This window comes from Hibiscus syriacus, unplaced genomic scaffold, assembly GCF_006381635.1.
Source record: "Hibiscus syriacus cultivar Baekdansim isolate YM2019G1 unplaced genomic scaffold, ASM638163v2 tig00112231_pilon, whole genome shotgun sequence".
Taxonomy (NCBI): Eukaryota; Viridiplantae; Streptophyta; class Magnoliopsida; order Malvales; family Malvaceae; genus Hibiscus; species Hibiscus syriacus.
In genome coordinates, this window is record NW_024063276.1 from 2,192,491 (window position 1) to 2,336,669 (window position 144,179).

Here is a 144,179-nt window from a genome sequence, read left to right on the forward strand (position 1 = left end):
TTGTGAAACAGGGGTATGCCAAGATATTTTCCAAGATCGGTCGAAAGTTGGAAACCAAGAGAGTTACATAAATTGTCCGCTTCGGATAGATCAACATTAGCAGCGAAGAAAACCCTTGTTTTCCTTGAGTTAACTTTGTGACCCGAAAAAAGGCTAAATTGGTCGAGGATAGCTCCTAATAAATGTGCTTGATGTGAACTTGCTCTGCAAAATAAAATCAGATCGTCAGGGAAAAAAGTGAGATAAAGGGGGGTTACCTCTCGTAAGAATAATAGGCCTAAAGGCCAGCGTCCATGGCATATTTGATGCTTTGACCTAGTGTTCCATACATAAAACAAAAAGATATGGAGATAGTGAACAGCCCTAACGAATTCCTCTAATGGGTTTGAATTCCTCCCTGAGGGATCTGTTCCAAAGAATTTGCATTGTAGAGGTGGAAACTGCTTTCATGATAACACGATGAATATTACTTGGCCTGCCCATGTCATTTAAGGAGTCGAACAAAAAGTCCCACCCCACACTATGATAAGCCTTCTCCAAATCAACCTTGACCGCCATCCACATGGTGTTGCCTTTTTTTCCCTTATGAAATGAATTACTTCTTGGTCTACCAGAATATTATCGGTAATGTTCATTCCTACAATAAAGCTTACTTGATTCGGAACAATAATTTTAGGGAAGACAACTTTAAATCTGTTAGCAATAATTTTCATGATCAATTTGTAAAGAACATTGCATAAACTAATAGGACGTAAATCAGAAAAAGATTAAGGACCATCAACCTTAGGTATGAGAACGAGAAGCATTTTATTAACCTCGGTATTAATAGGCTTACCATCGAAAATACCTTTAATCCAATTGCAAACCAATTGACCTACCGTGCTCCATTGACTCTGAAAAAATAGAGTATGTAAACCGTCTTTTTCGGGAGCTTTTAAAGGATTTATATCAAACAGAGCAGCCTTTACATCCTCGTTAGTAACTAGAGCGTCAAGACCACGAGCATCCACTTCCGATAATTTGGAAAACGAGCCATAGATTGGGAAACCCCCAGTTCTGCAACCATTATCACGGTATAAAGAAGTAAAGAACGAGATTGCCTTTGTGCGAAGATTGTCGTCCTCAAAACACCACTCATCATTATTTAATTTGAGGTCTTGTAATCGATTAGCTTTGCGTTTAAATAGCGCTCGACTATGGAAAATTTGGTATTGCGATCACCCTTAAGGATCCAAGAAGTCCTCGACTTTTGGAACCATAGGAGCTCCTCATGATCGAGCAGGTCTTCCAGTTTGGAGTGAATTTCCATTTCCTTATTAATAGTTCAGTCATTGTTCGCCATTCGAGCTTGGATTGAATTTAAGCCAACAGGTACAAAAACTTTCTTTTCTCCTTAAATATGTGCCCATAAACATCCATGTTCCAACCTTTAAGTAAATCAGAAAAGTCATGAAGTGTATGTATGATATTACCTTCAACAGCCCAGTTTTCTCGAACAAAATCATGGAATTTGGGATTTTTAATCCACCCTGCTAAAAATCTGAATGTGCGGGGGAGCCGTTGGGATAGAGTTCCAGCCGAATGAAGGAGTAGTGGTCGATGATCAGATTTGAGACACGGAAGTTGTTGGATGAACGTGTTTAGAGCCAGTTTAGACCACTCCTCGTTAGCTACCATGCGATCGAAGCGTTCAAGAACCCTTCCTCGTCCACCTAAAATGGGGTCCTTTAAACCCCAGGTCGATAAGATTATGACGGTGCAAAAACTCATGGAAATATCTACACCCATAACCACATATTGCACCACCTCTCTTCTCGTTGCTCAACAAAATAACATTGAAATCGCCCGCAATAATCCATGTCATGTTTCTCGGAACCTGCACATTTAGGCCTGTAAATGAACTGAACGTTCAGCGAATCGTTCATGAACCGTGCGGCGGGAAGTTCGTTTATGTGCGTTTATTTATAACGAACATGAACAAGATTTTGTGTTCGTTTAATTAAATGAACGAACATGAACATAGGTCTCGTTCGTTCATTTATGTTCGTGAACGTTCGGTTATGTTCGTTTATGTTCGTTCGGTTATGTTCGTTTATGTTCATTCATTTATGTTTAACCCAATCTTCTTAAATCAATTTTGGTGACCAATTTGTAAGTATCTTAAAAATATTAATTTATCTGATATTCTGATGACCAACTCTATAATTAACCCAATTTTATTTGGAAAACCCAACAATATTAACATGGTTTAGTTCTTTTTGAACGATCCATAAGCTGCATACCCAGCACCGTCAACATCCACTGCACCGGAATCCTATGTAACTGCGCCACCAGTTGGTTATCCGATGAGCAAAGAGGAGTCCCAATTTTCAACTTCTACATAGCACGAAGCTAAGGACATGTTTGTTTGATCCCCAAGGATTAAGGTTAGCAATCACATGAAACACAATCTGTGTTCATCTCGACTGTTATTGAAGGAGAGAGGAAGAAAGAAAGTGGAGAAACGATATTCAATCCCACATCAGTAGCAAACAAATCAGATCGGGGTTGGTAACTTATATAAAAGAATATGGGGGAGAATAGGTTTAAGCATCTTTGCGCTTGGGGCAATGTCGAGCTTGAATCGAGCTTCAATCGAGCATCAATCGAGCTCGAGACTCAAGTTTTAATCGAGCTCTTAAATTTTTTTTGAGTTCGAGTCTTGTCGAGTTCGAGTCGAGTTTCAATATTATATTTCGAGTTCGAGTCGAACTTGATAATTTTAAGCTCGTGAGTTTTCGAGTCGAGCTGACTTTGAAAGTTTTCGAGTTCGAGTCAAGCTCAGCAATACTCGAGCTTCACTCGGCTGGTTTACACCCCTAGGTAGGGTCTCCAACGTTTATGTTCGTTTATATTCGTGTTCGTTTATTTATTAAATGAACGAACATGAACAAGTTATATTCCTTAATAAACGAACATGAACAAAAAAAATTTTGTTCGTTTATGTTCGTGTTCATTTATGTTCGTTTATTTATTAAATGAATGAACATGAGCATACTTCCGTTCATGTGCGATCAGTTCGTTTACAGGCCTATGCACATTGCATAAATCCTTCCACAAAGCAAGGTGTTTCTTCTTGTCAGGATTACCATACACTATAGTAACAAGAAAAGGGTTAGTGTGATTATTTAAAATAATTTTGGCAGTGATGAACTGGTGGTGGACAACCACCTTTTCCACTTTAAAGGTGTTATTCCAAAGGACCCAGATCCTTCATGAGAAACTGGCAGCTTCAACTCTAAACGAGCTATTGAAACCAGTTCTCTCGATAACTTGATCCGCCTTCTTACCGCTAATATGAGGTTTAAGTACGGCAACTATATGTGGTCTATGCTCAGATGTATATTCCTTCAGAATCCTCGGAAACTTGCTATTGCCACAACCCTGACAATTCCATGACATTAATCTAACATCCATAATCAAATGGTTTAGAAAAGTAACCTTAATTATCAATGCCCATGGCATCGACGTTCAGAGGTATTGTCTGACTTTGATTCTTGGGGTGTCACTGAAGGTTTTGCACCACTTCATTAACAGTTTCACGCATGAAAGGTCGACTTTGAGTATCAGCTTCGAGTCTGGGTCCTTTATTTCGAATTGTATAAGGAACAACTCTTCCTTTAGAGGTGCTCAGTCTTTTTTTACTGGGTTGCGCTGTGTTTGTAGGGTCTTTAGAACCAACAGTAGACTGATCCCTGTTGAATGCTATCACTTTATGATGGATTGGATCAAGTGAGAAAGGCTTCTGCTGTCCTTCCATACCTAAAGAATTAACGAAAATGGGTTTAGTGTTGGATTGGAAACTTGCTCCATTAATACTTACCATTTCAGCTTGTCCAGTAGTGTAATACTGGGATGATGAAGATAGTTGCATGGGTTTAGGAGAACTTTCCACGTGCATGGAGTTATTAACTTGTCCCTTGTTGGGAACCATATCAATTTGAGCAGATTTTGATTTGGAAACCAAATGAGTGGGCTCCACTGAAATATTGACACTTAGCTTGGATTTATCCAAGGAATTTTTATGACTCATATGGGAACTTTGTGGTTATGTAACTCTATAGTGGTGGGTCTATTGTGAATGCTATTAAAGATCACGTGATTTGGGTTAAGGGTAGAAGTTGATTGAAAAATTTCTTTAATAGTGGTCGAAGGATTCGTTGAAGGTTTGTCATGATAATCAGCTCCATTATTTTCTGAATTAACTATGGACTTCCCATTTCGAATAGAGCTAGCCGTTAGGATCCCAAATCTCAATCCAGTTTATTTCTGATTACTAGTTGCCATAAAAGCGCTAGCGTTAGCCGGAGTCTTGGCAGAATCTGTAGGATGACGCCGACAGTGCCTCTCCACCACCATCCAAGGTCCATAATCAGCATTCTCTGAGCATGCCTGTTAACTTCGGGTTGATTACTAGACCACAGGAGATGATTCTTCTTACTATTATTAGTCGTGGTATGAGGAACCTCCGAAGATAAAGTAAAGGAAGCGATGGTCGGATTTGTAAAACTACAAGCCTCCTTCAGGTGTTTGAATCGACCACATGAAAAGAAAATAAGTGGCAAGTTTTCATATTCCACTATTTGAATTTTATCTTTCACAATATCCTTAGAAATGAGCGGTCTAGTAAGGTTAATATAAACTGCAACCCTTGCAAATCTACATCGATGGCTAGTCTCATTATGAAAATCAAGTTTAGCAATCTTACCAACCAAACTCCAATACTGTGGAGAATTTTTTATACAAATATTCGAGAAGCCCAGGGAATCGAATTCAGGCAATGACAGACGTTGGGTAAGGATAAGACGATCGAAAATCCATCGTCCAAGGATGAACAGTGAGGTATTGGCCATAGATAATCAAGGGTCCCTCAGCCAAAACCTTAATGTAGTCTTCCTCATTCTTGATCCTAGCCAAAAAATATCCATTCTCAAGATCCATTAGGGTGAATTTTTGAGACGGATGCCACATACTATAGACTTTATTAGAGAGGGTACTCAGCCCTATGTTTCTTCCTAACAACTTCAGGATCAACGCATTGGCCATGTTGGCATCTATCTTCTTATACGCACGTTCAGAGAATTATATAGATGGTAAACCAAAACGAGAGCCAGTAATAATTTCATCAACTTTGATGACAAAGTCATCAAGGTCCTTAGCAGCATCGTTAGCTTCACCGGCCAATATCGAGGTGTCGTAACCGGCTTTCGTCCGGGTACGAATTTTTAATTTGGTGAGAAAAATAAAACGAATAAATAAATGATTTTGATTTAAAAAATATTTTGGGAGTCGCCATCGGCCTTTTGGGCCAGGTAGGTCGAATACCTAAAAAATATCTTTTAAAAGAGTTCTTAAGAAAACATCAGTTAAAAGATAAATTGATCTGCGTTTTAACCAAAAATTCGTTCTTTTTAATAATAAAAAAGGGATTCGTGGTCGGTTACGTTTAGGGAATGATTAACACCCCTACAACGCCCAAAATTGGTACTTTTTAATTATAAATTGTCTCTATTATTGAAAATTTAAGAATTCAAAGATATATTTAATTTATAATTATGTTATTTTCAAATTTATAATTTTACAAAAATATATTAATATATAAATATAAGAGATATCTAATTATTTAGAAATATCATAAAAGGGCTTCTAGATGCTTTAAGACAGCTCTTTTCTTCGATATTAAAAAATAAATAAATATCAAAATATGATTATTTTTCTTAAAAGTAATTTATAAAATTAAATAAATAGGATTTTTATTTTTATTTAATAAAAAAACAAATAAAAATAAATAAACAAATATTATTATATTTTTATATTATACATAATAATAATAATAAAAACAATAACTAAAAATAATGAAATTAAAATTATAAATAAAAAACTAGTAATTAACTTAAAGTATTAAAATTAGTAACTAAATTATAACATTTTAAAATTAAATAATCTAATTTGCAATTAATTATTTAATATTAAAGGGGTTAAGCATGCTATTTTACCTATTTATTAATTTAGTGACTAGATTAAAATTATATCAAATTCGTATATCAAATTAAAATAAATTTAAAACATGTATTCGGGATTAAAATAAAATTAATTAGAATTAAAGGACTAAATCAGTTATTTGTCTAAAATATTTATGTCAGTGACTAAATTATAAAGAAATAACATTAAGAGTCCGAATTAAAAGGTTTGAAGCTTGATTAAAGTGACTAAAATGTAATGTTACAAAGTTACAAGGGTAGCGGAAAAGGTTAAACCTTATTCGAAATTACACTGAGGCCCTCACCAAAACTACATCGTTTTGGTGAGGGTATTTATACCCTTAACCCATTCGGCCTAAGGCCATTTCTCATTCTCTCTATATTTGAGAGAGATGAGAACTCTCTCTACCCTCTGTGGTATTCCCTCGCTGGAGGGAATCCGGCGCCGATCACCGCCGCTAATCCTACCGTCGACCACCGCCTCTGGTGGTCGAAAAATATAATATTACACTAAAATATAGATCGGACCGTCCTAACGACGATTCTGGTAACCCTTTTTCTTAAATAGCCCCCGATTGGAGCAAATCTAGGAAGATATCTTCTGTTTTCGAAGGTTTTCGGTGATGTGTGAAGGCTCTGGTAGCGTTGTAGCTTCCTCGGTAAGACTTCTCTTTTCTTTGTTTCAATTTTTGGGTGGTTTTTGTTGCTGTTGGATCTCTATTTTTCCTCCTCGTTCTTGCTCTGTGTCTCCTCTTTTTTTTTTCTTTTCTTCTCTACAGGAGATGGCCATTTATAGGCCTCGTAGGTGTCTTCTTCGGACCAGTTAAAGGAATGGCCCTCGGTGAGTCACCGAACTATGGTGGTGACTCACCATAGGGTAGCAACGTGGACAAGGCAGCTGGCTTCTGGAGGCTTCAGCGTGGCAGCAGGGCGTTGGATCACCTGGCAGTGCTGGAAGCTGCTGCAACTGATGCGTGGAGGGGCTGCTTACTGGAAGCTGCTGGAAATGATGTGTGGAGGGGTTGCTGGATGGAGGGGGATGTTCGGGTAAAAATTTAGTGTCTACAGCTGCCCCTCTTTGCTCATTCTTGTGTTAACAAGAATAGGGCAAAGACGAAAAGACAATAAATTTTTGTTCATTTGACTTCTCTTGATTAAGATGGAAATGTTGAACAAGTTCTTCTTTGTTTAGATTAGTTCTTCTCATTATGAACTCTTCCATTCTTCCACTGGGGATGACAATTTATCTTCTTCCATGATGAAATCTAGCAAAAAGTTGAACAAATTCTTCTCATTATGAACTTTTTCTTCTTTTTCAGATGAGTTCTTCTCATTATGAACTCCTTCTGGAAATGCTGATCTTCAAAAGAGGGATTTGTTGATTCAACTCCATATGTGATGAATTAAGGTAAGGTTGAACAAATTCTTCTTATTATGAACTTCTTCTTCCTCTTCAGATAAGTTCTTCTCATTATGAACTTTCTCTGGAAAAGTTGGTGTTGATCTATCTTCTTCTGTGATAGATTCATGCAAAAGGTTGAACAAGCTCTTCTCATTATGAACTCTTCTGGAAATATTGAAAACATTCTGCCCAGAGGTCTTATGAATGGCCCTGAGGTCTTATCATCTTGCACTGTAGGGCTTACAGATGACCTTGAGGCTTTAAGATCAAAAAGCTCCCGAAGGCTTTTTGAAAACATCATGCACTGTAGGTCTTACAGATGACCCTGAGGCTATAAGATCAAAAAGCTTCTGAAGGATTTTTGATAACATCATGCACTGTAGGTCTTACAGATGGCCCTGAGGCTTTAAGATCAAAAAGCTCCCGAAGGCTTTTTGAAAACATCATGCACTGTAGGTCTTACAGATGACCTTGAGGCTTTAAGATCAAAAAGCTTCTGAAGGCTTTTTGATAACATCATGCACTGTAGGTCTTACAGATGACCTTGAGGCTTTAAGATCAAAAAGCTTCTGAAGGCTTTTTGATAACATCATGCACTGTAGGTCTTACAGATGACCCTGAGGCTTTAAGATCAAAAAGCTCTCGAAGGCTTTTTGAAAACATCATGCACTGTAGGTCTTACAGATGACCCTGAGGCTTTAAAAACATCAAAAAGCTCCCGAAGGCTTTTTGAAAACATCCTGCACTGCAAGGCTTACGGATGTTGGAAATAGTTTACTATAAAAAACTATAGAAATCGTTTTTTTACTTTTCAACAATTTCATTTTAGAAAAGATTAAATGAGAAACTTTGGAAAGCGTTTTCTCATTGAAATAATTTGTTGATTGGGTAACATGCCCCAAAACCTGCATTTGCGTGATTCCTGCGTGATTCCTGCATTTGCGGTTTTGAATACCTTCTTCTTGTAAGGTATTTTTCACCATGAATCTTCTTTTTCATATGAAAATCTGCAAAACCTTATGTTTGAATGCAATTAAATGTAGCAATGTAATGCATTTTCTGTTATGCAAATGATGTTCTTATGAATGAATGAATGTTTGTGCAATCTTCATTTGACTTCAAAGTGGTGAACTTGGTCTTCCTTCACTTCATTATTTATTGCCAAGGATACCTTTGGATATCAGTGTAGCAACCTATGCTATCAAGCTTGTATTTCTGAAGAACCATTTGATCAACTTATATCCTCGTGTTTTCTTTGCTTCATGAAAGTCTCAGAAGAAATGTTTCATTTATGGAACTCTTTCCGTAGTCAGAACTATGACTTTGATGCCCCATTTTATCTTGGATAAAACCAACTTTCTTTGCTTGGACTTGTGTAAAAATCCGATAAAGCTTTCATCTTCGAAAAGAGAATCTATCATCTTTGAAGAGAGAATCTATCATCTTTGAAGAGTGTAGATGTAGATATGCCCAATTCATCAGAGATTAATTAGGAGAGCAATATCTGTTCTGATGTGACTCTTGAAACACATCACAAAGTGGATTTATCCTAATTCCTTTCATGTCTATACATTTAATCAAATCTCAAATAAGGCAACTTGGACCATATCATATCAAGATACTTAACAACAACATGTTGTTCAACCTTAGTTGGCTCCACTAGTTTCTTGTTGTTAAAATTTTAAGCTTCCCTTCTGTGGAAAGAAATCTTCATCATTTCTCACTTCTAACCTTATGGTTGAAGAATACAAACTTCATATTGGATCAACAAATGGAAACACCATATGATAGCAACATTGGTTCAGCACCATAATTACTGGTTCGTAAAACACTTGACAATGCATTCATCATTTCCTGTGGCTTATGCTTAGAGGCTCGTAAAACATTTGACAACACATTCATCATTCTCATGCGGTTTCTGCCCAGATATTCATAAAACATTTAATAACACATTCATCTTTTCCTGTGGCTTATGCACAAATTTATGGTCAAGGAAGCTCTTTGCACATTGTTCAAAGCTTTTATATGATATCACAAGACCACTTGAGAACAAAACTCAGTGGGAATATAAGTGAGATGTTGTTATGACTAAAAAGTTGGTCAAATTCACAAAATATGCTAGTGTCGTATTGAATAAGAGATACCAACTGATCTTGATATTGTCTTGGGAAAGGGTAATATTGATCACATTTTCTTCCATAGCGAGCATTGTAGGAAGTAGAAACACATAAGCTATAGGACCCATGTACAGAACGATAACCATGGAATTCTTGTCATTGGGGATGAAACGCACATGATAAAACCAAATGGATGAAAACTCAGTTCAGCCTAGTTGGCAATGATAACCCCAGTAACAACGGGAATAAGGATAAAATTCAAACAAGAACTGATGTGTAAAACAGCTTCGTAACCTTAACAGTATGGTTGAAACTAATTTCTAAGAATCTCAAAGAAATATTTCCAATCATCACCGACACACGGAATACAAAATTAAAAGTCGAGATTTTGAGGAACTGAACCCTAGATCGAATGGTATGCCTGGGGACCATCTTTATCTATGCAACTGTGATGTAGTTTAACAAAGAACACACTGTCATGTGACACATGGTTTAAGAAGATTGGGTATTTGAAACCATACTTGCTGAGTAGATATTTGTTCAACAACAAGATTCTAATGCAATTGCCTGATGAACGAAGCAATTTTGTATAGTCAGCTCGACTGTCACTGTTTTATCATTTTCATTCTTCATATCTTTCTGTCTCATTGGAAATATTTTCTCAAATCAATGATCTTTAACACATGATGATATGGGCCTTCAGCATGTCCCAGCATTGCTGATACGAACGTTCAAAAATGCATCAACAGTCCTAATTCTGATTGAAATGGGCTTTCAGCATGCCCCGACATTTGCTTCTTGTTAATCCGAGCCTTTAAAATGTTCCATATGAATCTGTCAAAAGTAACCTTTAACATGCCCCAACATTTGTTAATACAGATGTTAAAAGTGTGCTCAACATTACTTCTTGATGAGTAAATATTTGTATTACTATGAGCTTTCAAAATACCCCACCATTCTTTTTCTGGTTGAAATGGGCTTTCAAGATATCCTGCATGGATATGTCTGAATTGGGCCTTCAAAACTGTAAGGCTTACTTTCAATGTTTGTTTGATTTTAATATCATGATCCTCACGAGGTCCAATTTTGACAGTGTATTATGGTGGGTACTTGTGGCTTTATTCGTGCCCCAAATCTATTTTCTCATTCTAGTGTCACTAAACAATATTTGTCATATAACCTGAGGAATTCTTTTCATGTTGTTTAAGAAGTAATCAATCATTCTGACGAAAATGTCTGAGATATGTGCCTCTTATGAATGAATTGCCCAATTTTTTGGATCTGGAGGAACCTAGTCGGACAGAGTGGTATAAATCGCTTGGTAATTCATTCCAGACCGACACAGTGAACCTTGTTTTCAGTGAAGCCTCTTGAAAAGTCTGCATCCATGCAACATGTTGATTCTGATAACTACTCATCTGATTATGAAGCGATCTTTCAGGATGATTTCACAGATATTGATAGTTCTTCTGATACCGAGGAAATCCTGAATTCTAATTCTGATGAGGGGAATAAACTGTTATACTTGACAAAAATAGGGTACTCAGAGGCTGAGGGCTCAATATTCATGGAGAGATGTGGTCCGGATTCATCAATTGCAGAGTTGAAAGATTTTATATGTGCTGCTCAAATGGCTAAAGCTGCTGACGCACTTCTTCTGGTAGAAGATAGGAAGCCATTATGCAGTGACACCAATTACAATAAAAGGCGAAACTCGGGCTATGATTTTTTTGGAAAAGGAAGAAACAAAGGAAACTTGAAAATAAGCTTATTAATGAAGAAGATCATGTCGTTCATCTTCTAAATCCAATGATTGGTTTTGGGGTTCTTACCATACCAGATCAGATAACTCAAAGAACACCTTCAGAAGATGCTATTGGGCCTCCTTATTTCTACTATGAGAAAGTGGCGCTTTCTTCAGTTGGTGTTTGGATCAAAATGTCACGGTACTTATACGAAGTAGAGCCAGACTTTGTAGATTCAAAGTATTTTTGTACTGCTACACGGAAAAGGGCTACATTCATAATCTGCCAATTGAGAACAGATTTCCTCTTATTCTGCTTCCTCCATGCACCATACATGATGCTTTTCCATTGACAACAAACTGGTGACCTTCCTGGGATCCAAGAACAAAGTTGAACTATTTACAAACATGTACAAGAAGTGCCATATTGACATAAATGATCCGTAAGGCTCTTGAAGCTTATGAAGATGAGCCACTTTCGAGTGTCGAGAAATATGTTCTTGATGAGTGCCGAAAATGGAATCTGGTATGGGTTGGAAGGAATAAAGTTGATCTTCTTGAACCTGATGAGGAAGAAATGCTTCTAGGTTTCCCTAAAAACCATACACGAGGATCTGTATAGAGACGTGCTCCCTGGTGGTATCAATGTCCTGTCTCTTTTCTCTGGGATCAGTGGTGCAGAGGTTGCCTTCTACCTGTCTTGGCATACTTTTGAAAACAGATGTGTAAGAACTGAATGGTGATTGGTTAGAGCAATTGATGAGTAGATTTGGCGGATTCGACCTGGTTGTCGGTGGCATCCATTGTAACAACCTTACTGGAAGAAATAAACATCATCGGGGTGAACTAGAAGATTTTGGTTGGTGCATTTTCTTGGAATGACTACTACAGTGACTGTCTCTTCTATTGTTTCACGATACTCACTACTATATCTCACTCTTCCCGAACCATGGAAAGGTTTAGTTGACAGTAAGACTGGTTATCTTTACTTTTGGAATCCTGTAACTAATGTTACCCAATATGAAAGGCATACAAGTGTAGAATCTATTCCAATGTCTTATTTAAGTTCAACAATCTTCTGAATGACATAATGGATATAATCCTGACAAGGAAAATGATCAACATAGAAGAAGTAGCAATGATGTACCAAGACTTGAGCCATTATCACGGTATAACCGGAGTGAAAGTGGTGACTTGTTCATTCCCATAATACACTTAATGGGACTTATGACTCTGTGATTGGAGAATCTGCTAGATACATGGATTGATGGCTAGGGAAAATAATTTGTCTGGTGATGCTTATCGTCTTTAGCATGAGATAAGTGATAATTTTTCTTGATGGATTGCTAATGATGTCACAAGAGAGCGTTACAAGTTCAATTCTCCAGACTTTCTGGCTTTTTGGACCACTTGTTTTCAAGAAAGTGCGATGCTTCATCATTCTAGTCTCCTTTTTTCTACAATAGAGGTAAAATAAACAACAACTTGCTTCAAGGACCTTCCTTATTTGAGACTGTCCTGTTTGAAAATGTTTTTCCTTCTTTCTTTATCGAAGAATGAAAGAATTTTGTAAAATGTTGCCTATCATAGGTTCACAATAAAATCAAATCATAAGCATGAATTCAAAGAATATCAAAAGAATCAACAATTCTTTAATGTTTGAGAATTATAGTTCTTTGACAAGTATCAAGATTTGGTTTGTTTCAGGATGGCTTTCCTATTTTCTATGGTTACATCTATTTAAGATGTCACTCATCTATTGTTCTTTGTGAACTTTCTCATATGCCTCACTTTGGGGACTTGGTATTTTAACCGGATACGTACAAAATGACGCAACTAGGATTACCAATTACTAGACCTTCTAGAGTCTTTCCATTTCAATTCTATGGAATCTTTCATTTAGACTCATCTAATCAAAGTAGTGAGAAAATATCGGTCTAAAAATGAAATTTCTGAGTGCTTGTGTGAAGTTGACTATAATAGGTGTTTCGTAACTCCCTTAGTCCATTTGTTAACACATTTGCCATTTTGGCTAGCTGAATTCAGCTTTATTGTATATAATAGTATAATCACCTTTATCAGGTTAATTGAAACTTATCCATAAAGCTGGGGCTATTAACCAATTGCTCTAGAGGGACAGCTTTATTACATATAATAATATAATGGGTTGGCTGAATATTATCCATAAAGCCGGGGCGATTAACCATTTGCTCTAGTGGGACAACTCAAGCTTTATTGTATATAATAATATAACATGGGTATCCAAATCCAATTTCTTAAGCTTGTTAAGAAGAACCTGTTATAGTCTAGGTGTTTTGGTGGAATTCAAAAAATCTCTTCGTTAGAGTTCAATTCCCAAGCAACTGACTTAAACTAGATTTACCTATTTGTAAAAATTATGTTCATCATCGAACGTCATTAATAGAAAAATATTCTAATCGGTTTTGTAATGTAATACACCAACGATGCCCCCATGTTGTACGCTCCTATATATAAATACCAAGCCTTTTTTGTAATTTCTTTCAATAGGAGTAGGCTATCTTATATTTGTAATAGGATAGTGTTTGGGTGTATTTCTTCTGAGGTAAGGTCAATGGTCCTTGTTTTTCTGGTTTTCAATCCTGATATTCTGTCAAATATTATAACTTTAATCATGAAGAGCTTTTTAATCCAGTTGATATTCAAAGAATTGCAAGTTTGCAAAATTGACTCAATGCTCATAACCTTATTAAGCAACACAAATTTATTTATTGCACAAAAGGCGGAGAAAGGAACAAAAAACAAGTTTAAATAGGATGCTGAAAATAGAAAAGTACTACAGTGGTAGATAACAACTTCCACTTGTTTATTTATCATGCCACATCACTTCTATAATGTTGGTTGTGTAATCTGATTAGGGTTTTCATCCTTATTTGCCCCCCATTTCTTGATCATTTCTTTTGTCAAGACTCTTTTGTCAACAAGCATCTCTATTTCTTTTAACAGTTTCCTACAATTGCCCGTGGAATGCCCAAATACTCCCAAGTGGAAATCACAAACACTACTTTGATCATAGCTATGAGCAGAAGGGTTTGGTGACATTTTCATTGGTTTTGGTGTGATGTACTGACCTTGAACCAAATGAGGGTATAAGTCTGAAATGGAAGTTTGAAACACTTCCAAAGTTTTTCTTGATCGTGTGACTTTCTTTGGTCGATTCGAATAATTACTTGCTCTTTTTCTTTTGCAATTGCGGGAACTCTTGATACAACACTCATTTACATTATCAGCTTTCACTTTTTGATCTGTCGGGCTCTTGGATGTGACTTTTGAGTTTTCTTCACTGATTACATTCTCAATTAAATCTCCACTTTTCACAAGATTCTCGAATTCTTTTGTAGGATTTGCCTGCATTAACTCAAACAAAGGCGCTGGAAGGGAATCACGAAACATACGTGATATCTCTTCTTCTAACATAGGAGGTTGAACTTGTGCTGCCACTCCTCTCCATCTTAAGGCATATTCTTGAAATCTTTCATTGGTTTTCTTTTTTATTCTTCGAAGATTCATACGTGTTGGAGCTAGGCCTTTAACATACCGATATTGTTCCAAAAATGCATCAGCTAAATCAACCCATCTCTTGATCTGTTCTTGTGTCAACTGATTGTATCAGACTACTGCTGGGCCAACAAGGCTATCATGGAAAGAGTGAATTAACAGATCATCAGAACTTAAATATCCTTCCATTTTTCTGTAAAACATTCTCAAATGGATTAAGGGACAACTGGTGCCATCATATTTCTCAAAATTAGGCATTTTGAAATCATGGGGAATAACCAAATCTGGAACCAAGCTGAGCTCTCGTGCTTCTAATTCTTTGTGGTGGGCACTAACATCTTTCATGTTTCTGATTGCTTTCTCTGTCCTCTTAACTCTCTCCTCATATTGTGAATAATTAATGAGGCTATTCTTTGGGTTTGAGTGGGATGACCTAGGGTATATTATTTTTCTCGACTCTTCAATCCGATAGCACGATTTCTCTTTAGCATTTATCTCTTCTTTATCAGATTTCATTCCCTGAATAATTTGATTTGATCCATCTGGTACTGAATCTGATGCTTCTTTCCTTATATCCTGAGGTAACCCTGTCAATTGTTCTTGCCCCTGATCTTGTAGTCCCTCATAAGATTGCTCCATTGTTTTCATGATGATGATAAAGTATGAATGAATAGTCTCGATTTTACTATTACAGAACCCTTCATGAATTATTTATGTTTTTATAATTAATGTATATACCAATACTTTAACAAATAAAAAATGTAAATGCAAAATGCATAAATGCAAAAATGTAAATTATTTAAAATATCATAATAAGACATCCAGTTATATTAAGACTACCCTTTTCTTTGATATTGAAAATAAATAAACATTTAAATATGTTTTAATGCATGATGTAAATGTAAATACAAACGTAAAAAATACAAAAATGCAAATGCATGTATGAAAAGGTGTTACTCAAGAGTGATCATCTTAGAACAGATTTCATTGAACACAAAAGTTTCCGTGCATTAAACAAAACTTTTACATGTAGGGGACAACTTTCAGTCCTAACTTCAACAAAACTTTACATATAGGGAATAACTTTCCCATTTTCTTCTCTAAAACCAAGTTAGTTTATCAGCTTATGAGCCATATTGCTTGTCTGGACTGCAGTTTCTTCCATGACATTCTGGTGTTCTTTCATCTCATGTGTCAATTCTCGGAGTTGCTCATTTTCCCTTGTGAGAGAACACTTGTGTTCAAAAAGTTTTTGGACAAGATCTTCATGTATGTTGTAACTCTTTTTCAGTTTGGTGACCCCTGTTATCCACTCTTCTAGGGTGTTTCCTATGCCAGCATTTCGAAAAGCTTGATTGATCTTCTGGAAATCTTCCTACATGGTTTCCATTTTGGTGCTCAATTTATTGTTTTCCATCTTTAAATGACGTATTTGAGCCTCAAACCTCAGTAAATCTTCTTCTTTCTGGGCGCCCCTATTGATACTCTTACCTTTGAAGACTTTTGGTATTAATCTAGCAGGACCTTTGGTTACCAAACTAGGTCGATCATTTACCATAAATTGTAAGGTTCCATGATCCAAAAGACTTTGGACTCGACGTTTGAAGGCAAGACAATTCTCGATGGTATGTCCTTGAGCACCGGCATGATATTCATAATGAACGTTGATGTCATACCAATTTGGATACGGAGGTTGGAATGGTTTTATGTAATATGGAGCCACTTCTCGTGCTTCAAGTAACTTTTCATACAACTCTTTATATGATATAGGTATAGTATCAACATGAGAACCGCCTTTTGTCTTGGATTGAACTTGAGTTTTAGATGCCGGAAGCAGACTAAACTTCGATGATTTCAGGTTACATGATTTCTTCTCTTCTCTAGGAGCTTTTACAGTTGTCATCATTTCTTTGGTATCTCCAGATGACTTGTGAATACGAATGATGATTGTCTGTAACTTCTCCAATTGATTAGGATCAGAAGTCCCTTGCATATCTGAAATTGCAAGATTATGTTCATTGATCTCTATATGAATCTCTTTTCCTTTGGTCAAAACAGATATTCTTTCCATCATTTTGGACATCTTTTCTCTTATTTGTCGTATCTCCTTTTGCTCTTCAATGGGCATACGATCTTTGGGTGCATAGCTCTCATCTATCCTCGGAATTCCCTCAAGATGCCTTTTCTTGGCCGCATCATATTTTGTTTGATCATAAAACTTTTTGTCCATTTACGATTTCTTTCTAATATGATGAACAGTCTTTCAAGTCAACACCTTTTGATTATGCCATGATCGTGCAATGCAAACAAAAGAAATCAATATAAACAAGTTTAGAGCAATGTAACATGCATGAAAAAAATAGAATAGTTAGTACCAACTAATGGAAAGAAAAAATTTATATCTATCAAAGTATAAATCCTAACCTCATGCTTTCTAGTTTCATGCTTCGTTTGGAAAAATTAACCTAAACGCATGATTTCTAGTTCGCAGGCATTTATTCAGAAAAAAGGAAAAGAATTAAATCAATCAAAAGACAAAAAGTTGGAACTTATTTCTCCTTTGTATACACCTATGAACAGAGGTTCAGTATTGTCTTAGATCAGGTGAATTTCTAGGGTTTATTATATGCAGAGTTTCAGTTCTAGGAGTAAAGGTACTCGAATTGTCCTTGTTGATGCCCCCTTGGGCTGCCAACCCTCAATCCTAGTCCACTACAGACTTAAGCAGACCGAGTTCAATTCGAGGGGACACATTTCTTTATGCCTGACACGGAGAATAAATTCTCACGAAGACATAGAGCATATGAACCCCGAAAGCTACTTGCTAGGTCTGACACGGAGAATAAATTCTCATGAAGACGTCGCTTTCACTCCCACTTAAAAGGGATAAATCTCAGTTATAGAGATTATATTTATGCAATGCATGTGTTGTGTGTGAGGATAAATGTTCAAACCTCTGACAGATAAATAATGAAATAAAATACTTGAAAAATAAAATGAAACATTAATAAAATAATATACATATAAATATTATGAAAATAATAGATATATATAAAAATTTTGAAAAGAAAGAATTAGAAATTAAATATATGAATTTTTAATTTTTAATTTTTAATTAATAGAGACAATTCATAATTGATTTTAAAAATTGACTAGGTCCCCAGCGGAGTCGCCAAGCTGTCGTATCGACTTTCGTCCGGGTACGAATTTTTAACTTGGTGAGAAAAATAAAACGAATAAATAAATGATTTTGATTTAAAAAATATTTTGGGAGTCGCCATCGACCTTTTGGGTCAGGTAGGTCGAATACCTAAAAAATATCTTTTAAAAGAGTTCTTAAGAAAACATCAGTTAAAAGATAAACTGATCTGCGTTTTAACCAAAAATTCGTTCTTTTTAATAATAAAAAAGGTATTCGTGGTCAGTTACGTTTAGGGGAGGATTAACACCCCTACAACGCCCAAAATTGGTATTTTTTAATTATAAATTGTTTCTATTATTGAAAATTTAAGAATTCAAAGATATATTTAATTTATAATTATGTTATTTTCAAATTTATAATTTTACAAAAATATATTAATATATAAATATAAGAGATATCTAATTATTTAGAAATATCAGAAAATGGCTTCTATGTGCTTTAAGACAGCTCTTTTCTTCGATATTAAAAAATAAATAAATATCAAAAATATGATTATTTTTCTTAAAAGTAATTTATAAAATTAAATAAATAGGATTTTTATTTTTATTTAATAAAAAATAAATAAAAAATAAATAAACAAATATTATTTATTATATTTTATATTTATACATAATAATAATAATAATAAAAATAAACAATAACTAAAAATAATGAAATTAAAATTATAAATAAAAAAACTAGTAATTAACTTAAAGTATTAAAATTAGTGAATAAATTATAACATTTTAAAATTAAATAATCTAATTTGTAAATAATTATTTAATATTACAGGGGCTAAGCATGCTATTTTACCTATTTATTAATTTAGTGACTAGATTAAAATTATATCAAATTCGTATATCAAATTAAAATAAATTTAAAACATGTATTCGGGATTAAAATAAGATTAATTAGAATTAAAGGACTAAATCAGTTATTTGTCTAAAATATTTATGTCAGTGACTAAATTATAAAGAAATAACATTAAGAGTCCGAATTAAAAGGTTTGAAGCTTGATTAAAGTGACTAAAATGTAATGTTACAAAGTTACAAGGGTAGCGGAAAAGGTTAAACCTTATTCGAAATTACACTGAGGCCCTCACCAAAACTACGTCGTTTTGGTGAGGGTATTTATACCCTTAACCCATTCGGCCTAAGGCCATTTTTCATTTGTTTCCATTTCTCATTCTCTCTCTATTTGAGAGAGATGAGAACTCTCTCTACCTTCTGTGGTATTCCCTCACCGGAGGGAATCCGGTGCCGATCACCGCCGCTAATCTTACCGCCGACCACCGCCTCCGATGGTCGGAAAAATATAATATTACACCAAAATATAGATCGGACCGTCCTAACGACGATTCCGATAACCCATTTTCTTAAATAGCCCCCGATTGGAGCAAATCTAGGAAGATACCTTCTGTTTTCGAAGGTTTCCGGTGATGTGTGAAGGCTCCGGTAGCGTTGCAGCTTCCTCGGTAGGACTTCTCTTTTCTTTGTTTCGATTTTTGGGTGGTTTTTGTTGCTGTTGGATCTCTATTTTTCCTCCTCGTTCTTGCTCTGTGTCTCCTCTTTTTTTTTCCTTTTCTTCTCTGCAGGAGATGGCCATTTATAGGCCTCGTCGGTGTCTTCTTCGGACCAGTTAAAGGAATGGCCCTCGGTGAGTCACCGAACTATGGTGGTGACTCACCATAGGGTAGCAACGTGGACAAGGCAACTGGCTTCTGGAGGCTTCAGCGTGGCAGTAGGGCGTTGGATCACCCGGCAGTGTTGGAAGCTGCTGCAACTGATGCGTGGAGGGGCTGCTCGCTGGAAGCTGTTGGAAATGATGTGTGGAGGGGCTGCTGGATGGAAGGGGCTGCTCGGGTAAAAATTTAGTGTCTACACGAGGCATAGGACTTGTTTTGGGTAGATCGACTGTCTATGCTCATCTCTTGCAATTATAAACCATCCTCCGGATGAAGGAGAGAGGGGACGAAAGTCTCGGTTACCATAGGGTCTTCTGATTCTTCTCCAATAAGATCAACAATGGCTATCTCCAGATCTTGAACGTAAACATCATTTGAAGGCTTGAGGCAAACTGTTTTGGCGGTGTCAGAATGCGCCAGAGTAACATGGAGGAGTTTGTCGCTATTCATTTTTTGGTTTTATTTTTCTTTTATTAAGAAAAGAGTCTAACATAACTATATTGCACTCAAAGCTTTCAGCCTTTCCAGCGTGATTTGGGTGGCTGAAAAAACACACAACGTCCTTAATTATAAACCTCTTTATTATTGTCGAAAATCATTGTCGACTATTGTCTCAATTATCAAACAATAACCTACTTGTCATCTTCCACCCATTGACTAACCACCGCCTCAATTCCTATATCCCTAAATTTAAATTCTTAAATACTCAAATCTCATAAGTCTTTTATTGTCATTTTGAGTGGGTCATCTTCGACAATCGTCATTATCGTCAAATACCTATCCGACTGTCATCAGACCTCCCTTATCGATAATCCAGCTTATCATCATCTTAATCCCTAAATATTATTAAACCATAAAACCCTAAATCCTTAATCTTTAATAATAGGGATGACCTTTCCATGAAGTCTCCTCATCATAATAAATGGAGATGCCCATCATAACAAACATTAGAGATGCACATTCCTACGATACCTGAATAAAATATTGGATCTCTAATCTTAAAGGTATTGGGAGATGATAAGGAAATTTCAACAATAGAGTTAGACGATAGGGACGACCGATGACAATGGTGACGAGGAGAAAAACAAACAAAAGATTTATATTTCTTAGGATTATGGATTTTAATTTTTTTAGATTTTAGAAAAAAAAAAATATGTTTTTTAAATAATTTGAAGTTTTTTAAAATAAAATTTTTAAAAACAATAAATAAATGTGGCATGTGGCATATTTTGAGTGGTTGACATTTTTTCAATGATCGTGATAGGTCAAACCCTTAAAATGAGAACATTAAAAGCATTAGGCACATAAAATACAAAAAATAAATTTTCTTAATCAAGTGAGTTTGTGTATGAGTGAGTCGTACTCGTTGACCCTTACGGCGACCGAGATAATATGTCTGAATACGCTAGAAAGATCGGGATCTCCAATCCCAATAGATACCAATGTGTCATAAAGAAAGGTCAGAATGAGTTGGTTGAAGATGTAGCATTTTTTGAGTCTGATACGACCGATGTAATCCCAAAGGCAGAAGTGGATCCTAGTCAGGATAGTCCTATGGGATAGGCTCCGCAAAAGGTCGTTAGTGTGGTAGATTTACAAACAAAAATGACAAAACCTCCCTTAAAATCTTATGTAGCCACCTTGGTTGGTGATTCCAGTGATCATCCAAGTAAATTTGACTTTGTGAATGATGGTACAAACCTACATGAAGGGGATATAATCATTGATAGGAGCGATCTGTACCCGATAATTTAATTTTTGAGTCAAGTCTATAATTTAATCGATTATAATATTAAAAAAAATTGTTATTGTACGTCTTCTAGGTAAGACCATTGAATATAGGGTTCTCTGGAATAAAATTAAGTTACTTTGACAACCGTAAGGGAATTTTCAATTTGTAGAGCTTGATAATGATTATTTCTCAATAAGACTGGATAATGAGAGTGACTATACGAAAGTGCTCACAGAATCTCCTTGGGTGAGTTTTGGTAGTTATCTGATGGTCCAGCCATGGAACATGAGTTTTAATGCTCATGAGAATTAACCATCTCATGTGACAGTTTGGATCTCTTCTTGTAGGACCTCCCTTACCGCTATTATACTAGGTCGTTATTTTAGATTGTTGCTGCTGAGAGCGGAATACTTATTAAGGTTGATTACAACACGACTACTAGGGAAAGAGGTAAATTTGTACGGCTTGCGATTGTGGTTGATCTTAACAAACCTCTTTTACCGTGTATTGGAATTGGTGGATTCATGCAAAAATTGGAATATGAAGGACTGCAAATCATTTGTTATAAGTGTGGATTATATGATCATTCTCGAGATGTGTGTAGCCTCCATCCGATTAAAAAAAATCTCAAAGGATAAGTCTAATAACTAGAAGAGTTATGTTGAAGCCAACAACCATATAAGGGATTATCTTTATGATATCTGGATGGTTGCGGCTAATCAAAAAAATTGAGAAACAGAAGAACACAAGATGATGAAATGGATAACAATGTAGTTTAAGCTAAAACTCATTCTTCCTGATATGGAGCGCTAAATTTTATTGGTGATGATAATGAAAGTGAAATAATAATTTAAACATTCCACGTGAGAAGAAGGATACACATGAGGTCAGCTTACTGCTAGGAGAAATAAGTGTAAAGGTTTGGTCACTTTTACGAACAATGTTAGTGCTTTGATTATAATGAGAGTAGGTGTGGCTCCAAGTAAGGTCATAAAACGAAAAACTACACTAGAAACTTCAACTTTAAAAGACTGACTTGTGCTGGAAGTAGTTCAATAAATTTCTAGTAATATTCGTGTTGAACCAATGATCAATGGGCAAGTTCCTCAAGTCACTCTTCAGGCCCAAACATGCAAGGTGGAAATCATCAAATGGAAACAATTGTTGATGAATCACAAGTGAAATGCACTAGCTCTAAGAATCAGGGTGAGACAAACAAAGTGGGAATGATGAATGGTACTAAAGAGCTTAACTCCAAGTGATTTTGAATAAAAAATAGGTCAGTTATAAAGCTCCGACTAGACCTTTATTATCCGATTAGATTCAATCGACCACCTCTATGATTGATGGAATTATTACGGAGGATGGGGTGATGCACGATGATGGTTTAGATAAGTAAAATAATTTGATTCTTACGATTGCGCAAGGAAATAAGAATTGATTTTGATGGTCCACTCTATTTATTTCTTAAATTTTCTCATGTTTAGTTGTACGATTTGAAATAGTTAGCGTGTTACTAGTCCGTCTTCCAGGCGGCATCTTAATAATTTCCTTACTAATAATCAACCTCCGACAGTGGCTTTGTTGGAAAAGAGATGGGTACTAGGTCTCGCGCAAATAGTATTATTAGTAAATTCATATACCCAAATTCTTTTAAAATCGAGGCACAAAGCTTTAGTGAAGGTATTGACTTATTTAGAAGCAGAATCTTTGAATTGATATTGTTCATATTTCGAATCAATTCATGCATGTTAACATTACTTTAAGTAAGCTTGCACAGTTGATCTTTATTAATATTATTTATGCTAATCCAAACATTCAGAACAAGAAGCATCTGTGGTCACAGTAAGAAAGTCTGAATCCTGGTCATGATCATCCTTGGCTTCTTAGGGGTGATTTTAACGCAATTCTTAAACACTCGAATAGAATTAGTGGGTCAATTTTTAGAAACAGAATTAGTTGTGGCTTCTATGACTTTGTCTTTGATAATGCACTCTCGGATGTTGGCTTCTGTGGTTCCCCATTTACTTGGGCTTGTAGGTCGCTATGACAAAGGCTCGATAGATGTTTAGTGAATGATAATGGATCTCTTCCCTGATTCTAGGGTTTTCCACCTTGATCACATCGGGTCGGACCATTACCTTTTTTTTGTTTTGAATTCAACCTGCTGCACCTAGGAATTTGTCACAACAATTCCGTTTCATTTTAGCATAGCAAGAGCACCCCGATTTCCAGATAATCCTTTAAGAGAATTGGTTGACCTCATCTGACATTTGGGATAATCTTTCTAGACTCGAATTGAAACTTATTGCATGAAATAAGAATGATTTTGGGTTGATTGGCCTGCGTAAAAGGAAGCTTATTGCTCGTCTTCGTGGCATTGACAAGACTCTCTCTGATGGTAATTCTAGTTTTTTGATAGATTTGCAGAAAACGCTCAATAAGGAAGCATATTGCTAGTCTTCGTGGCATTGACAAGCTTTTTTCAACAAAGGCTTGGTGTTTTTCAACAAAGGGGCACCGAATTTTTAATTAAAATATTTTTGGGTTAATTACATTTTAACCATTGCACACTTTAGGGTATTTACAAGATTAGTCTTTAAGCTTCAACTATAAATACCTTAGCTCATTTAGCTTCAAAATCATCCCAAATCATTTCTTTCTCCCAATACTAGAGAGCTTTCTTGTGAGTAGTGAGTGTTTTGTAAACACCTGTAAATTTTCTCTCTTAGTAAAAGATCTACAGCAGTCCGGAGACGTAGACATAATTGGCTGAACTCCGTTATCAATTTTAGGTATTATTTTTCCGCTTTTATTTTGCATTCTCACTAATCTGGTTATAGAGAAATTACTCGTACTCGGTTAATTTCTCAACAACTGGTATCAGAGCTTTTGGTTATGAATTTTGTCAATTTTTTACGAGGTTACTATTCATTACTATTCACGTGAATAGTTAATTTCGTGATTAGTAAAAATTTTGTCAGCGATACGAATTTGTCGACGGAGGTGTTTTAATACACGGTGGTTCACAAGAATTGTCAGAAACGATCCAAACGAAGTCAGATTCGAGTGGGAGCGAAGACTGCAGACGAAGAGAATGTGAAAATTGAAAAGTTCGATGGTGCGGACTTTGGCTTTTGGAATATACAGATTGAATATTTTCTGTACCAGAAAAATCTATATCAACCTCTCTCAGGAAAGCAACTAGAGGGCATGAAGAATGAAGACTGCGCTCTTCTCGACAGACAAGCCCTCGGAGTTATCCGACTGACGTTATCCCGCAATGTTGCTTTCAACATAGCAAAGGAAAAGACAACGGCGGGTCTTATGGCGGCTCTCTCCAATATGTTTGAGAAGCCATCGGCCTTAAACAAAGTTCACTTGATGAGGCGATTATTCAATTTGCGGATGACGGAAGGGGCATCAGTGGCTCAACACCTGAATGAACTCAACACAATCACAACCCAGTTGAGTTCGTGGAAATTGAATTCGATGATGAAGTTCGAACTTTAATTCTCTTATCATCTCTACCAGACAGTTGGAATGGTACTGTTACAGCAGTCAACTGCTCGTCGGGAAACAACAAATTAAAATTCGACGATGTTCGGGATTTGGTATTGAGCGAAGAAATTCGACAGAGAGAATCAGGTGAAGCATCAATCTCCTCAGCCTTGCACACGGAGTCTAGAGGGAGAACTTCAGAAAGAAATTCAAATCGTGGCAGATCTAAATCCAGAAGGGGAAAATCAAGAACGGGAAAGAAATATTTTACCTGTTATAACTGCGGCAAGAAGGGTCACTTTAAAAGAGATTGCCGAGCACTGAAGAAAGATACCGGTGCACAGGAATCTGCCAACATGACAGAGGAGACAGGTGATGCCATGTTTCTAAGCGTCAACAATCCGATTGAATCATGGATCTTGGATTCAGGGGCATCTTTCCACTACACCCAATGCCAAGAAATCATGGAGAACTATGTCAGTGGTGATTTTGGAAAGGTTCATCTAGCTGATGATGAAACCTTGAAGATCGTCAGAAAAGGAGACATCCGATTAAAGTTGCCAAACCAGGCCACCTAGAAGCTGATAGGAGTGAGACATATTCTTGACCTCAAAAGAAATTCGATTTCTATAGGACAGCTTGATGGAGAAGGATATAGTACAACCTTTTCAGGCTATGAATGGAAGATTACCAAAGGAGCACTCATCATTGCTCGTGGTAAGAAGACTGGTACTCTCTATGTAACCTCAAACTTAGAGAATATCACTGCTGCAGCAAATGCTGATGGAAAATCAAACCTATGGCACCAAAGGCTTGGCCATATGAGCGAGAAAGGGATGAAGACACTTTTGTCAAAAGGGAAGTTGTCAGATCTAAAGAATATAGATGTCGGACTATGTGAGGATTGCATCTTTGGCAAACAAAAGAAAGTCAGCTTTGCAGAGATTGGCAAGACACCCAAGGCTGAAAAGTTAGAGTTGGTTCATACTGATGTATGGGGACCATCTCTAGTTCCATCTCTTACAGGCTCATTATATTATATTACATTCATCGATGATTCTACAAGGAAGGTGTGGGTTTATTTTCTGAAGAAGAAATCAGAAGTCTTTGATAACTTTAGAAAATGGAAGGCCATGGTGGAAAATGAGATTGGTTTGAAGTCAAACGGTTGAGATATGATAATAGAGGATAATACAGAAACAGAGATTCAGAAATTTCTGCGCAAACAATGGGATCAAAATGGAGATAACAGTACCCATGACACCGTAACAGAATGTCATAGCAGTGCACATGAACAGAACTCTGAATGAACGTGCCAGAAGTATGAGGATACATGCCATATTTTCCAAATTTCTATGGGCTGAATCTATCAACACTGCAACTTACCTGATCGACCGTGGGCCCTCAGTTCCCTTGGATGGTGGAATAATAGAGAAAGCTTGGAGCAAGAAAGAAATAAACCTTTCACACTTAAGAGTGTTTAGTTGTATTTCTTATATACACATAAATTCTGCTGAAAGAAGTAAATTTGATGCCATGTCCAACAAATGTGTCTTTGTTGGTTATGGTGGTGGTGAGTTCGGTTATTGGTTTTGGGACTGCGAAAATCGGAAGATCATCAGATGCAGAGATATCATTTTCAATGAGAATGTGATATACAGAGACAAATCAACCATATAATCAAGTAGCTCTAATACCGAAGCTGAAACAAAGGAATTTGCTGAGTTCGAGGAGATTTCTGGAAATGATGTTCAAATCGGTCCTGAAGCAGTTCAAGAAGAACCAGGCACACCGGAACTAAGACGCTCCTTTAGAATTCCTAAACAAACCCAGCGTTATTTGCCTTCTTTGCACTGCTTGTTGCTAACTGACAATGGTGAACCAGAGTGTTATGATGAAGCAATGCATGTAGAGGATTCAGTCAACTGGGAGTCTTCCCTGAAAGATGAGATGGACTCGTTTATGTCAAATCGGACGTGGGAATTAGCTGAATTACCTCCAGGCAAGAAAGCGCTCCATAACAAGTGGATCTAAAGGATCAAAAAAGAGCACGATGGGAGCAAACGCTACAAAGTAAGATTGGTTATTAAAGGTTTTCAACAAAAGGAAGGTATTGGCTACAATGAAATTTTCTCTCCAGTTGTAAATTTGTCTACAATCAGACTGGTGTTGAAAATTGTAGCTGCAGAAAATTTACATCTTGAGCAGTTAGATGTAAAGACAACTTTCCTTCATGGTGATTTGGAGGAAGAAATCTATATGAGGCAACCAGAAGGCATCATATAGGCAAGCAAGAAAAACCTGGTATGCAGGTTGAAGAAGACCATGTATGGTTTAAAACAAACTCCTAGACAGTGGTAGAAGAAGTTCGATAGCTTCATGGGTAGCAGTGGTTTTACCAGATGCCAAGCAGATCATTGTTGATACATCAAGAAGTTCGACAACAACTTCATTATTTTATTGTTGTATGTTAATGACATGCTTATTGCAGGTTCATACATGCAATAGATTATAAACTTGAAGAAAAAATTGTCGAAGCAATTTACAATGAAAGATTTGGGCGATGCAAAGCAGATTCTAAGGATAAGGATCAAGAGAGATACAAAGTCGGGGACTTTGATGTTATCACAGGCTGAGTACATCAACAAAGTACTCTCCAGGTTCAACATGCAAGATGCTAAACCAGTAAGTACACCTTTAGGTGTTCATTTTAGACTCTCCAAAGAACAGTCACCAAAGATGGAGGAAGAACGTGCACACATGGTGAAGGTGTTGTATGCCTTAGCAATTGGAAGTCTGATGTATGTCATGGTTTGTACCAGACCAGATATTGCTCATGCAGTGGGAGCTGTTAGCATATACATGAATAATTTGGGAAATGTACACTGGGAAGAAGTCAAATGGATCCTCAGATATCTACGGGGTACCACAAACAAAATACTTTGTTTCAAAGGTGGAGATACGATACTGACAGGCTATGTAGATGCTGACTTAGCCGGAAATGTTGACATCAGAATAAGCACTACAGGGTATGTCTATACTCCAGGAGAAACTGCAATGAGTTGGGTTTCTCAACTATAGAAGATAGTTACTCTCTCCATAACTGAAGCAGAATATGTCGCTGTTACAGAAGCCAACAAGGAGATGGTCTGGCTCCAAAGTTTCTTGGAAAAGTTAGGCAAAAAATAAGAAAACAATATCTTGTATTGTGATAGTCAAAGTGTTATCCATATAGCGAAGAATTCGTCTTTTCATTCCAGAACGACGCATATATAATTATGATATCATTTTATCCGGTCTCTTCTGGAAGATAGGATTTTGAAACTTGAAAAGATTAGTGGAGCTCAAAATCCGACAGACATGTTGACAAAGACGGTGACCATGGACAAACTGAAGTTGTGTTCAGCTTCAGTTGGCATGCTAGAATAACAAGACTAGAAATGTTGTTGCATTGATCGAGGTGTGAAGAAAGATTAAAATCAACTTCAAGTGGGAGATTGTTAAACGTAAAAGTCAGAAAGGGGGGCGCATGCCTTTTTTCAACAAAGGCTTGGTGTTTTTCAACAAATGGGGCACCGAATTCGGTGTCCCAATTTTTTAATTAAAATGTTTTTACGTTAATTACATTTTAGCCACTGTACACTTTAGGGTATTTACAAGATTAGTCCTTAAGCTTCAACTATAAATACACTAGCTCATTTAGCTTCAAAATCATCCCAAATCATTTCTTTCTCCCAATACTAGAGAGCTTTCTTGTGAGTAGTGAGTGTTTTGTAAACACTTGTAAATTTTCTCTCTTAGTAAAAGATCTGCAGTAGTTCGGAGATGTAGGCATAATTGGCTAAACTCCGTTATCAATTTCGGGTATTATTTTTTCACTTTTATTTCGCATTCTCACTAATCTGGTTATAGGGAAATTACTCGTACTCAGTTAATTTCCTAATATGGTGAAGGGGGTTACTCTTACAATATTCGAGGAGAGTTCTATCAGTTCTCTACTCAGTTTTTAAGGAGATTGTCCAACCCTATTATGGATAATGAGATCAAGCAAGTTATTTTTTATATTCATTCGTTAAAAGCTTGAGAAATGGATGGGTTCCACGCTTTCTTCTACCAACATAATTGGAAGATGATAGGTCCAAGTGTTTGCTAGTTCATCAGGGATTATTTTTTAAAGGAAAGATTCCAACGACTCTTCATCACACTCTTTTAGTGGTCATTTTGGATATTGAATATCTTGAGAATTTCACTAAATTCTACCCCATCAGCTTGTGTGTCGTTTTGTTTAAAATAGCTACAAAATTGTAATTAATCACCTCAAACCTTTTTTGCCTAAGTGGATCTCAGAGGTAGGGATGAGCATGGGACCCGAACCTGACGTGTTCCGACTTAACCTGATTAGGTCAGGTTTTTTAAAAAAAATTAAGTTCGAGTTGGGTCGGGTTAAATTTTTAAAAGGTGATGTTCGTAGGTCGAGTTTGGGTTTAGGGTGAAAAATACCTGACCTAACCCAAAAAATATATTTTTACCTTTTATATCTAGGGATAATTACAATAATAACCCTCTATGTATTATTTTTTTCAATTAAATCCCTAATTTTATTGAATAAAAATAATATTTTTATTAGTTTGGGTTAGGTTCGGATTTTATCTAAAAAATCAGGTCGGGTTCGGGATGGGTGGAGGGTGTAAAATTTTTTGGTCGGGTTGGGTTGACCCAAACCAAACTCATGCATATCCCTACTTAGAGGGGCAGAGCTTTGTTCTGGGTCACAATATTTCAAATAATATTAGTCTTATTCAAGAGGTTATCCACTTCATGAAGCGTAAAATGGCTAAATTTGGGTGGATGACCATTAAAATCGATTGGGAAAAGGCCTATGACAGATTGGAATAGCCCTTTTGTTAATTATTCATGTTGAAAATTAAACAAACTTTCGGTGGAAAGTTGGATTTAATTAATCCCCTGAATACAATTGTCAAAAAGCAGTACACAATTGTTGATTTTTCAACAATGGTAGAACTTCAATTTTAGCCATTATAATTTAGGGTATTTATAAATTAGTCCTTAAGCTTCAACTATAAATACCCTAGCTCATTTAGCTTCAAAATCATCCCAAAGCATTCTAGCTTTCTTCCAATACTAGAGAGAATTTAGAGAGTTTCTTGAGAGTTGTTTTCTCTGTTTTATCAAGAAAGAATTATCATTGTTTTCTCCTTGGTAGATCGATAGAAGTTGTAATTCCTATTTTCTCATAGTGAAATTCTTCTACCGTTGCCCGTGGTTTTTACCCTATATTATTTAGGGGTTTTCCACGTAAATTTTATGTCTCTTTTATCTTCAATTTTTATTTTCTCAAATTATCAGTTGCGTTTTTGCTCTATCCGATAGCCGTCTTCCGCAACAATTGGTATCAGAGCCAGATTAGAGTGTGTAATATCTACTTATTGTCTTTTTGGTTGCCACCAAAAGGTGGATCCTTCAATATAAGAAAGTAAGAAGTTATTACCCATTCTTTGAAGGTTCCAGAGAACTATTCACGATAGTGAAATAGTGGGAGCTATCCGTAAAAGAAGCTATGGCAACGAAATTTGATATTGAAAAATTCAATGGGAGAAATTTCTCATTGTGGAAATAGAAGATGAAGGCTATCTTGAGGAAAGACGGTTGTCTACCAGCTATCAGTGAAAGGCCGGTGGATTTCACAGATGACAACAAATGGATCTAAATGGACGGGAATGCTATGGCAAACTTTTATCTTGCATTAGCAGATGAAGTATTGTCAAGCATCAAGAAGAAGAAGACAGCTAAGGAGATATGGGATCATCTCACCAAATTGTACGAGGCCACATCGCTGCACAATAAAATTTTCCTTAAGAGAAAATTTACACTCTCCGTATGCCAGAATCTACTTCAGTGACGGAGCACTTAAATACACTGAACACTTTATTTTCTCATCTTACATCCTTAAGCTGTAAAATAGGAGAACACGAACGTGCTTAACTTTTACTTCAAGTCTACCGGATTCATATGATCAACTCATCATCAACTTGACAAACAATAATGTCACTAGTCTAGTCTTCGATGACGTTGCAGTTGCTGTTCTACAAGAAGAAAATCAGCGTAAGAACAAGAAAGACAGACAAGTAAATCTGCAACAAACAGAAGCATTGACAATGATGACAACGATGAGAGGGAGATCAACATAATGTGGCCAAAGCAGCAGTCACAAACATGGTAGATCAAAGTTGAGGAGCAACTAGAATTTAAAGTGCTACAACTGTGGAAAAATGGTCACTTGAAGAAGGATTGTTGGAGTCTAAATAAAAACTCCAACCCACAAGGCAATACCGCAAACACTTCAGATGATGGAGATGCTCTATGTTGTGAAGAGTCAACCACCGTGGAAGGCAGAAAAAGATTTACAGATATATGGCTCATTGATTCGGGAGTAACATATCACATGACCTCAAGAATAGAATGGTTCCATAATTATGAACTTGTCTCAGGAGGATCTGTGTATAGTTGCAATGATCATGCCTTAGAGATCATTGGCGTAAGAACCATCAAATTGAAGATGTATGATGGAACAATTAAATTGTTCAAGATGTGCGGCACGTGAAAGGCCTGAAGAAAAATTTATTATCCTACGGATTGTTGGATAATAATGCAAGCAAGATTGAAACACGGAAAGGAATCATGAAGGTGTTCCGTGGAGCGCTTGTGGTGCTGAAAGGTGAAAAGATAGTTACAAACTTGTACATGCTGAAGGGAGAGACTTTGGTAGAAGCAGAAGCCTCTGTTGCCTCATATAGTTCAGATTCGGCAATTCTATGGCATCAGAAACTTGGACACATGTTAGAACAAGGAATGAAAGTCCTTGTAGAGCAAAACCTACTTCCAGGCTTAACAAAGGTAACACTTCCTTTGTGTGACCGTTGCATAACAAGTAAGCAGCACCGGTTGAAATTCAACAAATCAAATTCTAGAGGCAAAAGTTGTTCTAGAATTGGTTCACTCTGACGTATGGCAAGCACCAGTTACATCCCTAGGTGGAGCAAAATACTTTGTCTCATTTATTGATGATTACTCTAGAAGATGTTGGGTGTACCCTATTAATAAGAAGTTAGATGTATTTTCAACTTTCAAAAACTTCAAAGCGCGGGTGGAACTTGATTCTGGAAATAAGATCAAGTGTTTCAGAATAGATAATGGAGCAGAATACACAAGCGGAGAATTTGATGACTTTTGCAGGAAATAAGGCATCAAAAGACAGTTCACAGTGGCGAACACTCCTCAACAAAATGAAGTGGTAGAGCGGATGAACAGAACCTTGTTAGAAAAAACAAGAGCAATGTTAAGGGATGCAGGACTAGAAAAATCATTCTGGGCAGAAGCAGTCAATACCACCTATTGTTTGGTGAATCGAGCTCCATCAACTGCAATAGAGCTGAAGACACCAATAGAGATGTGGACTGGTAAGCCAGCTGATTATTCAAACCTCCATATATTTGGAAGTATTGTGTACGTGATGTACAACTCCCAAGAAATCTCAAAGCTGGATCCAAAGTCCAGGAAATGCAAATTCTTGGGGTATGCTGATGGAGTCAAGGGGTATCGCTTGTGGGATCCCACTGTCCACAAAGTAGTCATAAGCACGGATGTTATCTTTGTAGAAGATAAGCTACAAAGAAAAGAAGATGATGATAGCGCTGAAAAGTCAGAGACTACATAGATACATGTGGAAAAAATGTTAAACAAGGAGATTCTTCTGAAGCAGAACCAGCACATGATGAACAAGAACCAGAGAGTTCTGAAGCTCCAACAACTCATCAATCAGATCATGTGAGAAGACGTCCCAATTGGCACTCAGATTATGTTATAGAAGGAAATGTTGCATACTGCCTTTTAACAGAGGACGGTGAGCCATCAACATACCAGGAGGCAATAAACAGCTCAGATGCTTCACTGTGGATGATGACGATGCAAGAAGAAATCGAAGTCCTTCATAAAAATAATACATGGGACCTTGTGCCACTACCACAAGGAATGAAGCTAATTGGTAACAAATGAGTCTTCAAAATCAAGCGAAATGGTGACGATCAAGTGGAGAGGTATCGTGCAAGACTGGTGGTCAAAGGATATGCTCAAAAAGAAGGTATTAATTTCAATGAAATTTTTTCTCCTGTGGTTCGACTAACAACAGTTCGAGTAGTCTTGGCAATGTGTTCTACATTGAACTTACATCTAGATCAGCTAGATGTTAAAATAGCTTTTCTTCATGGAAATCTTGAAGAAGAGATTTACATGCTCCAGCCTGAAGGTTTTGAAGAAAAATAAAAGAAGAACTTGGTTTGCAGGTTGAACAATATCTGTACGATCTAAAGCAGCGCCGAGGTGTTAGTATAAGAGATTTGATTCCTTCATTATGGCCTTGGATACAGACTAATGCAGACCCTTGTGCTTATTTCAAGAGGTCTGGTGATAACGATTTTATTATATTACTGTTGTATGTGGATGACATGTTGGTTGCAGGACCCAACAAAGATCATATTGAAGAATTGAAGGCACAACTGGCTAGGGAATTTAAAATGAAGGACTTGGGATCAGCAAACAAGATTCTAGGGATGCAAATTCACCGAGACAAATTAATAGGAAGATTTGGCTTTCACAAAGAATTACTTAAAGAAGATCTTGTCACGATTCAACATGCAAGATTGTAAGCCAATTTCTACCCCTCCTATTAACTTCAAATTATCTTCCAGTATGAGTCCTAGCAGTGAAAAAGGTTGCATTATGTTACGGAGGATCAAATTTACTTATCAATGGGTATGTTGATTCTGACTATGCAGGGGATTTGGATAAAAGTAAATCTACTACTGGATATGTGTTTAAAGTTACTGGTGGAGCTGTAAGTTGGGTTTCAAAATTGCAGTCAGTTGTGGCTACATCCACAACAGAAGCAGAATATGTAGTAGCTACACAAGCCAGTAAGAAGCAATTTGGTTGAAGATGCTATTGGAGGAGCTTGGGCATAATCAAGAGTATTTCTCTCTATTTTGTGACAGTCAAAGCGCCTTGCATCTAGCAAGGAATCTAGCATTTCATTCAAGGACAAAGCACATACGAGTTCAGTACCATTTCATTCGTGAAAAGGTAGAAGAAGGGACGGTAGATATGTAGAAGATACATACCAAAGACAACATAGCAGATTTCATGACAAAGGCGATCAATACCGATAAATTTACTTGGTGTCGATCCTCTTGTGACCTGTCAGAAACGTAAGCAACATAATAGTACAAGGTAGAAAAAATGGTATGAAGATATGATTGTTTCAATCAAATCTTCAAGTGAGAGATTGTTGAAAATTAAACCAACTTTCGGTGGAAAGTTGGATTTAATTAATCCATCGAATACAATTGTCAAAGAGAAGTACACTATTGTTGATTTTTCAACAATGGTAGAACCTCAATTTTAGCCATTATAATTTAGGGTATTTACAAATTAGTCTTTAAGCTTCAACTATAAATACCCTAGCTCATTTAGCTTTAAAATCATCCCAAAGCATTCTAGCTTTCTTCCAATACTAGAGAGAATTTAGAGAGTTTCTTGAGAGTTGTTTTCTCTTTTTTATCAAGAGAGAATTATCATTGTTTTCTCCTTGGTAGATCGAGAGAAATTGTAATTCCTATTTTCTCATAGTGAAATTCTTCTACCGTTGCCCGTGGTTTTTACCCTATATTATTTAGGGGTTTTCCACGTAAATTTTGTGTCTCTTTTATCTTCAATTTTTATTTTCTCAAATTATCAATTGCGTTTTTGCTCTATCTGATAGCCGTCTTCCGCAACAATTCACTAACTGATTGGGGTGTTCGAATAATCTCCGAAAATTAATTAAGCTGTGTGACCTCTGTTTCAACTCAAGTTCTTTGGAATGACATTGTATTGGATGTCTTATACCTTTCAAGGAAATTCGCCAATGAGACCCTTTATCTTCAGACTTATTTTTTCTTTGTATGGAGAGGCTTGTGCAAGGTATTTACTATGCGGTTGATATTAGGGAATGGAAACCGATCAAGCTTTCAAGAAATGGTCCAACCTTATCTTATATTTTTTATGCAGATGACTTTATGTTGTTTGCGGAAGCTTATTTCCTACAACTTGATACTATTTAATGTATTATGTGTGATTTCTCTCATGCCTCGGGCCATAAAGTAAGTCTTGCTAAGATCAATATATGTTTCTCAAAGAATGTCCCTGATTGTCTACAAGAAGATATCAGTTTTGATTTTGAATTTCCTCGGGTTGAATATCTTGGAAAATTTTAGGTGTTTCGTTGCTCAATAACCAGATCACTTATGCGACCTATTATTAGGTTATCCAAAAAGTCTGTGATCGACTATTGGATTACAATCCCATCATATGCCATGCGGACTTGTTATATTCCCAAATGATCATGTTATGAACTTGAACGGATAATTCGTTCCTTCATTTTGGGTAAATTGGATGGAAAACGAAAAGTTAATCTTGTTTGATAGGAATAACTATGCAAACGTTCGTCCATGAGAGGACTGGGACGACGTGCTTAAGTCTTCAGAACGATAAATTTATTATAAAGGTGGTTTTTCAGTTAATATTTTATACAAATCATCTCTGGGTGTGAGTTTTACGTGCAACATACAAAATATAGAACGTGTTCCAAACTCTATTGGATGTAGGGTGTGATCTGGAACCAGTTTCGAGAGAGAATTGTTTGGAATATTAAAAATGACTGTTCAGTCAATCTTTGGAAGAATGCTTGGCTCAGATATTTTGGTTTGTGGGATTTGAGTTTGTCGCTTTTCAACTAATTTTATGATTGTGTAATGGTTTCCAGCATGATCGATACTAATGGTTAGTGGAAATGGATTTTGTTAAGAGACTCATTGCCTGCTCCAGTGTTGTTATCTCTTATTAAGACTCGTCTACTACCTCCTCATGGTGGTTCAGGCAAAGCGGATTGGAAATAGGATAAGAACAAATGCTTCACGGTCCAAAGTGCGTATGCTTAACACATTTTCGAGACATCCATGGAGAACCCCAACAACTGAAATTGCTTTACAGAGTATCGCATTCTTCCTTGTGTTTGTACGCTTCTTTGACTTACGTGGAAATATTCCCTTCTTACAAATGAATATAGAGCTACGAGACATCTATCATCATATACGAGCTGTATCTATGTAGTTTTACTGTTGAATCGATATCCCACATATTTAGAGAGTGTCCAGCTGTGCATTGTTGTTGGCAAAATCTGGTGAGACCTAACAGACTTCATGAATATGCAAGCATGATGTTGAATGATTAGGTTGCTAAAAACCTTTGTCAGTCAGACTACTTTTCTATGGATGATGCAGAGTGGGATCATTTGTTTGGGTATATTTTGTGGTGCCTCTGGGTTCAACATAACCGTATCAATTTTGAAATTGATCATATATATGAATGATAGTGTTCTTTAGCTTAGAAGAATACTACATTTGGAGACAAGACATAACATGATGGCTCGTGACACTTTGATGCATAATCGTGAACATCATGTTAGCAGAGCAATTTATTTTTCAAAAGTCTCATGCATGAAGTTGTGGGGACATTAATTTTTAGAAGCATCATTAGCCTCAAGTTGAAAAGGCAATTTATTTTTTTTCAAAGTCTCATGTTCTGAAGTTGGAGAAACAAAACATTTTTCAAAGTTCTATCATTTCAAGTTGAACTAAATATCGTCGTTGAAGTCTTATCACCTTAAGTTGGAGGATTTTTTTCTCTCTGAATAAAGTCACCCAAAACGTACATGAAATCATGTCGTCTAAGCCTTGCCTTATTCTTATTCCACAATGATGGATAGAAAAAGACGACTAATAACATCGTATTTTTTAGGCTAGACCTTAAAATTCAAGTCCAAATAAAATTAGGCCAAAATCTATTTTTTTCAAAACCCACCAGCAGACTCAAACTTGAACCCAAACCCATTTTTTTAAGTCAAATTATGACCTAAATCCTCATCACACAATTATATCTCACTCACTTCTCTCACCACGTCTCAACTCCTATACCCAACCATCCATTCAACCTCAAAATTAACTTGTTTTTTCTCTCACTAATAATGATGATGGGCAACAACATGCGAAACTAGTGAGTAATAATCAGTAGGGAGAGACCTTGGTTAGATCTAAAGATTATATTAGTATTTTATTTAAAATTTAAAAGTCCAATTGAAAATCAATCTCATTTGTTGATACCCACGTCACATTAATCAAAATGATTTAAATCGATAACATAGTAATTTATGATTACAAGAAAATATATATTTGAAAAATTCTTAATAATTTGATAATGAACAATTATTTACCCTTTTAAATGTTGTGTTTAAACTCAAAATTTAAAAAAAAATATTAATTATTAAAAAATTGAATATTATTATAATATATTTTTAATATTATATAATATGTACTCAGATATATTATAATAATATATAATGTTTAATAATTTAGTATTATATTAATAAATTACTAATAATAAAAATTAAAGGTGTTCAAACAGTTAATTCAATCACTTACTGAATTGAATTACCAACCAAATTAACTGAATATTTTTTTCTTTAATCATTAATCAAATCGATTTTTTTGAAAATATTAACCGAACCAAACTTTATTCATTTTATGTAAATCATTTTTTATAAAATTAATTATAGTGTATCAAACAATTAGTGGAAATGGTTTACACAATTCATTTTACGTAAAACAATTTTCATGTAATTCATTTTACGTAAAATAATTTTAAGTAATTCATTTTACGTAAATTATTTTCTAGAAAACCAATTACAGTCTATCAAATAGACCCTAAGTGTTTGTGGTCTTGTGTCAATGAGTTCAACGTACAATTGTGCTGGTTGTGGAACCTTGTGACTTTCCACAACATTTTTCGTTGTGAGTATGAAACACATATCCTCTACTTGCGGTCGACATTGTGGTTTATACACCTGACAAAATATGCCTTTTGGTCAGACTCCACCGTATAAAATTCTATATGAGCTTTACTGCTAGTTCAATATCATTTTTAGTTTAAAATTGGGATCCAATGGGTTGTATATAGCCGACATATAAGGAATCTCATAATTCCTCATGGCATCATAGTTTATGTCATGCATTGCAACTAGATGATGATAGTGAGACATTTGGGGTTGTGACATTTAGAGTTGATTGGATGTTGGTGAATTATCCAACCTCATGAAGCATTCTGCAATACATGACCACGTGAAACCACTACCTCCCAGACATCACCCTCTTTATCAAAACCTTGTTATCAGCATCATTAATTATTGGTGTGTCATCGTCCAGTATCAGAGGAACAAAAGTTTCATCGTCCTCACTAAAATCAACAAGACTTTCACTGAATTGCCTAACAAGGTTATCTCGATCATTTGATGATAATGCTTCTTCGGTTATGGGTGCAGCTGTTGACGAAGTAGGAAGATCTACAATATTTCTCATTTCAACGTATATCTCGATAATTTGATTATTTGAGGATTGATACATGCCAATCATCATAGTAACATTGTCATTATCATCAAGCTGGATTACTCCATATTTGAGTGGAGTCTCTAAAATTACGTGTCGATAACTCAAACATGAAACAAAAGCTCCAAGTTTTCTTTAAATTCTCTACTTTATTTGGCAATGAGATATATCGACATGGAACATCATGTTCACGGGCCTATGTAACATAAACACAGCACCATCATTAGTTTGAATAACTTGGCCATTTGAATGGACCACTGTGAAAATTTTGTTAGCCATTGTTTGAGAAAGGTTTGTGGTTGTTCAATGAAGTTTTAGAAAGTGGAAGTTTTGTGAAGATTCACATGACATAAGCCAATTTAAAAGAAAAATGAACTATCATCAATCATCATTCAATTCGGTGACAGAAACTTTTCAATGATATATCAACTCATTTCAGAAAACTTTTTAATAGTGGTATATCAGTTTATATCATAAAAACGTCCATTTCTCATAGGCCATTTAATTTACAATGACCAAAACTTTTCAATGCCCAGTAAGTTCTCTTCAGAAACTTATCAGTGATATATCAGCTTATTTTAGAAAACTTTTCAGTAGTGATATCTCACTTTATATCATAAAAACGTCCATTTCTTATAGGCCATTTAATGTACAATTGCAAAAACTTTTTAAGTGCCCAAGAACTTCTCTTTAGAAACTTTTTAGTGATATATCAACTCATTTTAGAAAACTTTTAAGTAGTGATATATCACTTCATATTAAAAAAAGCGTCCATTTCTCATAGGCCATTTAATGCACAATGGCATAAACTTTTAGTTCCCAATAACTTATCTTCAGAAACTTTTCAGTGATATATCAACTCATTTAAAAAAACTTTTCAGTTATTATATATCACTTCATTTTAGAAAAAAAATCCATTTCTCATAGGCCATTTAATGCACAATGGCAGAAACTTTTCAGTAATATATCACTTTATTTTAGAAACTTTTCATAAAACTATTAATATGTGTGAGGTGAAAGCAATTTATATCACTTGAAGCAAATAACATCTAAAACAATTTTAGTCTTTCACTTCTAAAGGTTCAATTTTTTGCTAATGTGGCTTGCAACTGTTTTTTTATGATTGCAAATCTTAACTACATCTTTAAAAAAAATCAACTAGACAAGTTGAAGTTCAATATAGAAACAATAGTTCAACTCAGATGCAATAGAATAATATTTTCATTATATTATAAATTGTCACTATTATGCAGGAGGTTTGATCTAATCGATGATGTCAACCTTGCTAGTATGATTGAGACATACTTCTATCATTCTATATCTAATGTCGATTTTTTTGTAAAGTTTGTTGATCTCGACCTTGCTCGTATGGTTGAGGATACTACCTCAAGCTAGAATATCCCACCAACTAAGAAAAATGATGAAGAAACAAAGATATGTGATGGAGACCCAGAAGCATTGTTCCAATTTGTACGTGAACGATAACAAAAAAGCAATGAAAATTAAAGAACTGAATATTACCTTTGACGAGTCTATTGATTACGAGGATTAAAACATCATAACGAATACTACTATGTTTAAGGTTTTTTTATTTACTGTTTAAGGCGTGTGTAAGGTTATTTATATTTATGACCTTAACGTAATGTATTATGTTTGTTGTTATTATCTTCTCAATGTAATGTTCATGGTTCGTTGTTTTTATCTCCTCAATCTAATGTTTAATGGTTTAATTTAATGTTTACGATTCATTGTTTTTTTTAAACAAAACCTATTACAATCTCCTTAACTTTTCAGCGATATATCAACATGACCGTTGGAACTCATCATATTAAGAAGATAAAAACAACAAAACTAATACATTACGTGAAGGAAATAAATACAACTGAATATGAGCTTTGGAACTGGTCACCTCAGCATGACGAGTTCCTTTTTTAAATATAATTTTAAAAAATCCAATCACGAGAAAAATAATATTATTTTAATAAAACTCGTCATCTTAAAAAATAATTAAATATTACACACTAAGGTGACGAGTTCCGTGAAAAGTAATTAAATATTACACATCGAATACAAAATATTTTCTATAGGAACTCGTCACCTCTAGGTGACAAGTTCCATGTATATTATAACAATTGGTGTAGATCCCAAAATAAACATCTACCTACCTTATTTTCCCAATTTCTTTTTCTTCTTGCCTTATTGGGCCAAATAAACCAAACGTATTTCATTCCAAACCCACCAACAGACCCAAACTTGAACCCAAAATTCATTTTTCAAGCCAAATTATGATCCAAATCCTCATCCCACAATTAAATCTCATTCAGTTCTCTCACCATTTCTCAACTCCTATACCCCCAACCATTCATTCAATTTCAAAATTGACCTATTTCTCTCTCTCACTAATAATGATAACAGGTAACAACATGTGAAAGTAGTGAGTGACAATCAGTAGGGAGAGACCTTGGTTAGATCCATAGATTAAATTAATATTTTATATAAAATTTAGAGAATATATTAGTATTTTATTTTAAAATTTAAAAGTGAAATTGAAAATTAATCTCATTTGTTGATAAATCACATCTCATTAATCAAAATGATTTAAATCGATAACATAAATGAATAAGTTATTATTATTTTCTTAAATCAATAACTAAATAAAAAACAAAAATAATTATTTTAATAATTTATGATTACAAGATAATATATATTTTAAAAATTCTTAATCACTTGATAATTAAAAATTATTTATTCTTTTAAATATTGTGTTTAAACTCAAAATCTAAAAAAATAATTATTTTTTAATTATTAAAATAACTTTATCTGTTCTATTAATTTCATTTTAAGAATGCAGGTTAGGTTCCATCACGGGTTTACCCAAATGGGTTTACCTTGAACTAACAGCCGGCCAGCGTACTTTATCTGTTCCAAATTTGTGGCGCATAACAAACACACAAATTGAATTCCATTCAATAAAAATACCACTTATAAACACCACCCAGAAGCTTAGGCGGCTTTAATCTAAAACCGAAAAGAAAAAATGGCCAAGGAGCTCTGTTTTGGAATGACAGCCATGTTATCCATAAACACTTGGCAAGGGCAGCAGCACCACCACCATTGGCCGAGGTCCCAGCTATCCCCGCGTCCCATCTCAGTCACCCGTCGCCTCACCAAGCATTCCCGGTTTCGAGTGTTCTGCCAAAGCGTCGAAACGCAGGCGACGAGCGTGGTATATGACCCGGAGTTCGGTGCCAAAGTCGGGCAAGACCGTCTCTTGAAGGTCCCCGTTTCGAACATTAGGAATTTCTGCATCATAGCACATATTGATCATGGGAAATCAACTCTGGCGGACAAGTTGCTTCAGATGACGGGTACCGTCCAGAAGCGAGAAATGAAAGAGCAGTTTCTTGATAACATGGACTTGGAGAGGGAAAGAGGCATTACAATTAAACTTCAGGTCGGTTTCGGATGTCAAAACCTTCGGTTTTTTTTTTGGTTATAAAACCCAGTGCTGCAAAGTGTTTTGATGGATTTTTGTTTCTCTTGGTTCTTGTCAATGTGTTACTTGTCGTAGCTTGTTTCTACTTACAACGACAGAGGAAAAAAATACGGATTTGCTTCTCTCTTGTGCTTATCGGGCATTGGTGGGAAGGTTTTATAGAATTCAAGTCCAAAATCCCGTTCCATTTCAGTGGGTTAAAGATTTAAGCAGTCCAGGACTAAAGTCAAAACTCAAAAGTGAACTAAGTAATTTCATCTCTATACACTTGATATATATGCAAAAAATAAATTATTAATAGTGGTAGTGGATAATCGTCTGACATGAGCTTTTGGAATGTGACATGTATTTGAGTTGATATCTGACAAACATATGTTCTTAATACTGAAAATTTTTCTTTGCTTGAGTTCTACCTATATGTATAGATTTTCAGATTTCCAAAGTCCACAGTTTTCCATCAACTTTGTTGTCGGTCTTACTTTTTTGGATTAATACTAGATGTAAAAGGGTTAAATTTTCTCATTTATATAGTATATGAACTAACTTGCACCTTTAATTGTAGTATAGGATTTTCCTCTAACCGTTTCATTGTGCCTTTGCTATCTGCACATTTGTATTACTTCCTCTAGCTGACTATGCACTGAGGAGAACTTATCTTTGTGATCATTGGAATTCAAGTTCAAAACTGCTTCAGTTTTCATTTTGAGCTGCCCAATCTGTATGTATTGCACATTTGCATATACATGCATGAGTGTCTGTGTGAGCGAAACAATTTCATCATTTGATCAACTTTTTTATCCGTAATATTTAAAAGTATCATATAATTGGATGTTTCTCTTTGAATAAAAATAAGAGGTATTTCCTTAGGTCTAATAATGCATCCTGCCGTGTTTAATTTCTTATTTGAATCAGTTGACATTGGAAAATGGTACACGAGAAATGTACAAGGAGACTTGGCTAAGGCAATTTCGATGAAATCTAAAGCATTTAACATTTCTCAATTCAAACCATCCATTTAAATGATTCTGTTTAGTTAAAGTTTTGTTTAGTACTTATTAAATGATTTTGGAATAAGAAATGGTTTTACCAAGTCTCCATGTAAAGCTTACCTCTCAATTCAAACCATCCATCTTACTGTGCAACAGTTCAAAGAAACTGGAGATTGACTCTTTATATCAATCCTGCCCATTTCCTAGAGCTTCACATTCCAAGCTAACATCCCAATAACCTGGATAAACAATAGTTGACTTTCGATACTTACTTTTCATGCATTATACCACATTGAATGCCGTGTCAAAAGGAAATATAATTTTTATTCCTCACATGAAAAGAAATATGAGTGTGAACAATCTTTACCAGCCAACTTGCAAGTTTGGACAGCTTACTTTCTAAGGGACTTTTTACTTGAACAACATATTTCTTTATGCTAATGCTGTTAGTTCCCTCAATCCTTTTTTTCTCAGTATAAATGATAACAACGAACTAAGTCTTTTCTCGAGATCAATTGCAAAACCCCCTTGTATGCATCCTAAAATTGCATTTATATGGTTATATCCTTCCTATGTTTACCATCTCCTTTATCCTATTATTAAGAAATGCACCTATTAAAATTTTTATTTGTTCACATCCCTTTCTACAAAGATCAGCCATGTTCAGATGAGATATTGATTTATCTGTCTCTCACTCACAATATAATTCTCTTAAATATCTAGCAAGTTAATTGCCAAACCATGCAAGATAACTATTACCATATGATTGTATAACTGTAAGACATGCTTACCAGAAGCATTCCCCAACCCGTACGCATGAAAATAAAAATGCAGACTATAATGTCTTGAATTGTCATCTTAGCGAGTGTGACAAGCTTTTGCAACTTATGCACGTCATGAGAGAGAGAAAGAGAGATAACGAGAGAGAACTTGAAACGTCAACCTTCCTCCAGTGAGGAATGGACAGCCTTTGTCAACAATCTGAGCAAGAGAGTATCAAGGAGAACGTTAAGGGAACTCTTCCATTTCTGTGGTCCAGTCATTAGGGTTTTTATCCGGAGTGTTATGAACAAACCAAAGTATAAAACTTCTACTTTCGCCTTTGTTCAGTTTACGAATGAGTTTGGTATGAGAAATGCTATTGCGAATATTAATGGATCATGGATTGATGGAAAAAGAATCTCAGTGGGGGTTGCCAAATATCATAAAGCTTGAAAGGGATAAGGCGCTGCAGGTAAAGTCTAGGTGGAAGCTAAACAGTTAGTTGGTGGTGCAAAGAGGATATCCAGAGAGGGAGGTGAGTCTCCAAGAAGTATAAGGGATGACAAATCCTACAAAGAAGTATTGGTTTCGGATGAGAGGGTGATGAATGGACCTAGAACCTTGGAGAACAGAGGGTGTAATCAGCAAGTTTCAACAGGGATGAAGAATGTTTGGGAGATGCGCATCCCTTCAGATGAGTCGAGTTGGATGAAACGTTCTTTAACTGGGATTATCAAATCGTCCTTTGAGTTGGAGCTGGTGCAGCAGGCATTATCAAGTGGAGGAATAGAAGCGAAGGTCGCCAGTTGGGGCTATGCATGGAACTCGTGTATTACTACCTTTAAGTCGGTAGAAGCGTTGTCGGAGACATGGAATAACAAGAAAGATGAACTGTTTTTCTGGTTTGATTGGTTGGTTCCCTTACTGAATGAGGTTGGAGTTCCAATGGCGTACTGTTTGATTGAGTTATTCGAAGTTCCTTTATTATGTTGGCATGATAAGTTCTTGGAGAGGCTTGCTGAAAGATGGGGTTCGTTGGTCTGTATTCAAGAGTCGACCAAGAATAGAGAGGATATGTTGGCGGCGAGGTTGCTGGTGAGAGTGGCGAGTCCTTTTGATGTTCCGAGAATGATAAATTTAGGCTCATATGGGAGATCATTTTCATTAGATTTGTAACAGTCACGGGGACGCTCAAAGATAATCAAGGGGAGTGTTGTTTGGTTAATATGTATGGCCTGGCTGTGGAGTCAGAGAATGAGGCCTTTTTCGAAGCATTTCTAAATTTTATAGGTCAAGTGGAGTGTACTTTGTGTGTGAGAGGTGATTTCAACGCGTACTTGACTGGGAGGAGAAGATTGGGAAGTCCCAGAATTGGCACTCAATGAGATTATTCACAAATTTTGTTTTCCAAGCTAAGCTGGTGGATTTGCCTTTAGCAAGAGGTGGGTTTACGTGGTGTAGTAATAGGGAGTCACCATCTTTCGTTAGACTGGATCAATTCTTGGTGGATGCAATTTTTTTTGGCGTTTTTCCAGACATCGTTCAGGTATTATTTTCGAAGTCGTTATCATATCATAACATTATCGTGTTGGAAAGAAGCGAAACTAATTGGGGCTCAAAACCATTTAAATTGTTTAACTACGTGATGGAGGAGGAGGGCTTTAAAGAAATGATGAAGTCTTCGATCAATGAGATGAAGAAGGGTAAAAGGAAGATGAGGACCGCGAATATGTTGAAAGAACTAAAGAAGGGAATTAAGAGCTGGTCTAACACTAGACTTAAGCTGCCAAAAACGATCCTGAAGCTAGAAAAGTTTATTTCAGAAATGGAATTAGCTTTACAACAAGGGTCTGATTACGTGACAATGAAGGTCATAGTGAAAGAAAAGACGAATCTGTGGGATTTGTACAAAAAAGAAGAGAAAATATGGTTTCAAAAGTCCCGAGCAAAATGGATTCATGATGGTGACCGGAATTCAAGGTATTTTCATCAGTGTGCTTCAAATAGGGGAAGGACTAACGCATGAAACTCTTGAAAGTACATGGCAATATTGTTTCGAATTCGGATCAAATTAAATCCAGTGTGTTGAAGTACTTCAAAGAGGCTTATAACTTGAAGCCTACATTGGAGGTGAAGGACGTTAATATGGAGTTTGCTAAACTTTCCGAGTCATAATGTGCTTTTCTGGAAAGGAATTTTTCAGATGAAGAAATTTGGGAGGCATTCACGTAGTCGGACAATAACAAGACGCCTGGTCTGGATGAGATGAACATGGGCTTTTTCAAGAAATTTTGGCCATTCTTGAAGGAAGAGATAATGAAGTTCTTTAATGACTTATATTTGGCGAAGAAGTAGGAGAATGGGGTGAATCATTCGTTTATTACATTGATTCCGAAGAAGTCCAACCCGAAAAGTTTGGAGGATTATAGGCCCATTAGTTTGGTTGGAAGCTTATAAAAGATTGTATCTAAGGTGTTATCGAGAAGATTGAGGACATGCATTGATTTTCTTATTGGTCCGACTCAGTTTGCCTTTATTCCGAGAAGGCTAATTCTTGATTGTTCCTTTATAGCAAAGAGGACATCGATTATTGGAGGAAAAAGGGGTTGAAAGGAGTGGCCTTTAAAGTGGACTTTAGACGGGCATATGATTCAGTGAATTGGTCGATTTTGATGAAGATCATGGAGTATATGGGATTCGTGGATTTTCAAGTGTCTTTCTTCAACTTCTATTTTGGTATTAGTTAATGGTTCCCCCACGGAAGATTTCAAAATTTCCAGGGGACTCTGTCAAGGCTGTTCGTTATCGCCGTTGCTATTCAATTTAGTGGGAGAGATGCTTAGTCTTATGCTGTCGAAGGCGGTAAAGTTGGGACTTTTCAATGGGTTCCAAATCGGCATCCCTAATAGCTCTTTTTCGTTATCGCATCTGCAGTTTGCAATTAAAGAATATAAAGAGAGTTTTGACCATTTTTGAAATGTGTTCGGGGTTGCAATTGAACTTAGCAAAGAGCAAGATCTTTGGTATAAATGTGGATAAATCAATTATCAAAGATTGGGCAGCTTCGATTGGTTGTTCGGTGGGTCGATTAATATTGGAAAGAGATTCGGTTATTGCCTTGGAATGGATTAAGAATCCAGGCGCTTGTCCAGCCTTTGCTTCTGTTTTAGTGAATGATATTGCTAATTGTGTAAGGGATTGTAATGTGATTGTTAGGCATATTAAGAGGTGTTTCAATTGGGAAGCGGATAGCCTTGCCAAAGCAGGCATAGGGTAGATGGTCTGTTATTGTTTTTAAGTTGGTTGGGTTCTTGATTGAGGGGAGTGTTAGATCTGTGGATGTTTCGATTGTTTTTTCTTGATTGTAACCTTGGTGTAATTTGATGTTTAGTAATAAAATGTTGGGTACTCTTTTCTTCCTTCCAATGTCCGTTGTGTTATTTATGTAGCTCGAAGGTTATGAAGGATTTTTTTAACGAGGCCCTCATTCTTATAAAAAAAGTATACTTAGTTTTTGCATGTTTGCTGTTCATGGAATCTGTTATGAGGTTATCACATGATTTTTTGCAGCTTTTTTTTTTCTTTTAATGCTTTTCTCTTTCTTTCTTTCTTTAAAATACTTCCTAATAGTTGATGTTCCTGCTAATTTATATATTTGCAGGCATCCCGAATGCGGTATATATTTGAAAATGAACCATATTGCCTGAATCTAATTGACACACCAGGGCATGTAGACTTCTCTTATGAGGTACTCATCTCAATTTGATATAGCAGATAATTGACACAAAATATGTTACTGCTTGACATTTCAATATATAAGTGCCTCTGTTCATTTCTAATTCAACATTAGGTTTAGATTTTTTCTTTTCAGTTGTAAAACAAGCTATACGTACTACATTTTCATGATCAGACCATGTTAGATAATGAGCAATAGCAGGAAAGCTGCAATAAGGTTGTTATGTTATCCAACCAGGAATTTGATGAAGTATAGATACTTAGAGTGTCCTATATATTACTTAGTTACAACTTTCAAGTCAAAAACATTTCTCAAATGGCATGAGTATTCTTTTTATGAGTGAAAGATGGGAACATTCTTCCTTTTGCATGAGGCTACAAACATACATGGGATTTAAGAGTAACTCCTTTACAATTACATGTGCATAGATTCACTGGTGGATTTTTTTAATTAATTTCCCTGAATTTAATAACTAATTTTTCCTTTATAATTGACATACCTTTTTTTATCTAGGTTTCTCGGTCACTTGCTGCATGTGAGGGTGCTCTACTTGTTGTAGATGCTTCTCAGGTTACTTTATTTTTGCCACTGCTTTGAGTTGATAATTTAGTCTCTTTAAATGATGTCAACTGTCAAGTTATAGTTCATATTTTACTTTAGCTTTTTATTTTGAGGTTAGCATGGTTGAACTTAAATATAGTCATATCAACCTTAGTACTGTTGCTACTGTTGCTATTTTTCGTGTTATCGGACATTTATTCTTTTGTAGGGTGTGGAAGCACAAACTCTTGCTAATGTATATTTGGCCTTGGAGAACAACCTTGAAATTATCCCTGTAAGTTTTTTTTTCCTTTGTTTCGTTGTTTAACTCAATAAATTTACATTATGAGTTAGCTGTAGCTTATTGGTTTGGGCTGACTAACTTATGAAAACATTAAACATAATTATTTTAACTAACCACGCATGTCTTGTGGCTACTGTTACTGTTTTAGTTCATAATGGACTTGGGCTTTCCTTGCACAATTTTTGGTCTTTTAAGATGTTGGATATAGTGTGATGACACAGATAGCAAACTAGGTTACAGAATCTGAGGTAGGTGTTGGAGAGATTAAGATAAGTTATCGGTATCTGGTTAGTCTATACATTTGACAAATGATATGAAAAAGGGAGAAAGCAAGCTGTTTGCCTCACACTAATACATTTAGGATAAATACTGAAATAGCCTTTTTACATGGCAGATGTTTCCTGTACAAGCAGCTATTCTTTTATTGTAACCAACTTTTACCCCCTTTTTTGTTCAAGTAAAACTTGTTTTGGATGGAAACCCTTTAAAATCTGTTAACTCTTCCATTTCAGGGTTTACGTTTACTTTGCCATACTGGCGTTTGCCTGACCATTATTTTATCCATATCAGCACATGCATAGTTAATTTTGAAAATTCAGGTTGACTTGGTGCTTTTTATGTACAAGAGCTTTTTGGTATTTTAGCCTTTAAGAAATCAGTTTGAATTTTCTCTTTCGGTCTAAATTCTGTTGATTTTTTTTATGTTGCAGAGAAAGCAATTCAACCGTTATATGGGCTGATAAATCTTTATCTTTCAGAGTGAACTTATTTGGACCACAAAATATAAACAAAATTAAACGAAACTTTTATTATTGATTAGGATTGACCCTAGTAATTGGACGGTGAATTTTTTTTTTGATAGGAAGGGGAGACCTCATTAAAAAACCCCTTCATACCTTACGAAATATGGATATTTTGTATGACATTGGAAGGAGGAAAAGATTGTCTCAAGTTTTATTGAACAACCAATAATACAACATAGTAAACATAAAACACCTAACTGCAACTAAATATGATGTTGGAAATTTGGTCATTGAAAGCCTTGATTTAGTCATAATCTGTGAGATTTTCTAGGATTTGTTTTCTATGTAAATCAAGAAAAAGTAGGAAAGTAGAAGCTGTCAAATATTGGCTCTAATTAGTTTTTTTTTGTTGTAATTTCCCTCTGTATAAAAGGAGCCTTGTACTCATTCAAGAAATAAGACATTATTTCTTCATTCTTTTCTAATTTGGTGTCAGAGCCATAATCGTGTCTTAACCCTAAAACACAGCAGTTCCAAAATAACTGTAGCCATGTCCGAAGTCGCGTCGGAAATCACCTCAACCCCTGCTGCGGCCACTCCAATTCTCATTCTGTCCAAATCACCACCATCCGCTTAAATGGTGACAACTTCCTCCGATGGTCACAATCAGTTCGAATGTATATTCGTGGGCAAGGGAAAATCGGTTACATCACTGGTGACCAGGGATTTAAATCGCGGTCGCGTTGCGTTTATCACGGTCGCGGACGTAACGGATGCTATCGTGGTCACTCCGGGTATCGCGGACGTGAATTTTTTTTAATTTGCACAACTTATTACAAAATATAATAAATTATAATTATAATTATAAAAAAACAAATTTAATGATATTTAGAGTGTTTTCTAACACTTGTGAACTTCTAAAAACTTTTATTAATACATGAGCATAATTTTTACCATCATTAATTATTCTTATATTTATTTATAAATTTCTTAAAAATATTATACAAGAAACATAAAATTAAAATTAGAAATTATAAATATAAAACAATCCATTACTTCTATTATCAATAATATAATACAAAATATAATAAACATTTACTAACACTGAAGAAAAGTAAGTTTATTGCATAAATTAATAAATAATAAAAATAATTTAAGTGTATAAAATTTAAATTCAACATTCAATCTCTTAAAATAAAATAATCATTTAAAAAAATAACCCATAAATTATCTATTATTATTCACTTACCAAAAACATATTAAAATTTAAAACTCACAAGACTAAAATAAACCCAACAAAAAAACCCATAACATAGTAACCCAAATCTTACTAATTTATCAAGATTTCTTTTGGTCCAAACCCAAAATATTAAAACTAAAAAAATATTTAAAATCTAAAACATAAATAAAATAAAATAAAAAATTAAATCCCCAAGCCTTTCTTCTTCTATCTCGTGAAAGAAGAGAGGCGGAGATCACAACAAAATCAGGTATGGTTCCCCTGCTCTTTCTTTGTTGAAGCTATCAATTGGAACATCGGGTGTTTGGGTGTCGTTGGATCACTGCTATCATCAATTGAAAATCATGTATGGATTCCTCTGCTCTTTCTTTGTTGAAAATCATCAATTTAAACATCAGGATCCTATGTTTTCCTCTCTTTGTTGTCCAAAAAACAGGTATGGGTCTGGTCATTTTCTTTCTTCCAAGCTTTACTCCTCTCTGAAAACCCAGAAAATTTGTGAGTTTCAGTAGGTGATTTGGTCTAACGGGAAATAACGGGAATAGCGGTTCGCTATCACCATGATCGGCCGTTACCCGTTAAGTTACGGCCGCTATCGATGTGATTCCGCTTAATACCGTTATTTTTGGATAATAACGGTATCAGACGATGGCGCAACCGCAAAATAGCGGCCGCTATCACGTTTGCGCTCCGCTTATTTAAAACACTGCCAGTGACAAGAAGGCTCCTGCTGTTGATGATCCGCTGTACGCTACTTGGGATGCTGAAAACTCCATGGTTATGACATGGCTGGTTAATTCCATGGAGGAGGACATAAGCTCCAATTACATGTGCTATCCTACTGCAAAAGAATTGTGGGATAATGTTAGTCAAATGTATTATGACCTAGGTAACCAATCTCAGGTTTTTGAGTTAACTTTAAAATTGGAGGAGATTCGTCAAGGAGATAATTCTGTCACCACATATTTCCATTCGTTGAAAAGGCTGTGGCAGGATCTTGATCTCTTCAACACATATGAATGGAAAAGTATTGATGACTGTAATCACCATAAGAAAACTGTAGAAGATAGTCGTATTTACAAGTTTCTTGCTGGCCTCAATGTTGAGTTTGATAAAGTACGAGGAAGGATTATTGGCAGACCTCCTTTTTTATCCATTGGCGAAGTATTTGTCGAAGTTAGAAGAGAAGAAAGCCGAAGGAATATCATGCTCAAAAAGAAGAGTACTGGTGAGTTAATTGAAAATTCTGCCTTATTGAGTGATGTTGCAGCCTACAAGGCAGTAAACTACCAGCGCAGGTCTGATGATAAACCACAGGTCTGGTGTGATTTTTGCAACAAACCCCGCCATACACGTGAGACATGTTGGAAAATTCATGACAAACCTGCTAACTGGAAAAGCAACAAGCAAGGAGAGAAGATCGTGAAATTCCTGCAGTGAGCTGACTCAGGTCCTTCAACAAAGAGCAGATTGATCAACTCTTGAAACTGAAAAATCCAATTTCTCATCCGGTATTTATAGTGTTTCTTTGCACAAACAGGTAGTAATCCTAAAGCCCTTTCTTGTCCAAATTCCTCTTCGTGGATAATAGATTTTGGAGCCTCAGATCACATGACTAGTTTTTCTCATTTATTTAATACCTATTCACCTTGCCCTGGAAATGGAAAAATTAGAATTGCCGATGGTAGTTTTTCACCTATTGCAGGAAAAGGACTCATTAAACTGACAGGGAAAATTAATCTCAATAATGTTCTTCATGTCCCTAAATTAGCCTGCAATCTTTTGTCTGTCAGTAAACTATCTAGAGATTCTAATTGTTGCATTACCTTCTTTGAATCACATTGTGAATTTCAGGACCGGAACTCGGGGATGATGATTGGACGTGCTAGGATGATTGAAGGTCTTTATTACTTTGATGAAGTATCTATCAGTAATAAAAAAGTTCAGAGCTTTAGTGGTACTAGTTCAATTTTGTTCGAGCGAAAAAAATAATGTTGTGGCACTAGACTAGGACATCCTAGTTTTCTTATTTGAAGCACTTATTTCTAGAATTATTTAAAGGGATTGATTGTTCTTCTTTTCATTGTGAAAATTGCATTTTTTCAAAAAACCATCGTTCCATCATTTCCCAAAAGATTATTAGGCCTCCAAACTTTTTATGATTCATATTTCAGGACCGGAACTCGGGGATGATGATTGGACGTGCTAGGATGATTGAAGGTCTTTATTACTTTGATGAAGTATCTATCAGTAATAAAAAAGTTCAGAGCTTTAGTGGTACTAGTTCAATTTCTGTTCGAGAAAAAATAATGTTGTGGCACTATAGACTAGGACATCCTAGTTTTCTTTATTTGAAGCACTTATTTCTAGAATTATTTAAAGGGATTGATTGTTCTTCTTTTCATTGTGAAAATTGCATTTTTTCAAAAAACCATCGTTCCACTCATTTACCAAAAGATTATTAGGCCTCCAAACCTTTTTATCTGATTCATAGTGATGTTTGGGGCCCTTCTAAAGTTACTACTATTTCTGGTAAAAGGTCTGACGTGAAAGATTTATTCAAAAAATTTTACACTCTGATTGAAAACCAATTTCAAACCAAGATTAGTATTTTACATTCTGACAATGGAACATAATATTTTAATGAGCACTTAGGTGATTTTTTGAAAGAGAAAGGGATTTTTCATCACTCTACCTGTTGGGATACCCCTAAAAAAATGGCATTGCAAAACGAAAAAATAAACATTTACTTGAAGTAGCACGTGCCATAATGTTTTACATGCATGTTCCCAAATACTTATGGGGTGAAGCAGTTTTAACAGCCGCTTACTTGATAAATAGGATGCCTACTAAGGTGTTAACATACAAAACACCACTCGATTGCCTAAAATATATTTTCCTGGAACAAGGTTGTTTTCTGAGTTACTTGTCAGAGTTTTTGGATGTACTGCCTATGTTCATGTTCCATGCCAATTTCGTTCAAAACTTGACCCACGTGCTATTAAATGCATTTTTTTGGGGTACTCTTCAAATAAAAAGGGGTATAAGTGTTTTGATCCTCAAACAAAAAAAAATTCATGTGAGTATGGATGTGTCGTTTTTGGAAACAAAACCTTATTTCACAAAAAATTCTCTTCAGGGGGAGACAAGTGATGTAGAAGACAATTTTTGGGGCATTTCTATCCCACTACCCAATGTCATTTATCCTACACAAAAACCACGCATTTCTGAGAGTGGTCGCTTTGAAAATCCAAATTCAAGTGTTTTTAATAACGATTGCCTAGGAGAACCAGGTTTGTTGGTGCCTAATGAAGGAGATTCTCGTTCAGGGGGAGAAGTACTACAAACTAATCAACGTGATTTGAATTCTGAGCTTCAGTTTTATACTAGGAAGAGATTTCATTTGAGAAATAAAGACTCAAATATCAACCCTGCACGAAACCAATCCGAAGATCTAAGTTCTGGTGTCGAAACTTCAGGTAATCCTATCCCTACTACACCTTTGATTTCCTCCACTTTGTCCAACAATTCACCTAGTATTCCTAATCTTGATGTCCCTATAGCACTTAGGAAAGGTGTCCGAAATTGCACTCAACATCCCATTGCAAAATATCTTTCCTATCACAGACTATCAAAAAACCATAAAGCTTTCACATCTAGGATTTCACATTTGTTTGTTCCAAGGAATATATAGGAAGCATTGGATGATCCGAATTGAAAATTAGCAGTCATGGAGGAGATGAATGCTCTAAGGAGAAGTGGTACATGGGAGATTGTCGATCTGCCCAAAGGAAAGAAAATAGTCGGGTGTAAATGGGTGTTTACAATAAAAAGTAAAGCTGATGGAAGCGTTGAGAGATACAAGGCGAGATTGGTGGCTAAAGGCTTTACTCAGACATATGGTTTGACTACCAAGAGACTTTTTCTCCTGTTGCTAAAATAAATTCTATTAGAGTGTTGTTATCTCTTGCAGTGAACTCCGATTGGCCTCTACATCAACTTGACGTTAAAAATGCATTTCTCAATGGTGATCTGGAAGAGGAGGTGTATATGAGCCTACCGCCAGGATTTGAGAAGAAACTTGGCAGTAACAAAGTATGCAGATTACATAAGTCACTATATGGACTCAAACAGTCACCAAGAGCTTGGTTTGACCGCTTTGGAAAGACAGTTATTAGTTATGGCTTCTTGCAGAGTCAAGCTGATCACACAATATTTTATAAACATTCAAAAGATGGTAAAGTTGCAATTTTGATTCTTTATGTTGATGATATTATTCTCACTGGTGATGATGAAACAAAATTAACTATTCTGAAGAAAAGACTAACAAAGGAGTTCCAAATTAAGGACCTGGGAGCTCTTAAGTATTTCCTTGGAATGGAATTTGCAAGATCTAAGGAAGGCATATTTGTCAATCAGAGAAAATATGTTCTTGATCTCCTTGTAGAAACAAGTCTACTTGGTTGTAAGATGGTTGAAACTCTGGTTGAGCCAAACTTGAAGTTACAAGCTGCTAAGGTTGAAGAAGTAAAGGACGGGGAACAATATCAGAGACTTGTAGGGAAGTTGATTTATTTGTCTCATACACGACCTGATATTGCTTTTGCAGTTAGTATGGTAAGTCAATTCATGCACTCACCAGGGGCGGAGCATTTCGAGGCCGTCTGTAGGATCTTAAGATATTTGAAAGGAACTCCAGGAAGAGGCTTATTGTTCAAGAAACATGGACGTCTTCAAGTTGAAGTCTACACAGATGCAGATTGGGCAGGAAGTGTTACAGACAGAAGATCAACGTCTGGATACTGTTCCTTTGTTGGAGGAAACCTAGTTACATGACAGAGTAAAAAATAAAATGTGGTAGCTAGAAGTAGTGCTGAAGCAGAATTCAGAGCCGTTGCCCATGGAATTTGCGAGGCGATGTGGATAAAAAGGATTCTTGAAGAATTGAAGTTTTCTTACTCGACTCCAATGAAGGTCTATTGTGACAACAAAGCTGCTATTGCTATTGCTCATAATCCAGTTCTTCATGATCGCACGAAACATATAGAAGTGGATAAACATTTCATCAAGGAGAAGGTCAATACGGGAATAATATGCATGACATATCTTCCAACTGATGAACAATTAGCTGATGTACTAACGAAGGGACTACACAAGAAGCAATTTGGTAATCTGACTAGCAAGCTGGCTATGGAAGATATCTTTAAACCAGCTTGAGGGGGAGTGTTGGAATCAAGAAAAAGTAGGAAAGTAGAAGCTATCAAATATTGGCTCTAATTAGTTTCTTTTTTTGTTGTAATTTCCCTCTGTATAAAAGGAGCCTTGTACTTATTCAAGAAATAAGACATTTTTTCTTCATTCTTTTCTAATTCATGACATTACAAAACCCCCCGAAACTAACATAACTTGCCCACACACAGCCCCACTCAGCCTATTCCCTCCTTGTCAACTTATCTGCCTCCCAATTAGCCCTTCTGGAAATATGCAATATCTTCACATCCTTATTCCTAATTAACTCAACAATTTCATTCAACAGCGAACACATAGAATTAGTACAACCACCCAGGTTCTTAATCCACTTAATCACAACAAGGGAATGGATTAACAGTTTGGCTGAAAATCAAAACCTAACTCTTTTATAAACACATTCTTAAAAACCCAAAACATAAATTTGATTGAGATTGAGAGGATGAGTGAGAGAGATAGAGACGTAGAGAGAGAAAAATTGAAAGGAAAGTTTTCTTCCAAGAAAGTATGGTCCGCGGTCGTTGATAATCTAAGCAGGAGATTGTCTCGACGAGAGTTAAGGGAATTGTTTTCAACTCAGGGTCCGGTAGTAAGAGTGTTCATTCCTAAAGAAACAAGGAATCCGAAATACAAATTCTCCACATTCGCCTTTGTGCATTTTGGTAACGAGAAAAGTCTAAAAAGGGCTATAAACAAACTGAATGGTTCACTGATTGATGGTTGGAGAATTTCAGTTGGTGTTGCAAGATACAAGGAAGCTCGGGTGAGGTCAGTAGGGCAGAATAGTTCATTGGCGATGACTTCAAAGCCGATCTCAGAAGATATATCAAGGTCAAAAGAGAAAGCTGTTATTAACAGGAGTTTAAGGGATGAAAGATCTTATAAGGATGCCTTACTGTCTAATAGATTGAAGAGTAATGTATCAGACCAAAGGGAAATGTCAAATGAAGGTTTCAACAGGAGGAAAGGAATGAAAGACATTTGGGAAATGCACATTCCTTCAGAGAGTTCCAGTTGGGTGAAGAGGTCATTAACGGGGATCATTAAACATTCTTTTGAGTTAGAATTAGTCCAGAAGGCTCTAGTTAATGAAGGTTTTGAAGTCCAAATTGCCAGATATGGTTATGTCTGGAATTCATGTGTTGTAACTTTTAAGTCGATTGAAGAAATGATGGATGCATGGTTGATGAAAAAAGATGAATTATTTTTCTGGTTCGATAGGTTAGCTCCTTTATTGAATGATGATGGTATTCCAATGGTTTTTTTTCCTCGTAGAGCTATTTGGGGTTCCATTGTTATGTTGGCAAAACTCTTTCTTGGAACAATTAGCAGGAAGGTGGGGAATGGTGGAAGATATTCATAAAGATACAAAGAACAGAGAAGATCTCTCGATGGTGAAGATTTTGATTAGGGTGGCAAGCCCTTATGATGTCCCTGAGGTGATAACACTTGGATCTTATGGAAGATCTTATAAAGTTAAGATTAAGCTGGGCTCGGTGCTTGAGAATTCCTCAATTTTTTCTAGCAAGTCTCCGGTATGAGGTTCCGATGAAAGACAAATTGGTGAGAAGATTGCTGAAGAGGAAGATGATAGGAGTTTGTCAGAAAGCATGGAAAGTGCTGAACAATCAGATCAGGGAGCTTCACTGGTTTGGTTGGAGTGGGTGGGGAAATTCATTTCCCAATGCTTAACAAAGATGGGAAAGGTATTAATTGTGAGATGTTAGTCTGTCAGGATCTTGGGAGAAACAATTTGGGTGAATATGCGGGTTTGGGATGCAGATTTTCCAATTTTTCGACTGATGGGTCCGTAGTTCATTCAGTAGAAAATGGGCAGCCTGGTTTTACAGTTTTAAAAATTATTCCAGCTGGGCCAGTTATTAAGTTGGATAGGTTTGGGAAAATGGATCAGAACAAATTTATGGGTCAATCAGCCAACATAGAGGAAGTTAATAATGGAGATCTGCCACATTCCAGTTCGATAGAGCACAGTGGAGGAGTGGAGTTAACAGTAGATTTAAAGTTGCTTGACTCTAATGCATATTCTGGAAAAAGGATTTCTAGAGGAAGATCACTTTATCGATCTAATTCATCATTAACTACAAAGAGTGAGCCGTTGGAAAGGAGAAGAACTACTAGTTATAAAAGGTGTATAAAAGATCCAGGGAGAGAAGACATTGGTTCGAGAATGACCAAATTGTAATTCCTGGAGAAAAGGAAGCTCTAGAAAGGCTCAAGGGGAAGGATTTGGATCAGTTCTTCCAGTCAGTGCACTTGCAGAAGTTAATATGGATGGTTGTGTGGAGTCTACTTTGGAGAGGCAAATTGATGACAGTAGTTTGGTTAATGTGTGAAGGGTGGCTTTCAGAAGGAGATGCCTTTGATTTCAATTCTAAGACTTTTATTAGAAGAGCCAAAAGATTGTTGATAAGGGATGCATTGGATCAAGTTAGCACTATAACAGTTTCTTCTTCAGCTTTTTCGGTTCTCTTGGAGGAAGCATTAGCCACTTGGGAAATCAGTAAGCTATTGGGGGTGCCTTTCAAGGATGGGAAGTCAACCCTTTTGGAAAAAAATTATAAAGTTGGTGGAAGATTTGAGGCTGGTCTGAGCTTCTGTTTTTCTTGGGTGTTCTGGTTCTCTATTTATTTATGATGAAAATTCAATTAGCCGTTATTACATGGAACGTTAGGGGATTGGGAAGAAAGGAAAAACACAGAACTGTTCAAAATTTAGTTTTAAAGAAACGCCCTATAATACTCCTGCTGCAAGAAACGAAATTGGAGAAGGTTCAGAGACATTTTTTAAGGAGGAGTGGTTTGAATACTCTTCAAGGGTTTGCAGAATCTCCAGCAGTCGGTTCTTCTGGAGGTCTATTGAGTTGTTGGGATGAGTGCATGCTTGAAGTGGAAAGTCATGTTATAAACAGAAGGTTCATTGCTATTTTTGGAAAATTTCTAACTACACAATTTAGGTGTGGTTTTATTAATGTTTATGGGCCAATTGTTGAAGAAGAAAAAGCTAGCTTTTTTGAAAAATTAGCTGTTTTTATTTATGGACAGAGTATCTCTCTATGTGTGGGAGGTGATTTTAATGTGTATCTTTCAGAAGAAGAGAAGGTTGGGAGAGCTCAAAATAGAAATTCAATAAGGATTTTCAGTCTTTTTGTCCAGTAGATAGGTTTAATTGATTTACCTTTACATGAGGGTAGGTTCACATGGTGTAACAACCAGGATATACCCACTTTTGTTAGATTGGACAGGTTCCTAGTTGATGTCCATTTCCTGGAAGTGTTTCCTGAAACTTCACAGTATTTGTTACCAAGGTCTGTGTCAGATCATAATGCCATTTTTCTTGAGAATGTGGGAGTTAGTTGGGGTAAAAAACCATTCAGACTTTTTAATTATTTGATGGATGAGGAAGGTTTTCAAAATTTAGTTGATTATACTGTTCAAGAATGTAAGAGTAAACAAAAGAGAGTTGAAATTTTATCTATCCTGAAAACAATGAAACTGGCGATTAAGAAATGGGCGGGGAAGAGAGACCATTATCCAGCTGTAGAGATTGCAGAATTAGAAAGGAAAATTCACTTGAAAGAGGAAAATTTCCAGCAGTTGCAAGATTCATATGGTAGTGAAAAAGGAGTAGAATTGACTGCTATGAGAACAGCATTATGGAGGCTTTACAAAATTGAAGAACATATATGGTTTCAAAAATCGAGATCAAAATGGGTGGAAGACGAGGATCGTAATACAAGATTTTTTCACACATGTGCTTCAGTTAGGAGGAAGAGGAATTTCATGAGTGCTCTGAATGTCAATGGTGAGATTACTCAAGATCCGGCTATTATCAAAGCTAGTGTCAAGGACCATTTTTTTGGAATTTTTAACACTAGGTCTACCTTGGAAGTGGAAGATATGAAGCTGGATTTTTTCAGAATTTCAGTGGAGCAAAGTGTTTTTTTGGAAAAAGAATTTACGTAGGGAGAAATTTGGGAGACTTTACAATCGTGTGATAGCAACAAAGCTCCTAGGTCGGATGGTTTAAATATGGGCTTTTTCAAGAGATTTTGGTCTGTTCTAAAGGTCGATATTTTGAAATTCTTTCATAACTTTTATATGGGGAAAGATTGGGAACATGGAGTAAATCATACTTTTATTACTCTTATTCCCAAGGTGTCTAATATTGGTGGATTAGATGATTTTAGACCTATAAGCCTTGTAGGAGGGTTGTACAAGATCCTTTCAAAATGTCTTTCGAGGAGATTAAGGAATTATATTACTGATTTGATAAGCCCTACGCAGTTTACCTTCATTCCAGGTCGTCAAATATTGGATTGCTCTCTTATAGCTAATGAGGGGGTTGACTTTTGGAGGAAAAAAAGACTTAAAGGCTGTGTGCTTAAAGTGGACTTTAGGAAGGCCTATGATACTGTGGATTGATCTATTCTTTTTAAGGTTATGGAGAAAATGGGATTCGGCATCAAATGGAGGAGTTGGATTAGACAATGTGTAACAACAACTTCAATTTCAGTTTTGATCTATGGGTCCCTTCTCAGGAATTTCTATGGCAAGGGTCTTCGTCAGTGTTGTTCTCTGTCTCTTTTGTTGTATAACTTAGTTGGGGAACTTCTAAACTTACTGCTTTTAAAGGCGGTCTCTGAGGTACTGTTTTGTGGACTGCAGATTGGGAGTAATGAGACTGCTATTAATATATCTCATCTGCAATTTGCAGATGACCTAATTATTTTCTGTGGGGCTTCAAAGAAACATATTTTAAATGTTAAGAGAGTCCTAAGAGTGTTTGAAGTCATGTCTGGTCTTCAATTGAATTTAAAGGAAAGCAGGTTATTTGGTGTTAATACGGCTACAGAAGAGGTTGAGGAGTGGGCGTCGTCTATTGGTTGTGCAGTTGCGAATTTTCCTTCTGACTATTTAGGCATGCCTCTTGGTGCAACACGGGGTTCTTCCTCTCTTTGGGATCCGGTTGTTTTAAATTTTTACAAGAAGCTTGCAGGTTGGAAAGCTGTCACTCTTTCATTGGCAGAGGTTAATCTTGATTAAATCGGTTCTTTGTTCACTTCCAACTTACTACTTGTCTCTTTTTAAAATTCCCCCCTCGGTTAATTCCAAACTCAATTCCATTATGTCTAAGTTCTTATGGGGAGGTGGAATGGAGAGAAACAAGATTCATTGGGTTAGCTGGCCCAATGTGTGCAAATCTAAGGATGAGAGAGGTTTGGGAGTGTAAATATTATAAATATGAATAGAGCTCTTCTGGGGAAATGGTCTTGTAGGTTTGCTAATGATAGGAATGTGTTTGGAGGAGGTTGATATGTTCTAAATACAATCTTGATCCTTATTCATTATTGTTCAATAGCAAGATTCCAGCTCAAGTTTCTTAGATTTGGAGTTCAGTGGTTAAAACTCATTTTAAAGAAGACTCATTTGGCTCAAAGTTTCGTAGTATGTGTAGAATTCAAGTTGGTAGTGGTCAGTTTATTCGATTTTGGCAGGACCACTGGGCAATGGACTGCCCTCTTAAGGTCTCTTTTCCGAGGTTGTTTGCTATCTCTTCAAATCAGAGTGGCAAATTAATTGAATTCAGCGAGTTTAGTTCTTTGGGTTGGATTTGGAATATTCAGTTGAGGAGTTTGGCAGATTGGGAATTTGAACAGTGGGCTAATCTGATGACTATAATTTCTAATTTTTGTTTATCTAAAGAGGTCAGTGATGGTCTAATCTGGAAAGGGAACGGGGCTGGTGTTTTTTCTGTAAATTCATGTGTGAAGATTTGTTCCCTGGCTTCCAAGGAGAATTCTTTTTGGAAGAAAATTTTGTGGAAAGGATTGGTGCCACCAAGAGTTGAGCTTTTTATGTGGCAGATGGTTCTTCAAAAAGCTGCCAGTGAGGTCTGAACTGGTTATAAGAGGGGTTACGGGTATTGTAGATCTCTCTTGTCCTCTTTGTAATTTGGTTGATGAATCTTCTTCTCATTTGTTTTTCTCTTGTTCTGTCGTGTGGTCACTCTGGAACAAATTTGTGCAGTATTGGAGTATTAGTTCGGTTTTTTCAAGAAAATGCACAGAACTTCCTCCTAGCTTGGGAAGAACTAAATTCTAGTTCTGCTATTTGGAACTTTATTCCGGCTGCTATTATTTGGACTGTTTGGAAAGTTAGAAATGATATTGTCTTCGAAAGAGGGAAGTTAGACTAGACTAACTTATTTTTCTTAGCAAGAGCTAGGCTTGCATCTTGGTTCTTAGCTAAGTTTGCAGATTCTGTCATCTCTATGGATTCTCTTATTAGTGACCCTTCCCTTGAGGATTCATGTTTCCCTCTCAACAAATCGATTGTCTCTACGATCCCTTGGTCCCCCCTCCTAAGGGCTTTGTCAAATTGAATATGGATGCAGCTACCAGTTGTGATTGGAAGAGCAGTGGAATTGCGGGTATTCTAAGAGATGATGAAGGTCTACTTTTTAGGTTCTTTTAAGGAGGCTATTGGTCCGGGTCCACCTATTTTGATGGAGTTAAAGGCTGTTCAGAAGGGATTATATTTCTTTCATTCAGTAAGAGGAGGTATTAAGGGTCGGTTGATTATAGAATCAGATTGTAAAATAGTAGTGGAATGGGTTAAGAATGGAACTATGTGTCCTGATGTCTATGCCTCTATTGTTAGGGATATAGCGGTTAAGCTTAAAGAAGTGTAAGGTGTTATTACATGGGTAGCTAGGAAAACCAATATAGAGGTTGATGGGTTGGCTAAGTCTGGTATTGGCTAATTTGAGTGTATTTTTAGGGGTATTTTATTTTGGGTTCTTAGGATTGTTTGTTATGGTTTTATCTTGATGTTGTAAATTTTATGTATCTTTTATTAATAAAGTATAAGACACTCTTTTCCTCCTTCCTCTGATTAAGGAATTCAATCTGAGTTCCTTAATCATGAAGGGTTTTTTTAATGAGGCCTTCAATTCCTATAAAAAAAACTTAATCACAACAAGGCAATCACTCTCAATGATTAACCTCCCTTTACAACCCCATTGAGACTCAAAAAAAGGTTCAATCCCCTTTTAATTGCCATCAATTCAGCAACTGTAGGTGGCCCCTGTTATGGTGAATTGAAAAATTACAGGTACATTTTAAAGCTGCTATAGTGCTGCAAACATAAGCAACATTTACCATGAAAAAAATATATGCTACAATGTTATGAGCAACAATGAAGCAGAAAAATCAGGATGGCTCCTCTTCAGACCTGAATCAAATAAGTTTTACTATATCAGTGTTTTAGGCTTGGGACTCTCTTTTGTTTTATTCATTCCTTTTAATTTTCTCTATCATGGACAGATGCTTCTGTTTTCTGTCAGCATAATTATGAATTTCTGGCTCCTCTATTTTTAGTTTCTTTATCAAGGAACTAACATTTCTCTCACAAGTAAGTGATATGATTTATGGATGATTCGGCTTTCTTCTTTCTGCAGGTTTTAAACAAGATAGATCTTCCAGGTGCTGAGCCAGATCGTGTTGTCAGGGAGATTGAGGAGGTTGGTCTGTTTAGACATTAATACATTTGTGCAGTGTGTAAGAATGTGCTTGTCTGTGTAGAAATCAGACTATAGAAAGAAAACAGACTGTATAGTAGAAAACAGACTGTAGGAAACAATCAAGTCTGTTATTTTATTCTTGCATACTTTCAGTAGAAACATATTACATATTTATATACAAATTATGCCTCTAAACTAGGAAACTCTAAGTTAGGAAATATACTAACCCTAGGAGATGTAATCCCTTGAAATAAGGGATTTGAAAAACAGAAAATAATTACAGAATCTCTTGATAGCTCATTGCATAATTCCTACACTCCCCCTCAAACTGGTGTATATATGTTGTATATACCCAGTTTGAATGGCAGCTCATCAAAAGTCACTCGTGGAAGGGCTTTAGTGAAGATATCTGGAAGCTGTTTCTTCGTCGGAATGTACTGCAGTTGTTCAACTTCATTGTTGACCTTCTCGTAAATAAAATGTCTGTCTATCTCAATGTGTTTCGTTCTATCATGTTGCACTGGGTTTTTTGCTATACTCATAGCTGATTGACTGTCACTAAAAATCTCAAAATTCTTCTTGTCATCTAAGTCCAGTTCTGTGAGCAGTCTTTTAATCCACATCCCTTCACATATTCCGAGAGTCATTGCTCTAAACTCTGACTCAACACTACTTCGAGAGACAACGACTTGTTTCTTACTTCTCCAAGTCACCATATTACCCCAAACGTAGGCACATTAGCCACTAACTGACCTTCTATCAGTTAATTCACCTCCCCAGCTTACATCCGTATAAACCTTCACTGTTCTTTCTTGATTTTTTCTAAATATAAGTCCAGCTCCTGGGGTAAACTTAAAGAACCTTAGAATTCTGTTAACAGCTTCCAAATGTTCTTCTCGAGGATCACTCATATGTTGGCTGACAATGCTCACTGAGTATGTAATATCAGGCCTGGTCAGTGAAAGGTAGATCAACTTCCCAACTAACCTTTGGTAGGTTTCCTTGTTTATTGGATTTCCAGTCAAGTCTTTGCAAAATTTCAAGCCTGGCTCCATTGGAGTTTCAACTGGTTTGCAGTCGAGCATCCCTGTTTCTGCAAGAAGATCCAAAACATACTTACGTTGGTTTATGACCAGCCCTTCTTCGGACCTTGCAACTTCCATACCCAGGAAATACCTCATACTCCCTAAATCCTTGGTTTCAATCTCCTTTGCAAGATTCATCTTTAGCTTTTCTATTTCTTCTATATCACTGCCAGTTATAATCATATCATCTACATAGACAATTAGGAGGGTTATCTTACCACGCGGTGTAATTTTTCTGAATAATGTGTGATCCGCTTGGCTTTGTTTGAAACCATTCTGTGTCATAGCCTTAGCAAATCGATCAAACCAAGCCCTGAGAGACTGTTTTAAGCCATATAAGGATTTATTGAGCTTGCACACAGTTTTCTTAGTGACCTTTCCTTCTAATCCGGGGGGACCTCAATGTATACTTCTTCTTCAAGGTTATTATTCAGAAAAGCATTATTTATGTCCAGTTGATGCAATTTCCAGTCCATGTTAACAGCTACTGATAACAATATTCTGATGGTATTCAATTTTGCAACCGGTGCAAAAGTCTCCTGGTAATCGATGCCATAGGACTGAGAAAAACCTTTAGCAACCAGCTTTGCCTTGTATCTTTCCACACTCCCATCCAAATGATATTTGACTGTGAATATCCACCTACATCCAACAACTCTCTTCCCTTTTGGCAAATCTGTCAAACTCCATGTCTTATTCTTTTGCAACGCTTTTATCTCCTCTTCCACAGTCTTTTCCACTCAGGAGATTGAAATGCTTCTGTCACATTTCTTGGGATTTTCACACTATTAATGCTGACAGTGAAGGCCCTGAAATTAGACTGTAATTTCCCATATGCAACATACTTATTTATGGGATGAGCAGTGCATTTTCTTACCCCCTTCCTAATGGCAATAGGAAAGTCATCAAGATCAACAGTAGTAGCCTCTTGGTAACCATCATTACCTTCTGTTTCAGATGCAACAGGATCCGAATCTAGTTCTTGGCTTTCAGAGGCAACAGGATCCGAATCTGGTTCTTGGCGAATGCTAGGCTGACTGATTTCTTCAGCAACATCTTTCCTTCTTCTTGAGTAAACACTGAGTTGTTTCGGATGGGGAGTTATAGTTTCAGGGTCATTGTTAGGTGCATTTTTTATAGTGGTGGAAGGGGTTTTGCACAGACTAGAGTTCTGAGGTAAGAAGAAAGGTAATTCATCAGAGTTATTTAGGTTATTCCCATCACCCTCACTAGGAATTGGAACTGTGCTAGCCGGCTTTGGAGAGACAGTAATAGGTAAAGAACGGATAGGCTGTAAAGAAATATTGGTTTGAACATGCTGAAATTCCTTGTAACTCTCCCCCCCTGAATTTCTGTTCCCGAAAAATAAGGTTGGTTTTCAAAAAATGTAACATCAAAGGAGACATGTCTTTTTTGTGGAAGGTGAGTAACACTTGTAACCCTTCTGACTCGAATAATAGCCCAAGAACACACACTTTATGGACCTAGGATCTAATTTCCCTCTGTTGTGGATATGAACAAAGGTTGTACACCCAAACACCCGAGGAGAAAGACTTGAGTTTAAATGTTTAAAATGGGAAAAAGTTGAAACAGAACCTTAGTAAGAATTTTGAAATCTAAAGTCTTACTTGACATTCTATTGATGAGGTATGTGGCTGTAAGAAGAGTTTCCCCCCAAAGATACTTAGGAGCATTAGCAGCAAACAGAAGAGACCTAGTAACCTCTAGAAGATGTCTATTTTTCCTTTCTGCTACCCCGTTTTGTTGAGGTGTGTTGACACAAGACGTAAGGTGAACAATGCCTTTTTCCTTAAAGAAATACCCAAGAATTTTATTCAAATACTCACTCATATTGTCACTCCTCAGAATTTTTATTTTTGTGTCAAATTAGGTTTCAACTTTTTGATAAAAACTTTTAAAAAGAGACTCAACCTCAGACTTTTCTCTCATTAAGAATACCCATGTTGTCTTAGAGTAATCATCTATAAAAGACACAAACCACTTATAACCAGAAATACTTTTGATAGAAGAAGGGCCCCAAATGTCACTATGGATGATGGAAAATGGTGGTGTTGGTTCAAATTTGGCTGCAATATATGGTTTTCTGGTGTGTTTGGCTATTTGACAAATTTCATAGGAAAACAAAGAAGGATCTTTATTTATAAATAAGTTCGGTAGCATTTTGGAAAGAGAGTAAAAATTAGGATGACCTAATCTAGAGTGTTATAACATAATTTTATCAATATTGAGATCAGAAGATAAAATTGGTTTCCTAAGAGCACTGGATAAGGCATGATTATGAGATGCTTTACCTCCAAGGGTGTACAATCCTTTGCCCAACCTAGCACTGCCAATCACCCTCTTCGAGTCCTGTGCCTGAAAAATGCAACCACCAGTACCAAACATAACATTACAACCAGAATCTTTAATTAATTTGCTGACTGACAGCAGATTGCATGCAAGTCTAGGAACATAGAGGACATTATGAAGTATTAGATTTTTGTTTAATGTAACAGAACCACTCCCTTTGACTGTAGTGAGAGAGCCATCTGCTATTTTGATAGAAGCTGGTAAGCTGCTTTCATTATATTCCTCCAAGAGATCAATATTTCATGTCATATGATCTGATGCACCCGAGTCTATTATCCATTGTAACGAGAAAGCATATGGATTATTTCCATCAATAGCAGTATAAGTCACATTGGTAGGCTTGGCTGTCATACTGCCCAAAATTTGCTGCAGCTCCTCTATCTGTTTCTTGCTAAAACTGCTTGAGGAATCATCTTGAGAGGGAATATGGGCCTCCTTTTGAAACCTGGACCGTGTGGGCTACCAGTCGGCTGGTTTTCCGTGCAGCTTCCAACATTGATCTATCATATGGCCTGGTTTCTTACAATGTTCACACCAGAGGCGATTTTGCCTCTACAGCACTGAAAATATGAAATCTGAAAAATAGATTGAGATGGGTTGGTCTGGGAAGTGATTTCGGATGCTGAGGGATCCCGATTAGCCATGAAAAAAAATAGAGTTGAACATGAATTGATTTAAAGAGAAGCGGAAATCGGATTGATCGTTCTAACCTGATACCATGTAGAAATCAGACTATAGAAAGAAAACAGACTGTATAGTAGAAAACAGACTGTAGGAAACAGTCAAGTCTGTTATTTTATTCTTGCATACTTTCAGTAGAAACATATTACATATTTATATACAAATTATGCCTCTAAACTAGGAAACTCTAAGTTAGGAAAGATACTAATCCTAGGAGATGTAATCCCTTGAAATAAGGGATTTGAAAAACAGAAAATAATTACAGAATCTCTTGACAGCTCATTGCTATAATTCCTACAGTCTGTGTGTAAATAAATCTATTTACATTGCATCCTCTCACAGGTTCTCTGTGAAATTATGGTGATGTATACAGTTTGTAATTTTGTAAACAGATCCATCTGCTTGATTTACTAATCATAATAAATGATAATCAATCTGAGTGTTTTGGAACTATTGCTAAGTCGCCACTACTTTGTAGGTTATTGGTTTAGACTGTAGCAAGTCAATACGCTGCTCAGCTAAGGTTAGTTCAATATCACCCCCTAATTACATGCTCAATATAGTTTCTTTATGTCATAGCTGGTAATTCTAAACATAGGTTTTTTCTGTCGTTAGGAGGGAATTGGTATAACAGAAATTCTTAATGCCATTGTTGAAAGAATTCCTCCACCTCCTGATGTTGCTACGAGTCCACTAAGAGCTTTAATATTTGATAGGTATAATTCTGGCTTTGTTTTGTTCATTGAACTTATTGATTATATCAACTTGTCTTATGGATCATTTACGGATCATGTCTAGCATCTTGTTGGCTCATTTATCTTTTTGTGGATGTAATATAATTTTCCTCCTAAATTCTTTCTATGGTCTTGAATTCTAATGCTAGAATTTGAATAAGTTAATGACATAAATGTCAATGGTGAACTATAATGTCTTATACTCAAATCACTTTTCAGGTTTCAGTCATGTGATGCATAGAAATGTTTATTTTCTCTTCTGATAGCTGCAATTTTTAATTTTTCCATTTATAGTAAATAATCAATTTGTAATTTGCTTTGTGATGAAATTTATTTTTAATGTCTCTACAGCTACTATGATCCTTATCGTGGTGTTATTGTATATTTTCGAGTCATAGATGGGAAGATAAAGAAAGGTGACAGAATTTATTTTATGGCCAGTCAGAAGGTACAATGTTATTTATCGTATTCTTTCTGTTTCCCTTCTATATAGAATGTACAGCTTCTTTCATCCTTCGCATAAAAGTTCTTATAATTTACATTTTGTATCCAGGATTATTTTGCTGATGAAGTTGGAGTTTTATCTCCCAACCAGCTACAGGTGGACGAATTGTATGCGGGTGAGGTAAATTGAAATTTATGGATGGTTATTTGTTCCTACTTGTGTTTGTTCTCAAATGGTGTTATTCTGTTTTCTGCTTGCATTTCTTTTCTCTTTCTCTCTTTTGTGCAGAGGTGAGGATTTCTATCATTCTCAAAAGGCGTTGTAACATATTTTTTATTTTCTTTTTTTGTGGGCTGGTTTGGTTTGGGTCATCCATGGTTCAAATCATTTTAGTTTCGGGCATTAGTTTCAGGCTGCTCATGCTGGTTGAGTTCAAGAACACATTTTGTTGACTTGAGGTTGTGCTACACCTTCAACTTTTACTTTTATACCATAAAGATAAATTCATAAAGAGATAGATTTCACACCGGCAGTCTTTGATCTAAGATAATGTTTTCGTTTCGGTTTTCTAAGCAAAGCACTTTTTTTCACACATTTTAATTTTACCACATTAGCTTCTGGTGTCATTTTTTCTTTTCCATTCCATTCATTAAGAAGCTTATGATATCATTTTGTTTGAATTGCCTTTTGTATTTATCATAAGAATGATGATGAGAATTACTTTGCACTGCATTCATTTTCAGGTCAGCTTGTACTAATAGTTATAAATAATAGGGAACGAATGACATTGTTTTTCTCAGTGTGGGATAATACCCCGAATTAAGGTCATAATGACCCTAACCCAAGTAATTTGGGAAGTAACATCATTTCCCAAACCCTCTCATCGATAGGGTATAGAATAGCTTCAAATCATGTGTTGAGCATATTTGAATATTTGATGAATGGAAATGGGTAGAAAATAGAAATGGGAAGTCCTCATACCAAATTAGAGCATCCTGACTAAACATATTTGCAATTTCTTGACAAGTGCCACTTGAATATAAGCTTACTTTGCTAGTGCCAGATGCAATTGCTGTATGATATGACCATTTAAGCTCTGAGTAATTTTGATACTTTTATGTCTTCTCTGTCTTAACTGAACTTTTTTCCAGTTCTGTTTCTTTTTTCAACCTTTATATTATTTTAATACTTTTAGGTAGGGTATCTTTCGGCATCAATAAGGTCAGTTGCAGATGCTAGAGTGGGTGACACTATTACTCACTATGATAGAAAGGCAAAAAGCTCATTACCCGGATATGAAGAAGCCACTCCAATGGTCTTTTGTGGCCTATTTCCTGTTGATGCAGACCAGTCAGTACATTCATTTTTCCTTTCTCTTGAATTTCAAACATTCATTGGTGCCCGTATCTGTGGCATTATCCATTTCTATGTAATGTATCATTGGCAGGTTCCCAGAGTTGCGTGATGCACTGGAAAAACTACAACTGAATGATGCTGCGTTGAAGGTAAAACTATATAATAAAATATCTAGCAAAATCCTTTTCTTAACCACTTAATGCTTTTATAGATTTTGTTTCAAACAGAACAGGATTATCAAAAGCGTTGTCACTTTGAAAATAAAATTGTTGCTATAGCCGTCTAGCAAAATCATTTTCTTAAACACTTATTTTTTTATAAGAAAGGGAGGTCTCATTAAAACCCCCTTCATAACCGTCTAAATACAAAAATGTATCTCAACAGACATTGGAAGGAGGAAAAGAGTACCTCAAAAATTTTCTTAAACACTTAATGCATTTATAGTTTTTGTTTCAGACATAATAAGATTATCAAAATCATTGTTACTTCGTAGCATAATAGTCAAACACATTCAAAGATGTGCAAACTGGGAAGCGGATGAATTAGCAAAGTTAGGAATATGCTAAATGTTTCTGTTGTATCCTAGTTTCTGGTTATGCTTATAGTATTATAGGCTCGATTGTTGTTTTTGGCCTTGATAGGAACTTCGTATCTTTTGTACTTTCTATTGGAGTTATAATAAATTTGAGTCACTCTTTTCCTCCTTCCAATTTTCATTGAGATACTTTCTTGTATTTCAATGGATATGAAGGGATTTCTTAATGAGGCCTCCCTTTCTTATAAAAAAATCATTGTTACTTTGAAAATATAATTGTTGCCTTCAACATCTAGAATTTGTTTTACCCTTTCACTCTCTTTCTTAAATGTTCATAGAGGAACGTGTTTCCATTTAAATCGTGTGTTTCTTCGTACCACACTATTAGAATTAACAAAATAAATCCAAGCCAGTAAACCTGACCCAAAAAATCTGAAATTTCACACAAGATTTTTTTTTATTCAAAGATTAGAACTGAAGCCAAACTCTTATGGCTTGATCCCAAAATGACTTAAGTCCAGTGGTTGACATTACTGAGATCGACTTGATCATAAACCTTTAATAACTTGAATTTATTGTTATAATAAGAATAATTGAATTGTAAAAATCTTTTTCACAATACAAAACTTTAATTATCAATTTGATCTAATTTTTATTTTTAATATAATGATTTTATCAAAAATAAAAACCAGAAGAAAAAGCAATCTCAAATTGGGGAGTTAGTGAGAGAAGCTCCCGCTTCTCTCTAGAATCTAGGGGACCTTCTAGCTCCTCATAAGAATCAGGTGTCAATCGTTCGTCCCCCTTCGGTGCTTCTCAACTTCTTCCGTTGTTGTTATCCTCCGACATTTCTCACCGTCGTTTACCGCCACTTTCCGACCGCCGTTCGAACCCAAATTTCACAGGGAGATTCGTCTCTTCATCGTGTTTCCGAATCTGGACCTTTCTTTGCGAGAAAAACTCCCTATTGGCGTAGATCCCAAGTTGTAGGCCACGACTTTTCACCTTCTCCAGCGTGTTTTGGTGTTTTTCGTCATCCCCGTCCAAGACCCATAAGATATAGCTCGTGCATGTCCTGGTAAAAGCCCCACTGCGCGTTTTCTTTTGTGGTTCACGGCATCCCATTCGAAGACCTAAGAAATTCTCGTCTTGCATGTGCTTTTCTTTATACTCTCGACGCTTCTCTGTAGCCTGGTGGTGGCGTCCGTTTGGTCTTTTCTAACGTGGGTGTCTCAATGGAGGATGGGTGTTGTGGTGACAAGTCTGGTGCAGTAGTAAGAAGTGGGAAAATCGGTAATAATATTTGGTGGAAGGAAGGCCACCCAAAAAACAGTAATGGTTACAGAATTGGATGCTATACGTTATACATTGAAAACTTACCAGAGAAGATCCATTGAAAGAGGTTTGGATATTTATTTTGCACTCACCGTCAGGTAATTGATGCCTTCATTCCAACCAAAAGAAATACAAAGGGGGTTCGTTTCGAGTTCATACGCTTTGCAACAATTGAAGAAGCCAGGAAAGCGATCTAAAAGATGAATGATTCTCACATTGACGGCAGCAAAATTGATGTCTCTTTGGCTAAATACAAGCCTCTACAATCTTATTGGAGAAAGACCTCGCCATTGTCCGAAAGAATGGATGGATGTGGTTACAAGGAATAATCTATATGCAGTAGAAGGTGTTGTTGATGGAGCTAAACTTCAAGTGTTGGGAAACTATCTAATGGGGTGGTGCAAGAACTTTATCAAAATCGGCAATCTTGCTAGCCAAATGCAAGACAAAGGCCTTGGTGGTTTCTCGTTAATGAGAGTTGCTAGGAATGTAGTTCTATTGATTTTTGAAAACTCTGCTACGTTGAGAAGTGTGAAGAATGAAAAATCAGATACTCTTGCAGAGTGGTTTTCCAGTGTTGCAGCTTGGTTGGAGAGTCTGGTGATGGAGTGCCGTCGAGTGTGGGTAGCTTGCGAAGGAATTCTTTTTCACGCTTGGAATTGGGGTACTTTCAAGAACATTGCAGCAAGGTGGGGCAAATTTTTACATTTGTGATTTGCTTTTGTAGTCTTTGGGTTGGATTATGTAAAGGGAGTGTTTATGTGTTGTTGTTAAACATTATGTATATTGTGGTTTTTAATGAATCTTAAGGCACTCTTTTCCTCCTTCCGCTGATTGAGAAGCACTTAGTGTTCCATTAATCATAAAGGGGGTTTTCAACGAGGCCTACATTCCTATCAAAAAAAGGTGGGGCAAATTATTAGCGGTCGACGAAAGTTCTCAATTTCCTTCGTCTTTTGATCGGGCAAAAATTCAAATCCTCACAAAGGCTCAAGTGAGAATTGATGAGTAAGTGGGTTTGAAGGTCGGTGCTAATTTCTTTAAAATCCTGGTGCATTAAGTTGAGCATTCCTTCAAACCGAAGCCTTAGGTCCCTAAGGAAGTTGATGATTCTTTATATCTTGTTTGTCCTCTTGGGCTTCACCGGACACTTCTTAGTTAGGATCGTCGGTTTTCTCTTCCGGTTTAAATTGCACTGACGAAGATGTTGCAATTGAAGTTGCCAGCCTAGAAAAAGTTTCACTCCTGAAGAGTACCAAAGGTGTTGAGAATTCGAGTAACAAATTTGGTGAGGATGATCTAATTAAAAGCGGGTATGTCGGTGTTGGGTTAGGATTGTCTCCATCCCCTTGTTCAAATTCAGGGTGTCATTCAACGAAGGCTTTGGATCATTCAAACATAAATATCGTGGAGCATCTAGTTGATAAATCAGTTGACCCTTCTGATGGAGTCATCCCTTGGGCCTCGGAAGATGTTCTTATGATGGGTCTCTTTCCTTCTAATGGTCTTCCTGGTGACGCAATACAATTACAGGAAGATACCTCAGCAGTGCCCTCTTTCCCCGGGAAATTAAGTAGAAATCGTGTGGTGAAGAAAGGAAAGCAAAAGAAAGGAGTTTTGAATAAAGTTGCAAGGACATATTGATTGTTGGGAAGGAAGTTTGGTTTTGTTCCATTGAAGATATCTTTAGGAGCTGAATTCATTTTGATGACATTGGATCGTGTTGATTCATTTAGGGGAGTTCTCTTTAGAGGAGGATGAATTCGTTTTAATGGTTGCAGATGTTTTACTGCTCTATTATGTCCTTAGGTGTTGGGTGGTTTTTCTTTTGCTGGAGGTGTAACTTAGGAATATGTGATTGTCTCTTGGGCTTTGTGGCTGACGAGGTGAGAGTTTTAGGTGATTCTGGTTTTTTGTAATAGTGTCTATTCCTGCATGAGGGTATTCCGTGTTTTCAAATGTATTGGGTATTTTATTTAATGAAATATGAGGTACTCTTTTCTTCATTCCAATGTTCGTTAACATACTTGTTAGTATGTGGACAAATACGAAGGGAATTTTTAATGATACCTCCAATTTTTATAAAAAAAAACCATAAGAAAAAAGAATTATTAAAATTCTTTTGAAGTAATTAGAAAAGAATGAAGAAATAATATGTGTCTTATTTCTTGAATGAGTACAAGACTCCTTTTATACAGAGTGAAATTACAACAAAAAAGAAACTAATTAGAGCCAATATTTGACAGCTTCTACTTTCCTACTTTTTCTTGATTTACATAGAGAACAAATCCTAGAATATCTCACAGATTATGACTAAATCAAGGCTTTCAATGACCAAATTTCCAACACTCCCCCTCAAGCTGGTTTAAAGATATCTTCCATAGCCAGCTTGTTAGTCAGATTACCAAATTGCCTCTTGTGTAGTCTCTTCGTTAGTACATCAGCTAATTGTTCATCAGTTGGAAGATATGTCATGCATATTATTCCCGCATTGACTTTCTCCTTGATGAAATGTTTATCCACTTCTATATGTTTCGTGCGATCATGAAGAACTGGATTATGAGCAATAGCAATAGCAGCTTTATTGTCACAATAGACCTTCATTGGAGTCGAGTAAGAAAACTTCAATTCTTCAAGAATCCTTTTTATCCACATCGCCTCGCAGATTCCATGGGCAACGGCTCTGAATTCTGCTTCAGCACTACTTCTAGCTACCACATTTTGTTTTTTACTCCGCCATGTAACTAGGTTTCCTCCAACAAAGGAACAGTATCCAGACGTTGATCTTCTGTCTGTAACACTTCCTGCCCAATCTGCGTCTGTGTAGACTTCAACTTGAAGATGTCCATGTTTCTTGAACAATAAGCCTCTTCCTGGAGTTCCTTTCAAATATCTTAAGATCCTATAAACGGCCTCGAAATGCTCCGCCCCTAGTGAGTGCATGAATTGACTTACCATGCTAACTGCAAAAGCAATATCAGGCCGTGTATGAGACAAATAAATCAACTTCCCTACAAGTCTCTGATATTGTTCCCTGCCATTTCTTCAACCTTAGCAGCTTGTAACTTCAAGTTTGGCTCAACCGGAGTTTCAACCATCTTACAACCAAGTAGACCTGTTTCTCCAAGGAGATCAAGAACATATTTTCTCTGATTGACAAATATGCCTTCCTTAGATCTTGCAAATTCCATTCCAAGGAAATACTTAAGAGCTCCCAGGTCCTTAATTTGGAACTCCTTTGCTAGTCTTTTCTTCAGAATAATTAATTATGTTTCATCATCACCAGTGAGAATAATATCATCAACATAAAGAATCAAAATTGCAACTTTACCATCTTTTGAATGTTTATAAAATATTGTGTGATCAGCTTGAATCTGCAAGAAACCATAACTGATAACTGTCTTTCCAAAGCGGTCAAACCAAGCTCTTGGTGACTGTTTGAGTCCATATAGTGACTTATGTAATCTGCATACTTTGTTACTGCCAAGTTTCTTCTCAAATCCTGGCGGTAGGCTCATATACACCTCCTCTTCCAGATCACCATTGAGAAATGCATTTTTAACGCCAAGTTGATGTAGAGGCCAATCGGAGTTCACTGCAAGAGATAACAACACTCTAATAGAATTTATTTTAGCAACAGGAGCAATAGTCTCTTGGTAGTTAATCCCATATGTCTGAGTAAAGCCTTTAGCCACCAATCTCGCCTTGTATCTCTCAACGCTTCCATCAGCTTTACTTTTTATTGTAAACACCCATTTACACCCGACTGTTTTCTTTCCTTTGGGTAGATCAACAATCTCCCATGTACCACTTCTCCTTAGAGCATTCATCTCCTCCATGACTGCTAATTTCCAATTCGGATTATCCAATGCTTCCTGTACATTCCTTGGAACAAACAAATGTGAAATCCTAGATGTGAAAGCTTTATGGTTTTTTGATAGTCTGTGATAGGAAAGATATTTTGCAATGGGATGTTGAGTGCAATTTCGGACACCTTTCCTAAGTGCTATAGGGACATCAAGATTAGGAATACTAGGTGAATTGTTGGACAAAGTGGAGGAAATCAAAGGTGTAGTAGGGATAGGATTACATGAAGTTTCGACACCAGAACTTAGATCTTCAGATTGGTTTCGTGCAGGGTTGATATTTGAGTCTTTATTTCTCAAATGAAATCTCTTCCTATTATAAAACTGAAGCTCAGAATTCAAATCACGTTGATTAGTTTGTAGTACTTCTCCCCCTGAACGAGAATCTCCTTCATTAGGCACCAACAAACCTGGTTCTCCTAGGCAATCGTTATTAGAAACACTTGAATTTGGATTTTCAAAGCGACCACTCTCAGAAATGCGTGGTTTTTGTGTAGGATAAATGACATTGGGTAGTGGGCTAGAAATGTCCTAAAAATTGTCTTCTACATCACTTGTCTCCCCCTGAAGAGATTTTTTTGTGAAATAAGGTTTTGTTTCCAAAAACGACACATCTATACTCATGAAATTTCTTTCTTTGAGGATCAAAACACTTATACCCCTTTTTATTTGAAGAGTACCCCAGAAAAATGCATTTAATAGCAAGTGGGTCAAGTTTTGAACGAAATTGGCATGGAACATGAACATAGACAGTACATCCAAAAACTTTTACAGGTAACTCAGAAAACAACCTTGTTCCAGGAAAAGATGATTTTAGGCAATCGAGTGGTGTTTTGTATGTTAACACCTTAGTAGGCATCCTATTTATCAAGTAAGCGGCTGTTAAAACTGCTTCACCCCATAAGTATTTGGGAACATGCATGTAAAACATTATGGCACGTGCTACTTAAAGTAAATGTTTATTTTTTCGTTCTGCAATGCCATTTTGTTGAGGGGATCCCGACATGTAGAGTGGTGAAAAATCCCTCTTTCAAAAAATCACCTAAGTGCTCATTAAAATATTTTGTTCCATTGTCAGAATGTAAAATACTAATCTTGGTTTGAAATTGGTTTTCAATCAGAGTGTAAAAATTTTTGAATAAATCTTGCATGTCAGACTTTTTATTCATTAGATAAATCCAACATAACCGTGTGTGGTCATCAATAAAAGTAACAAACCACCTTTTACCAGAAATATTAGTAACTTTAGAAGGGCCCCAAACATCACTATGAATCAGATAAAAAGGTTTGGAGGCTTGATAATCTTTTGGTAAATAAGGGGAACGACGGTTTTTGAAAAAAATGCAATTTTCACAATGAAAAGAAGAACAATCAATCCCTTTAAATAATTCTGGAAATAAGTGTTTCAAATAAAGAAAACTAGGATGTCCTAGTCTATAGTGCCACAACATTATTTTTTCTCGAACAAAAATTGAACTAATACCACTAAAGCTCTGAACTTTTTTATTACTGATAGATACTTCATCAAAGTAATAAAGACCTTCAATCATCTTAGCACGTCCAATCATCATCCCCGAGTTCCGGTCCTGAAATTCACAATGTGATTCAAAGAAGGTAATGCAACAATTAGAATCTCTATATAGTTTACTGACAGACAAAAGATTGCAGGCTAATTTAGGGACATGAAGAACATTATTGAGATTAATTTTCTCTGTCAGTTTAATGAGTCCTTTTCCTGCAATAGGTGAAAAACTGCCATCGGCAATTCCAATTTTTTCATTTCCAGGGTAAGGTGAATAGGTATTAAATAAATGAGAAAAACTAGTCATGTGATCTGAGGCTCCGGAATCTATTATCCACGGAGAGGAATTTGGACAAGAAAGGGCTTTAGGATTACTACCTGTTTGTGCCAAAGAAACACTAGGAATACCGGATGAGAAATTGGATTTTATCAGTTTCAAGAGTTGATCAATCTGCTCTTTGTTGAAGGGACCTGAGTCAGCTTCACTTGTAGTAGGAATTCCACGATTCTTCTCTCCTTGCTTGTTGCTTTTCCAGTTAGCAGGTTTGCCATGAATTTTCCAACATGTCTCACGTGTATGGCGGGGTTTGTTGCAAAAATCGCACCAGACCCGTGGTTTATCATCAGACCTACGCTGGTAGTTTGCTACCTTGTAGGCTGCAACATCACTCAATAAGGCAGAATTTTCAATTAACTCACCAGTACTCTTCTTTTTGAGCATGACATTCCTTCGGCTTTCTTCTCTTCTAACTTCGGCAAATACTTCGCCAATGGATGGAAGAGGAGGTCTGCCAATAATCCTTCCTCGTACTTCATCAAACTCAACATTGAGGCCGGCAAGAAACTTGTAAATACGATTATCTTCTACAGTTTTCTTATGGTGATTACAGTCGTCAATACTTTTCCATTCGTATGTGTTGAAGAGATCAAGATCCTGCCACAGCCTTTTCAACGAATGGAAATATGTGGTGATAGAATTATCTCCTTGACGAATCTCCTCCAATTTTAAAGTCAACTCAAAAACCTGAGATTGGTTGCCTAGGTCAGAATACATCTGACTAACATTATCCCACAATTCTTTTGCAGTAGGATAGCACATGTAATTGGAGCTTATGTCCTCCTCCATGGAATTGACCAACCATGTCATAACCATGGAGTTTTCAGAATCCCAAGTAGCGTACAGCGGATCATCAACAGCAGGTGCCTTCTTGTCACCAGTGATGTAACCGATTTTTCCTTGCCCACGAATATACATCCGGACTGATTGTGACCATCGGAGGAAGTTGTCACCATTTAAGCGGATGGTGGTGATTTGGACAGAATGAGAATTGGAATGGTGTTGCGGAGTGGCCGCAGCAGGGGTTGAGGTGATTTCCAACGCGACTTCGGACATGGCTACAGTGATTTTGGAACTGCTGTGTTTTAGGGTTAAGACACGATTATGGCTCTGACACCAAATTAGAAAAGAATGAAGAAATAATATGTGTCTTATTCTTGAATGAGTACAAGGCTCCTTTTATACAGAGGGAAATTACAACAAAAAAAGAAACTAATTAGAGCCAATATTTGACAGCTTCTACTTTCCTACTTTTTCTTGATTTACATAGAAAACAAATCTTAGAATATTATGACTAAATCAAGGCTTTCAATGACCAAATTTTCAACAAAAGTAGATGTCCATCTTAAAATAATCATATAAGAAAAAAATAATTTATGCATAGGTAATTGGGTGGTGAACAAGAGGTGTTTTTAAAAACTTATAAAGAATGTGTAGAAAAGTAATTTACTGGAGAAAGAAAAATAAGTTTTATTCATGTTACAAACTTAATGGTTACTGTAGGGTTTTATATAAGAAATGACTAATAGTCTTAAGCTAAAGTAAGAGTTCTGGCTAAGTTAAAAATTATCTTTATCTACAATGAAGGTTAGAGTTATAAAATAAAACTTTAATATTTACAAGAAAATAACTCTTTCACGTAACGTAACTCACACTCCCCCTCAAGCTGGAGAGTATGTATTATAAATACCTAGCTTGGATGTGATCTTGTCGAAAGCAACCCTTAGAATAGCTTTGGTCAGGATGTCTGCTAGCTGATTTTTAAAGAGACGTAGTTTAGTCTTACTTTTCCACTGTTTACCTTCTTGACAATAAAGTGTCTGTCGATCTCCACATGTTTCGTTCTATCGTGATGTACCAGATTCTTAGCAATGCTTATGGTTGACTTGCTGTCCCTCTGAGGTTCAAAGTAGTTTTTATTACATTCCTCTAATTCCATTAAAAGCCTTAGTAACCAAACACATACACATATCTCGAGTGCTATTGCCCGAAATTATGTTTCAACACTACTCCTGGAAACTACGACTTGTTTATTGCTTCTCCATGTCACCAAATTTTCCCATACGAATGAACAATTACCCGTAGTCAATCTCTTGTTCGTTAGTTCTCAAGCCCATCTAGAATATGAAAAAAAAATTACTATCCTATCTTCATGCTTTCTGAAAATTAACCCATGTCCTGGAGTCATTTTAAAATACGTCATGATTCGATACACAGCTTCTAAATGTTCTCTAGGATCGTTCATGTCTTGGTTCACGATATTGACTAGAAAAGCGATGTCCGACCTAGTTAGTGATAGATAAATTAGCTTACCTACCAACCTTTGATATTGTTCCTTATTTACGGGACAACTTTCCTTTCGTAACTTTAAATTTGCTTTCATGGGAGTTTTCGAAGACTTGCAATCAGTCATCCTAGTCCCCGTATGGTCTCCTCTTCCCTTGGGTTTCTTCAAGGTCAACGTCGATGGAGTGATGGATAAGGATTGACAAAGAGGGGGTATAGGAGGCTTATTACATTACTTGAATGGTTTGTTGTTGAGGTCCTTCTCGGAACAAGTTGGGCTTGGTCCCCCTATATTGGCTAAAACAATTGCAATTAAAGCTGGGTTACGCTTTTTTTTTAAGTCAGGTTGGGGGTCTAAAGCAAGATTGATTCTGGAGAGTGATTGTATTAAGGCCTTGGAGTGGATCAAAAATCCTGGCTCATGCCCAGCCTTGTTTGAATCTTTAGTGAAGAAAATTGGTGCTAAGGTGTTGGATCGGAATGTAATTGTCAAACATATTCAGAGATGTACTAATTGGAAGGCTGATGAACTTGCAAAGTTGGGAATCAGTTAATAGTTCTTACGTAGTCTATTGTGTTGTTATGGCTGTCTGTAGGAGGTTTGGGTCATGTTGTTGGGTGTCTATTATCGTTGTAGGATCTGTGTTCCCCTTGTAATTTTGGCAGATTGGTAATAAATTTGAGGTACTCTTTTTCTCCTTCCAATATCTGTCAGGAACTTCCCGGTATTTCGACGGTTATGAAGGGGTTTTTTAATTAGACCTCCCTTTTCTATCAAAAAATATATTAGATGTTATACTTAATTAGCTAGAAATATACAATTATACTACTTATTTTATTAAATAAAAATAGTTAAGAAATAAAAATTCAATTACTATAAGATCCAAAACATGGTGCTTATATTGCTAGTAATAGTTTGCTATTCTCTCATGCATAGACTTAATTATTTTATCCGTTCTTTTCTTTTAAAATTCACAAATTTCTTTGCTTTATTGATAATTTTTTGCATTAAATCTGAACGTAATTAATTAATAAGATGTGTATAAAAATGATCATATTTGCAAATTATGGTATCATCCCTAGCAATGCTGGTGGGATTTCAGATATCTTGCCATATATGTTAGTATTGATAGATTTCCCGATGAAATTACTCGGTGTGATAATGTTTCTGTTTGTTATTGTTTTGGTTATAAATTTGTAGTTTGAGCCTGAGACCTCAACTGCTATGGGTTTTGGCTTTAGATGTGGCTTCTTGGGTCTTCTCCACATGGAAATTGTTCAGGCATGACCTTTTTGCCCCTGAATCGTGTCTTGCTGTCGCTTCTTACTACAAGTTGAAATTGTTGAGAATTTTTTAAATTCAGTGTCGGTTCTTACGATTTATAGTTTTACAGGAAAGACTTGAAAGGGAGTACAATCTGAGCCTAATAACCACTGCTCCAAGTGTCGTGTACAGAGTGAACTGTGTTAATAATGAAACAGTAATTTCTTCTCAACCCTTCGCACTTTTTATTTATATTATATTAGGTTTCTCCTGTACAAGGAATTTGTTTAAATATAGCATGTTTTGTCTCATACTATTACATTTCAAATATTAATATTATATAAGGTTGAGTGCTCAAATCCATCCTTACTTCCTGAACCTGGACAACGGAGGTCGATTGAGGAGCCACTTGTTAAGGTTATTTCATTTGTTTCGAGTTATTTATTACTTAATTACTTTAAATGAGTTTCTCTGAAACTTGTAAATTTGTATGATGTTCTTTATAATGTAACATGTACAGATTGAGATGCTTACACCGAAGGACTATATTGGTTCATTGATGGAATTGGCTCAAGACAGAAGAGGTGAGTTCAAAGAGATGAAATATATCACTGAGAATAGAGCATCCATCATCTATGAGCTACCCCTTGCAGAGGTGAGATCTACCCTTTTATTTTGGATCATCCTGCTTTATTCGCGGCCAAAGTTCTCTTTATAGATAGCGTTAACCATTTTTATGTATAATTTTCCATTATTCTTTTACTCAGTCTATATGTATATTCATTTCACAGATGGTAGGTGACTTTTTCGACCAGTTAAAGTCCAGAAGTAAGGGCTATGCTAGCATGGAATATACTTTCGTTGGGTGAGCTCTTGTAAGAGTAGATTTTATATTCTTATTTTGAGGGCTGTAAACTGTTTTCCTTGTTCACTGGTAGTAAACACTTCTGAAGTTTATCTAGTGTGTTTTTATTCTATATCACTACTTTTATCTTGAATGAAAATAAAGTATAAGATGTATAATAAGGGAGATGGTAATTCAACATTGTAATTTGGCATCCTTTACATTTTTTCATTCTGCAAGAAATGTTGACTTTTTGGATCAACTCCGGAGTTACTTCTGTTGGTCAGAGACGACATATTTTTCAGATATGAAATTTCATTTTGCCCAATTATTCTTCTTTTTTTCATTGTCACATTTATCCCATTGTTCCTTTCATCTCTCCACTATAAAATTGGCACTAATTTGTATAAATCTGCAATGATGTTTTGTCTTGAAATTTATTTGCTTAACATTTTATTAAAAGAAAACATTTCGTGATTACGACAAGTAAGCTCTTAAAACTAATTATAAATTTTTATTTTGGAAAATCAAGCTTTTCAAATTTGCTATTTGCACCACAATCACAATGGTATAACCTCTTCCTTCTCTACCAGATATAAGGAAAGTGAATTGATAAAGCTTGACATTCAGATTAATGGTGAGCAAGTGGAACCATTGTCCACCATTGTGCACAAGGATAAGGTAAGGCTTGTCTCTTCATTATGTTTTAACTCTTAAGGAGGAAAATCCCTGTTCTTATGTTTAAATGGATGGGTGGGATTCTCTCATTTAAATGACTGCAAATTTCTGATAAAATGAGTCGACATGTATCTTATTTTTTAATTTTAGATTCCAACAAGATTTGCATAAAACGGAAATGGTTTGCTGCTGATCCACTGAAAGATACTGTGTGCAACCTTTTTTTTTTTTTGGTTCCTTTCTCTCTTTATAATCAATTCTTATATGAGTTATCAAGTAGGAAGTGTGTTCTTACTTGGTAAAAGGGGTACGTAGCCTGTATGGATTGCGAATTTGATATAAGGTTGAGTCTTTCGTATTTATATGATGGAATTTTAAGCGTAGCAAAAAGATTGCCCAAAATTAAGTTGTTTGAACAAGGTAATTTGGTTGATTGATGGGAACGCTAAAGATAGGTTGAAGTATGTGACTTGGTGTGTGGTTGATTGATGGGTACATAGCCTGTATGGATTGCGAATTTGATATAAGGTTGAGTCTCTGCCTTCTGTCCGTAAACAGAGCTTCTTTATAGTATCTATCGTCCCTTATACTCCTCGGCATCTCAGCTTTCTCTTTTAACTTTGTTCTTTCTTCTATATTCGGCCTTGAAGCATCAGTCAGATTTTGTTTTGTCCCCACTGTCCTTGAACGAGCGTTCTAATATTTTGCAACTCCTACTGATACTTTCCTCCCATCTATGAACGATCCATTTACATTCTCGATAGCCTTCCTTAGACCTGCCTCATTGCCAAACTGCACAAAAGCGGAAGTGGAGGATTTGTATTTTGGATGATTCGTTTCTCTTGGGATGAAGACTCTCACTACAGGACTCTGAAAGAGGAACAGTTCCCTTAACGCTCCTCTTGAAACTCTCTTACTCAGATTATCGACGAAAGCTGTCCAAACCTCACCGGAGAAGGACTGACCTTTCAACTTCTCTCTCTCTGCGCCTCTGCCTCTCTCACTCATGTTTAAATATTATTAACATGATAATTCTTTAAATGTTAGAAACAATTATATAAGGAAAACCTTGATATTATAAGACTTAAAAGTCACTGAAGGACCTAAATCTATCATGTGATTACCTTTTTAACAAAGTTTTTGATGGTTCCATGTTCTGTTTCTTGTGCTCTTTATTGTTACAAATGTTACCTGTATTCTTTGGTAAAGGGTTATATTCCAACTGTATCTCTGTTTCAACTTTTGATATTATTCGAGAATGTTTTGTAAGTATTGGAATGTGCTTGGTTGTATTCTCAATTTTTGGTTTTCAAAGATGTGTATTATGACATCGTTACTCCTTCTCGGTTCGTTGAACCATACTCAAGTTTGGAAGTTAAAAAATCCGTTTAATCAACTTCGCCTACCTTTCTGTAGGCATATTCTGTTGGGAGGGCTTTGACTCAAAAGCTGAAGGAGTTGATACCTAGACAAATGTTTAAAGTACCAATTCAAGTAAGATGTTTTTAACAATTTCTTGTTAAGTATCTGGTATATATTATCTATCATTTAAAGACCGCATGATGCATAGAAGCTGCTTTGTTGTTGCATGTATCTGCTAATTTGATTCTTTTGGATGAAACAGTATGCTGTTCAGTACTTAACTGTCTAAAAATTATAACTGTTTAATATATGTGTACTACCATAAATTTTCTGTCATTAATGAACTACTATTATGCTGGTTTCTTTTCGAAGTTGCATAGAAACAAACTGTAAAAAAACTGGTCATTTCATTTAACTACTGAGTAGGGTTGAATCATTTACCTTTGTGAAACTTGATATAAAGTAATTTAATTTGACCTATTCAACTCTTCCATGTTCTATTTGACGGTGAAAGGCATTGATTCTTGGGCATTGAAATTGAGAATCCTGCAAACAATTTAATTCTTTCTTCGTATTTACTATTTTCCTATGCTTATGTGATGTTCCAAATGCTTGGAATGCTAGTGTTATAAATATAGTAATTAAATATTTACTTAATTATTGGGATGACTTTCGATAGTTTAGTTTACGAACTAGATTGATTTGATTATTTATCTTGTTATGTATATATTTACCTATTCTATTACTTGAATGTATACAAAGAAAGATTTCTTTTTCCCTTTCACATGGTATCAGAGCTCATGGGTGTTCTATTCTTCTAGCCTAATCTCATGTGAGGTTGTCCATGTGTATGCCCTCGTGAAGGAGATTAGAGTCACAACTATGGAGCTTCTGTTCCAATCATATATTGTAATTAAACATATCTTTGAGGTGTTTGTATTAGACACCATATAATATTTATGATCAGACACTGGAGTTAACGAACATCATCTTTTGTTAACACTTTTTATCTATAATTAAAAACAAGAAACGGAATGGGAAAAACAGAAAATCATTATGAACCATCAGGAATGTATTTTTCCTTTTGAATGAATTGTTTTTGTTTTTATTTTTTCACCCATTATTCAGTGCATACTCATTCATGTTTTACATGCACGTTTCAGGCATGCATAGGTTCAAAAGTAATTGCTAGTGAAACTTTATCAGCAATTAGAAAGGATGTTTTGGCCAAATGCTACGGTAAGTCTATTGTGGAATGTGGGGAGATTATTTGGAAAATAATGGATTTATTATTATTAAAGAAATTCTTTACAAGATAACCTGTTCTGTTTACAGTTAGGCTTCAGATGTACCTCGGTTTTAATTGAATTATAACGATTCATTGATGTCTTTTTATTGCATGATGAAAAGATTTTGTCTTTGTTTAACTTCGTAGGTGGGGATATCTCAAGAAAAAAGAAACTCCTCAAGAAACAGGTGCCTTTATTTACTTCTCACAATATTTCATCAACCCGTACTATGTTTTCTCATCTTCTCTTGCCGAAAATATTGGTGTCAAGGTTCAATAGCGTAATGCTGAATAACCTCTTTTCTATGATCAGCAGGCTTTTTGCCAGTCTATTTTACTCTTGGCTTGTTTCTATTGTTCCGTTATCATAACAGGACAGTTATACTGAACTGTCACAATATAACCATTACATCCATAGGGAAGAAGAAAGCAAAATCTTTTAGAAGCTTATCACATGAAGATGTATTCTTAGACACCTTGAAACACATTATTACTTGGTCTTTTTGAGGTCCCATAAGCATTGCATTCAGAACTAGGTTGCTCCGAATAGGTCGAAAAAGAGTATAATTGCTGCTGGAAATACTGGTAATATGCTGTATACTAATTTGAAAGAAGCTAGATGTGGATAGTTAGGGTTAAGTACTCGTAGAGTAAATATGAAAAAATTTAAACGAACACCTGATATGATAGAAGACCCAAAAGTAATGCAGAATAACATCAATGGCATTGCTCAATATAAATCTAAAATGTAGTCTCCAACTTTCCTTGTCACTTTTCTTCAGCATCAAGAAAGTTGTATTCCCCCCCCCCCCCCTAAAATCCAGTTTCCTTTGTTAACATAACAGGCTGAAGGGAAGAAAAGAATGAAGGCAATAGGTAAAGTAGATGTACCACAAGAAGCCTTCATGGCAATCTTGAAGCTAGAGAAGCAAGTTTTATGATTTGACCATCATACAATACAATGCATATTTTTTTTTTGTTCATATACAAAACAATTCTAACTTGTATGCTTTTTTCTCATAAAACATTTAATATGTTTTCACTTTGGTATCTAAAAGCTGAGTAGCAAATTTATTTCTTTTTGGGGGTGAAGTTCACAAATGATAGTAAATTATTTCAAAAATGATTTTTTTAACACTAAACTTTCAAAAGTTACAACATATGCGTTAATTTTTAGATTTTGATGCAAAATAGGTATTGGGCCATTAGATACCGTTAATGGTCCATCGGTGGGCTGGCTTGGGGCGTTTACCTAATTGGTCTATATTTCTTTTCGGGTTTCTAAAAATTCAGTCGTAGTTAATGATTTATTTTAAGAGTTGGCTTGTGATTCAACCTTTTGTTTCTAACATCATCTCTAAAAGGTAATTAAACAATATTCTATACAAAATTTTACAAGGAAAATACGCTAAATAAACTGGTCGTTGAAATCTGGAAATGCTACAAGATGGTCATTAAACTATTTGATTATTATAAAATAATAACTTAGGTTTGTAAATGTTACAAAATATTATGTATTATCAATGTTATGTGAAAAATACTTAGCTTAGGTGGAAACAAGGATGGACTGAAAGAAGCGAATGAGGCCGATTGCGTCCCTTAAAAAATTCAAATTCTTATACATTTTAAATATTTTTTTGTACTTTTTATTGAAAATTTGTTCTCAACCTCCTAAATTTGTTAAGTTTGTTCCCATTGAAATTTTATAAGTTTTCAACTCTTAACATAAAATCCTACGTCTGTCCATGGCCAGAAATGTCTAGTTAATTCGTCGTTAAGTTATTAACAACATATAATGTCTTAGTGTGTATTTTATAATAAAATTCAAAGTCAAAAAAGATTATTTTGAGATAATTTAACATATATTTAAATTAAATATTAAGATCAATGAAAATGTAGGCATACTCGTCATAGGAAATGATATACCCACTTTACAGTATGTTAAGACTTGGTTAGATAATTGTTTTTCTATGAAAGATTTGGGTGAGGCAGTGTATATCTTAGAAGTTAAGATCTATAAAGATAGATCAAGACGACTTCTAGGTCTGAGTCAAAGTACATATATAGACAAAGTGCTGAAAAGGTTTAGTATGGAAGAATCCAAGAAATTATTTTTGCCTATGAGACATGGCATTTTGTCTCTTGAATGAAATGTGTCCTTCAACTCTACAAGAAAGAGAACGGATGAATAAGATTCCATATGCTTCGGCTATTAGTTCTATCATGCATGCCATGATATGTACCCGACCAGATGTATAGTATGCTTTAAGCATGACGAGTCGATATCAAGCAAACCCTGCTGAAAATCAATGGGTTGCGGTTAAAAATATCCTTAAGTACTTAAGAAGAACTAAGGATAAATTTCTTGTCTATCGAGGGGAAGAAGATCTTAGTGTAAAAGGTTATACTGATTCCAGCTTCCAAACTGACAAGGATGACTCATGATCGCAATCGGGTTTTGTGTTTTGTCTTAATAGAGGTGCTTTGAGCTGGAAAAGTTCGAAGCAAGATATAGTAGTTGATTCTACAACAGATGTTGAATACATTGTAGCCAGTGAAGTAGCAAAAGAGGTTGTTTGGATCAAGTTCATAACGGAATTAGGGGGTTGTTCCCAGCATATCAGATGATGTAGAACTTCGTTGTGAAAATAATGGAGCCATTGCACAAGAAAAGGAACCCATATCTCATCAACGATCCAAACATATTCTTAGGCGTTTTCATCTTATTCGAGAGATCATAGATCGAGGATATGTGGAAATATGTAGAGTACACACGGATGCCAACATTGTTGATCCCTTGACGAAGCCTCTTACACAACAGAGGCATGATCGTCACACTGAGTCACTCGATATTAGATATGTGAGTGATTGGTCTTAGTGCTAATGGGAGATTGTTAGAGTATGCCCAAAGACCAATCATATGACGATTGTAATAATACATTTATTTATCGATTTTATTGAATAAAGGCATTACCGCTATTATTTTCAGTTATATATATGTGTTTAACATAAACTGGAAGATAATAAAGTCTATATAATAACATAATTGCTATTATTAAAAGATCCCTAGTCAAGTATTAATATGGGCATGGACAATAATAATACGCTTAAGACTAACATGTTATTGATTGATGACAACGAGTTGTCATTGACATAGAGATGTCAGGATTGACATATGATTATATTGTTAGAGAACAATGTATTGGATTGACCTACCATGAGCATATGTCTTGGATTATTATGCGATAGCCATAAAATTGCTCATGGTGATGACTATATGTATGATCCTCAGACTTAAGATCAATATTATCTCAACATATATTATTGTATGTTTTGATGCAGTTAAACAAGCTCCATAACTGGTTGCTCTATAAAGACTGTTATTGAATATATCTCAATAAATGTAGTGGGTGTGTATGATTAAGATAGGATTTGTCCTTCCTACATAATAGGAAATATATCACATGTCACTTGATTGAGTGAGACTAGAAACGCATGGCCATGCTCGAATAAGTTAATATAAGATATCACAAATTATTCGTTAATTGAAGTATACTCTAGATATCAAGAAATAATAGATGGGTTATACAAGTGTGATTATTCCAAGACTTATGCCTATTCTAGATATAAAAGACAAAAGGATGTAATACATAAAAGAGTTAATCACGAAGATGATATGTCGAATCATAATTTCTTGTAACTTAGGTGACAATGATATATTGCTAGATGTCACTCATTGTATGTAATATTAGAATTGTTCTAATAATTACTACTAACGTTACAAGAACCTACAGGGTGACACCCTAGGATATTAATATATGGATATTTGATATACATATGATTTTAATTATTCCAAATATAGTAAGTAAACATTAAAAGAATGTAATTTTGATTACAACTCTTTTAATTGATATTTATTTCAGAGTAATTAAATAAGATTTTAAATAAACATTAAAGATTTTAATTCAAATTATAAGTCTTCAATGTATATTTAATTTGAATTAATTAAATACATTGTTTTTTTAATTCGAAATAACTTAAAATCCCTAATATGTTAGGGTAACTAATATATTTAAATGAGGTAAGGTCTAGCATCCGTTTTACTTCAGTCGTTTTTCTCAAAACCGATTTTGGGAAAAGAAAATTTTGCTCTCAATCGGGTGAACTAAGTAGAGGCTGAGACGTGTTTTCGTGGAGGTTTATGATTTGAACTGTTCATGATCACCACTAGTCGCTGGTTTCTTCGTTGTTTTTCAAGGAACCCATTGTAAGTATCCGCATCATTTCCTCCCGATTTCGGTTTTACGTACTTGGATCACTGGTGAGACCATCGAGTTTTTGTTTTCGCTGCACTGTGGGGTACGCTGACGGTCCTAACAGTTCTCAGCCTCCTAAATTTGATAAGTTTGTTTCCCTTGAAATTTTATAATTTTTCAACTCTTAACATAAAATCCTACGTCAGTCCATGGCTAGAAATGTCTAGTTAATCTGTCGTTAGGTTATTAACATTATATAATGTCTTAGTGTGTATTCTATAATAAAATTCAAAGTCAAAAAAGATTATTTTGAGATAATTTAACATATATTTAAATTAAATATTAAGATCAATGGAGTATAAATAAATTTTTAACTTACTTAATGGTTAAGCATTTGGTTATGTTAGTGAAAGGTCATAAGATTGAGGACCAAATTCAACTAAAGTCATTTATTTATTCATTAACCAAGCTAAGATGATTATAAAGTAGTATCTTTTCTAAATACTCTCAATCATTTGGCAATGAACGTTCAATCACCCTGTTGCAGCCGTTGGTGCTCGAACCCGTGACCCCTAAGAACAACAGCAATTCTTTTAATCACTGAAGTAAGTTGGTTCATGACTAAAGACATTTATATTTTGTGTTAATATGGTATAACTTAAATATATATTTATGGTGAAAGAATCACAATTAATATGCTTAGCATAGTGGCTAGATGATTGGCCCTTCTTCAAAAGAGCTAAAATTTGATTTCCATTCTTAACTTTTTTTTTATTCGTTTGATTTTTTTCATTATCTTATTGATTGAATAAAATCATTAAAAATTTTCTCCGAATTATTGATGATAAAAAATGATGTAAAAATTAAAAAATATAAAAATATCATGTCAATATCAACATTAATTTTAAATAGATAAGTGATTAAAATAAAACTTAATGTTAAATATAGTTTAAAAAATGTTAGATAACTAAAACATAAGCGAAATAATAAATGAGTAACTAAATAGATAGTTTACCCATAATGTTATCACGAAGAGAAATATATTTTTATCCCACGTTCTAAAAAATAATGATTTAATAATAGATAAATAACTTTTGAAATTTAAAAAAAAATAATATAATTTTTTTTTATTAATTTGGGGTAAGTACAAGATAGCATAAGTTTAAAAATAATTCTCAATCACCAACAAAAGGCTGACCTAGATCGGTGCAATACACAGTCGACCGATTTAAGGTGCTACACGAAACCACCAAAATGGCTAACCTACTTTAAACTTACTTTCTCATGCTTTAAAATGACTAATATAACCAACCATAAAATAAATTGAAATATAATAAAAATCTTTTCACCGAGGAGCTCCAAAATAAAATATTTACACTTCAAAAAATATTACAAACCCACATGATTGAATCTACGGTTCAACTGGAAAATAATGTTTACAAATATACATGCCCAATAAAAACACTGAGATGTACATCTGATCTACACTGGACTGGTCTGGACCTTGGTCTATCTGCTGCATCCGAACTGCTTAATCTACTAACCTGCCCACGGAATCATCCGAAGGCTGAGCTAACTTGCTTAGCGCCACACTAACGGCTAAAACATACTAACTGTAATTCACTGAAAGGCTTAAACATTCAAGTCAACTTCTTTTCTATCTGGTCTACTGATCTGTTTTGTACTACTTTAGTGAGTAGCGGCTGAGGGTTCTGCATCTTGGAGCTCACACACCCCTCTAGTCCATCGAGAATATGGCCCCTGGAATCTCTGCATCGAACACCACACTCTCGACTAGCCCACTCATTCAGTGTCGGACCTTGCGTCCAAACTAGTCTACTTTAAATCCCTTACGCACTACCTAAGGATATTCGGACTGATTTTATACTTTCATCTCTTCTATCTTTTCTAAAGGAACTCAGGTTTCCTGATCGTTTCTCGAGAATTCAAACAAGGCTAGTATTATTTGATCTTACTCTATTATTGTTTCTACGTTTGAATTAAACTTTCTTATTATTCTCACTTGTAGTCTTATTTGATGATATAATAAGTGTTGGGCTACCTCGAGTCTAATTCCCTAAAAAAACGAACCTCTTTGCCCAAAATAGACTAAAAGTATTGATACTAGCCCATGAGTATCGATACTCCTACAAAAGTTTCGATACTTTATATAAGTACTGTTACTTTTAAACATTCTGTTCTACCCAATTTCGAAACTTTCATGGAGTTTCGAAACTTTGACCCAAAGTTTCGATACTCTTGAAAGAGTATCGATACTCTTGCCCAGAAACTCACAAATTTGCCCAAAACAAAGAACATGTATCGATACTATCACTATAGTATCGATACTTTACCTGCAGAAGTCATAAAAGAAGTAAAAAAAACCTCTATTTTTCAGTCCCAAAAACCTTAGTGAGTTCCCCAAACACGCTTAAAATTTTATTTGATCAAAAGGGGTCATAATAGAGGCTTATTAACATGTTTATAACATCAAATGAACAATTTACCCTAAGGATACTTTAAACTTAACTTTCTGACACATCTTAACTTTCCATGATCTACACTTGGTATAGGAAAGCTATAAGTGTGTTATCTTATTACCTTGGCTGCTAAAACGCCTCTTGAATAAACTAGGATTCACATTCTCCTTACCTTTAGCCTTTGAATTTTCTCCCACCTCTTTAGCTAAACAAAGGTAAGAAAAGGGGTTACTAAACCAACTAAGCTCTTGGATTAAAGCTTGAGGTACCCTAGATAACTCAAATACACTATAACCAAACTTGGATTCATGGATCCTCTTCAAGCCTCCATAAACCTATTTTAAAACTTATTCTAAAACTTACAAAATGGAGCTTAAAACAAAGCTTAAAGGATGGAGAGAAACACTATTATCTTGGCTAAACAAATCTAAGATTGGAATGCTTGAAACTTGGCTCTTGAAAGGAAGAAGAAATTGTAACTAATGGAAGGAAGAGGAAGAAGAGTGGGTGGGATATTAGGGGGTTCGTTTACGTGAATTGATATAAAAAGAGGGGGAAATATATCAACTTTAGCAAAAAGGGTAAACTACACTTTAGGTCCTTCTACTATTAACTTACTTTTAAAAACCACCACTTTCATAAAGTTATTGGGCCAACCTAAACCCAATACCCTTTCTAATTGATCAAAACTATCTTAGAAAGTCTAATGGCTCAACTATCAGGTTTTGTGGTAATCTGAACTACTGACCTGGGATTTGCGGTGTTACAGGTTCAAATGGTAAGCAGTTTGATATCGCTTAAGCAATGACTCAAGTTTGAGTCCTTGCGTATGCAGAAAATCCCTGCTGGGAAACTCACCCACCAAAGCTAGGTGTGCGACGCGGGTCGGTCTGAATTAGTCAAGGCAAAGCCTTGGAACCGGGAGGGTAACCAAAAAAAGATGATTCTCAATCATTTGACATTGAAGGCTCATACCTCTGGAATTCATAGTGCTCGAACCTGGGGACCTTGAAGAATAACAATAACTCTTTTATCACCGAAATAACTTAATTCGTACACCAATATATAATATATATATATATTAGTGTACGAATAAAAATGAACGGATCGCTAGACCGACCCGAATCAAATCCAATAAGTGTACGATACGAAACTTTCATGAAAATGGGTTGCATCCGACCCTATATTACGGTGCATTCCACCAAGAATTTAGGTTCAACATTTTAATTTATATTAATTATAGATAGTGCCAAAACTTGAGTAACTGCGTTTTTAGTCCAACAGTTAGTATGCCAAGCAATGGATCCGGGTTCGACTCCCGCAGACGCAAGTTTTAAGTTGTTTAACTTTTGGTCTCTGCAAGGCATGGTGTTTTATCCACAATTGAGAATGAGGAAGTTCCATAATAGACTTGGATTGGTCGTATCAAAGTAATACACTTAATATTCAATACATACAATTATGGTTGAGCAAAACTTGATTCGAAAAACTAAATTTTTTGACTCGATTCGACTAAAAAAATTCAAATTCAAATCGAGTTATAAAATACAACTCAAATAACTCAAAATATTTTAACTCGACTCGATCGAACACTCATCCCCTATATACAATTTGTCAATAGATAGTAGAAGAATCTGTCTGTATTGATGGAATCAAGTAGAGGTGTTAATAGAGCTCTTTCTATTGGGACCCAGGAGTCCTTTAGTTCCCCCTTACTCAATCACCTCATATTACCTATTTTAAGTGCATCATCTGCTACAAACGTTAAAATGAAATTCGGTAACTATTTAAAACATGAAGTGTCACGCTTTAAATTAATTTTATTTTTAAAGTTAAAGCTTAATTTTTTAATTTTTTTTCTAAAAAAATCACAAATGAGGTAAAATCTTACACTACTCCCGTAAACCTTAAAAATTGAGTAACACCTTAAGGGTGTTTGGTTCAAGAAATGTGGGATTCTCATGGGATGGGAATCTCACATTCCCATGTTTGGTTGGTCAGGAATCTCATTCCCAGTAATGTTTTATTACCAATAGTAGATTTTTTAGGGAATATTACCGGGAATGTCATTACCTCCATTTCCTTAGGTATTGTTGGATTACCGGCGTTTTGGACTAAAATGCCCTTAAATTTTTTTTTCAAAAATATATTTCTTATGTCATTGAATAATAAAAATTCTACGAAGGTTAAATTACAAATTTATCGTTAAATTATTTTAGATTTACAAAAAAAATCTATAATTAAAATTTTATATGAAGTTCAATGGTTAAAATAAAATTTTACCCTTTCATTAAACTTTTTTTTATTTTTAATTTTGTAAAAAATATATAAATATTATGAATTTAATTTTTTTTAAAGAAAATATATAAATATTTTTCAACTTGTAATATTATACAAATATATAATAAGGACAATTTGGTCAAATATACATTCCAATAATCCTTTATTCCTTTAACCAAACACAAAATACAACATTCCCAGTAATCATATTCCCACTGGTAATCTTACATTCCATGAATCAAACGCACCCTAAGAATTGAAAATGCCCTTTTGAAAGAGGAAAATGATAGTTTTTCACATACAATAAAGGAAAGAATAAGCAAAAGATTGATAGTACCTAAAAATTGAAGATTATAGGTGTAACTAGAGGCGACATATACATAAAAACAAATCTATCATAAACATCTTCTTCAAAGTTATAATGATCGCAAATAGTTCAACTTCTTAAAGTTTCATAATAGCCAGAAGCAAAAAAGAAAATGTTCAAAACATTTTGATAAGAATCATAAAAAGAAACAACTATGCGTCGAAGACACATTAATATGAATCGAAATTCGAACCAGTCTTAGCGAGCGACTACGACAACACGTGCGTGGGACTTAGCCCCAATTATTTAATGAGAGAAAGTATGAAGGGTGTATTTAAACACTCATAATAGTCGATACCCAATCGATATGAATTTTTCAATTTTGTAATACCAACATTTCTCCACTAATACAAAGGAGGTAAAGTTCTATATAAACACGATAAAAATATAATCTTTTAAAATGAGAATAGAGTAATAATGAAATTGACTGCTCAAGTACTAGCATGTGTTAGATTTCAATGAATGTGCAATAAAACGATTGATTATTTTATTAACAAGTAAACAAATATTGAAATTGTCTTATCTTGTAATATGTTTTTTGGTATGTTATAGCATATTTTTTTAGGCTTTTTTGGTATGTTTTATTCTTTTTTTAAGGTTAAATTTGTGTTGTCTCTCCAATTAGAGTTTATTTGATCAGTTTGTAAATATACTCTTCTTTATTAATAAACACACGTAATCATCAAAGATATCTCATAGTTGAATTATAATAAAATTAATTTGTTATTATATATTTCTTATGATTTAGTGATAAACCTTCTTTCTTTGTATGCTCCTATACAAAATTCTTATAATTTTATTATATTTGTTATCCAACAAAAAAAATTATTATAATTAGTTAAAAACGAAATAAACTAGTATTTATTTACATACTTTACATAAAAAATAGGGTAAACTACATGAATGGTCACTAAAGTTTGAGTAACTTTTTGTTTTCCACGCTAAACTTTCAAAAGTTACAAATTAGTCACTAACGTTATCGATTTGTAACAAAATGATCACTTGATGTTAACAGACGTTACTAAAGTAACAGAATGCTGACATGGAGTGTTAAGTCAGCTAACTTGGCTGTCCAATAGACAAAATAACTTTGTTAGCTCTTACAAACAACTGAATAACGCCAAGAGTGAGGTGAATTGGCATTATAAGAATTTTGGTGGAAGCAATCGAAAAATAAAAACTTTGCACAACAATTTAGAGTGGTTCAACTTCTAAACCAAGTCTACATCCACTATCTTAGCTATTCACACTAAGGATTTCTCAAATCCACTAGATTTGTAAACCTTTAAGGATAAAATGTAACCTTATAAATACACACAAGGTTTATACCCCAAAACCTTACTTACACACTCTCCTAAAGAGAAATTACAAATTTAGCAAACAAAAGAAAAACCTCACAAAGGAAAATGTATTTGCAAATAATTAAGCTCTCACCTAAATCACACTTGAGCAAAATAAATAATGAAGCTCACAAATGTGTTTACAACAAAGAATTTGACAAATTAAGCACAAAACAAAACTTTGATGTTGGTAGGTTGGTTCAATATAATTCTTGTTGGCCTTGGAAAGCTTTGACCTTCAATTTATACATTCTCCATTAATTCTAGATGTTTGGAGCCATTGAGAATCATTATAGTCGTTACCTACAACCAAAAATATCATTTAATGCACAAGGGATCGAATCTTTGGTGAAAGGGATATATCATTTTTTTAAAAATCCGACCGTTACAACAAAGGGATCGATCATTTTTGTAAAGGGATCGATCTCAAACTCACTGGAATCCAATGGATCAATCCATTTTCAAGGAGACGATCCTTTGGTCAAACGGATTGATCTCATTTCTTGGGGATCAATCCTTTAAGTAAAAAAATCCTTGGAAACTTAACTTTAAAGCAAAAAATTGATCGAGTATGGTTTTGAAAAGGTTCGACTATGTTGGAAAACATTTAAAACATATTTTTCAAGTTAATTTGGACTTTGAATTATTTTTGATAATTTTTTGATAAATTTGATTAAGTCCAAAATCAATTTTACAATTTATTGTTATATCAAAATCTTAATTCAACAATCTCCCTCTTTTTGATATAACAAAACCTTTTGAAAAATGTTTCCTATTAGAAAAAAATAAAACAATTTTAGAATTTGTACAAAAAAATTTAAGCTCCAATTTAATTTTGAAAAATCATTTTTCCATATAATACTTACTTTTCCCCCTCATTGTTATGTAAAAAATAATTCAACAATATTACTAGCATATAACAATGGAGATAAAGTAATTAAAATAAGCTAGAATCATCGATAAGCATAATAAGGTACAAAAAGCGTAAATATCCCAAAATATCCAATGCATATATATAAGTTCAACTATCGAACAAGATAATCATCCAATGTCAAATAAAAGGTTAAAATACCAAACATCAAAAGTCAAATAACCAAATTGTAACAAAATCTAAAGATGAGATAAAAATGATATGATATGATATGATATGCTGACCTAAGACAGTGATGAAAGAGGGAAGGAAAACCTGCCAAGCTGACGTTTGATCGCTCGAACTTCCTTGATCATAGCATCCTGACGACGCTCTATCGCGTCAAGAAGGAAGTCGACATGAGCTCGGAGAGAATCGAGAAATTAAAACACCCTCTCCTCAAAACCCCAAAAGAAATTTATGTGAGGTGACGAGTCAACATAGGCTGCTCTCTCGAGCTCCTCGATGTTGTCATCATGTGCAGAGCCCGTATGCTCATCTCGCTTGTTCTCTCCAAGGCGATTATGGACCCAATGCATGGATCCCTTGGGCTTCTCCGAGTAGCCAATCTTCATCATGGTTCCTCGACCAATGGTCCTCTCATCGGAATGGTAGGTGCCTGGCTCGTATGAGGTGTCGACGTCAAGAAGCTCGAACAAGTAACTAAGGTACATCCCATAGATAAGGTTTGGTCGAGCCTTTAATTTGATAATGCTCATGATGTCATTGAAGATCATGCTTGCAAGGTGAAGCTTGCGACTTTGTTGGATGCAAAACATCCACCAATAGTCACTCTTATGAACGGTGGAGAACTTTGTGGTGCGGACATGGATACATTGAGAGATAATAAGATGGAGCAAACAATCATTTAGGGAGAAAAGGGTGGCTCTATTTTTTAAGGTTCTTCTCTTGAGGAAAATGGCCTTTTTCATTATCATCACCGGTAAGAGGGAAATCAAAAGATTGGGCGATGAAATCAACGGTAATAGTGACAGTTTGACCCATAAGATATGAAACTATGGTCTAAAAGATGATGTCATCACGAGAAGCTGATGACAAATGAGCATTTGAGTAAAATGATTGAACCAATTAATGATAAGTAGGACCATTGAAGTTTAAAATGGTAAAAAAGCTTTATATCTTTCAAATTTTGCTCGTAAGGAAAACCTAATTTTTTAAGAAATTCAAAATCAATTTTTTAAGAAATTCAAAATCAATTTTTTAAGAAATTCAAAATCAATTTTTTAAGAAATTCAAAATTGATTTTTTGGGTTTCCTTAATAGGTCAATATGTAAAAAAATGAGTCAAAACGCTCATGAGCTTTTGTGTTTCAAAAACATCGGTCTATCCAAGAGTCAATTGTAGGATTGCTTGAGGATACCCCTTTTGAAGTCATACTTTTTCTTTTCGGCATTTTGAAAAACTTTTAAAAAATGTTTTTGAACCAAAAAGAATGTTCAATGGTTGCTTAAAAATGGTTTAGGAAGAATTAAAATCAAATTTTGGTCTTAAAGATGAGGTATGGCCAAATCGCATTGGGAGGGTGGTTTTGGTTGGGGAATTTTATCGAACACCTTCTGGGTGTTAGATAAAGATTTGGGATTTTTCAAAAATTAATCAATGGGTAATGCTCTATGCAATAAAACAACAATTTTGAAAATAAATAAAGGTTATATAACCACCAAATTCAACCCAATTAATCAGAGTTTGAAAAATTGAAAAGTTAGGATTTTGAAAAATTCTTACCCAAATGTGTTGATTCCTTCAAAAAGATGTAATGATTCGTTGAAAGGATGAAATAAGGATGATTTTCGTACAAAACCCAGTTGCAAAATGGATTCGGATTAAAAGATTTCATAAAATTTATAGATTTGGAGGCTTTTGGGGTTTTTTATTCGAAATAAGGCTTATGCGACCAAACAGATTTAAAATGGCTTTTCTCCACAAATTTGGCATGAAGGGATCGATCATTTGCAAAAAGAGGGTCTATCCATTTTCAGGAATATGCAAGGGATCGATCCTTTTGTAAAATGTATTGATGCATTTTTCTGGAAAATGCATCTTTTATTCTAAGGACCAAATTTGATGACATGAGACTTTAATTATATGTAACCTATAACACCCCAACCCGTATCTGACCAGAATACGAGTCTGAGTTGTCACATTGACCTTTCAAATCATTTACTTATATAAAATACAGGAGAAATCCAGACTTAGTTTAAATAAACTGAACAATTTACATACGTTAAATCAAAAAATTTACAAAAGTTGATCAGAGCTTATACAATTTAATCCTTTAGGTACACCAACACTATTTAATACAACAAAGAAACATACTGTTAAATTGCTTCTAATCTGATCTCCGATAATGTTATGTTGTCTCTCTTTGCTTTTCTGACTTATTGGGTCCTACGTGTGAAACACTCACACGCTAAGTCATATACATAGTGAGACATGTAAACGAATAATGGAAACTTTAACTACTTAACAATGCATGTACATTTCGTATAACAAAATACTTATATGCACATATACCATCATTATCATTATTAACATTCTTATCATTAGTCCTTATAATTATCATATACTCTTATACCTAACATTCGTAATCATCATATAACTCATTTAACCAAGCAATATGCACACAACATCACATAAATCATGTAATACATTTCACATAACAAAGCATATATATATATATATCACAAAGCATATATATATATACCTAACATTCGTAATCATCATATAACTCATTTAACCAAGCAATATGCACACAACATCACATAAATCATGTAATACATTTCACATAACAAAGCATATATATATATATATATATATATCAAATGAAATGTATTTGTTTTATCTCTTTATTAGTCCATGTACACTTCTGTTAACTAAAGATATGTGAGTACATTGAGGTTGTGCACAAATGTTGTCACCACAACTCGTACAATTTGCACTGAGTGCCATATAAAATTGTCCTGAAGGACCTCATAGAATTGTCCCGAAGGACCACATAGAATTGTCTCTAAGAACCACATATATGTTTCAAATGATCAAATATATGTCCCAAAGGACCGCATATATATTCCAAAGGATCACATATATGCCCGAAAGACCGCGTAGAACCCTCGACTCTTGGCATGCTAACTTATATCATTTCAAATGTAGTCTCATAACTTATTATCACGTAAATCATATAACATTCTTGTATATTCTCATAGCTCATTGTCATATATAGCATATTACATATGATTATCTCACGTAACATGTAATCCCATACTTATCATCTCATAGATCATGTTACATTTTCATATAGTCACATAGCTTATCTTATTTTCCTTTTTAATCACATAATTCAATAATCTCAGCTCACATAGTTTATCACACATACATGCATTCACATAAATCATGTATAGAAAATGCACTTAACATCTAGACCTATGCATATACTCATGTACACATGTAATCTAATATAGGAATTAGACTCATCGCAAGTCTTAATTCCATAAATAACTCATACATAATATCATGTACTCACCTTGGTCTCACTAGTCAATACCAATCTCTTATCTCTCTCTCGATAAATCTTACTTTGTTGACTTGTCTGGACTTTACTTTCGATTGATATCTACACGAATATACAATCCATATAAATATCGGAATTCGAATTACTCTAAAAGATTCTTACCAATGCAAATTAACCAAAGTACCAATTTCTAACTACAAGTACAATACCGATACCCTATGCTTATAGTATCGATACCTATTCTTGATTCTGAAATTTTCATTGTAAATATGGTACCGATACTTCCACATTGGTATCGATACTCATGGCACCGATACTACCACTTCAGTATCGATACCCCATGAAGATTTTACCAACTTTTGCCTTATGGTATCGATACTGTTCATACAGTATCGATACCCTACACAATATTATCATTGATTATTGCTTTGTAGTATCTGTACTAATCATCAAGTGTCGATACCACAAACCCATAATATACTCTTACAACCCGAAAATTGCCAACACTTCACCTAAACTCCACTTTAGAACTCATTTTTTGCCATTAAAATCAACTATACTCACTTAAACCATCTTTTATCACTATAGCACATCGTCATCTTCAATATCTCACCATAATCTTACTAAATTTCCAACATGCTCTAATTTCATTTCTAACACTTTATACTTCTTATTCTAACTAAAGACAAGTTAAATTTAGTCTCAAACTTCACTTACTAACTCCTTTCCACAATTTCACTTGAACACTTCTTATATTAAATCCTTCATAGCTCTCTCATCTTTTGGTTTTAAGAAATCTTAATCTTTCCTTAAGCTTAAGTATTACCTAATGAACATAAACCAAGATTAAATTTAATAAATAATCATCTAACATGAAACTCACCTTAGCTATGGATGAACATTGAGAGGATGAAGAAGGGTGAAGAGTGATCTAGACTTCTCTGATTTTTCCTTTCCTCTCTTCCACGTGTTATATAATCAACCCAAATGAATAATTAATTCATTTACTTATACATTTACTAATATGCGCTTCATTCCTTCTTACTTTTCTATTTAATCAAACACCCATATATTCCAATTAAGTCCCTAAACTTTTCAATTTTTCCAAATTAAACTCGAAGTTTTAAAATCTTACAATTTAGTCACTAACCTGGTTTTTGGGATGTTACAAATCTCCCCTTAAGAAAATTCGTCCTCGAATTTTCACTTTACAAAGAAATGGGGAAATCATCAATGCATATCACCCTCACGTTCTTAGGTTACTTTCACTACTTCTTTTTTCGTAGTTGTCATTAATAAACTTATCTTCAAACTCCCCATAATTCAATTAATTACTTGACCTTTTATTCCTTTAGTTCAATACATATCATTAATCTTTAGAATTTCATATATCATCATTCAACATGTACATAACGAAGTTCTATCAACACTATAACTTCAATCCTTGTCAATTCATGATCATAATTCACTTGATTGCATTCCTCATTCTCTAATTGCTTATAACAGAAACAAAACAATTACTCGTGCAGTTGTATGTATCTCATGTTGAGTGGATGACTCAGACTGATTTCTTCCGCTACTACTACCTCTATTTCTCTGATATATAATAGCAGATCTCTCTCTTTGTACAATCTCATCAATCATGAACAGACAATCTTGAATAAAATGTCCTATGTCACCATATCTAAAATAGGCTCCTGAAATCACTCGACATACTCATGTATAATTCTTTGCACAATGTGAACATTGCCTTGATTAACTTAAATTTGATCTTTTAGCAGAAGATGCAGCTGATTCAGACATAGTCTGAGCTTGAGAATCAAAATCTCTACTTCTCTTTGATGGTGATGAACTCCACGAAGCACCAACTCTCTTAGACATCTGAAATTTCTGTTCTCCAAACCTCTCATTCTGAGCTCTCTTTAAAGCTTTAGCACTATTGACCACCTCTTAAAACAATAACAGATTCAAAGCTAACAACAACTCTTTTAATCTATGGCGTAAGCCCTCCACAAACCAATCACATACATCCTTTTCATTCGGAATAAGCTCAGCAGCAAAACGACTTAACTTATTAAACTCACATTCATATTCGTACACAGTGTAGTTCCCTTATTTCAAGTTCAGAAATTCTTGCTTCATTTGCTTAATAAACTAGTCACCAATATACTTATGCTTGAATTCTTCTAAGAATAATGCCCATGTCACTTGATCACTTCTCAATCTCATAGTGACATTTATTCCATCTAATTTTTCCACATCATAGCAGTGGAGTCCATATAGAATTATCTTAACATCGTTTAACTAGAGGTCCGCAGCAACAGGACCTTCCTCAACTTCACCCTTGAACTCCGGTGCTCCTAACCCTTTTAACTCTTTAGCTACATTTATTCTAGGAGTTGAGGGAGCAAGAGATTGAAAACATGTCAAAATAGCGTTCAACTTCTTGAAAAACAACCCTTGATCTTGTACATGTACTACCAGAGGTGTTCGCTCTTCACCCTGCCTGGCCAGGACAAGTGAATTGCTACTACCTTCTGGTCTACTATTTCTCTCTTCACTTTGGGAACTCTCGCGATCAGATATCTAAGACATAACCATATAACTCTATTAGAAGACAATATACTCATTACTCTATCAGATCAGAAGTTTTCACTTTTTGTTGGCATGTATACTTTTTAAAAAACTTTTGACTTCGGTTTAAGCCTAGAATCGGCTAAAGCTTAGCTCTGATGCCATTAAATATAACACTCTAACCTGTATCCGACCCGAATACGAGTCTGAGGTGTCACCTTGACCTTTCAAATCATTTACTTATATAAAATAGAGGAGAAATTCAAACTTGGTATAAATAAACTAAATAATTTACAAACATTAAATCAAAAAGTTTACAAAAGCTTATCAGAGCTTATACAATTTAATCCTTTAGATACATACCAACACTATTTAATACAACAAAGAAACAAACTGTTAAATTACTTCTGATATGATCTTCGGTGATGTTATGTTGTCTCTCTTTGCTTTTCTGACTTATTGGGTCCTACGTGTGAAATACTCACACACTAAGTCACATACATAGTGAGACATGTAAACGAATAATGAAAACTTTAACTGCTTAGCAATACATGTACATTTCATATAACAAAAATGCTTATATGCACATATACCATCATTATCATTATTAACTTTCTTATCATTAGTCCTTATAATCATATACTCTTATATCTAACATTCGTAATCATCATATAACTCATTTAACCAAGCAATACACACACAACATCACATAAATCATGTAATACATTTTACATAACAAAGCATATATATATATATCATATGAAATATATTTGTTTTTATCTCCTTATTAGCCCATGTACACTTCTGATAACTAAAGATATGTGAGTAAATTGAGGTTGTGTACAAATGTTGTCACCACAACTCGTATAATTTGCACTGAGTGCCATATAAAATTATCCCGAATGACCACATATATGTCCCGAAGGACCACATAGAATTGTCCCTAAAGACCACATATATATTCCAAATGACCAAATATATGTCCCGAAGGACCGCATATATGTTCCAAAGGATAACATATATGTCCCGAAGGACCGCGTAGAACCCTCAACTCTTGGCATGCCAACTATACCTCTAGCTCTCATCTCACATAACATGGGCATTATCATTTATGTTTGTCATATATTTACATAGTCACACAAATCATCACATAACTTATATCATTTCACATGTAGTCTCATAACTTATTATCAGGTAGATCATATAAAATTCTCATATATTCTCATAGCTCATTGTCATATATAGCATATTTTATATGATTATCTCGTATAACATATAATCCCATACTTATTATCTCATAGCTCATGTTACATTTTCATATAGTCACATAACTTATCTCATTTTCCTTTTTAATCACATAATTCAATTATCTCAGCTCAAATAGTTTATCACATAGACATGCATTCACATAAATCATGTATATAAAATGCACTTAACATCTAGACCTATGCATATACTCATGTACACATAAGCATCATATCAATAACATACTTGTATCCATGTACTCATGTAATCTAATATAGGAATTAGACTTATTGCAAGTCTTAATTCCATAAAATAACTTATACATAATATTATGTACTCACCTTGGTCTCACTAGTCAATACCAATCACTTATCTCTCTCTCGATAAATTTTACTTCGTTGAGTTGTCTGGACTTTACTTTCATCGATATCTACACGAATATACAATCCATATAAATATCAGAATTCGAATTACTCTAAAAGATTCTTACCAATGCAAATTAACAAAAGTACTAATTTCTAAATTTCAACTTAAGTAGTATCAGTACTGTAACTTAAGTAGTATCGGTATTACAAGTACAGTACCGATACCCCTATGCTTATAGTATCGATGCCATCCCACGATATCGATACCTATTCTTGAAATTTTCATTGTAAAAATGGTATCGATACTTCCACATTTGTATCGATACCTATGGTACCAATATTACCACTTCAGTATCGATACCCCATGAAGATTTTACCAACTTTTTCCTTATGGTATCGATATTGTTCATACAGTATCGATATCCTAAACAATATTATCATCTATTATTGCTTTGTAGTATCGATACTGATCATCCAGTATTGATACCATAAACCCATAATATACTCTTACAACCCAAAAATTACCATACTAAACTCCACTTTAGAACTCCTTTTATGTCATTAAACTCAACTATACTCACTTAAACCATCTTTTATCACTATAGCAGATCATCATCTTCAATATCTCACCATAATTCTTAAAACCAATAATCTTACTAAATTTCCAACATGTTTTGATTTCATTTCTAACACTTTCTTCTTATTCTAATTGATGACAAGTCAAATTTAGTCTCAAACTTCACTTACTAACTCCTTTCCATAATTTCACTTGAACACCTCTTATATTAAATCCTTCCTAACTCTTTCATCTTTTGGTTTTAAGAAATCTTATTCTTTCTTTAAGCTTAAGTATTACCTAAAGAACATAAACCAAGCTTAAATTTAATAAATAATCATCTAACATGAAACTCACCTTAGCTATGGATGAACGTTGAGAGGAGGAAGAAGGGTGAAGAGTGAAGAGTGATCTAGACTTCTCTGATTTTTCCTTTCCTCTCTTCCACATGTTATATAATCAACCCAAATGAATAATTAATTCATTTACTTATCCACTTACTAATATGCCCTTCATTCCTTCTTACTTTGCTATTTAATCCAACAACCAAATATTCCAATTAAGTCCCTAAACTTTTCAATTTTTACAAATTATACACGAAGTTTCAAAATCTTATAATTTAGTCACTAACTTGGTTTCTGAGATGTTACACAACCTAGGTCATATTATTGATAAGAAATTAATATTGGTGACTTATGAGATACTAAATGTGCATGAATGTCAACTTGAAACATCAATTTATGCAAATTTTTATTATTGATCAAATTAGTCTAAAATTTTCACAACTAAAGTCCAAATCAAGTCACACAAACATACAATGGCTTTAAAGTTCCTAAACATGCATATTTTGAATTTTTGCAACATTTAAACATCATATTCTGAAAAACAACATAGATGATCAATTTAAAGCATAGAGAACATGATTTCACCATAATAATAAAGTATTGTAAATTTAAGGCCAAAATCATCATCATAAGCATATAAGGCCATAAAATTGCAACTCATGCAAAAAATATCTCCCCCTAACTAATTGCAATTAAGAACTATATGGGATTATACAATCATGCAGATAAACATTTTAAATCATACAAAGCACAAAAATTTCAATCTCCCTTTCTTCAAGTGTCATTCCACAGTGTGTCTAGAGCCTTTAAATACCTTGATATTGCTCAGCATTGCTTCAACACACCTACAATAGACAATTATGCAACTTTTGGTACCCAAATATTTTTGGGTCCATTATTGTTAGTTTCAAGCAATTTAGTCCCCTTAGGTATCCATAGAGATGTGATATCCTTATCTTTAGTAGCAATGAGTCATTTTGGGACCCATATACTTTTAACCATTTTTCCTTTAAAATACTTAGGGAATAAGCATGTCTATTGTAAAAATTATTTTTGACAAAATTTGATTTTAAGTAATTTTTTCTTTCAAATTTATTTTTAATGATTTTGTCAAAAATTAGTTTTTTCTTTCAAGATCATCAATTTTCTTTTGATAATCCTCATGAACTTTGGAAAGCAAATTTTGCAAGTCTAAATTCTTTTTCTCAAAAATATTTAATTTCTCTTGCAAATCCTTGACTTTGCTTTCAAGTTTACTATTAGTCTTGGAAAGTGAGTCATTTTAAATTTTCAATTTTGAGAGTTTTTTTTGTGCTTTTTAAATCATGACTTCACATTATAACACTAATTCATCATAGGCATCTTGTAACTCATCAAATGAATAGGAATTTGAATTAGATGAGTTAGAGGATACCTTTGAATCTTTTTGGATGGCCATGAGACAAAGGTTGCCTACTTCTTCATTTTCATCATTGGTGACATCATTATCACTCCAAGTTGCAACAAAAGTATTCTTCTTGCTTGACCCATTCTTCTTTAGAAGATGTCATTCATATTTGACATGTCCCGTTCTTTGGCATTCATAGCACACTGGGGGATCTTTCTTCTTACTCGATTCATCTTCTTGTATTCTTTGGATGTCATAAATTGTTTGAATTTATTGAAGTGCTTGGTCATCTCTTCATCTTTATCCACCTCTTCATTTGAGTCTTAATTACTCTCATTGGTGGATTTGAGGGCGATTCCCACCTATTTTTTCTTATTATTCTCTTTTTTTTCTTTCTTCTTTCTTTAGAGCTTCACCTCATGAGTGAGTAAAGAATAGATGATCTCAACGAGGGTGTATAAATCCAAATCCTTGACTTCTTCGATGGCATTTGCTTTGCCTTCCCATGATGTAGTAAGAAGTAAGCATCTTTCTCACCATATCTTTATTTGGATAGACCTTCCCAAAGTTCATCAAGTTATTGATGATTGTGGTAAATTGATTGGACATTGTTTTGATGTCTTCATCGGGCTTCATCTTTAAGTTCTCATAGTTGAGAGTGAGAATGTTAATATTTGACTTCTTTACTTGGCTTGTTCCTTCGTGGTTCACCTCCAATTTTTCTGAAATCTCCTTATCATTATAGCATGAAGATACTCTACTATACTCTTCCGGGCCAAGAGAGCAAAAGAGGATGTGCATGGCTTTGGCATTGAGTTGGGCAAGCATATTATCTTCATTTGTCCAATCCTTTTGATTCCTTGGAGGAACGAGAGAACTGTCAATGATGGTATCCCAAACCACAAGGTTGGTGGCTTGAATGAACAACATCGTCCTTTTTTCCAATATGAATAATTTGCTCCATTGAAATCGGGTGGCCTAGTGAAGGAGTGCAAATCCTCAATATAGTATGACCCGAAAGTCGATGCTATCTTTATCGGTTGATTGTAAAGGTTGATAGAGATCTCATAGGATCTTTACAAGGTTGTTAAACCGTCGATTGTGATCCGCTCTAACACCAATTGTTAGCTCTTACAAACAATCGAATAACTCCAAGAGGGGTTGAATTGTCCTTTTAAGAATTTTAGTGGAAGCAATCGAAAATAAAAACTTTGCACAACAATTTAGAGTGGTTCGACTTCTAAACCAAGCCTACATCCACTATCTTAGTTATCCACGCTAAGGATTTCTCAAATCCACTATATTTGCAAACCTTTAAGGATAAGGTGTAACCTTACAAATACACACAAGGTTTATACCCCAAAACCTTGCTTACACACTCTCCCAAAGAGAAATTAAAAATTTAGCAAACAAAAGAAAAACCTCACAAAGGCAAATGTGTTTGCAAATAATTAAGCTCTCACCCAAATCACACTTGAGGCAAATAAACAATGAAGCTCACAAGTGTGTTTACAACAAAGAATTTGACAAATTAAGCACAAAACAAAACTTTGATGTTTGTAGGTTGGTTCAATATGAATCTTGTTGACATTGGGAAGCTTTAACCTTTAATTTATACCTTCTCCATTAATTATAGTCGTTGGGGATCATTATAGTTGTTACCTACAACCAAAAACAACATCTAATGCACAAAGGATCTATTCTTTGGTGAAAGGGACCGACCATTTTTCAAAAAAATCTACTGTTGGAACAAAAGGATCAATCCTTTAAGGGAAGTGAGTGATCCTTTAAGGGGAAGGATCGATCCTTTTCATCGAGGGATCGATCCTTTTGGTGAAGGGATTGATCCTTTTCCTCGAGGGATCGATCCTTATTGTAAATGGATCGATCCCAAACTCACTGGAATCTAAGGGATCGATCCTTTGGTCACTGGAATCCCAAAAATAATCGAGTATGGTATTGAAAAGGTTCGACTAAGTTGGAAAACATTTAAAACATATTTTTCAAGTTAAATTGGACTTTGAATTATTTTTGATAAAATTTTGATAAAAATCGATTAAGTCCAAAATCAATTTTACAATTAATTGTTATATCAAAATCTTAATTAAACAAACCGATGAAGACCCATTATAGTATTGTCTTCTTTTTTGTTCATCACTCTGTTCTCACCATTTCCATTCCTGCCAACCTTCTCTAATTCCTTTCTACTTTGTCCAAGTGAGATAACTATATATCCCTTTTACTTTGTCCAATTGTCCATCATTGAGTTTATTTGAATGCCAAATACCTCTGAAACTGAAAGGACTCTCCCTAAATCTTTCGTTCTTACATTTCTCCAAGCATGCTTTCTCATGTACAAGCTATGGATTTTGGGTTGGGAATGAGTTGCAAGATTACAGTTCAAGATATGAAATGTGAAATTATGGCTTATTAAAATAATACTTTCTAGACATTTCAATCCTTAAGCTCAAAAATCGAAGAATTTTGTTATATTTTTTATGGATACAAACCTGGAACCATGCACGAACGGTGCTTCGCATAACATCTTGAACCGTAAACAAACGATCGCGGACTGCTTCTTGCTCTTCGATCATTTCTCTTGTGCTCTTTCGTAATCCTTCCGGCAAGCTTTTTGTTGCATTGCTTAAGCTAAAAAATGATATCTTCTTTTGCATGGAGTGACCATTTTACTTTGACAACCTGATATGCAGCAAACACAAATTCATTAACATGTACTGTAAAAACTATACAAGACTTCTAAATGCTCATAATGTAAGGTTTCTGAGTTATAGCCATTTCGCAAGAAAAATACGTAAATTTATGGGTTAAAGGAATAGAAAGACTTATCTTTAGAGGTTTGCATCTCTAAGCAAATATAATTAAACATAATATATACAAATGGCACTACAAAGCTTACCAGAGTATTGCACATGAAAGTCCGGGAAAATATTTAGAAAGTTCAAGTAAAGAGTGGTTGTATTTTTAACCGACAACATCTATATTCAATGTTGAAATATCCAGGGCCGGTCCAATAAGGTTTAATGCCCTGGGCGAGATAATAATTTTATGCCTCTATACTTGTACCGTATAATAGACAAAACATAAATAATATTTTTAAAACAAAAATGTAATAGAAATTATAGTTAAACAATATCAATACTAATGCAAACCAAAACCTACAATGCTACAAATATCACCTAAAATGATGCCTTCGTGCATTTTTTGAAGCAAAAACCTCTATTATTTTACGATAATCAAGACTTTGTAAAAATTGACTTTCGATGCTTAGAATTGTTAATCCGATCAATCTATCTTGAGTCATCGTGCTTCGAAGATAGGATTTCAAGAGCTTTAATTTTAAAAAACTTCTTTCTGCGGAAGCAATTGTAACCAGTGCCGTGAACAAAATTTTATATGATATCAACACATTAGGGAACATATCCATTCTTCTTGCAAACTCCATTATTTGAATAGATGTCCATGGACTTTCACCTTTGTGTGCTTCATCCGACAATATTTTCTGCAAAATTTGTAACTCCATAAATAAATCTTTTTTAGGTTGTTAAGAAAACAATAATAATGTGGCACATAAAAACTAATATAGTTTGTTAAGAAATCAAAATTAAATTTTTTAGGCAAAAAGATATATGAGACCCTTCACTTTAAAAAAATAATAATGTGGCCCTCCAATTTAAAAAAATACTCAATGTGGTCCTATGATCAACTTTTTCGTCTTTGGCCAACGGTTCTGTTATTTTGTGTTGATGTGGCACATCAAGCAGCTCAATCCTCCGTTTAATACTGTTATAAATTGAATACATTTTGTCATTCATCATTCGACTATCTCTTCTCTTCTATTTTGGTCACTAATCAATAATAATGGATCTTTTTGTAAACTCAAAATAATTCGGGGATAACATATCAATTTACCCCCTTTTCTCCTGTGTTTTCTTCCCCAAACCAATCTTCCCAAAAACAGTTTTTCCCCAAACCCAAAGAAATATGCCATTGATGATTGAAATCAACATTACATTCAAACAAAAATACTTAACCATCTGAATCTCCTTGTGCTTAAAGCCACATTTCTCATAGAACACCTTGTTCTCATTGCTGCAATCCAAAATAACCTTATAACAACTCATGGCATGAGCATGATCCACAAGAAAACCTACAATTTTCTTCCCCAATTGCAACCCTCGAGCACCGACATCAACCACCACATCTTCAATGTGCCCAACTTTACCACACTTCCTTAATGAACTTCTTCTTGATAAAAACACTCCTTGAAGCTATAATCTTACTAGATGTTTCATCTTCTACCAGACATATAACATGATTATCACCGTACATACTTATTTCCTTGAACCTATCTTCGAATTCTTTGTCGGAAACTGAGTCACAAACGGTCAATTGTCGTAACAGCTCTATGAAACCTTTGTTTTTGTCTGAAAGTTCCAGCTTCCGGACCTTGAAAATTTTCCCTTCCGATGATGAATGGTCCAAACATATAATTGATGATTTGTACATGAAACTAGAAAGAGATTAGCATATTATCAGGCCATTGACCAACGACATTATGTCTTCGCATAATTAGTTAAGGGAGCTTATGTAAAAATTTTAAAAAAAAAATAGAAATCTAGATAGAATTTTAAAAAATTTAAGATTTAATGAGAATTTTAAAAAATTAAAGGGGACTTAACTAAAAATATTCAAAGAAATAAATTTTTTTAAAATTTCTGAAGAGATCAAATTATTATTTTTAAATAAAGGGCCAGATGTTAATTTCCAAAAGATGTTGGCGCTTGGTTTGGCTTCCATAACCGTCCGCCTCAGCCTTTTACAATTTGATGCCTAGTGCCATTAATAACATATACTATATTGATATTAAATCGATAATGTTAATTAATTGTAATAGTCTCACGTGGGAGTAGTAGGCCGACACATTTGCACTTGTCAGTTGTCATTATATGTTTGGACCATTATAAAATAATATATAATAATAAAAAGTTGAATTACTTATTATATTTAGAAAAAGTACTTATTATATGTTTGGACCAGTGTTTTGGGCTAATTTTTTTTTTTTTTTGCCTAATATATACGTACACATTATAAGCACTAGAAAATTGATGTCCCTTCAAATATGTTGTCATGAATTAAGGTCCATCTGACACATGTATTGGGCCAGGCCTAAAAATATCTACGTTTGCTAATTACACAAGAAAATAGGATAATTGTGAAATCAAACTATTTCATTCAAGAAGGAAATTACAACAGAATACTTTGATAAAGCTTTTATGCTTCTCCTACTTCTTGCCGCTATACTCACTTGCTCTTATATACATTGTTTTTAAAATCGGATTAGACCGGCTGGTTCAACCGGGAACCGTTGTCTAGTTCGGTTTAAACTAAACCAGTTGAACTACTACTAGTGAACCGGTCAGAATCATTGAACCGTTCGAATCGGACCGGCTGAAAACCGGAAAAAACTGGGAAAAATCGGAAAAAACCGCCAATTTTGTTTTTTTTTTTTTTTTAAATTAAACCAAACGACGTCGTTTGTTAAACGAGCCAAGTCGAACTCGAGTATTACTGAGCTCGACTCAAACTTTAAAAGTAAGCTCAACTCGACTCAAACTCACGAACTAAAATTTATCAAGTTCAACTCGAACTCGAAATATAATATTGAAACTTGAACTCGAAAAGGCTTGAACTCAAAAAAAATTTAGAATCTCGATTGAAGCCTAAAATTCGAGTTTGATTGAAGTGAAAGAATAGTTCACTCTACGCTCACCAAAAGGCTCCATGATTTTGAATGTCAAATTACCTCTATTATTTATAAAAGTTAGTTGGGATGCTCTTCTATGTTTCTAATCCATGTGGGATTGTTTTGTTTTCATATTTTTACTCTTTAGACTTTTGGGATGTTATTCTATGTTCTTAGTCATGTGATATTGTTTTTTAAAAAAAAATTAAACCAAACAATATCATTTTGTTATGATTTTTTTAGCCCCAAATTTATTTTTTAATTATAGTTATATAATTATATTTATTATTTAATATATTTTACCTTAAATATTATGTTGTAGTTAATTTGAATCATTTTGTTTCACTTGATTTTATGGTTTTTAACTCATATATGTTATGACTTGCTTTGAATATAACTTGTGATATACAAAATTATTTTTTATTAAATATTTTTGGTATTTTTATTTAATTTTTTAAATAATTATGATGTCGTCCGGTTCTTCCGATCGGACGGACCAGTTCGACCGGTTGAACCGGTGAACCGATAGCATAACCGGTTCGCTAACCGGTCCGGTTCTGAAAACCATGCTTATATATGAGTTCAGTAGCAAATCTAACTACTCAAATACAGCTCACCCAACTCAGCAATATCTGCAACTACTGCAACCTCTTTAACCAACTTAATAGCTCAACTAATATACTTCAAACATTTAGAAAAGGCATGCTTGGAGCAATGCAAGGACGAAAGATTTATAGAGTGCCCTTTTAAAAGTACATGACATTCAAGTAAATTCAACGACGGACAGTTGGACAAAGAAAAAGAGATATCTCAGTTGGACAAAGTAGAAAGGAATGAGAGAAGCTTGGCAGGAATGGAAATGGCGAGAATAAAGTGATGAAGAGGAAGAAGACAATACTAATGGGTTTTGATAGGTTGTTTTGACCGTTGGACAGCCACGTCAGCTGACTTAACACTCCATGTCAGCATTCCGTTATCTTAGTAACAAGTGACCATTTTGTTACTGATTGATAATGTTAGTGACTAACTTGTAACTGTGAAAGTTTAGTGAGAAAAAAGAAAAATTAGTTAAACTTTATTGACCATTAATGTAGTTCACCCTAAAAATATTCCATTATAAAATGACCCAAAAAGATAACTCGAGACGAAAATAATGTAGTAATTTATTGTTTAGATGGGATTGGTGCTTGTTTCCCTCGTGACATAGAAGATGGCAACTGCAGCGCCAAACCCAGCTGACTATATAAAAATTCTTGCTGTTACTTTTAACCCAACTCTCATACACCAAAAACAAAATCACGACGGCGTTAAAAATGTGCCAAATTTGACCACTCCTCTCCACTTCAAGGTATACATATGTCCACCATCACCATGAACACCGACGAAGACTTGTCCTTCGAGAGTTGATGGCGAAGAAAGCCGCCGAGGCTGCGATTCACTCCATTGGATTGGGTTATGATCTCACCACCGATCTCAAGCTCAAGTTCCGCAAAAAGGCTTCCAATTTGATAACCTTCGCCGACCGTGATAACGTCCGGGACATCGCTATTCCTGGTGGGGTTTTGGTTCCTAATGTTCCCAAATATATCAAATGCGATAAGGGAGAGTGAATCAGGCTCGCGTCTGATATCCTGTCTTTCCAGCAGGTATATATATTTGCCTTTTTTTCTTTTCTGTTTAATGGGAGTGGATTTCTACTTAATTCATTAATTACATGTTGATTTTCATGGCGTTTTCCCGATATATCACCTTTTGACTTTATATTTTTCTGTCAGACACATTTTAGACTATTTTTTTCGATTTGATACCCTTTGCAGTAAGACGCGCCCTCTACAGCGCGTTTTACGTTAATCTGGCGCCACGTGGGGTATAGCGCGGGGAGGGGTAGCGCTTTACCTTTAAATTTGACACGCGTATCAGCAAAATGTCGCGATATATGATTTTCATCCTAGCGAAGTAGACCTCCTTCCATTTTATATCTGCAAAAAAAAATTAATTAAATAAAATATTAAAAAATTTAAATATTTAAATAAATTAAAAACAAAATATTAAATATAATAAAATATACCTTAAATAGTTAAAATAGAATATAAGAGTATTTGAGAGAAGTTGAGAGGATTTGGTGTGATAAAAGTGATTGTGAATGAAGGTATTTATAAGGAGGGGGTGGGGTGTGAACGACCGGGGGTAGACGGGTAATTAAACATAAGGCGCGTTGTAGGGGGCGCGCTAACATTTTAACGTTTTAATATAATTTAAATTTTTAGTAATAATTTATTTATTTATTTAATGCATGATTATTAGTTTAAAAATTAATTTTTGTAATTATTTAATTTTAGGAGAGGGATCGTGTATTAGATCTTTTTATTAATTAGGAACCCTAAGTTAGAGATACCTTGCCGTGTCTTGCCGTATTTAGTAGAGGCTGGATTCGGTCACATAGGTAGATATGAGGGTCACTGTAAGATAGAACCAGACCTTATTTTTGCCTTAGTGGAGCGGTGGAGGCCGGAGACCCACACATTTCATCTTCCATGCGGAGAGTGCACGATTACACTTGAGGATGTTTCTATGCACCTGGGGCTTCCGGTGGATGGAGATGTGATATTGGGGATGGCGCACGGTTCATGGACTGCTTTGTGCTGGGACTATCTAGGATGTGTCTCGGAAAGTTTTAACGGTGGTCGGATACTGTTAAATTGGTTGGATGTCAATTTTCGGGAGTTGAGCGAGGACGCCTCTGATGATAAAGTTAAAATGTATGCATGGGCATGCATACTACAGCTGATAAAAGGGTTGTTGATGTCAGACAAATCGCGCAACCAAGTTCACTGTATGTGGTTACGACATCTTGGCGACTTTCGTCTGGCCGGATCACTCAGTTGGGACTCGGTAGTTTTGGATTTCCTGTACAGGGAGATGTGTCGAGCCACTGACTACAAGAAAAACGCTATCGGCGGATGTCTCCTGCTGCTGCAGTCTTGGGCATGGTATCGATTGCCCTTTTTATGTCCCATTGTCAAGAACCCATTCGTATTTCCGCTACTCTTGAGGTAATTATAAAACTGATTTCGTATATTAATCATTTTATACAGTGTATAATAAATTTTGTTTTCCTTGAATAGGTGGTCTACTGATAGGAAAAATTATCAGGAGTTACCTGTTGATTTAGAAAAAATTAGGGTGCTAATCGATCAGAAGGCTGGCACACATGTATGCCTTTTAATGTTTAAAAATTGATTTTAGATTATAGTTGTATAATTAGATTATTATTTTGATAAAATTATATATATATATATATATATATATATATATATTTGTTTTAGTTTGAATGAGTGTCATGTTCTAATGATGATGTGAGGATGGTGATCCCACTTGAGTTGAGGGGCCCATTAGATGTTTGGATGGCGATGATCCCTTTGATCTGTTATGCAATCGACGAGTGGCACTCCACTAATCGCGTGCTCCGGCAATTTGGTTATTTTTAACCAATTCTGGAAGCACCTCGCAATATGGACGAGTTGCATAGCACAGATCGACGCAGCAAGACCGATACATGTTGGCTGGTGAGGCATCACGAGTGGGTCGTGCTGTGGGAGGATCGACATTGGCGTCTTCCCCGTAAAGAGCCCATTTTTTACTGACCTCTTGATGGTTGCTGACGGTTATTACGAGTGGTTCAACAATAACGGGAAACCGTTTCTACTTTCCGAGGATGCACGAGGGCAGACCTTTCAGCGACATCGACAGAGACGTTCACCGACACAGCACCAGCAGGACCTTCACAGCAGCCACCGTCTATAGTGACTTACCTTTCGCAACCATATATGATGTCGCCATCGCCGTTCCCTTACCTGATGTCGCCGCCACTATCACATGGTTTTATGACCCCGCCACCGTCACAGAGTTTTATGACCCCTCCTGGAGGATATTATGGGTCTATGTTTGTAGATTCGACTTGGGGTTCATATGCCCACATTTTGGCGGGTTCAGCCTCATCACCCATGGCCGCAGCACAAACACATCATGTACAATTTTCACACTCAACGATGTATGGGTTTTATGAGTTTTCCAGTTTTCGCAGGCCGGTGGGATAGTCAGTCATACACCTCAAGGGTCATTATTCTATGGAGGTGCTTTATCGTCATCAGCTCCTCATCAACCTAATGTAGTTGCTCACGACGACAGCGACGACGACGATGGTGATGATGATGATAGCAAGGAGTCATAACCACTGATACGAAGAAATCCTCCTCGAGACCGACAACCACCGCCCTGCGGAACACATTCGCATCACAGACATCGATAGATTTTGTTTTTTTTATTATATTTGTATTTAGTTGTTTATTGGACTTTTTTATTGTAACTTTTTATTATTTATCATTTAATACTTACTTTATTTCATTAATTTGGTTGGATTTATTTTAATTTATTTTGTTAAAGTTGTTGGACTTTTTGTTAATGTATTTTGGTTAATTTTGTTTATTACCATTTAATATCAGTTATTGTAATTTGTTTATCATTTACCATTTAATACTTATTGTAAGTTTGTTGTATTTAAAATTATATTCAAATACCAAATTGTTATTGTTATGATAAAATTTAATACGAGTGTTCGATAATTTTCTTCAGTTTGTCACTTATTGTAAGATCGAATGACATTAACTTGAAGTAAATGCAAATTAAAGTACAATAATTCTTATTTGATAAACAACTACATTAGTTCCTCATCAATTGTTACTTGATGACAGCAAAAGTGGACAATATTATATATGCAAAAAAACAACTGAAACAAACCTGATTAAATAAATAATATATGAACGAAAATATAACACGATAAAAATTTTACACATGAACGTAAATAATTTAATTTTATATTATTACCTGCACCGCAAAAATATTTCGACGTATGCTCTGACTTTCCAATTTTACAAGCATAGAAATTAATTGAAAACAATTAGTATAATATTTTTGTCAAATAATCATATATAATTATAAAAAAATAATATAACAAAATTACCTTATAACGAAAGATCGAGCGAACTTCTGAATCAAATTTAAGAGGATTGTCGGGTGTTATTTACTAGTTGAAAGGATTGTTGGTGAGAGAGTTTACGGGAAGAGGGCTAATTATAGCCAAGAGAGGATGCTTTAAAGCCGCGCCTTGCATTATGCATATCTGATAATTGAGTATGTGATAATTGAAACACCACGCTATAGCCCTACGTGGAGTAAGGCGCACCCCAGGGGCCGCGTTATAGCCACGTGGCGCCATATCAGCGTAAAGCGCGCTGTAAGGGGCACCTTACTGCAAAGGATGTTAGATCAAAAAAAATAGTCTGAAGGATGCCTGACAGGAAAATATATAATATATAGGTGATATATCGGGAAAAATGTCGCTTTTCATACAATTGTATGGTTACAATATGAACAATGCATTGAAATTTCAAACAAATAATTTTTGTTCATAAGCTGTGCAAAATAAAAACCATAGATTATTGTCTGGTTGACAATTTGTTTCTTTATCATTAACTTGAAGAGTATTGTCTTATCATTCTGTTCATGATGAATAATGAACTTTTTTTGTTCTCTAACCTCTGTTTGACTTATATTGGGCCTCTTGGCCATAAAAATCAGTTTAAGGAAAAGTTTTTCCATTGTGCATATAAGCTGCATTTTTAAAAGCATCATCCATCGTCACTAACCCCTTGGCCAAGCATTTCTAGAATTTCAATATAGGGGTGTAATTGCTTGGCATCACAGAAGTAGGCACTTCTGAATTCTGATAGAGACTATAGACTTATGATCAATATATACCATTTTGTTGCTTGATTTTTGAAGTTACAGTATTGTTTTTTGGTCCATATTGCGGGGAAGTACTATACAGTGAAATAAAGTCTGGTATAAGAGTGAATTTGCCTTTTTAGTTTGATTCTAAGTGATTAGTGCTGAGTGAAAATTCTACAATTTTATTACGTTTCACTTCTTTCAATCAAATATCCAGATCAATCTTTGTTACATAGCTTTCACTTCTACTTCAAATGTGGATTTATGGTAAGATCCTAACACGAATCCTCAATTAATGAGTTTTAAACTTATTTTTCTTTTTGTGTTTGGGAGGGTTTCCACTAACAGATCCATAATATTTTTTATCCTGTCAAAGGGTTGCTCACATCAAGCTCTCCATTGATGATGCATGGCTCATTTGTTTCTTTCTTGAAAAAAAAAATAGAAATTAGCCAAATTTTCTTAGTCTTACCATTTTTTGTGTTTTGATTAGTTAAGACAAATTGGTTTGCAATTTTCTCACACACCATTTGCTTCCTTTATTCAATACTATTTTAACTTAATCACATATGCATGCATATTTCATTTTATGGAAAATTACCTTGTTGCATCACTCGAATGCCAAGAAACTTAATCTTTATAATCTGTGGAGGATCCAAATAAACCTATACGCATTCATCAATTAGGCCTTATGGACCTTCCTCTAATCGGGGGAAATTTCACATGGTGTAATAACAGGGAATTCCCAACTTTTTTAAGGCTTGACAGGTTTTGGGTGGATGTAAATTTTATGACTGCTTTCCCATATATCACTCAGTATCTTCTCCCAAAATCAATCTCAGACCACAACGCTATTTTTCTTGAGAATGGTGGTGTCAAATGGGGTAAGAGACCTTTTAAACTTTTTAATTACTTAATGGAAGAGGAGGGTTTTGAAGAGATGGTGCAATCGGCAATCATAGGTCTTAAAAGAAAAAAGAAAATAGCAAGAATTTTAAGCATCTTGAGATGCACTATAGCAACCATAAAACATTGGTTTGGAAATAGAAATCTGCAACCGGCTGATTCAATTTCTGATGTAGAGGGGAAAATAAACAATTTGGAACGAGAATTACAACAGAATCCTGAATCGTGTGGTATAGTCACTTCATTGGCTGAATTGAGAAAAGAATTATGGAGACTGCACAAAATTGAGGAGCAAATTTGGTACCAAAAATCTAGATCTAAATGGGTGAAAGAAGGAGATCGAAATTCCAAATTCTTCCATGTATGTGCATCTAATAGAAAGAGAATGAATTCTATGGTTGCTCTGAGGGTAAAGGGTAATCTCATTCAAGAACCTTCACTCATTAAGGAAAGTGTTCGAAATCATTTTTTTAGATTTATGATTCTATATCGACTTTGGAAGTAGAAGATATGAAGCTGAATTTCGCCAAAATTACTATGGAACAAAGCCTATTGTTGGAAAAGGAATTCTTAGAGGAAGAAATATGGGAAGTTATTAATTCTTGTGATAGCAACAAAGCTCCAGGGCCAGATGGTTTGAATATGGGATTTTTTAAAAAGTTCTGGTCATTCCTTAAAGATGACATAATGAAATTCTTTAATAATTTTTTCTCGGGAAAAGCTTGGGAGCATGGAATCAATCATACTTTCATTACTCTCATCCCAAAGAGATCTAATCCAGAAAGTCTAGATGACTACAAACCCATTAGTTTGGTTGGAGGAACGTATAAGATGCTCTCAAAGTGTCTCTCAAGAAGGTTAAGAATTTGTATTAGCGATATAATCAGTCCCTCCCAATTCGCATTCATTTTTTGTCGTCAAATTCTGGATTTCTCTTTCATTACCAATGAAGGGAGAGATTATTGGAGGAAAAAAGGCTTCAACGGAGTTGTGTTCAAGGTGGATTTTAGGAAGGCTTATGACACAGTAGATTGGCCAATTTTGCTTAAAGTTATGGAGAAAATGGGCTTTGGGGAGAGATGGCACAATTGGATGAGAAAGTGTGTTTCTTCGGCTTTTGTCTCGGTTTTGGTAAAATGTGTCCCTACTGAGGAATTTCCAATGACTAAGGGACTTAGACAAGACTACTCTATCTCTCCATCGCTCTTTAATTTGATTGGGGAACTCCTTAATTTATTGTTGTTGAAGGCGGTTTCTATTGGGTTGTTTTATGGTTTGAATATTGGCAAGAATGAGGGATCCTTTAAACTGTTGCATCTGCAATTTACAGATGATCTCATAGTTTTCTACAATGATTCGAAGACTCAGATTAAAAATGTGAAGAAAGCATTACATGTTTTCGAAATTATGTCTGGTCTTCAGTTGAACTTCTCCAAAAGCATATTATTCGGTATTAATACAAGCGAAGAAAAGGTGAAAGATTGGGCGTCTTCTATTGGTTTTGCAGTTGGTACCTTTCCGTCTTATTATCTTGGTCTTCCGCTTGGAGCTAAGAAAAATTCAACAATTTTGTGGGAACCTGTCATTCAGAAATTTTACAGTAAACTTGCTAGTTGGAAGGCAATATCTCTCTCTCTTTGGCTGGGAATCTGGTTCTGCTAAAAGTTTATATTCTCTTTCAACATATTTCTTATCAATTTTTAAGATATCATCAAGTGTGTACAGGAAGCTTAATTCCATAATGGCAATATTCTTATTGGGGGAGGATAAAAAAGGAATAAGATACATTGGGTAAAATTTGGATGACTGTATGCAGATCTAAAGCTAATTGAGGTCTATGAGTGGTGGATCTCAATTTAATGAATAAAGCCCTTTTAGGGAAATGGTCTTGGAAGTTTGCAAATGAAAAAGACTTTGATTGGAGAAAGTTGATTTATAGTAAATACAATTTAAATAAAAGTTTGTTGCTACTCAATAATCGAATACCAGCTTAGGCTTCCTCGATTTGGATATCTTTGGTGAATAATCATTTTAAAAATGATTCTTTTGGCTCCAGATTTCGCAACCATTTTCAAATCAGGGTGGAAAATGACGAGAATATTCGTTTTTGGCATGACATTTGGGTTATAGAAACCCCCCTCAAAGAAATTTTCCCTAGGCTATTTGCCCTCTCTACTAATCAAAATTGAAGGTTACTGGAGCTTGGTGAATTTGGAGCTTCAGGCTGGTTTTGGCTTGTAGAGATGAAAAGGAATTTGAGTGATTGGGAGTTAGATCAGTGGGTCGAATTATTGGTAACAATTAATAATATAAGTCTTGTGGAAAATTTGAAAGATGGTCTAATTTGGAGAGGAAATAGGGATGGTGTTTACTCAGTTAGATATTGTATAAAAACTTGCTCCGTCGAGTCGAATCCAGATCATTTTTGGAAAAGTTATCTTTAAAATGGTTTGGTTCCTCCAAGGGTGAAGACTTTCATGTGGCAAGTAGTTCATCAAAAATTGGCTATGAGGGCTGAATTAATAAAGAGAGGTGTTCTTGGGATATTTGGATCCACTGTGCCCTCTATGCAAGCTGGAAATAGAAACCTCTTCGCATTTATTCTTCTCCTGCATTGCTACGTGGAGATTGTGGAATAGGTTTATGCATTTGTGGAAGATTTTAGCTGTTATACATGAAAATGTGTATTGCTTTCTTTCAGCTTGGGAGGAGTTGGTGCCTCATTCAACTATTTGGAGATTTATTCCTGGTGTAGTTATGTGGACGATTTGGAAATGTAGGAATGCCATTGGTTTTTGAGAAGGTCATGTTCGATCTGATTCAGTTGTTTTTCACATTTCGATGGATTCCTCATTGATGACCCCTCTCTTGGAGATTTGTGTTTTGTCTAGGCCTGTAAATGAACTGAACGTTCAACGAACCGTTCATGAACCGTGCGGCGGGAAGTTCGTTTATGTGCGTTTATTTATTAAATGAACGAACATGAACAAGATTTTTTGTTCGTTTAATTAAATGAACAAACATGAACATAGGTCTCGTTCGTTCATTTACGTTCGTGAACGTTCGGTTATGTTCGTTTGGTTATGTTCGTTTATGTTCATTCATTTATGTTTAACACAATCTTCTTAAATCAATTTTGGTTACCAATTTGTAAGTATCTTAAAAATATTAATCTGATATTCTGATGACTAACTCCATAATTAACCCAATTTTATTTGGAGATTAAATCCAATATGTTAACCTGTGAGGCACCTCGCACTTATATTCATTTTCTCCCTTTTTTCCCAAACCTTATTGTTCACTGGAGAGTGGAGACGGTCTCTGAAAGATTCAAAACAAGTTATATTATAGTGCAATATGAAGTTTTTACAGGTCTGTTTTCATCTCTTTCTCTGTTTTATTTGACTTAATAGTTGATATGTAAAGTTATTGTAGGTATATTCACATCTAAAACTCAAGAAAACATAATACTTCTTTCTATAAATAGATGGGAAGATAAATGTAAAAATCGGAAGTATATGAGTATCAGTAAAAAGAAAAATATATAGAATTTGCCAGAAAACAAAACAAAGGTTTCTATGCAATTTCTGAAAAAGAGTGTAATAACGAAAAATGATTGTTCATATGTAATCATGAAACACTAAGATAAATGTTATAGCGTTAAATTAAAGTCGTGTGAATCATTTTAATATCTTTAAAAGATCGATCGAATTATTTGATATCTTCAAACATTTCATCACTGCTAATAAGCTCGTACGCTATTTATCACTGTAGATTTGGTTGATTTGCATTGTCGACTATTTTTCATGAAAGAACAATGGAAGGTAGGGCCTCCAACGTTTATGTTCGTTTATGTTCGTGTTCATTTATGTTCGTGTTCGTTTATGTTCGTGTTCGTTTATGTTCATTTATTTATTAAATGAACGAACATGAACAAGTTATATTCCTTAATAAACGAACATGAACAAAAAAAATTTTGTTCGTTTATGTTCGTGTTCGTTTATGTTTGTTTATTTATTAAATGAACGAACATGAACATACCTTCGTTCGTGTGCGTTCGGTTCGTTTACAGGCCTACTTTTGTCTTAAAAAGTCAGCCAGCAAATCAGATTTCCTGGTCCCCTCCCCCTGTTGGGTTTCTAAAATTGAATGTGGATGCTGTTGTCAAAGGATTGGAAGGCAAGTGATATATGTGGGATTCTAAGAGATAGCTCCAGCACAGTGCTAGGATCCTTTCAAGAAGCTGCTGGTCCTGGTCCTCCACCTTTAATGGAATTGAAGGCCATTAAATATGGCTTAATTTTTTTTTTGAACTTTTAGTTGGTTCTCTAAGGGGCGGCTGATTATTGAGAGCGATAGCAAGTGTGTATGGAGTGGACTAAGAACTTGGATAAACGCCCAAGTATGTATGTTTCAATTTCTAAAGAAATTGCATATAAGATCAGAAACTTGGAGGGTATTCTACGTTGGATAGCTAGGCCAACAAACTTAGAGGCAGGCGTATTAGCTAAGGCAGAAATAGGTTAAGATAGGAAGTTTTGGTTGGGTTTTGTTTTTTCTCGTCTTTTGTTTTATGTTTATTGTACTGGGTTAAAAGTTTGGTTGTACCAAGGATTGGCATTTGATACATCTAGGAGGATACCAAGGAACTTCAACATAAATAGTAGTAGAAAGGCCATTTTCTAGGATAACTTCAATGGATTCAGTGATTTTCTCTTTAGCTCCTATCTCTATGCATACTTTAGCAAAGTGGAGTCGGGTTTTAGCAGCAGTATAAGAGTCCATAGTTAGTGGTATCCCTATTGCACTTGCTATGTAGCTAAGTCTCTCTTTAGAGAATAATTCTAAAGGCACATTAAACAAGTGAACCCAGATAGGCAGACAAGATAAGTCAAGCTCAAGTCTTTGCATGTTTGGTTCCCACTTTCTAAGTATAAGAGGTTTGTTAACAATATATGTCATGGTCCGTTTTCAAGGACTCAATCACGAGCAGAATCAGTATTGAAAGAAAAAATGTACAAATTGTTGCCTGCGAGACTTACCTAAACCCTAACCCCTTTCGAAGGTTGGTTCTACAGGTTCTCAATGATTCTTTGCAGAGTGATGAAGTTTGGAGCAGCCCCTAAGAACTGACTAACGAGGGAAGATTTTCATTCTGCAGATCCTACTTCAAAGACTTCAGATGGAGGCTGAACAACTGGGATTTTCTCGCTCGATTTGGGGGGGAAATATGTGAGTTCTTACCCAGATTGACACCCAAAAAGCTTTCGCCAGTCCATAGAGGAAATAGTGGATGAATCTTAGAAGCTAGACTAATGATCGGAAGAAAACCGGCGACGCAGCGTGACGGAAAGCCCGGAAACGTTAGTCCTGCTAACGTGCACCCAGAGAGAACGTAACGTGCGCCCAAGGTTCAACTGAGAATTAATTCAAAACGAGAATTATATGATTTCACCATTGCTTTGCTCTCTTCAATTAATCTGAGTTAAAAGGTGGAATTGGTTATGACTGCCACTGGGTTGCTTTTCTTTTGTTCTGTGTTGCGTAGAAGGATTTGGTGAAACATTTTAGGAATGTAATTGCTTGCACTTCAATGCCTTGTAATTATAGGTGGTGTTGATGTTCTTTTAAAGTTGTTTGGTCACCATTGGCATTCATACAACCATTTTAATGTTTTCGTTTTGGCTGAAAGATCAAACTTGGTTTGGTGTGTTTATTGAAATTATAGTATTCCCGATCTCTAAAGTTCATATAGAGATTTGGGAAAACAAAAATATGGTTTGCAATGCAAATCATTTACTTAAATAAAAGTACCAGGACTAGAAGGCCCATACTAGTGTTTCGATTATAGGGACAAAGGTTATATAAATTTGATATAACCTTTTTTAAAAAAAAAGAGTAAAATATACTAATGATCACTGATGTTTGAACAACTTTTTTATTTTCTCCATTTGAAATTTCAAAAATAGCAAACCGATCACTTACATTTTTTATTTTTAATAAAATGACCGTCATCTCGATTAAATTGATGACATGACAACGATGGTTAATATTTAGTTTTATCCCTAAACTACTACTAAAACATCAAATAGACAATGATTTTATTGTACTGGGTTAAAAGTTTGGTTGTACTTATATGCTTTGTACTGTTCGTTTAATTAATAAATTTTGAGGCACTCTTTTCCTCCTTCCGCTGTTTACTGGAATTCCCTATGATGTTTTAGAAATTATGAAGGAGATTTTTATCGAGGCCTCCATTTCTTATAAAAAAAACCAATATTGAGCAGTGGGTGTGTTTAATTTTGTATCAGGATTAGTTTTAGGATACAAGTCATCTATTAGTATGAAACAGTTTTACTCATGTAGAATGATACAAGTAGCATTTGCTTTTAAGCGGCTTCTATATGATAAATTTCAAAGCATAATACTTGCAATCAATAATAAGAATCTAGCCTAGTCTAATTCATGGTACGCTTTTATGACCTTTTACATGGACTTCGATTCATAATTTCAGTTTTGGGATTCTCTTATCGCTTGTTTCTTAGCTTGAAAGTCCCTTATTTATTTAAGATATTTGGATTGATTTGTATTTTGGCATATTGGCCAAATTTGCCCCTATACCTTTCGATTATACTTTTAAGTGATCCTTTCCGAATAGTATTGGAGATGGAATATTCTGATATGGCAAAATTCCCAGAAATTTTCCTTCCCTGTTGCATTTTTGTCCTAAAATTACCAAAAATTAAATTGTGGCTGGATTCACATTGACCCATAATATAGTGCCAAATATGACTTTAAGGCCTTTTTTTTCCTTTTATATTTCTTGGAGGAAATAAGTTTAAATGAAATGGACAAAAATCACAGCTGTATATTTTAATTGAAGCATTCTTACCTTTTCATGGAACTTAATTATTCAGGTTTTGTGTCCTGCATTGTGTCATTATCAAATCTGTATTTCGTTTCCACTTTACATGGTTTGTTGGTATCTGATGGTAATTTTTGTTATGTAAAAGTTAAAGATATCCCCAAATATAATCCTGCGTCGGTAAGAAACCGATCACTTTCTCAAGTAAGCAAACAGCTAACACCTACTTCTCTAAATAAACATCAAAATCATTTTTCAGAATATATTCTGAAGCAAAAGTGATAGATATTTTTAATTTTCAAAGAAATATAAATTAAAGATAAATGAGTTCTGTGCTTTTAGTTGGTATTTCCAAAATTTGCTTCCGGAATCGAGGAATTGTATACCACTATCCATTTATGGTTTTCCCTTTTACATACAGATAAGCCTTCGATTGATGAACTACATCAGTTTTTGGAGTTTCAGCTTCCAAAGCAGTGGGCACCAGTATTTGGTGAGCTTGCCCTTGGTCCTCATAGAAAACAACAAAATAGTGCATCGTTGCAGTTTAGCTTCATGGGCACCAAGCTTTATGTTAACACAACACCGGTAATATTCCCAGTCTTTTGTATTGCTGTTCTGCCTTTCCCATATAAGAACCCAATGTTAAGCATGATAAAACTAAAGCATACATTTTGATGTGACAATTTGTCTTGGTGCTTGTGTGAGTGGCATGATAATGCATTAGTTGCCACATTAAGCGCATGCCAATGATGGAGCTTAAATGTAAACCAAATTATATAGAAAAGATGATGTATCACAGGCCATATTTGTGCCAAGTAAATATGCTATACCCACCAGCATAGTTAAACGTTGATGGTCTCTCAAAATTATATCCTTACCTCCTTGTACGCCCTTTGATAGAATCTCTGACTCACCAGTGATGTTATTTGATCTTAAAAGAGAATGTCCTCTAATCCCGTTGTTAGTTAAATGGATAGAACTCATTTTGGAGTAGAACTGGGGTTAATGTTATCATATGGGGTTACTCTTCAATTTTTAGTTTGTAATTTACATCTTCAAGTTACACTTTCGTGCTTTTTATACTCTGTTGTCTTCATTGTTAAGGTGATTATAAACCGTCTTGAAAATAACATTTTTCCTCCTTTTTTCCTATAAAATTAGCATTACTCTTGAAGTTGTTTTGAACAAAAATTAGAAAATGTTTGTGAATTTTGTTAATTTGTTGAAAGACAATACAATAACAACCTTAAAAATTGATCAGACAGATGCTGTCAATAAGCTATCATTATAACTAATGTCGTACTCATTTACTTTGTTTTGAGTACCTTTGACAGGTTTATGCAGATAAAAAGCCCGTAACTGGCCTTCGACTTTATTTGGAAGGCAAAAGAGGCAACTGCTTGGCAATTCACTTGCAGCATCTCTCCTCTCTGCCGAAGACATTCCAGTTTGAGGATAGAGCATGCGCCAGTGTCTCCGATCCCTTGTCTGAACGCAGGTACTATGAGAAGATTCAGTGGAAGAACTTCTCCCATGTCTGCACGGCACCTGTAGAGTGTGATGAGGGTGTCTCTATACTTACTGGTGCTCACTTTGAAGTTGGAGACTATGGCTTGAAGAAAGTTTTATTCTTACGGTTGATTTCTCTAAGTTAATAGGTGCAAAGGCCATCAAGCAGCCCGAGTCTCCTGGCTTGGGCCAAAAATCTGGGATTATCTCAACCTTGATCAGCACTCACTTCACGGGTGCTAAAAAACAAGCTCCACAGCCAACTGAGGTCAACATAAATTCGGCGTTGCTCCCGGGGGCCCTCCAGTGCCCAGCCAAGCTCCAATACTCCTGTGGTTTGTGGACACAACAGAGATGAGTAGAGGGCCGCAGGATTTACCTGGGTACTGGGTTGTCTCAGGTGCAAGGCCTGGTTGTTGAAAAGGGAAAAATATCATTGAAGGTAAAATATTCTCTATTGACTATGATATTACCAGATTAGAGATCACAAATCGAACGGCATGGATCAGTAGCGGTGTAGATAGATAAGAAGGTATGACGGCTCTATTGTTTTGGTTGATTTCACCATTGCTTTTTTTTTTTTTGGATAAGTCCAAATAAGAAGTACAACAACACAAGTCTCAAATGGGAGTATAAACGTTATTTACAATAAAAAATGTTAATCTATACCCCAATAATTACAAAGATTAATATTAACTTAATCAATTCTATTAAGATTCTTGTCACTAAGTTTGATTCAGACAAAGTCTTTTATAATCTTTAGAACTTGATCAATCGATATTGACTCTCCTCTGAATATTCGTCTGTTCCTTTCTTTCCAAACCGAATAGATAAAAGCAGTCCATGCTAATTTCAAAATGGTAATAAGAAGGGATTTACCCTTCCATTCCAGAGCAGCCCAATTAATCCTAGATTCCCAAGTGATGTGCATGTTACTCAAAGAAGAAAAACTCAAGATAAAATTCCACTGTGAAGTAACATAAGTGCAGTGCACAAACATATGGTTTCTGTTTTCAGGAAACTCATTACATAAGATACATAACTCATCAGAAGCAATCCCCATTTTAATAAGCATATCCCGTGTTGGAAGTTTGTCATGAATGGCCATCCATGAGATAATACTGAGTTTAGGTATATGGAGAGGGAACCAGACTATTCTGTGCCAAGGAACCTTAGTTTTGTGAACTCTCAGTTCCTCCCATAAATCTCTTGTCCTCGATAAACCAGAATTAGGAAGGGGCAAAGCTTCACTCCTTAGTCTGATAAGTTTCCTAAAGCACCAGCTATAAGATGAACATTCACTAATTTCAGTGAAGCTTCTACTTTTAATGACATAACAGTGAATCCATGCTACCCAAAGAGATCCCTGACCAGCAAGTAATTTCCGGATAAGATAAACCATGCAAGTTTTGTTCCAAGAGCTAATATTTTTTAATCCTAGTCCACCTTCAGATTTGGGACAGCATATTTTTTCCCAACTGATCCTTGCACCTAAAGCTACTATATCAGAACCTTTCCAAAGAAACCTAGAGCAGATTTGTTCAAGACGTTTAACAACTTTCTGGGAAGGATAAATTGCCTACACCAGAAGTCGACAACACTATATAAAACATTTTTAATAAGCTCTAGTCTTCCAGCATAGCTCAAGTATTTTCCAGTCCAAAGATGAAGTTTGTGCTTAATGTTGTCAATAAGAGGAAAGCATTCTTTTTCATTTAATTTCCTAGTGAAAAGAGGTACACCAAGATATCTAATAGGTAAAAAACCATGCTTGAACCCAGTAGCAGATTTAATAAGATCCAGATTTCTAGCAGAGATACCAACAGAATAAAGTTATGTTTTGCTAACATTAAGCTTTAGGCCAGACAAATCATAAAAATGATTAAGCACAGTCATGACTCCAACAATATATTCCAGATTGCCTTTGCAGATTATTGAAAGGTCATCTGCAAAAGATAAATGGGTAATGCCAATTTTTTTTTACATTTAGGATGGTACCCAAATAATCCTCTAGCAACAACAATGTTAAGTAAATTGGAAAGAATGTTCACTGCTATCACAAATAAAATTGGTGATAATGGATCTCCTTATCTAATACCTCTCTGACCTTTAAAATATCCTATCAAACTTCCATTAAAGGAAATGGAGTATCTAGCTTCTCTAAAACAAGCTTCAGTACACTTTATGAAGATAAGTGGCAATTCAATAGCTTGAAGAATAGTAGATAAGAAATCCCAATGAAGAGAGTCAAAGAATTTTTGAAGGTTTATCTTAAGAGCACATCTTGGAGAAATAATTTTCTTACCATAACCTTTCACTAATTCTTGTGCAAGTAAGGTGTTGTCAATGATGGACCTTCCTTTCACAAAAGTTGTTTGGTTAAGGGAAATAAGATTTGGCAGCAAAACATTTAACCTTTTGACAAGAATTTTTGTGATAGTTTTGTACACCACATAACAACAAGAAATAGGTCTATAATCTTTGACTTTGCTTGGGTTTTGAATTTTTGGAATTAAGGCTATTATGGTGGAGTTGAAATCTGGAGTAATATGAGACTCTAGGAAGAAAACTTTGACAACATTAGTAACATCTTCACCAACCACATACCATGATTTCTTGAAAAACAGAGGGGTGTAACCATCAAGGCCAGGGGCTTTGTCATTCCCTTGATTAAATAAAGCCTCTTTGATCTCTTCATCGGTGACAGGTTTAATAAGGTCAGAAGTAACTTCAGTAGGAAGGTTGTAGTTCAGAAGGCTCTTAAGGTAATTAGGATCAGAGGAGATAACCTTAGGATCAGGAGAGCCTAGTTGAATCTTGAAATAATCAATAATTTCAGAAGTCATTTCAGCATAAGTCTCAAGTATTTTACCTTCATTGTTAACAAGAATTCTGATAGTATCTCTTTTATTCTTAGAAGCAATGGCAGAATGTAATAGTTTAGAGCATTTATCACCTTCTTTAATCCACTGAATTTTTGCTTTCTGTTTTAGAAACAGGTACTCAGAGGCTTCAAGATCATTCAGTTTCATCTGAGTTAAGAATTCCTTTTCCATAGAGGAAATACCATTGAGAGTGTCAATTTGAATTTTTTCTAACTCAGTCTTCTTTTGTCTAACTCTAGCAGAAATATCACTAAAGTGATTTTTATTTAAGTTCTTCAGACTAGGCTTAAGACGTTTAACCTTGGTGAATAATTTCTGCATAGGATTGCCATAACAGGGCTGCTGCTAGGAAAAATTAACAACTTCAAGAAAGTTTGAGTGAGAGGACCAGAAGTTGAAAATTTTAAAAGGCTTTGGTATGTTGGTATGAGTCTCTTTATTGGTCCAAATCAGACCCATACAGTGGTCAGAAGGTCCAGGGGAAGTGAATTCAACAAAAGAATTCTAAAAAGTGGTAGCCCAATGAGAATTTATAAGAATTCTATCAAGTTTTCTTGCAAGGAATGAGTCCTTTTGTTTTTTGTTCCAAGTGAATGTTGGGCCAAAATAAGGGAGGTCTTGCAGGAAAAGGTCTTGAATTATATTTTGGAAATCCATCATATCAGATGAGAGGTAAGGTCCAAGGAGATCAAAATTAGAGCTTTCTTTGGAGTCAAGGAAAATGTTGAAATCTCCGCCAAGGATCCAAGGAGAGGAACCAAAAAGAGGATCAAGTTCTCTGAGGGTTTGCCAAAGAAGTCTTCTAGTAGAACCACAATTACTACTATATATAGCAGTGATAAAAAAGGGGGAATCATTAAAAGAACATTTAGCATATATACATTGAGCTGAAGAATGGCAGAAAGAAAGATCAATTCCTTTCTTCCTAAGAAACCATATTCTGCCATTGAAGGTATAGTCATAGTTTGTGATAGCATTCCAATCCCTAAAATTAGAATTAAGAATTTTTTGAGAGTTTTCAGCTTTGACCCGAGTTTCCAACAAGCATATGACATCAACATTATACAGTCTAGCTTTGTTTAATACTTTATTCTGCTTTTGAGGATTATTAAATCCTCTTATATTCCAAAAGCAGATAATCATTGAAGAAGGGAGAATGATGAATCCTCTGAAGCTCTGTCTGAGGTACTGGTGAACTTAGTTAATTGATCTTTCTTTTTTGACTTAAGTTCCTTGATTAATTTGGCAACTCCAGAAGCAGTAGGCCTAGGATTTTTTAATTAAACCTCAGATGATGGGGATTCCTCATCAACTTTGGTTAGAATTTCAAAACAATTAGCTGAGCCTCTCATCACTGATTTATTTTTAACCTTGAGTGGTCTGCCCCTGCCTCGCTTAGGAAAAGGAGGGGTCCCATTATCATTTGAAGCATGGGATAGAACAGACTTGGTTCTTTTATCAGAATTAGCACTAGGAGCTAGGTTCTGATCCTTAGTGACTTCCTCATAATTAAGGATAGGAAGATGATTTGGAGGTTCACCTTTAGAAGAGTTTATAGAGTAAGAAATTTCACTGGAAACTAAGCTCTGGTCCATAGAATTAGTATCACTATTATTGATGGGGAGGAGATTTGAAGGTTCACCTTCAGAAGAGTGTCCTAATGAGGATTCAGGAATTGAAGCAACTCCTAAGTCAGTCTCTAAATCTTTGGGATTAATGCTTTCTTTAGATGAAGAAGCTTCAAGCAGTTGAGCTTCTAAAACTTCAGTAGTTTTAGCCTCAAAGTTCTCAGAAGTTGAAGTTTTCTTTCTCCAAATTTTTGAAGTTTGTGGAGCAGTTGAAGAGTCAATAAAACAACCTTTATCAGTATGGCCAAAGGATTGGCATTTGATACATCTAGGAGGATACCAAGGAGCTTCAACATAAATAGTAGTAGAAAGGCCATTTTCTAGGATAACTTCAATGGATTCAGGGATTTTCTCTTTAGCTCTTATCTCTATGCATACTTTAGCAAAGTGGAGTCGGGTTTTAGCAGCAGTATAAGAGTCCATAGTTAGTGGTATCCCTATTGCACTTGCTATGTAGCTAAGTCTCTCTTTAGAGAATAATTCTAAAGGCACATTAAACAAGTGAACCCAGATAGGCAGACAAGATAAGTCAAGCTCAAGTCTTTGCATGTTTGGTTCCCACTTTCTAAGTATAAAAGGTTTGTTAACAATATGTCATGGTCCGTTTTCAAGGACTCAATCACGAGCAGAATCAGTATTGAAAGAAAAAATGTACAAATTGTTGCCTGCGAGATTTACCTAAACCCTAACCCCTTTCGAAGGTTGGTTCTACAGGTTCTCAATGATTCTTTGCAGAGTGATGAAGTTTGGAGCAGCCCCTAAGAATTGACCAACGAGGGAAGATTTTCATTCTGCAGATCCTACTTCAAAGACTTCAGATGGAGGCTGAACAACTGGGATTTTCTCGCTCGATTTGGGGGGGAAATATGTGAGTTCTTACCCAGATTGACACCCAAAAAGCTTTCGCCAGTCCATAGAGGAAATAGTGGATGAATCTTGGAAGCTAGACTGATGATCGGAAGAAAACCGACGACGCAGCGTGACGGAAAGCCCGGAAACGTTAGTCCTGCTAACGTGCGCCCAGAGAGAACGTAACGTGCGCCCAAGGTTCAACTGAGAATTAATTCAAAACGAGAATTATATGATTTCACCATTGCTTTGCTCTCTTCAATTAATCTGAGTTAAAAGGTGGAGTTGGTTATGACTGCCACTGGGTTGCTTTTCTTTTGTTCTGTGTTGCGTAGAAGGATTTGGTGAAACATTTTAGGAATGTAATTGCTTGCACTTCAATGCCTTGTAATTATAGGTGGTGTTGATGTTCCTTTAAAGTTGTTTGGTCACCATTGGCATTCATACAACCATTTTAATGTTTTCGTTTTGGCTGAAAGATCAAACTTGGTTTGGTGTGTTTATTGAAATTATAGTATTCCCGATCTCTAAAGTTCATATAGAGATTTGGGAAAACAAAAATATGGTTTGCAATGCAAATCATTTACTTAAATAAAAGTACCAGGACTAGAAGGCCCATACTAGTGTTTCGATTATAGGGACAAAGGTTATATAAATTTGATATAACCTTTTTTTTAAAAAAAAATAGTAAAATATACTAATGATCACTGATGTTTGAACAACTTTTTTATTTTCTCCATTTGAAATTTCAAAAATAGCAAACCGATCACTTACATTTTTTATTTTTAATAAAATGACCGTCATCTCGATTAAATTGATGACATGACAACGATGGTTAATATTTAGTTTTATCCCTAAACTACTACTAAAACATCAAATAGACAATAATTTTATATCTAATTTACCTCTATAAACTTTTTAATTTTTAATTTTTCTGAATACCTCACCACTTCCACTATATCCACTGAAAAATATAAATATTTTTTTAATTATCGATTAAATTGATAAAATATATAAATATTGACGACGAAATATACTATTACGTCACATATTGAATGATCAATTCATTAAAAGTTAAACAACATAATAACTGTAATAATAAAACATGATTATTCAAATAATTTTAAACATCAATTCTTTTTAAAAATAATTTCTACTTAAGAGGAGAGTAAAAGAGAATTCTACTCTTAATGAGTTTTAAACGCACAACCTAAGAAAGTGAAGATATCAACTGAGAGCTTTTAACCTAAACATCGTTAAGAAAACATTATTTTCAAAATCGAGTGATGAAAAATAATCTTGTTAATAACTTTACGACGATGGAGTGTGGTTTAATCAGGTCACCTAATACTCATCTCTCATGAATCATAACCAACCATGTATCGTTTAAACCCGGGATTAAATGTTAGGCATAGCCACACCACAATATTAACTATCATTAAGCGGAACCGTAAAAGCAAGACAAAAGAAGTGTGTTAGTCAACAAGTGGGTTTTCACCTGCGGTTGATGGAGCTATTGCTCGGTGTTCGATCGAGTCGAGTTAAAAAATTGAGTTATTTTAATTGACAAATCATATTTTACAACTCGAAGTTGACTTATTTAGAATCGAGCCGATTCGAATTTTAAAGTTTCTGTTTAAATTTAATTATACATATTTATAATATTATGATATTATTTGATTCCGATTTAAATGGTTTTCTATAACCATATATAATACATGTGTATTTTTTCGTATTTTTTTTCATATGTGATATATATATTTATGATACACAGTTGAGGGACTCAACTTAAACTTAAAAATCAATCTATTAATTACTAAAAAAATTCGAGTCACTATTTGAGTTTATTTTACAACTCAATTTAAACTTAAAACTTTTTTGAGTTGAAATTATAAAATTATAACTCAAAACTAATTCGAATTTAATTTTTACGAATCAAAATTATAACTCGAAATTAATTGGATTCGAGTTTTTACGAGCCAAAATCAAATTTTGATCACGCTATACAGAGCCAAACAAAAAACGTGGCTTTAATTAATAGGAACTCAACGTCGTGGGATTTCAATATAACATTTTTTTAGCTGACTTGTTCTTCATTTGCCAAACAAAAAACGTGGCTTTAATTAATAGGAACTCAACGTCGTGGGATTTCAATATAACATTTTTTTAGCTGACTTGTTCTTCATTTACCTTTCCTTTTTCTCTTTTGTCTCTAAAATTCCCTCCTTTGGGAGTCTCTGAAGTGAGAGAAGCCATGGATTGGACCTCTCTTGAGATCAAGCTCATCTCCTGCAAAGGCCTCAAGGCCTTTAACTTCTTCCAGAAACTCTCGGCCTACTCCGTCGTTTCCATGGTGGTCGTCGGTGAACAATCGAAGTATATATATTACTGTGATGGTTGTTATTGTTTAGGGAAACACTTGTGACACTGAAGCTGTTGTTTTGTCTTTCTTTCTTTTGTTTTTTTGGGGAGAATATCTGTCCTTTTGTTGTTTTGATTTCTCAGATATAAATGAGAATCTGCTCCGCTTGTTGGTTAATTTTCTCAGAAACTAGAAAAGGGGGGAGGCAGAATGAGGCCGGTACCAAATTGGGAATAAATTGTGTTGGAATGTCAAATACAAATTGTGACTTGTCCAACTCCTACTCAATTCCAAGTTTTGAATGAATCTCCATGTCAAAAGATAGTTTCTTTGGACTATTAAAATTACTTAAATTGATATTTTTACAAGAACAATCTAATTTTTGTTAATTTTAAAATTAAATAACTAATGATAATCATAAAAATAAGTGATCAAATTATGTCTCGGAAAATATTTTATTTTTGTTAAAAAATGAGTGTTGTGCTTGGATATTTTTCAATATGGTTATGGCTAGTTAGTTGATTCTTTTGATGGTATTGGGAGATTTCTTCATTGCTGTTTTGGATTGCTGGAAATAAATAAATTATTTTGATGGAAGGATTGGTGAGTTTGAGAATCATTCCCATTCGATCTTCTTGTAGATGGCATTACTCAGCTTTTCTTCCTACATTTTCCATGCTAAAGTTGATTTGTTCTTCTGGTTTGTCTCCCGAATGTCACGATCCGCGGTCGATTTGGTTGATTGTTAGTTGGGGTTGGAGTCGCGATGCGCCGGCGCAGCTGCTGCTGCTGGTATAAGGGGGAAGGTAGAAGGGGACGCGAAGGGGGATTTGTTTTTATAAAAAAAGTTTTTTATATAATATATTTTTTTAATAATTTTTTTAATTTTTTTAAATAAATTTTTAAAATTATGAGAACATGACACGTATCACTTAATGAAAATTTTTAACGGTATTTAACATCTTAGTACCTAAAATTATAACAGAGAAAACATTAGGTATATGTTTTTCGCGAAAAATTCTTTAGACGCTAAAACATTTTTCGAGACATGATTTAAGAAATTATTTTTATATTAAACCATAATTAATTAAACTTTTGATTTTCCGTTAATTTTCTACAATTTTGATTGACACAATAACCATGTTAACTCTTAATGTTTACTCATGCTGATTTCATCCTGATTTTAAAAAACAAAAGTCAAAATATAATCTACTCCTATAAATTTTGACAACTAAATTTTTTTTTTAAATAAATCCAAATTGATATAATTTATTGAGGGTTTATAGATCATTATGACCGAGCACTTATAAAATATTACTCTATAAAAAAGATAATACTAAAGGTATATGTCGACAATCATTTTCATCGGAGTTTACATATTTATAATAATAATATATTATTATTATTATTATTATTATTATTATTATTATTATTATTATTACAAATAATACAATAAAAAAGGAGGCCCAGTTACATAAACCCAATCCAGGCCCAAATTACAAAATTGACCCGAAGCAGATTCGGCCCAAAACCAGTTCCAAGCCCAGAACCCAGCAGCTAGGGTTTCTTCATCTTCTCCAACCGCCACAGATCTCAACCATTGGATCTGGAGAGATCCAACGACCCATATTCATCCAGCATAAACCCTAGGGTTTCATTACAACCCTAGGGCTATTCCGGCCGCCGACTTAGGTTGATGATGATATCGTCGTTGTCGTCTCCAGGTGCTCCAACCAGCAGCCAACGCCTCACCACTGGATCCAGAAGATCTAGGTGCATTTAATGCACCCAGCAAGACCACCGCACACTTCATCAACCCTAGGGTGAGTCACCACCATAGCTCCGGTGACTCACCGCAGCTTCATCATTACGAAGCACCATTGAGGCCTATAAAAGACCACTGATCTTGCAAAAGAAAAACACACAGACAACGATAGACAAAGACAAAGAGACAGAAAAGAAGAGCCATTCGAAGGGTTGGCGACAGAAAGCAAGCAACGAAAAAACAAACAACAACCAACCAATAAAATCTAAAAAAATAGAGAGAGAGGCTGAGAGAATATTACCATCGTCGGAGGTCTTCAAACATCGTCGGAGAGCCAAAAAATCGAAGGTAAAGAACTCATATCTACGTCGGTTTAGGGGGTTTAAGAAGGAAAGGACGATGAAATCAGCTTTAGAGGAAATCGGTATTCAATTTATAGTGTTTTCCAAAATTTTGGCCACCTTGAACGGTGGCCGGCGGTGGCTGTCAGTGTCGACAAACAATGGTTGGCCAGTGATCGGCATCCCTCTAGCGAGGGGGCTCTTGAGAAAAGTGAGAGCTCTCTCTTAGATAGAGAAGCAAAATAGAGAAATGAGAGGTTTATGCCTCTAAAGGCCAGTTTAATGGGTATTTATAACCTCCCTGAAATGACGTCGTTTAAGGGAGGGGCCTCTACATAATTATGCGCATGGGTAAATTACATCTGTGATCCCTGTACTTTGTAAGTCTTTTATTTTAGTCACTAAAATCATATTTTTGTACCTTTTAATTTGGTCTTTGAGTTTTATTTAATTTATATTTTAGTCTCTGCTAGTATTTATATATATTTAGGGTAAAATATTCATGTTAGTCCCTATTATCATAATAATTTATATTTTAATCCCGTATAATTATTTATGGTTAAATTACACTATTAATACCTAGAATTTTGATATTTTCATTATTTAATTTATTATATTTATTATATGTATTAGGGTTATATTATTTTATACAATAAATCATAAAACTATTTCCTTAACTTATTAGGAATGTATTTTAAATCATTATTGGTATAAAATAGTACCTCTGATGTTTGTCGAAGGGATCATAAATTAAATTCAATTCAGATTTGTAAATTTTTACTACAAAGACATTTAATTAATAAATAAAGGTACCAATTTTGGGCGTTGTAGGGGTGTTAATCCTTCCCCACACGTAACCGACTCCCGAACTCATTTTCTGGTAAGCATACCCTTTTTGTGATGTTTTAATAATATTTTTATAAAATTTATTAAAATAACTAAGCGTTTTTGGTGACCAATCACACCTCGATCAATGATTGGTGGCGACTCCTCAAATTGTGTTTTATCTTATGTAAGAAGAAAAACACCGACTTTTTCGAGACAATATTTAGAAAATAACGACACTTCTTTTTGCCGGAAAAAGATTGTTTCGACAACTTGGCGACTCTGCTGGGGAGAGAGTCGAGCCACCAGTTTATTAATTAATTGTCTTTGTAATAAATTATAAGTTTGTTAATTTAATTTTTGATCCCTTGAATAACCATTCTTTTTAATTAATTAACAATTAAATAATTGTACTAACTTGTTTGTTAATGTTTGCAGATTTAATTATGTGTCTTTAGATTTTAAGAATAAATTTGTGTGTTGTACATTGTTTTTTCATTTTTCTACTTTTCCTCACACACTGTGCCCTGCATTATCATGACATGAGCTAAAACCCCGCTCTATCCTATTTAGTATGAATGAGAAACTACTCCTTCGTGTGGTTTTCACCTTCGTATGGGATAGTGGACTATTCCTTGAGCTCACACCTTATGTTCCTCGTTTGGTTTTCACCTCCGTATGGACATAAGGAAGTGTGTTGCTTCGAATTGAACTCAATATGAAAGCCTGTGATGGGCCAAGATTGAGGTTTAGTAGCCCAAGGAAGCACTGACAAGGACAATTCGATGACTCTTTTACCTTAGAGCCAAACCCAGCATATAATAGACCTAAAACTTTAGTCAAGGTAGAGCATAGCTCAAAAGAGTCTCGTAAGGTTAACACATAAGGAAAAGCTTTGAGTGTTTTTATTTACATAGTATTACTTTGTTTTCTGAATAAATGTATACGAACTAGAAATCATGCAGTTAGGTTTATTTTCCAAACAATCATGTGAACTAGAAAGCATGAGATTATGATTTATATATAGATAGTAGTTAACATGTGAGGGTAGGTTTTATTCAATGATTATGATACTTGTTGTTTATCTTATGTGTATTAACCCATTTTTTCCTGTATCTATTTTTTATTGCATTTGTATCTTCATGCCATCCATAGGTGTTAATTCGTAAGTGATTGACTAAATAAGAAGATTGTTTAAGTGAAGGTTGTTCTATAGAGGTCACTTATGAATGACACATTTTGCATACATGCATTTGCATTATTTACATTCTTATTTCTGCATTTTCACATTTGCATTTTTTGTTTCTTTATGATCATTCACAAGGTTTTCAAGATGATGACAAGGAAAAAATTAGGTCAAAAGAATTTCTACCTAATTTTACTTTAGTTTCGTACAGCAAGTTATATCCCAAGTTACTCGAAGCCCAACTTATTGCTCCATTTCTGGCTAAACCTTTGCTTCCCCCCTTACCCGAGTTGGTATAATGAGAAAGTTTCTTATGAATATCATGCTATGACCCGAGGACACTCCATCGAGAATTATGGTAACTTCAAACGACGAGTCCAAGACCTTTTGGTTCATGGATCATAGAACTGGATGTTAATAGTCATTCTGTTTCGTTTAGACAATTGGGAATTAACCCCTAAAATGGAATGGATAAGGTCAAAACAAGTGAAGTGCGTACAGTAAAGGACATTAAAAGAGAAAAGGGTAAAATCAAGGAAAGCAAGGTATGTGAGCTAAAGATAAAATATTTAACTCTCAATACTTTTTTTATTTTAAATGATGAAAAAGAAGTGAAATGAGAGGTAATCTGAGACTGACCCATAGGTTTAGGAATGAATTGGGTAGATGAAACACTAAAGACACCTCAAACACCTATATCAGATTTCCTAAGGGCAAGTGGGGCTTTGGGTAGTTAAGAGAGCCTGACAAATACTATGCCAATCATAGCTGAAATATGCGTTCAGAACCAAGAAAAAACTATCATCACCAAGGAAAATTTTTCTGGATATAAATTTGAGCCCAATTTCCAGTCACGGAAGAAAAATATGATAGATAGCAAAAAAAATGGGATTTTACCAAGAATCTGCTCAGGATAAAGCGGAGATTTGTGCATCTGAGGGTTCATCCAAAGAAGTTATAACCTAAGAAATGATCAAGAAATAGGGGGGAATGAGGACAAAGACCTTAGTCCGATTATACAACCCATATTCTAGGAGTAATGGGGCAAGCTAGATAAACAAGTAGAAGTTGTTATCTACCACAGTTGTACCTTTCATTTTCAGCATCTTGTTTGAACTTGGTTTTTTGTTCCTTCTCAACCTTTTTGTAAGGTTATATAAATAAATTTGTGTTGCTTTTAAGGTTATGAGCGTTGAATTAATTTTGCAATCTTGCAGTTCTTTGAATACCAACTAGATTAAGAGCTCTTTAAATGATTAGAGTTATACATCTTTAACAAAGTATGAAGATTGAAAACTGGTAAAACAAGGACCTTTGACCTTACCTCAGAAGAAATACACTCAAACACATATCATCCTCTTACAAAGGCGAGATAGCTTTCTCCTATTGTAAGAAATTGAACAAAAAACTTGGTATTTATATATATAAGCGTACAATATGGGGCATCTATTGTGTATGACATTGCAAAACTGACTAGACTACTCTTCCATTGATGACTTTCAATGATGAAAGTAATATTCACAAATAGGTAAATCTAGTTTAATTCAGTTGCTTGGAAATTGAACTCTAACGATGAGATTTTTTGACTTCCAGCAAAACACCTAGACTATAACAGGTTCTTCGTAACAAGCTTTAGAAATTGAATTCGTATACTCATATTATATTATTATATATACAATAAAGCTTGAGTTGTCTCTTTACAGCAATTGGTTAATCGCCCCGACTTTATGGATCAGAGTCAGCTAGCCCAATAGAGGCAAATTACAATAAAGCTGAATTCAGCTAGCCAAAATAGCAAATTTATTAAGAAGTTGCTATAAAGATGGACTAAGGGAGTTAAGAAACACCAATTATAGTCAATCTCACACGAGCACTCAAAAATTTCATTTTTAGACCGATATTTTCGCACTGCCTTTGTTAGAGAAGTCTACAAAGCTTGAATAAATGGAAAATTTCAGAGAACTGAAATAAAAGTATTCTAGAAAGTATAATGCTAGTTGCATCATTTTGTCCGCATCCGGTTAAAATACCAAGCCAAGAAAGTGAGGCATATGTCAATGTTCATAAAAAGCGAAAGAGAAGTGACATCTTTAATGGATGAAACCATAGAAAATAGGAAAGCCAGCCTGAAACCAACCAATAAATTTTGATACTTGGAAAAGAACTATAACTCTAAAACATTAAAGAGTTGTTGATTCTTTTGATATTCTTTGAACTCATGTTTTATGATTTGATTCAATTGTGAGCCTGAATTAAAGGGCAATGCTTTACAAAATTATTTTATTCTCTGATTTTTAAAATGAAAGAAAGGGAAGAAAAAACATTTTCAAACAGGACAGTCTCAAATAAGAAAGTTCCTAGAAACAAGTGATATATATTCTTTCTCCATTAGAGAAAAAGTAAGCGATGTTAGAATGATTAAGCATTTCACATTCTTGAAAACAAGTGGTCCGAAAGTTCATAAGGGCTGGAAGAGAACTTGAAACACTACTTTGTGGCATTGTCAGTAACTTGTCAAGAAACTGATTACATTCTTCAAAAGGGGCACATATCCCAAGGCATAGCCAAAGTGCAAAAGTGTGACAGTCAAGGAAACGATGACGCTGAATTTTAAAAAGTCACATATCTCAGGCATTTCAGTCAGAAGGATTGATAAAATCTTAAGTTTGTGGCAACATGAAGAGGATCCCTCAAGATACTTGACAATAAGGTTGTTTAGTAACAATAGAATGAGAACATTCAAGAGTGAGAGATCTAGGCACAAATAGAGCCACGAGTACCCACATTGGGGCATTACCAAGACTAGACCTTGCGGGGATCATAAGATTCAAATCAAACAGACATTGAGAGTGAGCCTTATGATTTGGAATGTTGGGGCATTATGAAGGCTCGTTTCATTAAGAAATGATTAATGATTGGGGCATTTTGGAGGCCTTTTCAGCTAGAAGTATCAATGTTGGGGCATTTTGAGTTCCCATATCATCCAGAGGTATTAATGTTAAGGCATTTTTTAAGGTTCATATCATCCTACAGAAAGATCATTGAACTAAACAAATATTTCAATTAGATATAAAGATATGAAGAATGAAAATGGTGAAACTGTGACAGTGGAGCTGACCATATATGATAATTTTGTCCATCAAGCAGTTTCATTATCCGGGTAATTTCACCTACATTGATGCTAACAAGCCAAAACATCCCAATTGTATTCCCACTAAGCTTTGTCCTGTGGTATCCTTGTAATGCTATACCATAACTCTGAACATCATGCAAAAAGTTTCTCTGGTTGAGAAATCTAGACAAAAACCACATGAAATGATGAATGTGTTGTCGAATGTTTTATGAACCTGTAACTATGGTGTTGAACCAATGTTACGATCATATGGTATTCCCATTTTTTGACCCAAGATGAAGGTTGTATTCCAAAACCCCAAGGTTAGAAGTGAGAAATGATGAAGATTTCTTTCCACGGAAGGGGCACTGAGATTTTTACATCAAGAAACTAGTGAAGCCAAATAAGATTGAACAATGGGTTAAACCTCTCGGCATGATGTGGTATAAATAACCTTGTTCGAGATCCGAGTAGATATGGATACATGAAAGGAATTAGGATAAATCCTCCTTGTGATCTATTTCAAGAATCAAATCATACTAAATGATGTTCTTCCTAAGAGGGTAGATCTTTATTTCAAATATAGAGAACTTTATTGGATTTCTATATAAGTTCAGGTAAAGAAATCCAATCTTATCAGGGGCAAGAAGGAATTTACACAACTCAATACTGACAAAAGTGCATATTAATGCAAACAAGGAAAAGAATGAAGATCGCTTGTGTAGCCCTTCCTTCGTAGATCAAGAAAACATACATTTATACATAATACATGTCATTTCATCATACATCGTTTCATACACACATGATAAAGTTTTTTTTCTCTTGATAATATATGCAAATCTGTTTTGAGAACTTTTTGGTCTCTCTTAAGATAGTTTCCCTAGAATTCCAATCATGACTTTCTGGAAACATGTTTTTTATATAGGAAACTTAATCTTGTTTCCTTGAATCAATCTTTGACTTCCTCGTGAAGAGAAGTAAACTTTTATTATACCCTGACTCCTCAGTAGAGTCAATTTTTAACTTCCTCTTAAAGAGAAGTTAGTTTTTGTTATTCCTGACTCCCCAATAGAGTCAATCATTGACTTCCTCGTGAAGAGAAGTCAACCTGTAGAGTCAATCCTTGACTTCCTCATGAATAGAAGTCAACATTTTTTATTCCTGGCTCCTCAGTAGAGTCAATTTTTAACTTCCTCGTGAAGAGAATTCAACCTTTGTTATTCCTTAACTCCCCAGAGTAGCCAATCCTTGATTTCCTTGTAAATAAAAGTCAATTTGTATTATTTCTTACTCCCCAGTAGAGTCAATTCTTGACTTCCTCATTAAGAGAAGTCAATATTATAAATTTGGTCTTCCTAAAAAAGAAGTGAATCAAATCAACATCGAGTCTGAACTTCACGGAAGACTAGTGAAACAGATTCTTCGTATTTCAGATTTGGTCTCCACGGAAGAGTAGTGGAAGAAAATCAACTTTGAGTCTTATCTCCCCTGAATGAATAGTGGAGTAGACACATCTTTAAAATTTATTTGAATACCCGAAAAATGGCACAAATCCAGTTTGATCTCCTCTGAATGAATAATAGAGTAGACACATCTTCAAAATTGATTTGAATACCCAAAAAAGTGGCACAGATCCAATCTAATCTCCCCTGAATAAATAGTGGAGCAAAAATTAATCTCACTACCCGAAAAAGAGGCAAAG

The 144,179-nt window shown here is 35.1% G+C and overlaps 4 protein-coding genes and 1 pseudogene across 5 annotated transcripts in view; 2 read left to right on the top strand and 3 right to left on the bottom strand.

The window, feature by feature from the left end:
* Window positions 1-9,682, bottom strand: part of LOC120176253 (ferrochelatase-2, chloroplastic-like) — a 19,521-nt gene extending 9,839 nt beyond the window's left edge. Inside the window, exons 1-2 of the mRNA XM_039182708.1 lie at window positions 9,672-9,682; window positions 6,499-6,503 (exon numbers count right to left, since the gene is read on the bottom strand). The gene's annotated coding sequence lies outside the window, so the exon portion shown is untranslated. The remainder of the gene's footprint in view (window positions 1-6,498; window positions 6,504-9,671) is intronic.
* Window positions 9,683-41,469: 31,787 nt separating this feature from the next.
* On the top strand, window positions 41,470-86,039 carry LOC120176298 (translation factor GUF1 homolog, chloroplastic). Its single transcript, XM_039182747.1, has 21 exons — window positions 41,470-41,923; window positions 47,378-47,464; window positions 47,966-48,022; window positions 48,222-48,287; window positions 63,006-63,068; window positions 67,683-67,727; window positions 67,820-67,920; window positions 68,290-68,386; window positions 68,492-68,563; window positions 69,579-69,733; window positions 69,831-69,888; window positions 80,822-80,902; window positions 81,015-81,101; window positions 81,230-81,301; window positions 81,405-81,539; window positions 81,676-81,749; window positions 82,322-82,409; window positions 83,823-83,900; window positions 84,932-85,007; window positions 85,204-85,244; window positions 85,902-86,039. The coding sequence occupies exons 1-21, from the start codon at window positions 41,507-41,509 to the stop codon at window positions 85,995-85,997; spliced, it is 2,046 nt and encodes a 681-aa protein (XP_039038678.1). The 5' UTR covers window positions 41,470-41,506; the 3' UTR covers window positions 85,998-86,039.
* Window positions 86,040-107,134: 21,095 nt separating this feature from the next.
* Window positions 107,135-107,620, bottom strand: LOC120176224. Its single transcript, XM_039182685.1, has one exon. It carries the CDS (start codon window positions 107,618-107,620, stop codon window positions 107,135-107,137), a length of 486 nt encoding a protein of 161 aa, XP_039038616.1.
* Window positions 107,621-110,616: 2,996 nt separating this feature from the next.
* Window positions 110,617-111,217, bottom strand: LOC120176225 (annotated as a pseudogene).
* Window positions 111,218-126,293: 15,076 nt separating this feature from the next.
* On the top strand, window positions 126,294-127,698 carry LOC120176290 (MACPF domain-containing protein At4g24290-like). Of its 2 annotated transcripts, none has more exons than XM_039182738.1 (2): window positions 126,294-126,600; window positions 127,350-127,698. In XM_039182738.1, exons 1-2 carry the CDS (start codon window positions 126,568-126,570, stop codon window positions 127,668-127,670), a joined length of 354 nt encoding a protein of 117 aa, XP_039038669.1. In that variant the 5' UTR covers window positions 126,294-126,567; the 3' UTR covers window positions 127,671-127,698. The 2 variants fall into 2 exon arrangements, with proteins under 2 accessions (XP_039038669.1, XP_039038668.1); XM_039182737.1 differs by having other exon boundaries at window positions 126,294-126,505.
* The last annotated feature ends 16,481 nt before the right edge of the window (window positions 127,699-144,179 follow it).

What these genes read in the sequence shown, in the direction of transcription:
- LOC120176290 (XM_039182737.1), top strand. Translation starts at nt 126,449, where the DNA reads ATGAACTACATCAGTTTTTGGAGTTTCAGCTTCCAAAGCAGTGGGCAC. An exon ending in GCAGTGGGCACCAGTATTTG is followed by an intron (nt 126,506 to 127,349) that starts GTGAGCTTGCCC and finishes TACCTTTGACAG; the next exon opens with GTTTATGCAGATAAAAAGCC.
- LOC120176298 (XM_039182747.1), top strand. Translation starts at nt 41,507, where the DNA reads ATGGCCAAGGAGCTCTGTTTTGGAATGACAGCCATGTTATCCATAAAC. An exon ending in ATGGAATATACTTTCGTTGG is followed by an intron (nt 81,750 to 82,321) that starts GTGAGCTCTTGT and finishes CTTCTCTACCAG; the next exon opens with ATATAAGGAAAGTGAATTGA. An exon ending in AGAAACTCCTCAAGAAACAG is followed by an intron (nt 85,245 to 85,901) that starts GTGCCTTTATTT and finishes TTAACATAACAG; the next exon opens with GCTGAAGGGAAGAAAAGAAT.
- LOC120176224 (XM_039182685.1), bottom strand. Translation starts at nt 107,620, where the DNA reads ATGTTGTTCATTCAAGCCACCAACCTTGTGGTTTGGGATACCATCATT.